Source organism: Magnolia sinica, chromosome 6 (assembly GCF_029962835.1).
Source record: "Magnolia sinica isolate HGM2019 chromosome 6, MsV1, whole genome shotgun sequence".
Classification (NCBI taxonomy): Eukaryota; Viridiplantae; Streptophyta; class Magnoliopsida; order Magnoliales; family Magnoliaceae; genus Magnolia; species Magnolia sinica.
Window position 1 is genome coordinate 70,235,825 of NC_080578.1, and position 144,179 is coordinate 70,380,003.

The 144,179-nt window shown below is 40.6% G+C and overlaps 1 protein-coding gene across 1 annotated transcript; it reads right to left on the reverse strand.

Annotated features, from left to right (window-relative positions):
• Window positions 1-39,300: 39,300 nt before the first annotated feature.
• LOC131248845 (alpha-amylase 3, chloroplastic) lies at window positions 39,301-120,315 on the reverse strand. The gene is made up of 13 exons (XM_058249321.1): window positions 119,690-120,315; window positions 118,558-118,688; window positions 115,944-115,998; window positions 115,731-115,853; window positions 115,496-115,613; window positions 114,751-115,106; window positions 108,639-109,342; window positions 96,776-96,965; window positions 95,865-95,971; window positions 93,152-93,401; window positions 84,864-84,986; window positions 62,881-63,048; window positions 39,301-39,632 (listed from the first exon to the last, which is right to left on the reverse strand). The coding sequence occupies exons 1-13, from the start codon at window positions 119,972-119,974 to the stop codon at window positions 39,474-39,476; spliced, it is 2,769 nt and encodes a 922-aa protein (XP_058105304.1). The 5' UTR covers window positions 119,975-120,315; the 3' UTR covers window positions 39,301-39,473.
• Window positions 120,316-144,179: the final 23,864 nt, after the last annotated feature.

Genomic DNA, 144,179 nt, shown 5'->3' on the forward strand with positions numbered 1-144,179 from the left:
ACACACATGATGAGTGGGCTGGATTTGTGAACCACATCACGGTGGGCTCCCTGTCCACGTGATAAAATAATAAAAATAATAATAAATATATATATATATATAAATATTACAGTGGGCCCTCCCCCTGACCGTGTGACCTTATAAACAGATTGGGTGGAAAATAAACATTCCAGTGGGCCCCAGTCCAGTGGGCCCTACCTTGGTCCACGTGACCTTATGAATAGATTGGATCGCAAATAAATATTACAGTGGGCCCAAGGTCCAAGTGACCTTATGAACAGTTTGGATGGCGCATAAACATTATGTTGGGCCCTAGGTTGGGTGGAAAATAAACATTATGGTGAGTCCTACTTAGAACCCACTTGTGTATGTATTGTAATCCACACCCTCCATTAGTGTGGGCTCCATCATGATGCATGTGTTTCATCCAAACCGTCCAACCATTTTGGAGATAATTTAAGGCCCATATTATGAGGCCCATTGTGATGTATGCAAGGCCCATGTGACTAGGCCCATCTTAATGCATTGTGGGCTGTCGTTGAGGCCCACCTTGATATGTATATATGAGACCCATGTATGAGGCCCATTTGATGTACTGGAGGCCCATGGGTCAAGGCCCTATAGGACGTACATAAGGCCTATTGTAGTATGATTCCACCATGGTATATGTGTTGATGTTATAGCAGGCTACACCTTGGGAGCAATGATGGTTTGATGTCCACATTGTAAGGATGATGTTGGTTAAATGTCCGCATTGTCACTCTCTCCCTAGGGCCCATTAATAGGCCCATACCTGTAATGTGTAGGCCGTCTAGGCCCATCTTCGTTTTGATCAGAACCCATCACCTCATAACATGCTTAGTATAGATTCATAATTCATGATCATACGCATCATATGTATGCCTAATGTGAGGATTGACTGATCATTGCACATGCCTTCGGGTAGATGGTTTATAGACTCCCTGATAGGCGGAGTTGCCCTACATGAGCGCGTGATATGGGCAAGATTGTTGCATGTCTAATGGTATGATTCATGCACTTGCATTCGTATGATTATGCTCATTGTATGCCTTACTGACATCAAGGCCATAGCCTTCACAGACACATCGTGGGTGGCTGGATTGGATACTAGAAATGTTTGGTTCTAGCATACGGGAGTCATAGATGTCCCTGGGTGAAAATTTCTAAACCCGATGGTACTAGAGGATGACTTCAACGTTGAGACCGAGTGGATATATGAGCGCATGAGGGCCGAATACCAGGAGGCCGCGTCTCCCACTATGTCGTGGTCGGTTGGAAAGGGATATGGCCTTACTCGCCCGATGGTAGGGGGCAATACTAGGCTGAGTTTGACCAGCTCGTGATTGGGTCTGCTATCGACATGCCGGATAGGTATTGGCAGACTATTGGCCAGGCGAATAGTGAGGTTTCTTACACTCACTTGGACTGTGCGGCTTGGAGAGCGGCAGTGCATCTTGAAGTGTACTAAACCCTGGTGATTATCCAGAATGAGAACTGTACTGATATTTGATGAGGATTGGCATGCTTGAGTTGCATTTCGCATCACATGGCCGTGTTATGGCCGATAGCATTCATATCTTACACCGCATAGCCTTGGTACGGCTGACTGCATTCATATACTCATCACCATGATTTCGCATTACTCTGACCTTGCATTCTGAGCACGCTTATATTGCGCACACACTTATACTACCCTCTAAGGTTTCTATAAGCTTATGCACGATTAATGTGTGCAGGTGATGCCAAGACGCATCCGTAGCATAGTAGCAGTAGGAGAGTGCAGACGAGCCTATGGAGTTTCTATCTTTTGCATTATCTTGTATTTCCTTTCATACGTATTATATTTAAAAGTTTTTTATCATAGTGGATTTTGTGATGGTGTTCTTGTGATTATTGTTCATGGGTTATGCTTGGTTATGATCATTACAATTAAACTGATGATTTGAAATCCTCCTTGTAGCATCCCAGGATTGGAACCTGGTGTATGGGTGCCGGGAGTCGAGAATGGGGTACTACGAAGGCCGTCGATGCCAGATTCGGCGATCAGGAATTTTGTGAGCCCGATTTTTGAGTTTGGGGCATGACAGAAGTTGGTATCAGAGCATAACTTGGGAATAACCGAGAACAACATCATATGTTTGCTATGAGTTTAGGGCAATTAGGTTCCGAGTGCGAAACCTTCCGATTGAATTCTCTAACGTGCGATTCTCAAGGGTGATTGGTGTCATTGTTCTTTCCTATAGGACATGCCGCCCAGGAGAGTGACCTGAGCGCACCCCGCTCCACCACCTAACGCTCCAGCTTTACCACCTGCGCCTTCCGTTCCACCACTAGAGATCCTTGCTCCCCTTCCTGAGGATGTCGTTCCTCCACCCGATGCAGGTACGGATCCGACCGTGCCTGTGAGTGCCTCGCAATTACAGCAAATATTGTAGGCTGTGACTGCTGCGCTTCAGGGGCAGGGCAAGTGCCCAGTTGTTTCTCCAGCCCAGGCCGAGCAGAAGCGCGTGAGTGCCCTTCTTCGAGAGTTCAGACAACTTGATCCTTCGTGTTTCCAGGGCGAGCCAGATCCAACTGCAGCTGAGAGATGGTGCTCCGATGTGGAGAAGATCTTCAATACAATGTCATGTACGACCGAACAGCAAGTCCGGTTGGCCGTATTTCTTCTCTAGGGAGAGGCCGAGCACTGGTGGACCTCTGTTACCCGCATCACAGGACCTGAATATGTCTGGACATGGGAGGAGTTTATCGACAGATTCGAGGAGCAGTATTTCTCTGACTACATACGATGTCAGAGAGCACTGGAGTTCGAGACTCTGGTGCAGGGGGACATAACCGTGGCGTAGTACGCGGCCCATTTTGTGGCGCTATCGAGGTTCGCATCATATATGGTTGATGATGAGGGGCGAAAGGCCTGCCGTTTTGAGAACGGCTTACATTACGGTCTTCGAGGCCGTGTGATTGGGCACAAGCTCTCGAATTTTTAGGCGGTAGTGCGAAGGGTTCAGATTTATGAGACTGAGTGGGCTGGCTCGTAGAGCGACCGAGATCAGAGGAGGGGTCATAATCGGAAGAGGTAGGCCCCCTCTAGTAGCTCCCAGCAGTATCGACGGCCACAGAGGTATGGAGCCACCCACTTGCTAGAGCACCAGTAGTACCTCCAGCACCACCCCAGCAGCTGTTTACAGGGGCTTGTTTTGGATGTGGTGGGACAGAGCACCGCCTGTCTGAGTGCCCTCGCCCTCATCTACAACTACTGAGAGCACCACAGCAGCCTTCACAGCAGCAGCCGAGAGCACCGCAATAGCCTCCAGCACAGCAGCGACTCCATCAGCAGCGTCCATAGCCACATCAGCCGCCGAGACCCCAGCAGCAGTAGAGACAGCAGTACAGGCCGCCGCAGAGGTAGCAGAAGTACCAAGGACCTCAGAGGGGACAAGCACCTCCCCAACCAGCTCAGGCTAGATTTTATGCGGCTCAGCAGGACCCACAGACCTCTGGAGGAGTCGTTGAGGGTATACGTACAGTCTCTTCATGCATCACCCGAGTATTATTTGATTCTGGTGCTTCACACTCATTCATGTCTGAGGATTTTTACCAATCGACTGGATTACCGACCGAGTCTTCTAGCGAGGGATTGACCATATCGACAGCCTTGGGAAAGACTACAGTATTAGGTCGTTTCTGTTCATCTTACCCCGTGTTAGTGGGAGAAATTTTCTTACCCACTGACTTATTTGTGCTGCCGATGTCCAATTTCGACGTTATCTTGGGCATGGATTGACTTGCCGAGTACCACGCCATCTTGGACTGTTCCATGAGGACGGTCATGTTCTGCATACCAGGCTTGCCGTAGTTTCAGTTCATTGTAGAGCCCCGAGGAGAGCCGTTATCTTGCTTGATGTCCTGCGCCGTTGAGGAGCCTGTTGCCATTTGTATTGATCAATGGTCAGTTGTTTGCGATTTTCCCGACGTGTTCCAGGAGATTCCAGGATTGCCACCGCGCCATCATATTGAGTTCTAAATAGACCTTGTGCTTGGTACCGCGCCTATTTTAAAGGCCCCATACCGTATGGCACCGATGGAGTTGTATGAGTTGTAGCGGCAGTTGGACGAGTTACGTGAGTTGGGATTCATTCGTCGGAGCAGTTCTCCGTGGGGAGTGCCAGTACTCTTTGTTAGGAAGAAGGATGGCTCGTTGAGGCTCTGTATGGATTACCGCGAACTCAACTGGGTCATGATTAAGAACAAGTACCCGCTCCCGAGGATAGATGATTTGTTTGATCAGCTGCAGGGTGCACAGTTCTTTTCGAAGATTGACATGCATTCTAGTTATCATCAGATTCGGGTTCGAGAGGAGGACATCTCGAAGACAGCTTTCAGGACGCGTTACGGTCATTTTGAGTTTCAGGTCATATCCTTTGAACTGACCAATGCACCCGCAGTCTTCATGCAGTTGATGAAAGAGGTCTTCCGTTCATATCTCGATCAGTTCGTTGTGGTCTTCATCGATGACATTCTGATATATTCGAGGACCCGTGAGGACCATATGCAGCATCTGGAGATCGCTTTGCAGACCCTCCGTGCCCACCAGCTATATGCGAAGCTGGAGAAGTGCGAGTTCTGGTAGGAGGAGGTGAGATTCCTTGGTCACGTGGTGACGAGGGAGGGTGTCACAGTAGACCCCTCGAAGGTTGAGGCAGTGCATCAGTAGGATCATCCCCACTACTGCGTCTGAGATCCGCAGTTTCCTTGATTTAGCGGGATACTATCGAAGTTTCATTGAAGGCTTCTCCCGTATTGCAGTCCCGTTGACCAGGTTGACTCGGAAGGGTGCAGAGTTTATCTGGAGTGATGCCTGTGAGCGAGCATTTGTGGAACTGAAGGACCATCTGACTTCCGCTCCTGTCCTCACTCTTCCCTCTGGGAGTGATGGATTTGTTGTATTTACCGATGCCTCACGTATTAGTTTAAGTGTTGTCCTGATGCAGCACGGCAGGCCTGTAGCCTTCGCGTCTCGTCAACTCAAGGTCCATGAGTTGAACTACCCCACGCATGATTTGGAACTGGCAGCAGTTGTCTTCGCACTGAAGGTGTGGAGACACTATCTCTATGGGGTTAGGTTTGAGCTCTTCTCTGACCACAAGAGCTTGAAGTATCTATTCTCTCAGTCCGAGCTGAACATGAGACAGACGCTGGATAGAGCTTATAAAGGATTATGATTTTGACCTCCAGTACCACCCAGGTAAGGCGAATGTGGTGATAGATGCCCTCAGCCGTCAGCACGAGGCCTGGTGGCACATATGATGATTCAGGAGTGGATGATGCTCGATGATATAGTAGAGTACGACTTTGATTTTGGTCTGTAGTCTTCTATCGTTCAGCTATCAAGCTTATCGATTCAACCCTCTCTTGTCAAAAGGGTAATCGAGGCTCAGCAGACAGATGAGTCATTACAGGATTATCGAGCAGAGGCAGCATCTGAGAGTCAAACAGATTGGCAGATTGGTGCTAATGGTGGACTTCGCTTCAAAGGCTGATTGTGTGTCCTGGATATTCCTGAGTTACGCACAGATCTTATGACCGAGGCACATCGATCACAGTTTTCTATCCACCCTGGCTCGACAAAGATGTATCGTGATATGAGGAGACAGTATTATTGGGCAGGGATGAAGCGCCAGATCGCCAGTTTTATGGCCGAGTGTGACACATGCAGGTGTGTCAAGGCCGATCACCAGAGACCCCCTGGTCTATTATAACCGTTAAGTATCCCGACATGAAAGTGGGAGCACGTTTCTATAGATTTCATTATGAGTTTGTCGAGGACTCAGCGCGATCATGACGCCATCTGGGTTGTCGTTGATCATCTGACGAAGTCGGCATATTTTCTTGCAATTCGTGCGACTTGGCCTTTGGACCGTCTTGTGAGAATATTCATCGAGGAGATTGTGAGACTGCACGGTGTTCCAGTCTCGATTGTTTCTAACCGAGACCCGAGGTCACATCTTAGTTTTGGAGGAGCTTTCAGAGAGCTATGGGCACTAATTTGTAGCTCAGCACCGCATACATCCGCAGACCGATGGCCAGACTAAAATGGTCAATCAGATCCTTGAAGATATGCTTCGGGCCTACGTGATTGACTTCGGGGGTAGCTGGGATGAGCATCTGCGATTGGCTAAGTTTACATACAACAACAGCTATCAGGCGACCATTAGCATGGCTCCTTTTGAGGCACTGTATGGCAGACCGTGCAGATCTCCGAGTTGTTGAACCGAGGTTGGAGAGTGGTGTCTCCTAGGTCCCGAGCTTGTGCAGGAGACATCAAAGGTTACCGATATCATCAGGCAGAGGATGCGCACAGCTCAGAGCCGGCAGAAGAGTTTTGTTGATCGCCGGTGTCAACCCTTGGAGTTTGATGTAGGGGACCAAGCGTATCTCAAGGTCTCGCCCATGAAGGGCGTAGTTCGATTTGGAGCGAAGGGCAAGCTTACCCTAAGATTCATAAGACTTTTCAAGATCACTGAGTGCATTGGCGCTGTGGCCTATCGGCTTACCTTACCATCTCAATTGTCTGCCGTCCACAACATTTTCCATGTCTTTATGTTAAGGAGTGTGGGTCAGACGTAATTCCTGTTATTGATTGACAGCCGTTAGAGGTTCATGAGGACGCTTCTTACATTGAGCAGCCAGTTCGTATCCTTGATCGAAAGGAGCGGGTCCTCCAAACCAAGGTCATTCCCTTGGTGAAGGTTCAGTGAGGTCACCATTCTGTTGATGAGGCATCTTGTGAGCGCGAGGCTGAGATACGAGAGCACTATCCCCACCTCTTTGATGATTGATTATATGTTATATCATGTATGTTGTCTCCAATTTTATTGATGATGACTTTTTTCCTCTTCTATTATGAGTTAAGTCTGGGTGTGATGATTATGTAAATTTCGAGGATGAAATTTTTTTTGGAGGGGAGAGCTATAAGACCCGTGTCCTAGTCCGTACCGCTCCGTTTGCTTCCGCGGTCCTTCCGGTCGAATTCCGGCAACCTTCACACCGTATCCGACATTTGCGCGTGATCCTAAGCCGGGTCTTGCATACCGAAGTTGGCTCGAACCGAAACTTATATCATAGCGACTGTGCCGTCACAGCGGTTCCAACGCCATGACTTGCGCACCGAATTGATACCCGGCTAGGAAATGTGGGCCTGCGTTCATTCTAAAGAAACGCCGCACGTTGCGATTATCGAGGGAATCTCTACGATATGTCTCATCAATCAATGCCAAGCACACACCATGCCCCAAGTACAACAACCCATCCCTACTTTTTTCAAAAGTCCACTCTCTCTCCACCTCACCATTCCCCCTTACACAATTTCAACCACAACCATAACCCCTTTTACAAATTTTCAACCCAACCCATACCCTTCCTTACATTACCCCATCAATATTATTCCCATCACCTCACTCCCTCTCTCTCATTTCTCAAATCTCTTAAGCAACCGAAAATTCCAACGTCCAAATACTCTCTCAACTCTAAGTGTGGCCCACCCTCTCATCTCCCATCTCAACCATTTATCTTTCATCAACCACCATCAAAAGGCAAGGCAAGGAGCATAGAAGGCTAAGGGAGCAAAGAGGAGGCCTAGAGGTGGGTGATCCATCGTTAATCTCAAAATTTAGGGTCCACTTGTTATGGGACCCACTTGATGTATGTGTTGTATTAATGGAGGGGCCATAGTGGCGGGGTCCCTCCTCTCCATCACCGTCTCTCTTGTTTCTTTCTCTCTCTCTCTCTTTCTTTCCTCTCCCTAGAATGAAGTGGGCCCCACCAAATCATGTTAAATCCACTCCATTCATCAATGGTGTGGCCCACCACATTTTAGGCAACATCCACTGTCCGGTGGGAAGTCCCACTTGCAATATATATATATATATATATATATATATATATATATATATATATATATATATATATATATATATATACACAATATTTTATATTTATATCATGCTAATATATAAATATACATATATATATAGATGGTGGGCCACATCCATGTGGGACCCACCATAATGCATGTGTTTATCCATGCCATCCAGTGTCCCTGGATGCTGGACGGGCGAGGCTAAGATGGAGTGTGCATACTGACATGGGTGTGTACAAAAAAAAAAGAAAAAGAAGATATAATTGCTTTTGAGGTGGGCCGCACATGTAAGCCCCACCTTGATGTATGTATGCAATCCAAGCCATCTATCCTTCTCCTTAGATCATTTTAGGTGTTGAGCCAAATTTTGGGACCAATTCGATTCTCGAGCAGGCCATACCATAGGAAATAGTGGTGTTTACCGTTGAAAACCACCTGGATCCTTTTTCTTACCAAAAACAGGCCGCGTATTAGACACTTTTAGTCGGTCTTGAGTCATACGATCCAATGGTTGGAGCAGATTCGTCGGATGCGGGCCCCACCTGTGAAAAATCACAGAAAATTTAGTTTTTAAAAAAAAGGAAAGCAGCAGCAGCAGCGCTGCTACTGTCAAGACGCCGCAGGCAGCACCTGTGCACTGGCGGACAGACGGGCTGGACCCACGGTCCAGTCATGGGCCCCACCATGATATGTGTTTTCTACATCCATGTCGTCCATTTGTTGGTCCCCCTCTCTGGCTGTGGACCATCCAAAAATCAGCCATATACGAAATTCAGGTGGGCCACGGCATTAAAATTATGTGAAGACATACCTAAATGTATAAAATCACTTGTTGGGGCCTACCTGAAATTTGGATGCGGCTGAAACTTAGTCTGTACCCTCAGCCAAGTGGGACACACATGATGAGTGAGCTGGATTTGTGAACCACATCATGGTGGGCTCCCTGTCCACGTGATAAAATAATAATAATAATAATAATATATGTATATATATATATATTACTGTAGGCCCTCCCCCTGACCGTGTGACCTTATAAACAGTTTGGGTGGAAAATAAACATTCCAGTGGGCCCTACCTTGGTCCACGTGACCTTATGAATAGATTGGATTGCAAATAAATATTACAGTGGGCCCAAGGTCCAAGTGACCTTATGAACAGTTTGGATGGCGCATAAACATTATGTTGGGCCCTAGGGTGGGTGGAAAAATAAACATTATGTTGGGCCCTAGGTTGGGTGGAAAATAAACATTATGGTGAGTCTTACTTAGAACCCACTTATGTATGTATTGTAATCCACACCCTCCATTAGTGTGGGTTCCATCATGATGCATGTGTTTCATCCAAACCGTCCAACCATTTTGGAGATAATTTAAGGCCCATTGTGATGTATGCAAGGCCCATGTGACTAGGCCCATCTTGATGCATTGTGGCCCATCGTTGAGGCCCACCTTGATATGTATATACGAGACCCATGTATGAGGCCCATTTGATGTACTGGAGGCCCATGGGTCAAGGCCCTATAGGACGTACATAAGGCCCATTGTAGTATGATTCCACCATGGTATATGTGTTGATTTTATAGCGAGCCACACCTTGGGAGCAATGATGGTTTGATGTCCATATTGTAAGGATGATGTTGGTTAAATGTCAGCATTGTCAGTCTCTCCCTAGGGCCCATTAATAGGCCCATACCTGTAATGTGTAGGCCGTCTAAGCCCATCTTCGTTTTGATCAGAACCCATCACCTCATAACATGCTTAGTATAGATTCATGATTCATAATCATACGCATCATATGTATGCCTGATGTAAGGATTGACTGATCATTGCACATGCCTTCGGGTAGATGTTTTATGGACTCCTTGATAGGCGGAGTTGCCCTACATGAGCACACGGTACGCACAGGATTGTTGCATGTCTGATGGTATGATTCATGCACTTGCATTCGTGTAATTGTGCTCATTATATGCCCTAGTGACATCAGGGTCATAGCCTTCACAGACACATCGTGGGTGGATGGATTGGATACCGAAAATGTTTGGTTCTAACATACGGGCGCCACAGATGTCCCTGGGTGAAAATTCCTAAACCAGATGGTACCAGAGGATGACTCTAACGTCGAGACCGAGTGAATTTATGAGCGCATGAGGGCCGAATACCAGGAGGCCGCGTCTCCCACTATGTCATGGTCGGTTGGAAAGGGGTGTGGCCTTACTCGCCCGAGGGTAGGGGCAATACTAGGCTGAGTTTGATCAGCTCGTGAATGGGTCCGCTATCGACATGTCGGATAGGTATTGGCAGACTATCGGCCAGGCGGATAGTGAGGTTTCTTACGATCATTTGGACTGTGCGGCTTGGAGAGCGGCAGTGTCTCTTGGAGTGTACTAAACCCCTGTGATTATCCAGAATGAGAACTGTACTGATATATGATGAGGATTGGCATGCTTTAGTTGTATCTCGCATCGCAGGGGTCGTGTAATGGCCGATAGCATTCATATCTTGCACCGCATAGCCTTGGTATGGCTGATTGCATTCATGTACTCATCACCATGATTTCGCATTACTTTGACCTTGCATTCTGAGTACGCTTATATTGCGCACACACTTACACAACCCTCTAAGCTTTCTATAAGCTTATGCATGATTGATGCGTGCAGGTGACGCCAGGACGCAGCCATAGCATAGTAGCAGCAGGAGCGTGCAGACGAGCCTTTGGAGTTTCTATCTTTTGCATTATCTTGTATTTCCTTTCATACGCATTGTACTTAAAAGTTTTTTATCATAGTGGATTTTGTGATGGTGTTCTTGTAGTTATTGTTCATGGGTTATGCTTAGTTATGCTCATTACAATTAAACTGATGATTTGAAATCCTCCTTATAGTAACCCAGGATCGGAACCTGGTGTAAGGGTGCGGGGAGCCGAGAATGGGGTACTATGAAAGCTGTCGATGCCAGATTCGGCGATCAGGAATTTTGTGAGCCCTGTTTCTGAGTTTGGGGCGTGACAATCGAACTAGTTAGATCCAAGTTCAATTCAAGTTGAGGTTCGATCTGAGTTAATTCGAGCTCGGATAAGCTCAAACGCATCTTGAAATTTTTTCAAGCTCCAAAAATCAGCTCGACTCGGCTTAAACTTAGTTTCGAACCAAGTCGAATTGAGCATTTTCAAGTCGAGTCGAGCGAGTTAACCGAGCTAACTCAGTCCGTGGACAGCTCTACTCCTAACAGGAGACGTCTCTCCACCTTATGCATACATACCTACATACGTATGATGAATCCTGTCTCCCTTGGCCTTTTACAATAATCTCTCTTGTGTTGTTATCTATTGAGCAGAGGTGGAAGAGTGCAACCTTCTAGGAATATTTTGGTGCAAGATCTCATATATAGTGGAAGAGTTGGAGGAAATAAGTTTTGTATTTCTATTTATTTTATTTTAACAAATAATAAAGCTCTATGTTATTGCCATGTGAACATAGCCATATTGTTAAACTATATACTTTTTTATGCTTCTTGTCTCTTGCTTTTATTCTGACCTTTGAATTTTTATTTTGACCTTTGAATTTTTATTCAGACTTTTTTTCCTTTGTGCTTTTACTTTGCTTGATCAATTGTGCATTTTTTTTTTTTCACGGTATTGCCAACCATCACCCTTTGCCAATCTCAAATATTTTTCATCTCCAATATGAAGATGAGCATAACTTTCAGTGGGTGAATATAGAAATGTCACTATTTAACTTCACTCCCAAGTCGGCTGTTTTTTAAAAATAAAAAATAAATATTATTATTATTATTGATACACAAGGGTAATCTTGGAATTAAAATAAAGTTGGAGTCTTTATGCCAAAGTATTATCTTCATATGGGATTTAGGTAATTTTCCAAAATTCATATGATAATCCTTTGAAGGGATATTTGGGAGCGGAACGCCATCCCATATCAAATTCAGGAATTTCACGTTTTGCATAGATGCAGATCGGCTTTTTTGCGATTTTTTTATTAGATTTTAAAAAATAATAATAATAAATAAATAAATAAAAAGGAACTCAAGGTAAACGGCCGCGTATTTAAGAAACTAAAGCAACAAAAAGCCATATTAAACCTTTCGCAGGGGCTCACCTGGATGGTTAGCATCATGGACAGTCAATATTTGTGGGTTATCTCCAATCCACCGGTGGGCCTACCAGGCGTGTTTGTTATACATAATCTGCTAGGCCAAGCGAATAGGAAAAGAATCCAACCTTTCCCTCTTTTAAAGAGTAGACTCTCCTAGAGAGCTTAGCAACCGTCCATCCCACGAAAATGAGTTTGGAATAAGCATATATTTGTGACCAAGGAAACAAAGCTTGTTACTTTCAAAGTGGTACACCGCCCCCCTCATAAAAAATTAAAAAATAAATAATAAAAAAACACAGAAAGAGAGACTCATCTCAGAAAACACACTATAAATTCCTTTCCCATGCAATTTCTGTTCATCCCATCAGCAACTAAAAAAGACCACTCGTCAACATGGAAAACATGAGAAGGAGAGGAGTAACTGGACAAGCCCAACCATCTCGTCAGCTCGTATATGAAGATTTTCAACCGTCTTCTGCTTGGACTCATGACACTAATGCCCGTCCTTCTCATTGAACTCTCTGGTATTATATTCATCTCTTTCCGTCCAACGCTTGCATATTAACTAGATTAAGTAAGATGAGGAATGATAAGGTTGTATTGGGTATGTATGATCCACTAACATTGGATCATTACCAAAAGGTGGTGATTAGCGTGGCCCACCTCTTTCTCAAGGTACAAACGTGTTTGTCCAGTCCTTGTTCATCTCATTACCATCTTTTGGTAACCCATATTTAGAGAAACTCTAAACTTGAATTTTTGTTTTTGTTTTTGCCTTATTCTAATGTTGCTTTAATGTTTAAATGTGTGTATTTAAGAAAATCTGAGAAGAAACCTTTTTTTAAAAAATAAATTAATTTTCTTTAAAACTTGTTTTTTTACAAGAAAATAAAAAAACTTTAATGGGTGATCTTAGGAAAGCCATTGGTCATTGTTATCCATTGAAAGTGGAGAGTTTTAAGGAGAGAAATTTATATACAAAGATTACTTGGAAACATAGTTGCAAAACTTGCTGACTCGACTCAAAACTCAGCTGAGTCAACTAGGCTCAGTGAAATTTCGAGCCGAGCCTCTAGAAAACTCATTCATGGCCGGCCAGGGACTCAACCCTGACTTGGGAAGACATCCATCCACTCCACACTTGATCGACCTGACGCAACTGGCAGTGACTCGAACTGAGAAACTTTGAATCATGCTAACATAGTTGGTAAAATGCGCAAGAAGAATAAGGAGATTGAACCCCACGAGAAGATTTGTCAAAGTTTTAAGAGACATTTAACCAATGCATTAAGTACTGCATTGCTGCTAAATTAGCTATCTTTAATTTCTTATACTATTTCTAACTATTTTAGAAATTAAGTACTACTACTAGTATTTTTAATATATAATTATTTAATACTCAAGCTTTTGGTCTTCGAAATATGCTTGACAATGAAGAATTCGAGAGAACCAAACTGTGATATTAACTGGCCATTTAATCACCTTTGCACATCATTACTCAAGCACCTAGAAATTTTGACTTATTTTAAATGAAGTTTCAAATTTTTGGCAGGACAACCTGTTAAACCTGAACTTTTCATCTCCAGTCTTTCTATGTTTTCCATTTACCTGACTAACATTTTTACTTCTTTTTTAAGGATAAAAACATGAACTAAATGGTAACTTTTCCTTATAGCATTTCAGTTTCTTTTTTGCCATGTCAATTAAGGGTTCGTTTGGACGCACTTCCTCAAAGCAAGGTTTCTAAAAAAGAAGGTTTCGGCCTACTTTTTCTGTCAACCCGGCAAACACTAATCCGATTTGGTTTTTGATGAGTCAAATTCTTAGTGCCTATTTTATTGAGTGGGAGATGAATTGGTGGTTTGCAAAAAGCATCCAAACGCATAGGATCAATTGTCGTTTGGAACAAAAATGGCATTTAGGCTGGAAATGCCTCTTTGGAGGGTGCATTCAAATAGGCCCTAAGAGAACTAGACTACCAAGTATATGTAATGAAATGACAAAGATAACCGAGATTGAAATACCATTTTTTAGCAATCTGGTTTTAGTATTATGCGTGTTAAGTATTGAGCTTGTGTAAGACCTGACCCGAGTTCTTTTGTGTGCATGTGTGTGTGTAGGTATGCATTTCATTTCTCTTGTCCCGCCGTCTTACCGGTCGAATCTAGACGACCCGCAACTCTCGGATAGTAGTTACAGTCATCCTTGAGTCTAGTCACGTTGACCCGACTCGGATCAGCCCGAGACCTATGCCATCTTGATCACATTGTCGTCACGGTTCCGACGATGCGTCTTATGCATCCATCCGATATATAGATCAAAAGTTATGAATATTTTATTGTATGACCCTTAATCATGTGGCCCACTTAGGTGTGATGCATGTGGACCCCACTCTTGGCACAAGTTCCAAAACACACTACACACACCACACAAAAGTCCATAGTTAACACTACCCACCCCACACACACTACAGAAAGCCTACCCTATTCTACAAACATTATTTTCTCCTCTCATAGGCAATCATTGCCTTTCTTAAAAAATAATCATGACCTCTCTCTCTCTCTCTCTCTCTCTCTCTCTCTCTCTCATTTTCTCTCCATGCTAGCAAACCTCCCTCTCCCAACGTTCCTTTCTTTCCCATTTCTCCAGCCTCAAAGCTCCAAAATTCCTCCAATCCCACCATTAAAAACTTATTTCAACCATCAAAACCTCTTCAATGGTCCAAGATCTACATGGTGTGGAAGTTTGAGAACTTGGTTTGCATGTGGGTGACTATATTTTGCTGATTTCTTTTCTATCCCATAATCTTCTTATTTCTTCATGAATGGATCATATGGGACCCACCAATCCATGGGGGGGATCTCATTTGATCCCATGGATGTGGCCCTTTGGCCCATCCTACATGCATGCCATGTTCCATGATGGGGCCATCCTCCATAGACCCCATCATGATGTATCTCATGATCTACAACACTCTAAGGTCATCTAGACCTTAACATCATGTTGGGATGGCATCCCAACCATCCATTGTAAATATAAATCATGCATGTGTTGGTTGTATGATTGTAAGTACAAATCAATGTAAATATATGGGTGTGATTGTTCTTGGGAGGGCCCATTAGTGGTGGGGCCCTATCCCCATGGCCGGATTATCCTTCTCCCTCTCTTTGCTCTTATTATGGATGATGTTATGTGTGGTCCACTTGGTGGGCCTGGGACATCCCAAAAATCCAGCAAGGGTGGGACTCCCCTACCACCCATTTCTTGATTTTTAGGCACCTTATTCGATGTATGCAAGTGTCTTGACTTAAGTTCTTGATCTGGACATGTGTGGAGCCCACTATGGAAGGCCACACCTCCTCTTAATTGTTGTATATATCTAGTTATGGACTGGCATGTCCAGCCATATATAGCTGTCTAAAAATCTAGACTGTTCGCATGGACTGTTATAGCTGATGTTTGGCATGGATTCGATCTATAATTTTCACTGTTTTTCTTCCTGTTGTGGGATGTAATATAAAGGAGTGGACCTCACCTTGAAGTGTGATGGATCACACATCAGATTACCCATGCAATGGCACCCAAAAGGAGGCCCATAAGGAGGGTGGGCAGTCCACCTTGCTAGACCGTCCAGACCTATGAAATGAGGGGGAAACACAAATTCTAGCTTGATTTCCTGAGGGGTGGGCCACTTTTGTGGAGTCCACCTTGTTGTATTTTATGAAAAAAAATATTAAACATTCATCCCTCCCCTCCTAGGTGAAGTTTGGGCCCACTTTTTGGGGTGTACATTGTATGGGCAGCAACATTAATACAACAGAATTTTTAATTTTCTACCTTGTTGTCCTACATGTTTTACTTCAGTTTATAGCTTCCCTAGTAGCCCATCATGTGGCCCATCATGTTGGGACCTATCTTGGGGATGTGGGCCACCACTTTCATCTCAAAAAAAAGGAGCAATGGCTGCTAGAATGGCAGCCCATAGCTGGACTTTCCAGCAGGGCTAGCATCCAGCCATGGGCTGACCGTCCACCCTCCTAAGGCCCACTATAATGTATGTTTTATTCAGGCCATTCTCCCTATTGTGGACCCCATGTGTGTGGCCCATCTCCCATCAGGAATGTCCACATGTGGGACCCACTTTGATGTGTTTTAAAGGGAGGGACGTCCCAGCCCCTTGGACCGCCCACCATGGGATACCCAGCCCATTGGGCTTCTGCTGGATGTCCAGTCCAGCAGCATGGCCCACTTAATTTATGAGTTTTATCCACACCTCTCATCTAGTGGGACCCTTTGTGACATGTGTGAGATACCAGGGACCAAAACAATTACATAAATTAATTATTATTGAATTTCCAGCAAGCTCAGATAGTAGGTGGGCTGGAATTTCAGCATTAGGCCCAAAGTTGTTGCTCATAAATGCATGTTTTGGGGCAGCATGGCCCACCATATTTGGGGATATTATTAAACACATCTTATCCTATTTTTAACTAGATTTTCGGCTTCATTAGTGTACTCTTAAGGCCCACTTCAATTGGATTTTTGTTGGACCAATATTCATAGTTATTGTTGGGTTTCCTAGGCCCATCTTTGGTCCTATATTTAATACACTATTGTGATGGGTTTTATGGGTCAAAATACTCAAGTAGCTGGGCCCTTGGTTGCCCATTAAATTAACCTCATACTTGGGCCAAGATGTAAGGCCCAACTCACTTGTTTCAAACATAAGAATTGCCCATACGGTTAGGATAACGGGCTGCCCATTAGGCCTACCATAATGAGTGGTCTCATGATCTTTATGGTTGGGCCCAAACCTTGCTTAAAGGCCCACCATGTTGCCTAAGTGTTGGGCTTAGTGTATAGCCCTCTAGGTCATGGATTGCTTAGGCCTTGGGCCTTGCTTTATATGCGTGTAGATAGCGGGCTGCCTTTTGGGACCCAGTTGAGGTTGGATGTCCTCCTTGGTGACCCTAAGGTAGGCACATAGGGTTCTTATAAGTGGTTGAAGGCCCACCTTGGACCCTTATTAGGACCACTTCTTTCTCAGGCTTTTATGACCCTCTTAGCTTGTGGGCTACCCCAAAGTATTGGGCCCCCACTAGAGGAATTTTTCTTAGAGTGCATGTCTATATATCTAGACCTTATCCCTCCTTGAGAAGGAGGAATATGTTCCACGTCATCATCGCCAAGTAGCGCACTTACACCATTATGACCCATATGCATCATCTGCGTGAATGGATTGCATTATGTGTGGTCATCATGTTGATATGATAGATGGATAGAGTTTCTCTCCTTGTACACATCGAGTGCTTGAAGCTAGTGCATGACCTGTATGCATGACTCATGCATTGGTATTGCATTTCATGATGATATCGACCTTGCTTCATCAGGGCCTTGCCTCCACAAGGATTTTCGTGTATGGCCGTATGTGTAGACACCAAAAATGTTATTTGAGCATATAGGGTACATAGGATGCCCATGGGTGAAATTTTAAAAACTTCCATAGTACCAAGGATTTGCCCCAACGCCGTGACCGAGTGGAAACTATGAGCACACGAGGGCCTTACACCGTTAAGCCGCAACTCTCACTGTCGTGTAGTCGGTTGGGTAGGGGTGTGGCCTTACCTCCCTGATGTAAGAAGGCATTGCTAAGCTAAGTCTGACCAGCTCATAAATGGGCCTGCTGCCGTCAAGCCTTGCTGGTGATTGGCTGTCCACAGGCGGGTAGTGAGGTCTCTTACTCTCGTTTGACTGTGCGGTCTGGAGAGCGGCAGTCATCCAGCAGTGTACTGGACCTCGGTGATTTCTTTATTATTAGAAATGTACTTGATATGTGCATCACTTCACATCGCATTTGCATCGGCTACTTAAACCCCCTTTATGCATCACCTTAGTAAGGCGCTTAGTACTCATTGCATTATATTTATGATAAGCCTCGGTAAGGCTAAGTGATATTGTCATTGATCATGTTTCCCTTCTTGTCTTCTGCGCACTATTGTCATACACCTTCACCACCCTCTAAGCTTATATAAGCTTATGCACGATTGATGTGTGCAGGAGATCTTAGGTCAGCATCGTAGTGGCAGAGCTTGGATTAGAGTTGAACCGAGGACCCCCAATGTTGCAGACCTTCTTTCTTCTTCTTTTGTTATCAGGTGTATTTCCTTTCTGCTATGTACTTGTAAAAGTTCAAATTTATAGTGGATTTTGTGATGTGTCCCTTTATTATTTTCGAGATTTACTTCCTGTGATCTTGGGTATGCTTGTATTGGAAATGGTTTTTCGGTTATGGAAATCCTCCTTGTGGGATGCCTGGATTGGAACCTGCGTCAGGAGTCAAGAATGGGGTAGTACGGAGGTTGTTGCGGCCAGAACCGGCTATCAGGTTCCTTGTGAGTCTAGTTACCGAATCTAGGGCGTGACAACTTGATCATGGTCTTAGCAAAAGAATAAAGAAAGCAAACTACGTTGATCAAGCATGTGGTGTCTCTCTCGCATCAAAAGTAAAAAGGGGAAAAAAGATCAAACATGTGAAAATGTCACACTAAATATTCTATATTTTTTCCCATTTCTCTAAGGTTTCAAGAAGGAAGATGTGAAGCTGCAAGTGGACAACTTTGGAAAAATAACAGTCAGCGGAGAGAGGCTAGTAAACGAAGTAGGTTCAAACAGATATTCAATGTGCCCAAAGATTCCAATATAGAAACTATTAATGGGAAATTCGACCACGGCCTTCTCTTCATGATCATGCCAAAGAAAGAAATAGAAAGAATAGAAGAACTCCAAAAAAAGATTCCAAATGATAGCACCGAGATAGAAGGAAAGCCCACAAACAAAGATGAAGAATCAAGGGAAGATGTGCAAAATGATATTACTAAGAAAGAATGAAATGCTACAAACAAAGAAACAAAACCAAAGGAGGAGATTCAAAATGATAGCAGTAAGAAAGAAGGAAAGCCCACAAATATAGAAAGACAACCAAAGGAGGAGATTCAAAATGATAGTAGTAAGAAGGAAGGAAAGCCCACAAACAAAGACAAAGAACCAAAGGAGGAGATTCAACATGATAGCACTACAAAAGAAGGGAAGTCCACAAATAAAGAAGAATCAAAGAAAGAAGATTCTGATGATGATAATCATGGACCTAAAGATGGTGTTGATCATGAGAAGGGAGAGGGCGAGAGAAATGATGGGAAGGAGGGATTGAAAGGAGAGAGTGGAGTGAGATGTAAAAGAAAAGGGAATTTGAGTGAGGACAGAAAAAGTGTAACGCCCTGAAAATCAGGGGTCGAGCATAGACTCAACTCCCGAGTTCCAATGCATCACTTATGCAACATAGATAATGATGATTAAATGTTGTCCGTATTAGTGCCTTACACATGCATGGAATTATACCAAGACAGCATATCATACTCTAGGGACAAATTAAATTACGCAAGCGGAAGACTATGATATGTATATAAACTGTATAAGAGTAATAGCAAGCCCTCAGAGTATGATTATCACTTAAATAATTACAAGTTTAGTTCCAAAATGTACAAAATGAGAAAGCATAATGTTCTTTATCCAAAATCCTGCAGCCCCGTCAGCGCAACTCCAAGTCTACATAGACCCACCAAAGAGTTGCATATAGGAGAACTCCTCCTCGTCATTGTAATAGTCCGGCTCTGCCTCATAAGCATCGCCATCACCTGCAGCTAAGACAGAGTCTGGTTGGTGTGTATAACACCGTCCCGGAACGTGGGAGTGAGTGATCAACTTAGTGGAGCTATAAGGTAAAGGTTAACATGTTATTAATTCAATCAAGCAGTAATGATAAAGCAATACAATCAAACATCCCTGAGTACTCTGGTTAATGCAAAAATTATATGTATTAACGATGCATGCCCTCGGCTGCACTCCCTCTACGATTTTCCTCTTACGGTCATAGCATGCACCCCTTCCTCTATGCACTTCCTCGCCAAAGCACCGTGCAATGCGATGCATGAGCGTGATTACTGAGTTCTTATTAGACTTTTTCATATAGCAGGATTGGGAAGCTAAGGCACCTCCCTTTATATCATAACCCAAACATTGATCCATCTAGGGTCGTCAATCCTAGTAGTCACATACGATAGATGGTTTCCAGGTCGCTACGGATAGGCTCGTCACTGTCAGCGTAGGCCTGGTTTATACTCTAGTTTACTACGAAAAGGTTCATCATCTCAACGTAGTTTCTAGTGTATACTCGAGGTCACTACGGGCTCGTCACCTGATCGTAGGCCGACAGCTCGAATACAGTATCTCATACCATCGTATTCGGCTCACGAGTTTGGGTTGCTCACTGGTCACCACGGGGAGGCTCGTCACCCCAGCGCAGGCTGACAGCACGACCACGGTGTCCCATACCACCATGCCCGACTCATGAGTCTTAGCGGATCGAGGTACCAATGTTAAACGGGTTTTGGCACTGATAAGTTGGTACCTTAGATTCAAACAGTAGCATCCATACATGGTGAACATACATCGAGTCAACCGGGTTACTTGACAAGATCGACTAGTACGAGCATACGTCGAGCCGGTCGACATGGAGCGCATAAGCACTCCGTGTGGCCTAACCACTATCAACAAGCAACGTACGACTCGGATTCATCGGGCGTGTCTATCATGGCTAAGTAGTACCGCCACCTATCGTAAACCATTACCGATTGCCTGGACTACCTCGTAGCCCCAATCACATTCCAAACAATAGCATTCACATATAGTAAGCCAAAACAGCATGTGGCAAATGAAATCAAATACAGATCTCACATGGGCATTTCAAGAAACACATAGGGTACATGTTAGTATACATAGGCATTTCAACCATAAAGCACGTAATAGCGATATACGTCACATAAAGGAAACTATAGCCATAGTTAAGGGAATTGAGAATCTTATCTCAACACCCTCATTACGTGCATTTCAACAAGTATTTCCTCATTAAGGCATTTTATCAAATACTTAGACTACACATATTACATACATGTAATAACTTAGTTAAAACACATATTATAGCAAATCCTTTCACAAAGGAGATGCCCCGTATACAACGATCATGCATTTACAATTAATAATCATGGCAAGAAAGAATCATAATTCCATATTCATTCAAACATATCAACAAACACATGGATTTCACTATATTCAACATAGTTCATATATATGTGTAAAGTGCGGGAAACATCGTATCTAAGCATATGACAACATTTAAGTCAGTCATAAATCATTAACTGACATTGAAAGCCTTAAAAACCATAACCCAAACATTCATAGTCCGCACATTTCATCGGTAGACTCGTAACGAACTCAGTTTAAAAGCTAAGTGTTTGTCTACGGTACTACAACAACCTACAACAGGGAATAGGTTAGTTATTCCACCATTTACACTATTGAAAACCCTAAAATAGATTAGGGTTAGGTTTTCTTACCTAAGAACGGAATCAGAATCGCCGGAATGGTGACACGGGAAGGTGGTTAAGCATGTGGAGCGACGATATTGAATCCCAGGAACAACCGCCAACTCTCTCTCTCTCTCACTTTCTCTCTCTTTCCTTCTCTTTTCTCTCTCTTCTCTCTTTAGGGTTTGCAAATTCATATGTGGCAGGAGAGAGGGTTTAAGGCCCTTATATAGGCCTAGAAGAGATGAGAATGGCCCCATGGTCATGGTATACTTAGGTTATAACCAAATACGGACTGTTCTGATCCAATAGAGCACATCTGGGGGCTCCTTTTCTGCATGCGGTCGGACTTAAGCTTCCTGACGTTTGATCTAGGTCGAGCTAAGTTTTCAGTCCGATCGGATTTACAGATCGACCGCGGAGGACCAGTTTCAGTTTGACGGTCACCGGTACTCGATCAGGGCCACAAGTACACTGACATGTGTTGGAAATCTTCCCTGATCCAAGGGTGTAATTGGGTCAGATTCTGACGGTCTGAATCCTTAGATTTGGCCTACAAGTGAACGACTCAATTCACTTAAGTTTCAGTTCATTTTCTAAAGATATTCGCGTTTCTTACACACTTCGCTCCGGGCTCGAAATGTGTGTTTCTAGGTATTATTAGGACTTGATTTCCGAGGTGGTTGTTAAGTCCAGTAATGCGGTCATAACCATATAGTTTTGGGGTAATCGGGCTTTCGACGCCCGGTCTAGGTCCGATACGGAGTTTCAGTGTGCTCCCGAGAGCAACTGGCCTTAGAGATGGGTCATAAGTTTTAAGGTAATGTAGCGTTAACGGCTTTACATATTTTGGATCTTGCAGTTCACATTTAAAGCGATTAGTGCTAATTCCACAGGTAATCTCGTTTAGCACTAAGTTAATTTCGTTTAATTTCTAAAAGATTCGGTCCTTAGTGATTTCATCCTGAGGTGGCACTCAGATCTTTGTACGGATTTTTCCAAGACATTGCAAAAGGTTATGGAAGGGAAGATGATGGATGATTTGTTTAACCAAGTAATGGAGACCATCAACAATAACAAGGCTCTCATTGCCACTACAATGGTAGCTTTCTCCTTTGGTTGTATATATCTTAGGAAAATTGAATAATGAGATGACAACATAAGTTATTCTCATTTAGATTCTGTATTCGTTCATTAAATTGTATTAAGGAAGTACTAAAATTATAAAATGCAAGTGCATGGATGCACAGAAGCTCTCTCACTCTCTCTTTCTCTCTCTATATATAGAGAGAGGAATGCTCGCATGTGCACCTTCTTACGTGAGCACCTGTGCCCACCTTTGCATACGTGTCATGGACACAAAATCTGAATGGTCCACGTGATGCGGCACCCCTTGAAACTTAATGGCTCCAATTTTCAGCCTAATCCAAAACTCTAGTCATAGCAAAGAGAAATGCAAATCAAGGGAGGAAACTGTAAGTGCGATGTTTTCTAGCTCCTTTAGTTGTCAAATTTAGTGGTGCCAAAACCTATTGGGATTCTTGTCTTGTTCAGCACCTCTACATATCCAGGTCTGTGCATCTCATGTACAAGAGTAAAAGTCTTTACCTCAAGAGATAATGCAAGTCAAGTTCTTCGGTTTCAAGCTTCAATATACATCAAGTGATGTATACAACGTCATATGATATTTCACTCCTTCAAGTTTTGAAGTACACAATGTCAAAGCTTCATCTAAAGGCAAAATACAACTCAAGCCCAAGCTTTAATGAATGTCAATTTCAAGCTTCAGAAGTCTCAAGTTCAAGATTCTCCAAATGACAAGACATCAAGCTTCATGAACTTCAAAGAACGACTACCAACTGAAGGAAAAGAAGTTTTCAATGTTTATACATCATGTTTAAGGTATGAATGACCCTACATTAACCATAGGATAGGTCATTTTGAATGCATAATTCAATTAGATCATTTTTTAAGTGAATAGACTGTTTCTCGACTAGTCATGGACTCTGTTCGACTAGTCCTGGCACTGGCTCGACCAGTCCAAGAAATTCCTTTAAATTTTCAGAATTTTATGTTAAGCCTTAACCAGTCCTGGAGACTACTCAACCGGTCGCGTGAACAGTGCTCAACTCATTCTCGACCAGTCCTGCAGATACGACTCAAACTCCAGCAACTATTTCAGGTTCCACGCGACCAGTGATAGACAGGTCACGACTAGTCGTGGAGGTCCCTCGATCGGTCGTGCAGGGCTTACGAACAGTCGTGGAACAAATTTATCTTATCGCGCCCAAATTTCAAAAATCTGTTGGTCCTATGACCAGTCGCAGTATCCTCAGGACCAGTCATGAACATGATTTCTTCACCTATAAATAGAGCACGGATTTCAGAGTTTTTCATTCAATTCAAGATAAATCAATACGCCACTCTTAGAGATAAGTTAGTATTTTTTATGTTATATTGTGCTCATTTAATATTCTCTTAATTTTGCTTTATTATATTTGATTTCGTATGCTTTATTCCAATCATATTTGAAAAAGGGATTGAGAAATGCCCTTTTCTTGGAATCAAAATTAAATAGAGCTAGCCCAACTTGATTTAATTAAAATCAATTTAGAACCTAGAACCATTTCAAGAGTGAGTTTGGACATTAAACATCTACATTGAAATTTTACTCCGATTTGGTTCTTCCGGGCGGCATCAAAAAGAGAATATTCAGGTATTTTAAATTATTATAAATTTCTGTTTTGGTTTTTGAGATTGTGCCAAAAAAATCTCTGTTTTGGTTTATCTGAGGTGATCCAAAAAACTCAGAGTGTGGGCTTATTTGAATTGTGTAAGCCCACTTGAAAGACACAATTGTGAGGGTTTTAAGTGAACCTGGAAAAACCTATTTTCATAGTGAACGATAATATCCATTGTGTGAGGATATTAGGAGTGGAGTAGTTGTGTGGCTGTTTTTCTAAACAGTTAGTGTACACATAAGCAAACCACTATAATTTCCGATCTTGTGGTTTGATTGTTTATTTCCATTTGTGGATGATTGTAATTTCTTTTTTGCATTGTGGAGAATGTTGCAATTTCTTTTTCGTAAATGTGAAGAATGTTATAATAGCATAGATTTCTTTCCTTACTATTTATTTATTTATTTATTCCTTTGTATCAAGTTTGAGTTTTCGATACACAAACCATTCTAGTAAGGTTGTCCTGCCATAAACCCTTGCTTTTTATGGTGTAAGGTTGTCCTTAGAAGAACATCTGTATCAACCTCTCAATACTCGTACATTTGGTGTTGTCTTTAAATTCAGCATTGTGGGATTATCTATTGCTATCTGTATTTAATTTATTTAAATTTCGCTGTTAATTTTTAATTTGTCATAGTCCTATTCAACCCCCCAACCCCCCTCTAGGATATATAGCTCGGCCTTTTCAAGAGGTATCAGAGCCTAATAGCTCATTTTTAATTATTTTATTTGGATTTATTTCCTGAGCTAATCGATTTGAGCTCTTTAAGATGTCAAATTTTGATAGTATTTCAGTCACTTAGCCTCCACCATTTATGGCTCCAATTATGTCTATTGGAAAGACAGAATGTGGATTTTCTTAAAATCCATGGATGAGAGCGTGTGACAAGCTACAGTGACTGAATGGACCCCTCCTACCACGGAAGTAACTGGCATCGATGGATCCAAAACTATGAGAGTTACACCTTACTTCTCTTGGACCACTCTTCAGAAAAAATGAGAGTAGTGCCAATGCAAAGGCTTTAAACGCCATAACTTGTGCACTATCACCAGATGAAATCAAAAGAATCATATCTTGTGATACTACAAAGCAAGCCTGAGATATTTTAGAAATGACATACGAGGGAACAGCAATTATCAAGAAATCTAAAGTCCAAATCCTCACAACCAAATTTGAGGAAATACGTATGGAGGAAAGTGAAACATTCATAGACTTTTATACTAAATTAAATGACATTGTTAACTTTATGTGGGGTCTCGGTGATAAAATCCCAGAAAGGAAAGTCTATGCAAAGATATTACATTCACTACCTGAACGGTTCAATTCAAAGGTGATTGAGATCCAGGAACTTCGTGATACGGATAATATGAGGGTAGAAAAGTTAGTTGGTTCATTACAGACCTATGAGTTAACTTTAAAGATCCTAAAGGTAAATCCATTGCCCTTAAATCTTCTAAATATATTTTTCAAGAAAATAGTAATTCTGATTTAGAAAATTTTGAAGATGATATGGTCCTTTTAGTTAAAAAGTTTTATAAGATTTTCAAAAGAAAAAAGAGGATTGATTTTCAAAAATCAAATGATAAGAAAAGATTAAAATCTAAAACTTAGAAATCTTTAAATGATAGTCAATGTTACAACTGCCATGAATATGGACATTTAGCGAACAAGTGTCCTAAAAAGGACAAACCTAAAAGGAAAGGTATGTTGGCTACTTGAGATGAATCTTCTGGCTTTGAAGCCTCTTCTAAATCAGAAGATTCTGAAACCGAGTCGGGTAATAAAGTTAAAGTCCTTATGATTCTAGCCAAGTTCACTTTTTCAGATCATGATGATTCAACTAGTGAAGAAAATCTGAATAGTGATCATGAAAATGAAGAAGATCTTCAAGATGCTTACAAAATGCCCTATACAAGGAAAGTTGTAAGATTGTAATAAAATTAAAATTTCAGAAAGAAAAGTTTTCAAAACTTAAAGAAAATTTTGATACTCTTGTTTTAGAAAAATTCCACATTTCAGATTCTTTTGAAAAAAATAAATGTGATTTATATTTCAAAACCTCCCTTATTGAAAATCTAAAATCTGAAAATGAAAAACTAAAACTTGAAGTCTCTTCACTTTTGAGTTTAAAGGACACATGGAGGTATGCCCAAGGAGATCCTAAGTTAGAAAAACTATTATCCGGAACCAGAAAATGTGGCGACCGATCCAGTTTGGACTACGACAAAAATATTCCTCCCAAACATAAGAATACTCCTCCTAAGTTTGTGAAAGGAGAGTCTTCAAACTCAAAAAGGAAAACTTCAGATCAAAATTATTCTAAAAATGCTAAAACTTTTCAATCCTTAAAACCTAAAAGCAACCATATCAACTATAAAAATCAAAATTATAATCCTTTAGCTGAGAAAATTGTTGATTTACTTAAGGAGCTCTTAAAATCTAACTCAATGGATTGGTCTTATAACAACTACAATCATAAGAAGACCAACTATACTCCTAAACCCAAAACAGTTATGAAATGGGTTCCTAAGGTTACTTGTTTGGTTGCCCACATGGCTTTCAAAGCTTCAAGCCATTCAAAATGGTACCTAGACAATGGATGCTCCAGGCACATGATTGGTGACAAAGGTCTGTTCACCAATCTTAAAGCCATGACTGACGGTTCAGTCACATTTGGTGATGGTAGTAACTGCAGGATTATTAGACAAGGTACGATTCAACTTTCTAACCTCCCTTTATTTAAGAATGTTTTATATGTAGAAGGTTTAAAACACAACTTATTAAGCATTTCTCAAATATATGATAAAAATCATAACGTAAAATTTTCTAACCTAGGGTGTAAAATTTTAAATAAAAACGGTTCTATAATATTAACTGGTCGCAGAACTTCTGAAAACTACTATATTGTAAGTGATACTAGCTCATATAATCAATCATGTTATATGGTCCATACCAATGAGACCAAGTTATGGCATAAATGCCTTGGACATTTACACTACCGTAACTTGTATACATTGAGCAAAAGAGAGTTAGTAAGAGACATGTACACTACCGTAACTTGTATAAATTGAGCAAAAGAGAGTTAGTAAGAGGCCTACCCAAAATACAAAAAATAGATAAATATGTGGTGAATTCCATATTGGTAAGTAAAGTAGGAGTTCTCACAACTCCAACGCCACATCTAAACCGCTCGAACCCCTCCATATGGATCTTATTAGACCAACTGGAATGGAGAGTCGAGGTGGCAAAAAGTATATTTTGGTAATCGTTGATGATCTTACCAGATATACCTATGTAGTCTTCTTAAGAGACAAATCAGAAACTCTTGATGAAGTTAAAAGGGTACTTAGACGTATCCAAACTGAAAAAGAGACTCAAGTCTGTAAGATCCGTAGCGATCATAGACCAGAATTTGAGAATTGCAGTTCTGAGAAGTTTTGCAATGATCAGGGAATATTACATGAATTCTCTGCGCCCAAAACACCGCAACAAAATGGTATAGTAGAAAGATAAAATAGAGTGTTTCAAAAAATGGCAAATGTAATGTTAAACAGTATGAAGCTCCCTAAAAATTTTTGGGTTGAAGCCGTAAATACTGCATATTATATAATTAACCGTGTTTACACTAGAAAATCAAACGGTAAAACAGCTTATGAAATGTGGCTTGATAAGAAGCCTACTGTCAAATACTTTCGAGTTTTTGGTAGCAAATGCTATATTTTGCGTGACCGAGAAAATCTGGGTAAATTTGACACCAGAAGTGATGAAGGGATATTTTGAGGGTATGCTCTTAATAGTCAAGTATATCGGGTTCTTAATAAGAGAACCAGAGTAATTCAAGAATCCATCAATGTGGTTATTGATGATTACTTGAATACACCTGTATCAAGTTCAGATAATGATGAAGTAATTCTAATTGATAAACCAGATCCTTCATCAAATCAAAACAACTCTGAACTGAGAACTGTTAAAGATCATCCAACTAATCAAATTCTTGGAAACCCTCTCACTGGTGTACACACTCATAGACAACTAGAAGATGTGTGTAACTACATATGCTTTACATCCCAGATAGAACCGGCTATCGTAAAAGAAGCTCTTACTGACGAAAACTAGATAGTTGCGATTCAAGAAGAGCTTAATCAATTTGTTAAAAATGATGTTTAGTACTTAGTTCTTGGACCTGAAGATAAACATATTATCGGAACTAAGTGGATTTTCAAAAATAAGTCTGATGAACTTGGTAATATAATTCGAAACAAGGTTAGACTAGTTGTACAAGGGTACACTCAAATTAAAGGCATCGCTTATAATGAAACCTTTGCCTCAGTAGCTCGTCTTGAATCAATCAGACTATTTATATCCATTGCTTGCTTTAGAAAGTTTAAAATTTATCAAATGGATGTAAAGAGTGCTTTTTTAAATGGCAATTTGCATGAAGAAGTATATGTTGAACAACCAGCGGGTTTTGAAGACCCTAAGAATGCTGATCATGTATACTGCCTAAAAAAGGCTCTCTACGGTTTAAAACAAGCTCCCAAGAGATGGTATGAAAAATTGACTAAGTTTTTACTAAGTCATAACTTTATAATGGGAAGTGTTGATAAGACTTTGTTTGTAAAGAAACATAATGATTACATTTTAATAGTACAGATTTATGTTGATGATATTATTTATGGATCTACCTGTGCTAACATGACTGTTGAGTTTACAGATCTTATGAAATCTAAGTTCGAAATGAGCATAGTTGGGGAATTGAATTATTTCCTAAGGTTGCAAGTTAAACAGCAACCTGATGGTTTCTTCATTTCTCAAACCAAATATGCTCTGAACTTAGTTAAAAAGTTCAGATTTGAGAATGGGAAAAATTTTGATACTCTTATGAGTACGACTTTAAAACTCTCAAAGGACTCTACAGGTAAGAAAGTGGATCCTAAATTGTATCACAATATGATAGGTAGTTTGCTGTATTTAACTGCGAGTCGACCTGATATTGCATTTAGCGTAGGAATTTGCACTAGATATCAATATGACCCAAAAGAGTCACATTTAATTGCTATTAAGTGAATTATGCGATATGTCGTAAGTTCAGCTAATTTGGGTCTTTCGTATCTACATGATACTAGTGTTCAATTAGCTGGGTATACTAATGCTGATTGGGCTGGTAACGTTGATGATAGGAAATCAACCAATGGTGGTTGTTTCTATGTTGGGAACTGTTTAGTTTCTTGGCAGAATAAGAAACAAAGTTTTGTATTGCTCTCAATTGCTGAAGCCGAATACATTGCAGCTGGTAATACATGTAATCAACTTGTATGGATGAAAAGAATGTTAAGCGATTATGGAATTGCACATGACTCTATGGTTTTATTTTGTAATAATTCCAGTACAATTAATATATCTAAAAATCCAATCCAGCATTCACGAACAAAGCACATTGACATTAGATATCATTATATTCATGAATTAGTAGAAGAAAAGACCATTTCTTTGGAATACGTTCCGACTGAGACTCAACTTGCTGACATATTCACAAAACCACTCGACAAAAGCAGGTTTTCTAAATTAAAATTTGATCTTGGTATGTGCAATTTGAATTGATTATTCATGCATTTCTATATTATAATATATATACTTGTTAGCTTGTATGTTTAAATTTCAAATTTTAATGAAATATGCACATTTTTTGCTGTGCACGACCAGTCGAGTATATGCTCGACCAGTCGTGGTATCACAGGTTTGACCTTTATTTAGGGGAAAATCCTTCTTTTCTTCATTTGGGCTTCTTCTCCAACGGGTCTAAGCACGACCGGTCGAACCCATCTCCATAGATCTTTAAGGTTAGTGCTTTATTTCCATATTCCTTATAGATTCAAGTACATATCACTTCTTTTTCATCTTTGGAGTGATTTATTTCTTTGTTTCCTTTCGGTTTGTAGGATTAACTTTGGTCAAACTTGGATGATGTTGATTGATGCTGCTTGAACATTACTTGCTTATATCTATAATATCTTACTTATTTTGATGCATTATTCCTCATTGCTCGTCTTATTCCTCTTTATTTATTTACATCCTGTTCCATGTATTAGTTCCTTCCTTTGTCATATTGTGACAAAAAGGGGGAGAATTTTATCATGCTTGATATATGGTGATTGGTAATTGTGATATATATATATATATGGTTGGTTGGCATGTTAATTGTGTAGCCTTTCTTTGAGAAAGGGAGAGGAGTAAGTAAGGGGGAGTGAAATGCTTTGTTTTATAACCGATAACCGATACATATTTCTTTATTCTGTTTGTATGGTGCATGATTCTTTTTTGAGGATGCAATGCTTATCCTATTTTGATGAAGTGTGTTTTGTCATAAATTTGACAAAGGGGGAGATTATAAGTGTGATGTTTTCTAACTCCTTTAGTTGTCAAATTTAGTGGTGTTAAAACCTATTGGGATTCTTATCTTGTTCAGGACCTCTACATATCTAGGTTTGTACATCTCATGTATAAGAGTAAAAAGTCTTTACCTCAAGAGATAATAAGTGTGTTTTGTCACAAATTTGATAAAGGGGGAGATTGTAAGTGCGATGTTTTCTAGCTCCTTTGGTTGTCAAATTTAGTGGTGCCAAAACCTATTGGGATTCTTGTCGTGTCCAGCACCTCTACATATCCAGGTCTATGCATCTCATGTATAAGAGTAAAAGTCTTTCCCTTAAGAGATAATGCAAGTCAAGTTCTTCGGTTTCAAGCTTCAATATACATCAAGTGATGTATACAACACCATATAATATATCACTCCTTCAAGTTTTAAAGTATAAGATGTCAAAGCTTCGTCTAAAGGCTAAATACAACTCAAGCTCAAGCTTCAATGAATGTCAATTTTAAGCTTCAGAAGTCTTAAGTTCAAGATTCTCTACATGACAAGATATTAAGCTTTATGAACTTCAAAGAACGACTATCAACTGAAGGAAAAGAAGTTTTCAATGTTTATATATCATGTTTAAGGTATGAATAACCCTAGATTAACCATAGAGTAGGTCATTTTGAATACATAACTCAATTAGGTCATTTTATTAGTGAATAGACTGTTTCTCGACTAGTCCTGGACTCTGTTCGACTAGTCCTAGCACTGGCTCGACTAGTCCCAAAAATTCCTCAACCAGTCCTAAGTTTGTTTTAAATTTTCAGAATTTTTTGTTAAGCCTCGACCAGTCCTGAAGACTACTCGACCGGTCGTGTGAACAGTGCTCGACTCGTTCTCGACTAGCCCAGCAGTTACGACTCAAACTCCAGCAACTATTTCAGGTTCCATATACCAATCGTGGAGGTCCCTCGACTAGTCGTGCAGGGCTTACAGCCAATCGTGGAACGACTTTATCTTATCACGCACAAATTTCAAAAATATGTTGGTCCTACAACTAGTCGTAGTGTCCTCAGGACCAGTCGTGAATGTGATTTCTTCACCTATAAATAGAGCACGAATTTTTGAGTTTTTCATTCAATTCAAGATAAATCAATACGCCACTCTTAAAGATAAGTTAGTATTTTTCTTTTAAAGCTATATTGTGCTAATTTAATATTCTCTTAATTTAGCTTTATTATATTTGATTTTGTATTCTTTATTCCAATCATATTTGAAGAAGGGATTGAGAATTATCCTTTTCTTGGAATCAAAATCAAATAGAGTTAGCCCAACTTGATTTAATTTAAAATCAATTTAGAACCTAGAATCATTTCATAAGTGAGTTTGGGCATTGAACTTCTATGTTGAAATTCTACTTCAATTTGGTTCCTCCAGGTGGCATTAAAAAGAGAATATCCAGGTATTTTACATTATTGTAAATTTCTATTTTGGTTTTTGATATTGTGCCAAAAAAATCTTTGTTTTGGTTTGTCTGAGGTGATCTAGAAAACTCAGAGTGTGAGGTTATTTGAATTGTGAAAGCCCACTTGAAAGACACAATTGTGAGGGTTTTAGGTGAACCTGAAAAAATCTATTTTCATAGTGAATGCTAATATCCACTGTGTGAGGATATTAGGAGTGGAGTAGTTGTGTGGCTGTTTTTCTAAACAGTTGGTATACACACAAGCGAACCACTATAATTTCTGGTCTTATGGTTTGATTGTTTATTTCTGTTTGTGGATGATTGCAATTTTCTTTTTGCATTGTGGAGAATGTTATAATTTCTTTTATGCAAATGTGGAGAATGTTATAATAGCATAGATTTCTTTCCTTCCTATTTATTTATTCCTCTATATCAAGTTTGAGTTTTTGATACACAAACTGTTCTAGTAAGGTTGTTCTGCCATAAACCCTTGGTTTTTATGGTGTAAGGTTGTCCTTTAAACAACATCTGTATCAACCTCTCAATACTCGTACATTTGATATTGTCTTTAAATTCAGCATTGTGGGATTGTTTATTGCTATCTGTATTTAATTTATTTAAATTCTGCTATTAAGTGGGCCAGAGTTTTGTATAGGGCTGAAAGTTCCATGCCCCCCTCCCCCCTGTTTATGTGTGTGTGTGTCTATATATATATGTGAAATGGTACGATGAGGTGGACCTCGTGGGAACTTCCCATGAGGTGGAGTTGTGTGGGCTCTACCGTGATGTGTGTCTAACATCAACACCGTGCATTTGATGGGTCCCTTTTACGTCTCTGTGTGTGTGTGTGTGTGTGTGTGTGTGTTTGTCCCCTTTACATCTGTGTGTGTGTGTGTGTGCGTGTGTGTGTGTATGGGAAATGGTACTATGAGGTGGACCTTGTGGGAACTTCCCATGAAGTCGAGCTGTGTGGGCTCCACCACCGTGATGTGTGTGTAACATCAACACCGTGCATTTAATGGGTCCCCTTTACGTCTGTGTGTGTGTGGGAAATGGTACTATGAGGTGGACCCCGTGGGAACTTCCCATTAGGTCGAGCTGTGCGGGCTCCACCGTGATGTGTGTCTAACATCAACACCGTGCATTTGATGGGTCCCCTTTACGTTATGGGATATCCCAAAAATCACCAGTATATAGAATTCAGGTGGGCCATACCATCTAAAACCACTTGAAGACATGCCTAAAACATATACAAGTACTTGGTGGGGCGCACTTGAGTTTTGGATGCAGCTAAAACTTGGTCTGACCCCTCATCCAAGTGGGACACACAATGGATGGGCTGGATTTGTGAACCAAATCTATGTAAGCCCAACAAATGATTATGAATGTTTTAATGGGAGGGTAACCCCTATTGACCAGTATATGTGGTGTGGCCCACCAAAGTCATGGATTGACTTGATTTTTAAAATCGTGGCCCACCATGGAATGATGCATCTGGCTAATGGGATAGATGTTCGGCACACATCACGGTGGGCCCACAGAGCTCAACCTCATGGGAACTTCCCATGAGGTGGTGTCGGCCTCATAGTACCATTTCCATATGTGTGTGTGTGTGTGTGTGTGTTTTGGGAAATGGTTCTCTGCCAACTCATGGGAACTTCCCATGAGGTCGACCTGTGTGGACCTCACCGTGATGCGTGTCGAACATCTACCCCATCAGTCAGATGCACCATTCCATGGTGAGCTTCAGGCTTAAAAATCAAGTCGATCGATGACTTTTGTGGGCCACACCACGTATAAAAGTTGAGAGGGGTTACCCTCCCATTAAAATATTCATAATCATTTGTTGGGCCCCGCCAAGTGCTTTTATATGTTTCAGGCATGTCTTTACATGATTTTAGATGGTGTAGCCCACCTGAGTTCCGTATACGGCTGATTTTTGGGATATCGCATAATTTAAAGGGGACCCATCAAAAGCACGTAGTTGATGTTCAACATGTATCATGGGGCCCACACAGATCGACCTCATGGGAAGGACCCATCAAAAGCACGTAGTTGATGTTCGACATGTATCATGGGGCCCACACAGGTCGACCTCATGGGAAGTTCCCATATATATATATATATATATATATATATCCGAATGCTCAGCTGCGCAACATTAGCATTGTACTCGTGCGAACTTTTTTGAGAACTCATCATACCTTATGTGACTCCAAAATCTGAATGATCCATGTTAAGAAGCACCTCATGAAACTCCCCATTTGATCCAAAACTTCTGTGGGCCATGAAAAATGAAAATAGTTTCCTCCCTTTATGTACATCTCTTTTCTATAGCCCACCAAAAATTTAGATCATGGTAAAAATTTATCCCTTGGGGTTTTATGGGATTCCACATTACATGGACCGTTTGAATTAGATGCCCATGACACGTGTGCAAAGGTGCGCATATGCATAGGTTTGTCGGTGAGCATGACTCATATATATATATATATATATATGCAGTGGTGGGTCTAGATCTCTCTTCCTGGTGATTTGTTTTCAAATTACAACTAATCAGGTTCATTAGAGAGATGCAAGGGGCATCCTAGGCTTATTGAAAAGCTTATTTTGTCCTTCAAATGGGACCAATATAACTTCTATACCATCAGTGTCGAAGATCTAGCCCGATTACCAAAACAGGGGCACTGAGAACCTTGGATCCATTTTTTAAAAGTCAAATGAACTCCCAACGGGCTTGTGTTATAGTTACTTGGAAAGCTTTTTAAACTGTCTTTCCAACGGGTGTAAGATCCCCTTGATTGGACTTATAACAGAGACATGAGCATTCTTGTGAGCCTGTGTGACACTGGTTACCAAAGAGGAAAGACGCTGTCAAGAGGCACCGTTACTACTTTAAGGTGGGCCCGCTAGACTTGATCAACAAGAGGGCACCACGTGTCCATCCTCCCCTAGTGCAGTACAATTGTCACCTCAACCCCTCTAGTAGAGTAGGATTCTCACTACTCATTTCTTCGGCCAATCATGATACGCCACGTCCCGGAACCTTCCCAATCGGCCCTGGACTTTGCCTATAAATACACAGGCAAGGGCAACATTAAGGGAATCGGATTGGCTACTCCCCCCTGCCACCAGCCCGGTGGCTGGTCGTCGGTGCTGTATGGGCCCCACCATGATGTATGTGTTTCATCCATTCTGTTCATCCATTTTGACAGATCATTTTAGGGCTTGATCCCAAAAATGAGATGGATAAAAATCTCAGATTAACCACACCACAGGAAAACAATAGTGATTGGATATCCACCATTAAAATCCTCCTAAGGCCCACTGTACTTTTTATTTGACATCCAATCTGTTGATTAGGTCATACAGGCCCAGATGAAGGGAAAAAACAAAGATCAGCTTGATCCAAAACTTTTATAGCCCTCAAAAGGCTTTTAATGGTCGACGCTCATTCAACACTGTTTCTTGTAATGTGGTCAACTTGAGAGTGGGATATACCTTTTTTTGGTCTCATGTCATAAAATGATCTGGAAAAATAGATGGATGGCATGGATGAAACACATACATCATGGCGGGGCCCACATGACTTAGACATCATGGGGTGCCCCTTTGCCGGAGCCCCCAGCTTCCCATGCCCCTGTGCCCAGGCTACGCACCTTGTGCTATTGCGCAACCCGTGCTGATGTGCCCCATGCTGCTGCACTCCTTTTTCCCAGGGTTTGGTTTCGTCTTCAGTAGTGGTGAATTCATTGGTGAACTTTGTTTCCTTGCCCTTCCAAATTCAGAGTGAAAGAAATATGGGAAATTTCAGTTAACTAATCTGCTAACAAAGCCACTATCCTTCAACAAACTGTCACTGAAATTCAATCAAGAGCCATCTTTTTTTACTTGGATCCAAAGATCCTCATGACTACCCCATCTGAGATATTAGCTGCCTGGCTATTTGCCCGAGCCTGATAATTCCCATGAAGCCAGCTTCAAAACGATTTCCTCGGAATTGCAAAGGATCAATCTCAATTAAGTTCATCCTCTTCAGATTGAAATGCAAAACAGCAGCACTAGGACAACAGCTCTTTCCCTCGGTTGATTCCAAATTATTTTTAGACAGCATAAAAGGGATAAGTCTAGAAGTTACCCAGTTCCAGGCTCAATCTTCTTTTCTCTTCATCACTGCTGAAGAAATAGCTCACTAAATGTAGCCTCTCATGGTGGGGCTTTTTCATATTTTCTTTATCTCCTTCGTTTTGGGAGAAGTTGAGCATTTTGGCTTGAGCCTATATGTGGTTACCTATTTGGGCTTTGAACTGCATTTTTTCTAGTTTGCAATTGGGTTTTTAGCCAGTGGATGGTAATAGAATTCTGCTTACCTTCTGAAAAATAAATAAAAAAATATCTAGGTTGGTTGCGGCTATACAGCTTTTTCCTTTTCATGATTACATTCAACTAAGGTCTTTTGTGAAAACCTAATGACAATTAGCTCAATCAAGTGTCACAGCACATATTAGCTTTCTAAATCCGATCTCCTTTGATGTTTCACATGTATCTTAAGAAATCATGATGTTGTAATTCCTCACTGATCCCAAATTGGATTAGAATTTTCAAATTTCAATGAATGTATTTTTCAACTCAGACCATACATATTATAGATATTCCTAAGATCTACCCTGGAAAAACCCTATAACTACATTATAGTCTAAACAAATAGCATTCTTATACTGTAGAAGATATCTTGAACCTTTCTAAGATGGACCCCCATCAGTTAAAATTTGACAACAATAACGACAATACTAGTAAAAGCTCTCAGTCGTTATCACATGGATGGGATTTGGAACATGCTTCCCTTTGGTTCCATCAACAGGATGCACACAACAAAAGGAAAGGAAAAATGAAAGAAAAGAAATGGTTTCAAACAATAATATCCATCTAGTCAATGAACTTCTACCATTCATATTAAGTTATTGAACTTGTGATCTTTTTCATGACTGACTGATGGTAGCATTAGGATTGTCAAATCAGAACTACTTTTGTTTATGCCCTGTTACTATTAGTTCTGCTGAATGAATGTCCAGATGTTGCTTGTGTATAAGATGTACAGTAAACAATGTAAAAACATAGCAACTCATGCACTTCATGATGCATTGGATGAACTTCCTGAACACAACAAAGGCCAAAAGATAATAAAAGAGACTCAACAAAACTCAAAAATTAATCACACAATTCGTTTAAATAAACATTATGAAACCTTGTAGCCATCATCATCCTCTATGGTAGTGAGTTCAAAAGCTGTAAAACCATCCAACTGTCCAGAAATAGAAATAAGGCAGCAGATCATCCAAGTCAAGATTTAATAACAACATTTACCTCCACAGCAGACACCAGCATTACCATTACATACCTTTCTAACCTTATTACCATTACAGGCCCTGCAAACTTTGCAATAGCTGTCAACCTGCAACATTGTTTTCCTAATGAATTCAACCTTTTTGGACAACACGCCACTCAATACGCCATTCAATAAGAAAATGAATAGGGGAAAACACTGGGTACAGTTTGTCCAGATTCACTGCATGTATTTTGCATCATCCAATAATTGTGGGTAGGAATCCTAATATATATTTTATCATGGGATTTGAAAATTTGGAATTTGAAATGCTTGCTAGGTTCCATCCGACTACCTTTTAATCAGTGTAGATGATGGGCCATGCTATTGTGCATGTGCTGCTAGAACAACTTCTTTTAAAAAACAGGTGATGCAACTATAAAATAGGCCAAATCCGAGAGCCAAAATAAATAGACCAATGGCTCGCTCAAATCAACCACAATCAGAAGGATGAGCCACTTCACTGCCCAGATCTGACGGCAGAGATGGTGGTGGGCAAACATACCTAATCAAGTCTTGCATACCGAGGAGGAGACGTAGCCCATGACGTGTGATGGGCAATGACATGGGAAGCAACAACATGGGTCTCACCAAGGGTTATACCCTTGGCTAACAGGAGATAACGTGCATGTACACGAACTCTGGGTGCTCACTCAGTTGAAGTCAGTGCTCGAGAAATAATGTTATCTTGAGAAACTTTCATGGCCATCATCACTATCATAATCAAGCATAGAGCAACTATTATATCATCTGCAGCACCCACTATGTTATTCCTAAGCTTTTCTTCTTTCCATTTTTTTAATCTTCTCTACAGACTCGTTATTCATAATAACACTTATGCCTAGTGGCCATTGTACTTTAATTGGTCGTTGTAGCATGTGCTTAACATGATGTGACCCTCAAAACCTTTAAGGACCTATCTAGAGTTGTACACGAGTCCATCTGAGTCGAGCTTGGCACAGCTCGGCTCGGCCAGTAGCTAACCCCAGCTCGAACTCGGCTCGGTCCTCGAGCCTGTCTGGCCAGCTCAGTTCAGTTCGGTGAGCGGCTCGGGCCAGTTCAAGCTGAGTCTGAGCCTATGCAGCATTTTATCAAACACCTGTAATGCATCTTAAATTTCTCATATAATGAGAAACAGTAAAGACATTTTACAGGTATTTCATCAAACACCCCGCATGCAGCATCAAAATCAAACTCCTAGCATGCAACATCAAAATTAAACAAAATCAAACACCCAACAAGCAACATCAAAATCAAACACCCAACATATCCATTCTTTCCTCACCAACACTTCGTTGAGTCATTTCATCAAACACTCAGCGAGCAACATCCATATCAAAATAACCAAGTCACCGATCTGATTTGATCCAAGTCGGTTCAAGTTGAGGTTCGATTTGACTTGTGTTGAGCTCGGGCAAGCTCGAACTCCGCTCGAAATTTTTTCGAGCTACAAAAACCAGCTCAACTCGGTCCGAATCCAACTTCCAGGCTTGGCGAGTCGAGCAAGCTTACTGAGATAATTCGACTCGTGTACAGCTGTAGACCTATCTAATGACCATTGCCAAAACCTTCATTAGTCAGAAATATGCTCTCACCTTTTAACATTTTCAAGCTTTCAAGTCAGCAAGTTGTTCTCGAAGGCAACATTTGGAATTTTCTAAAATTCCCATGGGGTGTGGTAGCCATTCATCCAAATAGGCATGTGGTGCTGGATAACCATGAAAAAAGTGTCACCAAGGACAGTCAGAAACCGATTTCCCACCTCCCAGTCCGCACTAGATTTAAGTTTCAGGTTCAAGCATTGGACATTGGGCAGGAATGCCATTTGAGCACATCTCCAAACACACTTTACATGTCCATTTCTTCTATTTGGGACACAATCAACATGCATAAGATGAAGGATGATGTAGTTGCTTTTATTTATTAGTATCACAGTACCATTCATCCACTTGCAGCTTAGGTTGATATTTTAATACATAATAGCAACTTCTTAGGCTATAGTGCAGAGACTTTTGTAAATGAAGTGAAAACAATGGACTTGCATTATGCAAAATTATTTTCAAGATGCTTCCCAGACCTTGTAATCCCTCCCCTCGAGGACCAATAGCCATTGCTGACGATCGCTTGGGGGCTCATAGTACCCAGGTCCGATCTTCACCGTTACTTTTCCATCAATATTAGCTGCATAGACATCCCTCTCGGCCTTCATTATGTTTACCTGAATGAAACAGCGTGACTCTAGGGTTACTGAAGGTTGAATATGGGCTGAACTAAAAGATATCTCATGTAGAATGTTGAACGTACACTATTGATTTCAACATTATGAACTGAAAATTACTAGCCTAACGAACACGTTTGTAAAGATTTTGGGCTAGCACCATGAATCCGGGGTTACAGAAGGTTTGTGAACAAAAGGGGTAAACTATTAAAAAAAAAAAAAAAAAACTCATGCAGAAAATTGATAATAAACAACTGATTATCAAGATTACAAACTAAAAATACCAACCAAACAAACACATTTCGTGTAAGGGATTCACTAGAAACCCTCAGTGGGTCACATGGCTGAAGGTGACGTGTTTTGTAAAAGAGCAACGTGTTCATAAATCCTAACCATCCAACACGCAGTTCGCCAAGGTCTGCCTGTGTTTTTATCGATAACCGTTACTGGAGCTTTGTTCCTCTATGACTTTGCAGAATAAGCTACAACACTAGTTCAAATGTGAGTAAAAGTTATACAAACCGCAGCTGAAAAGTAATCAAACTGTAGTTGAAAAGTTATTGAGCTGCATGTAAAAGTTAATCAACTACGTGTAAAAGTAATTCAACTACCTGGGTTGAGCCCATCATGTTGTGTTTATTGATGCAGGACATGAAATTCAAATATGATATGCAAGATTTTCAGGCTTTTGATCACGTTAGTTCAGAAACAATTACACAAAATTTCATATCCCACACATAAGTTCAAACATTCAATCAAGGGGAATCTATGCAGGCCCGGGCCTACACAAGCTAGGGTTGGATCAATCAAAATTATAAACCAAACAATAATCAAAAGAGGGTAAATTCATCCACACATGTACAGAAATAATTCCTCAATCCAAGGGGTTCATAGATTTAATTCGGAGAACCCTAAGGTTGAAGAAATAGCATAAAATTGGGGATTTTAGTAATTTAGGGTTAGGGTTAGGGATTTGGGGTGAAATAAGAGTGAAAGAGAGGAGACAGACGAACTAGAGAAGTACCGCATGTGTGGATAGCAGCAATGGCCCAAACGCACGTGCATATGATACCGACCGCACGTGTGTGAGACCCACTATTTAAAAAAAAATGCCAGCTTGGCCCTATTCGGCTAGGGGTGGACTCCAAAACCCAAATTTCAGCTCGATCCGATGCAGGGTCTGTGTGTAGTGTTCATCCGAAGTTTCAGCCCTTCTGCTGGGCCAGATTCTGGAAATCTGCTGTAGAGAGAAAAACGGTTGTAATAGAGGATGGATTTGAAGCGTGGATGATTGTTGGAGAAGAGAAATATGGATGGAAGAAGGTGGGGGCGAATCAGGATAGGTATGGTTTCGCACCACAGTATTCAGCCCATTCAGGAAGGTAGGGTTTCACACCCAATTGAATCTCCACAACTCAAAAATTTAGAAGTGCAGAAAAATACAGAAATTTTATTAATCTTCAATGAATAAAAAAGACTACAAGGGGTGCCTATTTATAATAAAACCCTATACCCCAAAACTAGCACAATGTGCGCAATCTATTACTTGGCAATGAAGTAATAAAAAATAACAATTAATCAAAGCAATCTAAACCGTCCATGATACTCCTAATAACAATAATATGCAAAAACCAAAGTATTAGATTAATTAGAATAGTGGGCCACGATTATGAGAACCCATGGTGGGATTCACATGATTATCGGGTCCACTCCAACGAACCAAAACACAATCCTCTAACTAGGAGGCCCTCCATGAACATCGCAATCGATTCAGATCGATGGTGGGGCCCTCCTCCTCCTTGCGTACGTGCGTAAGGGGGGTGTGCGTGTGCATGTGATGTCCACATCAGCCCCATGGTGTATGTTGTTTGCAGATGACGTGTTATGGATTGACTAGATGAGGGAGGGTGTAAGCATAAAGCTGAACCATGGTGAACCACATACTGTCTGAAGTTGGGCGTGATTTCCACTTAACCAGGTACTTCTGAAACCCGCCGTCTGACATTGATACTATCTGATGGTCCAGAATATCCTCTATTTTCTCTCTGGGTGTGGGAAGGTTAGGTATGGGAGATAGAAGCTAGGAAGAAGGGTTGGAAAGAGGCTATGAATCAAGGGACAGGTCTGGGGAAGCAGGATGATTGGGCGAAGGGCTGGACAAAGTATCAGTGGTCCCCTAAAAAGTAATTAGATCCTTCACATTGAGTGTAGAACTAATTCCCATGGAAGGTAGAAGATCTACCACATACGCATTGAGACCGTTTCGTTTTATAATTTTGAAGGGTCCAGCGCTACGTGCGTGTAATTTACATACAGCTCCTTGAGGATACCGCTAGGGCCTAATGCGGACCATCACAAAGTCCCCTACAATGAATTCCTTTAAACGTTTTTGTTGGTCTGTGGAAAATTTGTAATGTTCATTACTAGCAATGATCTTTCACCTGATTTCTTGATGCAATGAATGAATGTGATGCGCAAAGGACTCTTCAGACTCTGATGGCCTATGGGACAGTGACATAGGGACAATATCAATAGGCTTCCTAGGCTTAGAACCAGTAACGACTTCAAAAGGACTTAGACCTGTGGACCTATTGACAAAACTATTGAATGCAAACTCAGCTATAAGCAGGGTGTGCCAAAACGGTTACGTATCGGCCGATACGTAACGGTAACGGTAAGGGCCGATACGCGTTTCGGGATCGTATCGTCCGTTATCGTTTTTTGTACCCGTATTGGCCGATACGGGCCCGTTACGGGCGTAACGGCCATTACGGCCCCGTAACGGCTAACCCATAACGGTAAAAAAACGGTAACATTTTTTTCTTCATTTTAAGCTCTGTTGTGCTGTTTTTTTTAAACTTCTTACTTCCAAACTGTTTCTCACTCATTCTACTACTAATTTCGACCAACCTTGGCTGAATATTTGAAAAAAAAAACACATTATATTACGAATTTTGTTGAATCAAAGCTCGGTGGGCTATTTTTTAGAAATTCGTCAAAAATAAGTATTTATACTTTTTTTAATATGTTTTGCTATTTTAATCATGCCATATGATGTGTTAATCATAGTAGAACATGTTAATGTGCATTTTATAAATTTGGGGTGCCATTTAATATTTTTTTTATATTTTTTTCTATTTACGCATGAATTTTGACCCTTTTTTTTTTTAATTCGAAAAATCAATTTTTAATGGTTCTTTTGCTGTTTTAATCATGTCATATGATGTGTTAATCATAGTAGAACATGTTAATTTGCATTTTACAGATTTGGGGTGCCATTTTATATTTTTTTAAATTTTTTTTTCTATTTACGCATGAATTTTGGCCCTTTTTTTAAAAATTCAAAAAATCAATTTTTAATGGTTGTTTTGTTGTTTTAATCATGCCATATGATGTGTTAATTATAGTAGAACATGTTAATATGCATTTTACAGATTTGGGGTGCCATTTAATATTTTTTTTTATTTTTTACGCATGAATTTTAACCCTTTTTTTTTAATTCAAAAAATCAATTTTTAATGGTTGTTTTGTTATTTTAATCATGTTATATGATGTGTTAATTATAGTAGAACATGTTAATGTGCATTTTACAGATTTGGGGTGCAATTTTATATATTTTTATATTTTTTCTATTTACGCATGAATTTTGGCCATTTCTTTTTTAATTCGAAAAATCAATTTTTAATGGTTGCATTGCTGTTTTAATCATGCCATATGATGTGTTAATCATAGTAGAACATTTTAATGTGCATTTTACAGATTTGGGGTGCCATTTTATATTTTTTTAAATATTTTTTTCTATTTACGCATGAATTTTGGCCTTTTTAAAAAAAAATTCGAAAAATCAATTTTTAATGGTTGTTTTGCTGTTTTAATCATGCCATATGATGTGTTAATCATAGTAGAACATGTTAATATGCATTTTTTAAAATTCAAAAAATAATTTTTTAATGATTGTTTTGCTGTTTTAATCATGCCATGTGATGTGTCATGGCATGTGTTAATCATAGTAGAACATGTTAATGTGCATTTTATAGATTTGGGGTGCCATTTTATAATTGTTTTAATATTTTTCTATTTACGCATTAATTATGCCCCTTTTTTAAAAAAATTCAAAAAATAATTTTTTAATGATTGTTTTGCTGTTTTAATCATGCCATGTAATGTGTTAATCATAGTAGAACATGTTAATGTGCATTTTACAGATTTGGGGTGCCATTTTATATATTTTTTTTATATTTTTTTCTATTTACGCATTAATTTTGGCCATTTTTTAAAAAATTCGAAAAATAATTTTTTAATGAATAGTTTTCTGATTTAATCATAGAATTTGATGTATTAATTATAGTAGAACATGTTAATGTGCATTTTATAGATTTGTGGTGTCATTTTATAATTTTTTTCTATTTTCGAATTAGTGATTTTATGTTTTTATTTGCTTATATTGGACATGTTTTGCCTTGGAGCTTCTTTGGGTTTAATTAGAACATAAAATCATCTTTATTAACATAGGTCATACGCTCATATTTAATTATCTAGTATCTACCTAAACCTAAAGAAATGTCTGGGTCTGACCAACAACAAGTACGTGAGGATATTGGATGGCAACATTGTGAGAGCATTGGTGGTACTATGCACCAAATGAAGTACAAGTATTGTGATAGACTAGTGACTGGTGGAATTACCCGTCTCAAACAACATTTGGCACATCGAAAGGGTCAAGTTGCGTCATGTAGTAGAGTACCGAAAGAGATAATGCTTTTAATGCAAGCTAGTCTGGATGAGTCGAAGGGTAAACGTGCTGCTGTACAAAAGAAGAAAGATAATATTTTGGATGGAGCTCGACAGGAGGTGTTTGGTCCTGAAAATATGGGCGTTCGTGATGAAGATATTATTGATTCTGACGAAGATTCAGATCGAGAATTTACTATAGCTAGGAGAGAGAGCTTGCGTCTAGCTCGTGAAGAGGAAGAACGTCGCCGCATGTTTAGCACACATGGGTCAGTGCGTGATACCGGGGGGGGGGGGGCAGTGGGAGTGGGAGTGGGAGTGCAACTGCTTCTGCAGGGGGGTAGGTTTGGTGGGTTACGACGTATGTTTGGGAGCCGACGACGAACACCTTCACGTGATGCCCCTATACGTTTGGACGAAGAAGTATATGAGCCTACGAGACCCTCTATTGATCCAATCTTATTTAAGAAAGAATCAACCAAACAAAAGAAGAAAAAACAAATGTAGAGTAGAACTTCTATTGAGAAATTAAGTAGAGTAGCAGCAAAGTTATTTATACATGCCAACATACCTCCTAACGCAGCCAATTCTCCATATTGGCAAGTGGTAATTGAGCCAGCAGCAAAAGCAGGTGAAGGAATAAAATTTCTCACGGCTAAGGAGATTAGGGGGAAATGGATAGATGCAGAGTATGCAGATGTGAAAGCATACGTGGCTACCTTTAAACCTGTATGGCAAGCCAGAGGATGCACGATCATGTGTGATAGTTGGACTGGCCCAACCAGACGCAGCATGATCAACTTCATAGTGTATTGCCACTTAAGAACTATACACCACAAGTCAATTGATACCTCAGAGGCAATAAAAAATTCTACTTATATTAATGGACTAATGGATAAAGTTGTGGACGAGATTGGAGAGGAGAATATAGTGCAGATTGTGACAGATAATGAAGCAACATATAAGCTTGCAGGACATGTTGATGGATAAGAGAAAACATCTTTTTTGGTCACCATGTGCTGCCCATTGTATTGATCTTATATTGGAAGATATTGGGAAGAAGAAGAATGTTAAGGAAATGGTCGAAAAGGCAAAGGAAGTGACGACGTTTATTTACAACCATAATCAAGTAGTCGCAATAATGAGAAAGTTCACGAAAGGACGAGAGTTGTTGAGGCCTGCGGTGACTAGATTCGCAACAAACTTTATAGCATTAGAGAGTTTATTCCAGCATAGCGGAGAGTTGAGTGAGATGTTCGCTTCCCAAGAATGGCTCAACACAAAACATGGGAAGAAGACATCAAGGACACTGGTCGAAGTTGCGAACACCATACGGGACAACAAATATTGAAAGAAGGTCAAGGCGATCTTGAGGGTGATGGAGCTACTAATGAGGGTACTCCATCCTGTTGAAACCGATGAAGCACCTACCATGGGCTCCTATATGATGCCATGGATAAGGCAAAGTTTGCAATTCAACGTGATTGTATAAGTTGGGAGACTTATTGGAAGATGATCGACAGGAAATGGACAAAACAACTCCATCACGATCTTCATGCAGCAGGTTACTACCTAAATCCTAGGTATAGATATGCCCAACCATTTATTGCAGATGATGAAGTTCGTGTTAGGCTAAAAAAATGTGATAAAGAGATTAAAGCCTGACTTAGATTTGCAAATAAAGGCGTTGAATGAATTAGATACATTTGGAAATCGCCTTGGTAGCTTTGGAGATGCTCTTGCACAGCATGCAGTATCTAGGTTGCAACCGGCCGAATGGTGGATTAATTTCGGAGAGAGTACGAAGGCTCTCTAAAAAATTGCAGTAAAAGTTTTGAGCCAGACAACATCTTCCTCTAGCTGCGAAAGGAATTGGAGTTGTTTTGCGCTCATTCATTCAAAGAATAGGAATAGATTGCAGACTAGAACATTAGATAGACTTGTCTTCATGCACTACAATATAAAACTAAGAATGCGACGACATCATAGTAGCATTATAGCTGCTGATGACGGAGACTACTGTCCAATAAACTTAGATAATATTTATGATGAGGATGACCCACTTCTACCTTGGTTGGAAACAAGGGAAAAGAAAATTGAAGAGGATAGTGAAGAATTGAAAATTGAGGACCCAGAAATACGCAGAGCGCAACAAGAGAGTTGTGCAGATGTGTTGGACCCAGTAAGAGGGGCAACATTTATGCTACGTATGGATACGGCTCAAGATCAACAAAAAAGTACGAGCAGTGGTAGCGTGACCGTGTCGAATGATGACAATGACGCCGGTGCCCCTGGTGCTAGCACTTCTAGTGTTGCGCAGCGCCCTATACAGCCGTCTACAGATCACGATGTCGATGAACATCGACGAGGTGGTACACAAGGTCGGACTTATGAGTGTACCGAGTCACGATACGGCCAGCAGGAGGTGGGTACATCTAGTGGTGCACCGGGTCTGGGAGGTCCGGAACATCAGCAGGCTCATAGTCTTGGTTATTATAATGGATATTCTTATGGTCAATTGGATTATGATGGTTATACTGAGCCTGTTCCATCACATTCATGTTGGAGTAGCCCTCCCGATCAATATCCATATGATTATGGATATCAAGATCCAAATCCAAGTTACTCATCACAGCAAACACACTCTCAATCTCAAGATTCTTAACAGCCAGAGTATGGGCACTAGTATGGCTATTCGACGGGCACTGGTGGATATCCTTATTCCGAGTCAGAGTCGTTGCCTAGTCAGGATCATTCATCCTTTGGTTTCGTTGATCTAGTATTTCCTTCTGGCACTGGATATTATGGATATGCAGCACTTACAACTATTGGACAGCCTCAGCCTGATGGTGATGATGACGATGATGTGGAAGTCGAGCAACCACAAAAAAGCAGATTTTCATTTTGGTGGTGACTTGTGATTGTGAGTATATATTTGTATTAAGGTAAGTATTTGTAGCAGACAGCTCACAGGCCACAGCAGTATCACCTAATGTAAGATATTTTCATATTACATTCATTCTAATATATCTATCATTGATAGTAGATAGTTAGAAAATTAAATATATGAATTTTGTAGTCAAATTCAGGTTATCTGGTTCATAAATTCATTAGACAATCCGATACAACTTCTCACCAAAGAGTGGACCGTTACACCACCATAAATATGTTCCAATTTATAAATGAATGCATATTTGGAATACTTAGAATATTTCATATTTAATCTATATTTTTTCATATTTTTTTGGCAAAAAAAAATAATTTTGCACCATTACGGGCTGTTACGCCCCCGTATCGCCGTTACGCCCCCATATCCGTATCGGTTTCGGATGGCACCGTTACGCCAACTGATACCAATACGAGACACCTTGGCTATAGGTAATACGGTGTCCCACGTCCTGGAGTACTCCCCCACTAAATATCTGGGCAAACTCCATAGGCTCCTATTAACCACCTCAGTCTAACCATCGGTCTGAGGGTGGTAGGCAAAAGAAAATTGGAGCCTAGTATTCATCATATGTCATAGTGTCTTCTAAAAGTAACTCATGAATCGCACATCACAGTCAGACTATGGTTTTTGATAACCCATGCAGTTTGACAACCTTACTAAAGAACAACTTAGCAACATGAGATACGTCAGAGGTCTTAGAACAAGGAATGAAGTGGGCCATTTTAGAAAAACGGTCCACGACAACAAATATGGAATTGTGTTTCCGAATAGTCTTGGAGAGTCCAAGCACGAAATCCATACTGATGTCCTGTTAAAGGATGAATGGAACTAGCAAAGGTGTGTATAATCCTATATTTTGCTTTTTTTACTTTGCCAATTGACAAGTATGACATTACCCTATAATTTTGGTCATGTCTCGCTTGAGGCTTGGCCAATGAAACCTATCCTGCACTAGGGCAATGGTCTTGTCTCAACTGAAATGACCTGCGACCCTTCCTGAATGTAACTCTCAGACAAGAAAATTACGGAAGGAGGTGTGCGGTATGCACAAGCGATCACTCCTAAATAAATATCTGTTTAAAATCAAGTACTCACTGTTAGCTCCTGACAGACTCTCTAACAATGACGCGTACACAACTCCAAAATCTGGACACTCAGAATAATCTTCTTTAATACGCTCGAGGCGACTTCGACACTCATGGAATTGAGTAACGCGACTCAACGACTCAACGCGTCGGCATGCTTATTGTCTACACCGGCCTTGTGCTTAAGCACAAAAGTGTACTCTTGAAGGAATTGAACCCACTTGGCATGCCTAAGGTTTAATTTCTTCTAAGAGTTCAGATATCTTAAGGCCTCGTGATCTGAGAATAAGACGAATTCTTGCGGCAATAGGTAATGACGCCAATGGCGCAACGATTGCACTACCGCATAGAACTCTGTCATAAGTGGAATATTTTGTTTCGCCTCATTCATTTTCTCACTAAAAAAGGCGACAGGGTACCCTTCCTGACTAAGTACTCCTATTCCGACTCCTGACGCGTCACATCCGTCTTCAAAAGCCTTCGAAAAATCCGGAAGTCACGTTACTGGAGCTTCGGTCATCTTGACCTTCATCTCCTTGAAGGCCTATGAGGCTGCCTTTGTCCATTGAAAGTCTCCCTTTTTTATGCAATCCGTGATGGGAGCCATAATGAAACTGAAGATTCGAATGAACCGCCTATAAAAGGTGGCTAAACTGTGAAAGCTGCACACCTCATGAATATTGCGGGGTTCAGGCCAATTGACGATGGCCTTGACTTTCTCGAGATCCGCCGATACGCCCTCAACTAACACAACAAAACCTCAGAAGATAACACTACTAGACAAAAACACACACTTCTTTAGGTTGGCGTATAATTTCTTAGCTCTAAGGATCCCACAAACCTGCCTCAAATGGTTGAGGTGTTGTTCCTTGGTCATACTATAAATCAAGATATCATCAAAGTATACGACTAGGAACTTCCCCATGAAGGGCCTCAACACTTAGGTCATCACACGCATGAAGGTACTTGGGGCGTTAGTCAACCCAAAAGGCATAACTAGCCACTCGTATAGCCCATCCTTCGTCTTGAAGGCCGTCTTCCACTCATCACCAGGGCGTACACGGATTTGGTGATACCCACTTTTGATGTCAATTTTCGAAAAGATAGTAGCATTGGCCATCATATCCAACATGTCATCAAGACATGATATGAGAAATCGATACTTGACTGTGATTTTGTTGATGGCCCTACTATCAACACATCCTCCATGTGCCATCCTTCTTAGGTGTAAGAAGGGCGGGCACGGAACACGGGCCATGCTCTCTCGAATGAAACCCTTTTCTAAGAGCTAATCAATGTCTCTTCAACTCTACATACTCCTTTGAGTTCATTTTGTAATGAGGGAAGTTTGGTAGAGTCACCCCAGAGACTAAATCAATGGCATGTTGTATATCCCTCATAGGGGGAAGCTCATTCGATAGATCATCAGGAAAGATATCATGAAACTCATGCACTACCTGAATGACCTCAGTGGGTAACTCTACGCTAGTCTCTGGTACACTTTCCCTAGTCACAAGGGTGTATACCATCGAATCCGCCTTAGTTTCTCGCTCAAAGTCTTTGGCATTTAGAATATGGAGAGACTTCAATTTGGACTTCGACTCCTTCAATTCTTTTGAGCCGCTCATGCCACTCTGTGATGGACTCCTTTCCAGTGGTGTTCTTAGGTGGAAGTGGATTTAGCTTGACTTTCTTGCCCTCAAACCAGAATGTACACACATTCGAACGGCCAAATATGGTGACATCTCTTTCATAGAGCCACGGTCTACCTAGAATGATATGGCCCACATCTATGGGAACAACATCACACCAAAGTGTCTTTATAAGATCCAAACTGAATAAGAACAAGACAACAGCGTGAGACTGGAATGGAAGTTTCATCAACCTAGCACACTCTATAGTGTTGAGGATGAACTTCAAGCTTCAAGCCCAAACGGCTCATAGTGCTAGTTGATGCCACGTTGGCACAACTACCGCTATTCACGATCATCTTACAACTCTTTTCCCCACATTTTGCATAAGTATATAAGATTGTGTTGCGGTGCCAATCGTCAGTGTTATTCGCTTAAGCAAGGGCGCATCGCACAACTGCGAGGGTCGCAAATTCTTGCGCTCCCTCTTCCTCATCACTAGGGGTTTCTACTGGTTCATATTCTTCCGTTTTACTGTCACTTTCTGGGGGCACTACTTCTATTTGCCCATCAATAAGGAGCACCTTGGTGCCCTCTCTCGTGCCGCACTAGTGAGCAAAGTGACCAAACCCTCGACACCTAAAACACCTAGTTGCTCCACTCTTACGTGAGCTAGACCCGATAACCTCTTTTTACCCTTATCATCCTTGGGCCTGGGCTGAAAATTACTAGAAGGTTTGCTTTGGTATCGAGCGTTAGGCTTAGCCCCAGAAGGGTTGGCCTTAGTGTCAGAATCATGAAACTCAAATCGCCTTCCCACAGATGCTTTGAGGTATTGCTCAACCTCCAACACTACTTGATACAACTATTCAATAGTATCTATGTCTTTGGCGAGCAATTCTCTCCTAATGTCAGTACGAAAGCCCTTTTTAAATCGATCAAGGGTGAGTATGGGATCCTCCACAACTTCACACCTGGTCAAGTTCTCTTCGAACTTCTCAATGTATTCCACCACACTCATGGCACCTTGAGACTGCCATTCCTTAATCACCCGTAAGTGATAAGAGAAAGGGAGGTACTTCACCTTGAGTGTTTCTTTCATTTCTCCCCAATGGACTATTGGGAGCTCCCTCGCTCTTTATTTCTTTTGCTCTACGGTAGCTCAAAACCTCTTTACTTGGCCACAAGCTTCATCTTAGCGAATCGGACTCAACGAGCATCCGACATGTCATACCACTCAAAATAGTGGTCCATATCCGCCAGCCAGTCTAAAAAGGCTTTAGGGTCCAAGTGGCCATCAAACGTAGAAGCATCTACCCTAACTCCCTTAAGGAGTTGCGCATCTGGGTCATATTGATCATGATGTCCCTCGCGGGGTGGGTGCACGGGTGCACGCCTATGACCAATTCATTGGCCACCTCCATTCATTGGTATAACCTCCTGATCACCTGCCTGAGATTGGGCATCTTCCCCAATGGTGGGGTTTACCTCGGCAGAGGTCTCTAGTTGGGTAACACGCATATTAAACTACTTAAAGCGTTGGTCCATACGTTGTTCCAACACTTACCCAAAGACTCAGCTTGTTCATTGACTCTTGCAATTACTCCATATTTAGTGTAGGGTGCTAGCCAAAACCACGACCCGTACATGTAGGCATACAACTACTAACTCAATCTAAGGACCTACTATGACTATATACGCCTAGATAGGACTAAATGCTCCTATAGGACTCTATATGGAGAAAACGACACAATACTCCTCAATTTCCAACAACCTATCTATCTAAAACAAAACTATCAATAGAAAATCCAGCAAAGAGATACGAATTTTCTAGCAGAAAATTCAGCAGCCTATATCAGAAATTATGAACCTCTAAACAACTCTATATGATTATACTTAACGCACAATGGACACAAATAAGCTAAACCCTAAACATGTAATGCTTTCCCCTATAAAAACCTTGATCTCTGATACCAAATTGATGCAGGACATGAAATTCAAATATGATGTGCAAGATTTTCAGGCTTTAAATCATGTTAGTTCAGAAACAATTACACAAAATTCCATATCCCACACAAAAGTTCAAGCATTCAATCAAGGGGAATCTATGCAAGCCCAGGCCTACACAAGCTAGAGTTGAATCAATCAAAATTATAGACCAAACAATAATCAAAAGAGGGTAAATTCATCTACACGCACAGAAATAATTCCCCAATCCAAGGGGTTCACAGATTTCAATTCGGGGAACCCTAAGGTTGAAGAAAGGGTATAAAATTGGGGATTTGATTAATTTAGGGTTAGGGTTAGGGATTTAGGGTGAAATAGGAGTGAAAGAGAGGAGAGAGACGAACCAGAAAAGTACCGCACGTGTGGATAGCAGCAATGGCCCAGACGCACATGCGTGTGATCCCGATCCCACGTGTTTGGGGCCCACTATTCAGAAAAATGCCAGCTTAGCCCTGGTCGAACAAGGGTGGACTCCAAAACCACCAAATTTCAGCTCGATCCGATGCACGGTTTGTGCGTGGTGCTCCGCCGAAGTTTCAGCCTTCCTGCAGGGCCAGATTCTGGAAATCTACTATAGAGAGAAAAACAGCTGCAATAGAGGATGGATTTGAAGCGTAGATGATTGTAGGAGGAGAAATATGGATGGAAGGCGGGAGCGAATCGGGATAGGCGTGGCTTCGCACCACGGTGGTCAGCCCTTCCAGGAAGGGAAGGTTTCACACCCAATTGAATCTCCACAACTCAGAAATTTAGAGGAGCAGAAAAACGCAGAAATTTTATTAATCTTCAATGAATAAAAAAGACTACAAGGGGTGCCTATTTATAATAAAACCCTATACCCCAAAACTCACACCATGTGCGCAACCTATTACTTGGCGACGAAGTAATAAAAAATAACAACTAATCAAAGCAATATAAACCGTCCATGATACTCTTAATAACAATATTAAGAAAAATCCAAAGTACTAGATTAATTAGAATAGTGGGCCACGATCATGAGAACCCATGATGGGATTCACATGACTATCAGGTCCACTCCAACGAACCAAAACACAGTCCTCTAACTAGGAGGCCCTCCCTAGACGTCGTCATCGATCCATATCGATGGTGGGGCCCTCCTTGTGTATGTGCGTAGGGGGGCATGCGTGTGCACGCGATGTCCCCATCACTCATGCAATCCAACCCATACATCAAGCAAGGCCCACTATAATGATGGGTTACTGCAAAAATCGGGCCTATCTGATCATCAAGTGGGCCAGACCACAGAAAACAATGGTCAACCATCCAAAAAACAATGAGTTCACGTGGGTGGCCCACATGATGGTTGTATAAGCCTGATTTTTGGGGTCTCCCATTTTCATGGTGGGGCAACCCTTCTCGACAGGTTGGGTGTCATACAGTCACTAGAGTGTTTCCCGCACATGTTGTAGAATAAGCTTATTCTCTAACATTGTAAAAAGAACCAACCTCACCACTACTGCCTTTCTCTTGTTAACAAACTATTTGTAGGCCACAACTCAAAAGGTTCAAAGAAAATCTCAAGTGACTAGAGGAGAAGCATCATAAGGTCTATTTACAAGAACAAATGAGATGCATAAAGTTGTACTAACTATCATGGGATTAAACTTAGGAGTCATGCTGTAAAGCTTAGGAAAGAGTGGTGGAACAAAGATTATGATAAGAAACAAGGATATTAGAAATCAGTTTGGCTATATTCTTGAAAGATAAACAACTAAAGTTATCTTCTTACTTACACAGTTGATGGAAAAGTATAAATGCAACAAAAGGATATACAAATGATTTTTCATTTTTAAATTAAATTAAAGGAGGGGGGGGGGGGGGGTTGGTTGTTGGGGTTATTTAAAGAAAGCATATGATAGAATGCCTAAAGAGCTTACATGGTCATGACTCGTGATGAGGAAAGGGTGACAGTAGGACATATAGGTAAGATTAAAGAAATTTACAAGGGTGTTGTTACAGGTGTGAGGATGGTTTAGCAAGAAGATAGTTGTTAACCCAAAGGGAAGGGTGTAAGACCCGTACCCCGGTATCCTCACCAGTTCATCAAAATCAACCATTAGCATGCACATAGGACGTGCACATGTGTTATTATGGGTAGACACGGCCCTTTAAAAGAATGCATCTTGTTCACTCACTGATACTTCAGACCTCAAGACTTCGGATGAACCCTGATTGGCCCATCCCGGGGCTGTCTAATAGAACCGGCCGTTTCTGGGGCCAGTTTTGAGAGAATGGAAGGCCATTCAAAAGTTTTGACAAAATGGAGGGCCAGATTTGACAAAATGCTTGAAATGGCCCTAGCTCCACCAATTGCAGATCCTATGTTGCGCTGCGGTTTGGTTCATCTTTTCCCCCAATTGTGCTTCGGTTCATGCTTTGGTTCTTCTGAGCCAAGTAACTTCAAGATGAGTCAGCAGCTTAAACAGAGGTTCGGGGAAATTGAACCTACCAAAACCCCCTTACGTGTCCCTCCCCAATCTGTGTATTTAAAGGGACTTTCCACACTTGGATTAACAGGCAGAGAGACAAAAGCTTAGGGTTAGCAGAGTTAGAGAAGTTTAGTTTGACGATCTGAGCCGTCCAACCGTTCAACAGCCTATGAGTGTTTTCCCTTCATGTGGTGGCCCACTCACGAGAGTGGGACTACCTTTCTGTATGCTTGCAATATTATGGGACCCACAAATGAGCCACGCTGTGAGATGACGTGCCCCTATGCTGTCAGCCACATGTACCACTTGTATGGCCACCATGACAATTATTATTTTTCCTCTTACTAATATATCATGCACATTTGGATGATGGGAAGACACCCTGGATGGTCCAGACTGTTTGTACGCAGAAACATCTGAGCCAACACCGTTTTTACAAGGAAAAGGTTGGCCTAAGCCGTTTCTATGTAAAAATTGTTGGGCCTCAACAATTTTCGGGTAAAACCCATAATAAGCGTTAGCAAGGACCCCACTCATGGGGTCCACCATGATGTGTATGTTTCATCCACGCCGTCCATCCATTTTGCCAGCCCACTTTACGCCCTAGGGCCAAAACTGAGGTAGATCCTGATTTCATGTGGGCCACACCATAGAAAACAATGGGATTTGGACATGCACCCTTGAAACCTCCCAATGGCCATCGTGTTGTTTATTTACCATCCAAATCTGGTCAGAGGTCACATGCGACCCCTCCCCTGGTCACGCGTGGCTGGGATGAAGGGAAAGACACAGATAACAGCTTGATCCAAGACTTTTGGGGACCACAGCATTCATGGCCACGCTGCCAAGCAGGTGGCCAACTCATGGGGCCCACCTTGATGGATGTGTTTCGTCCAAGTTGTCCACCCAATTTTTCCAGATCATTTTAGGCCATAGGCCCAAAATTGAGTAATATCTAGATCTTAGGTGGACCACACCATAGCAAACAGTTGAGACAGGACGCCAACCATTGCAGCCTGGCATTTGTTGCCATCCAACCTATGGCATAGGTTGGTACACCTAGATGAAGAGAAAGCACAAATAACAACTCATTCCAAAGCTTGACCACGCTACTAAAGTGGTGGCCCACTCGTGGGACCCACCATGATGTATCTATTTTATTAATGCTAATCATCCTTTTCGCAAGATCATTTTAGGCCAAAGACCCAGAATGAGATAGATTTAGATCTCAAGTAGACCGCCCCACAGAAAACAACAGGAACAATGACATCCACTGTTGAACCCTTCCCTGACTCATTATGATGTTTAATTGCCATTCAACCTATTGATAGGGTCAGAAGACTTGGATGAAGGGGAAGCACAAATACCAGTTCGTTCCAAGACTTGGTAGGTCCCACTGGCATGTGGGAAATCCACATTGTTCATCCATTTTGAAAACCCTAGGACTTACTGATGTGATTTGGCACACAACTTGTGCATAAGGTCACACATATCTGGATGCAAGGGAAACACAAATAACAACTTGATTTACCACAGTTTGGGCCACAGGAAACCGCCATTCTATATATGTTTGATCCAAGCCACCCATACAATTTTTCCACATCATTTTAAGCCATGAGCCGGAAATGAGTCGGATCTTAACTCTTTAGTGACCCGCATCAAAGGAAATAGTGGGGTATTGAATGCCTACCATCGAAAACTTCCAAGGCCCCATTGTAATGTTTGTTTGCCATCCAACTTATTAGGAGCCCGCTGTGAACCCCACCTGGATATATATTGTTGGGGATTGTTCTGTGGAATCACACAGAGATGAATCTAGGATAGCAATCCAAGAGCACCAAGCAAACACAAGAGAACACAAAGATTTAACGTTGAAAACCCTTTCGGGAAAAAACCACGGCACAAAGCGATAGAGATCCACTATGAAGGCATAAATTACAAAGAGAAAGGACTTACCTGATTCAAACAACCTCGAATCTCACCCTTTGCTACACCCTTTGAAACCCTAGAACTATTTAGAAACCCTCTAGAATAGTTTAGGAAACCTTGAAATATCTTAGAATGACCTTAGAATCTCTCTAGGAGCACCCTAGGAACTCCTATTTATAGTTGGGGAACTCCAACTTTCGCACCGACTTGGAATAATACGGAAACCGCCTCAAATTTACGCAATCCGCGCACAATCTGTGTAACCTCCAACTAGTCGAACTAGAGCTCGACCTAGTCGAAGAGCACAATCTGCGTAACCTCCGACTAGTCAAACCAGAGCTCGGGCTAGTCGAAGGACACTTCGACTAGTCGAACTTGTCCTTCGACTGATCGAATTTCTCGGAAGTTCTAAAATAAATTGTTGCTGGATTTTCACCCAAACTTTCTCGGGCTAGTTGAATTTCCTCAGATTTAAGACATTTGTTAACAACATATATGTTTTATTTGTATTGTACATCTGTCTTCTAACCTATTTTATATGTGCAGGGTGTAAGGCCGATGTAAGTCTTAAGTGGACCATACCCCATGATGTTTAATTTCTAGTTGGGCCCACTATTCAGGTCCTCGCACTCTCTTTATATAGAGCCACTTGGCCAAGTGTCGCATGTGTTGTGCGCCCTATATTGTATGTATGAATGATAACATGTGTATGTGACATGATTGGTAACATGGTAATATACCTGGCATTAAAATGGTCGACACTGATAATATGCCTAGTGTAATGCATACCATGCCTATTCATATGCTCATACGCATCATACACGTTGCCATGTGCGACCTCATACGCACATATGCGATCGCATGTGGCATATGCAAAAATATGATGTATGCGATTGCATACAACGTATGCAATCGCATATTGGCCAATGGTTGACACATTATTATATTTCATTTCATTTTTTTTGTTTTTAAAATTATAAAAATAATTTTTTTTTTTTTAGAAAAAAAAACAACTTTTTGTCCATAAGAAGGCTTCCAAACCTCCCTCATTTGCAATATTCTCGCTCCAAAACTCTTTTAGTCTATTCTTCTCTTACATTTCTTAATTCCAAGTGGTCTTAATCTCTCTCTTATATTACCTACTTCCAAGTGCTCTCTCTCTCTCTCTCTCTCCTACATTCCCAAGATCAAGATTCAAGCACTTCTTATTTAATTCATTGTTTAATTGATTTATTTCTCTCAAATATATTTTAAATATGTAAAATTAGTTATTTAATCATTTAGGAAAGTTACCCTTAATTTCTTAATATTTTTCATTTTTTTTTAATTTTCAAAAAAATAAAAAAATATGCGAACGCATATGCGATTGTGCGATCGCATATGCGCATACGCATATGCAATCGCACATGATCACATATGTGATTCAACAACATTGATCGTACATATGCCTATGTATGTGAATGTATCATAACGTACACCCGGCCACGGGGTTGTGGGTGGTACTCATGTCATGAATTAGATTGCCTGATGCAAGGAAAACCTACATTATATGCCTCACGACTAAATGGAGACCCGTACCAGATAGGATCGCTCGCATAATTATCATATGATTGGTGCATGACTTGAATAGTGTGAATCATGCATGATGCATTATGTATGTCACAATTACATCTACACCCTAGCAACATCAAAGTTGTAGTGTCGTGGCTGGCGGATGACATTATGGACACTGAAAATTCTGTTACAGCATATTAGGTGCTATGGATGTTCATGGGTGAAAGGCCCTAAACCCTGTGGTACCAATAGGATGCTCCAATGTCTAGACTGAGTGGAATCACGAGTGTACGACGGCTAAATACACTACGTCTCCCATTGTATCAAGGTCGGTTAAAAGGAGGTGTGACCTTACCTGCCCGGGTGCAGATGGTTATATGCTAGGTTGAGTCTAACCAACTCACGAAATAGGTTTGCTATCAATGGGCCGAGTGGGTTTTGCCATACCACTGACAAGGCAAATAGTAAGATATCTTCCACTCGCTTGGTTATGAGCGTGATGGGCGGCAACCAGTGTCGAAAATGTACAAGACCTCGGTGATGTTCCAAATGAGAACCATACCGAGATGTGGATTCAACATCAGGATTGACATGTTACATCGCATATTTGGCATTCATGAACTCGGGATTATGGATGCATACATACAATCTAATTGGCATACAATCATGGACCACGGTCCTAATATGTATGGGACTATTCAAGATCAAGAGTCGATCATCCTGGAATTACTTCACATGTTAGGTATGGGATTAACATGTATTGTAGCCCTGGGTGCGAGAGCCCTACCGGTGCATGATTCCACGCATCATGACTCAATTATTTATCATGCGCTCCTTTATTCTTATATCACATCTATTTATGATAGCATACCTCGCTCACATTATTTCGTAGAATATATTGTATAGCCTTGGTACAACTAGTTGCATGATTGACCAACATCATTTCCGCTTACTCTTATATTAATATTAATATTAATGTAATATATATGTCACATGCATTGCACACACACGTACTCTACCAAGCTTCATAGAAGCTTAGCACATTGTTTACATGCAAGTTACATTAAAGGGCCGTTGTTGGCGATGTTGGAGCATGCTCCTTGTATATGTTTTGAGATATTTTGTATTTACTTTATCAGCATTGTACCTTGAACTATTGTTAAATGGATATGTATGTTGCTTGTGGAGTTCCTTGATTTATACTTTGGTTTCATAGTTTCCCCTAAATCCTCCTCGTGGGATTCCGCTTTCGGAACTTGGCATAAACTAGGAGCCGAAATCGAGGTACTATGGAGGCTATCGGCACCAGATTTGGGCTACAATGAATGGGCGCTGGAAACTAGATTTGGGGTATGACAAAGGGAGAGCAAAAAGCCGAAGACAGAAGGTGGACAACTAAAGGCAAAACAGCATTGGTTAGTTCAAAAGCCAGCCCGACTAAGCCTGACGACTAAAGGGTGAACGAAGTTGGCTTTCAGCCTTCGCTTGCTTGACATGTCAGTGAATACACCTATTGATTGACTAATCCTTTGAGTCGAAGATTCCCTAATATTGAATACCATCACAATGTTGCTTGTCATGCCCATTTTTGTACTATAACTTTCATTTTCTCTTCTTATCCCTTTCAAGGTTTAGGGAAAAAGAAAAAAGAAAAAAAAAAAAAAAAAGAGTTCCCAGCGTCAATGGGCCTTCATCAATTGTCAGCATCAAGTCCTTACCTTTTAGCTCTTATAAATGAAATAAACAGCTATTGTCCAGGATGAGGTCCCCTAGAAGTATTGGTCAATGAGAGGGGACAAATTTTAAATTGGAGGTTTAGGGGAATGCATAGATTCTAGGGGCTTAAAGAATAGCAGAACCAAGACAGGGTATTTAGAGTGCAACTTTAATTAGAACTCTATACTCGATAGAAGTAATGTGTTAGTTTTGATGGCCAACAAATACCCCAAGGTAATTTTTACATTCCCTTGGCTCTATAATTCAAAAGGATGGGAAGATTAATAAGGATGCTTCCATAGAAATAGAGTTAAAAACGATGAAGAGGAGAAGACCCTTTATGGATTTGTGTGAGCACTACATACCTATGAAAATTAAGGGAAAAATCTATTCAACCAGCTATGTTACATGGGGCTTTGTTGGGGAGTTAGTGTTGTGTGTGAAATATTGTATATTTTCCCCTTATTATGCATTGATTTTATAAGCATTCATGCGCTTAATTGATCTAATTATGTATGATTTGCTATGCGAGGTGATTTGGTAAGCTAAAATGAAAAGAATGATTAAAAAGAAGATAATGCTCAAAGAATGACCAAGTGAAGAGTTGGAGATTTGGAGGACATTATTGAAGAATCCAAATACCAAATATCCAAGAAAACCACATACAAAGGATGAAGTAAAGGCTGGAAAAATCACAAAATACATTAATAGAAATAACAAACTATTCGGTCCGACTTGAGGTTGGTTCAGTCCGACCGAATGAGCATAGAACAATCCAACAACAAAATTGTTATTTTCGGAGATAATTCGGCTCAACATTAGGTCCGATCGAATCCATGTTTGTTGCCACCAAAGGAGAGTTCAGTGCAACCTAAGGGACATAAACTTCAGATGAATATTGAAGAAATTTGGTTGCAATCGAGAGACTAATTCGGTGAAACCGAAGCGTAACAAAAGTGTGTAAATTTGAAGCAGATTCCAAGTCGGTGCAGATTTTTCCCATTTAAAGGGGTGTTTTGGGCTTTCCTAGTTATGAATTAGGGCTTAGGAGAAAGACCTAGGGGTGACGAAGCTTCCACGAAGCTGCCCTCCTCCTTGTTTCCCTCAAATCTAGTTTGTTGTTTTAGTTTCTCTTTTATTTTTCTTCGAAGATGTTAGTCATGCTAGGCTAATCTCTTAGCTAAGGCTAAGGGATGAAGCTTGTAGTTCAATTACAGAATTTACTTTATTTGATTCAATAGCATTGGTTTGAATGATGATAGTAATTTGATTTGGTTTGGCTTTACTTTAAAGTCTTCAAGTTGTTTATTTCTGAATTTGTTGTGCACCCTGGGTACAATGAATGCTTTGATTTAACAATTGTTTAGCCTGAATTAGAGAAGGATTAAATCTGTATAATTGATTAATATATTGCTGCCTAAGGGTTATTTAGACACTTTTGATTCCCTGTGATTGAGATCCGAGAATCGTTCAATTGAAATCATATTTTTATTGGAGTTAATGAATTATTTAACAAAATTATCTTCCGATTGGATAAGATGGGACTTCAATTCCAATTGAGATATACATTGAATCAGTAAATTGAATATTATGATTCCTATGAGTGGATTCCTAGATCATTAGTCTTTTATTTATTTGTTTTAAAATCCTTTCCTTAAATCATTGGATTAAAAACCTAGACAAACCGTTAGATTTAGATTAGTTCTAAACAGTGTTCCCCATTCCCTGAGGATTCAACCTCGGTCTCACCTAGTTATTACTACATCGCAGCCTTGCACTTGGGGTTGTCAACCCTTAGATTCAATCAGTTAGCAAGCATCATGATCAACAATTGAGTATTGTGGAGATGAAAACATTGAGAAGCATGTGTGAAGAAGGATAGAATTCAAAAATATGTAATCTGAGCAGCCTCGTAGTCTCAATAAGATATAAATGATGGAGAGCAGATTGGGGTAGTTTAATCATAGGCAAAGAAGACCAAATACAGCTCTATGAAGGAATGAAACATTGATGAGGGTTGAAGGGCCTGAAAGGAGGATGATAGGAAGACTAAAAAAGGGATGTGGATTAAGGAACTGAGAAGGGATATGAAGGCTTCTTAACTTATTAAGGCTATGGCCTTATGATAGATAGACAAAAAAGATTCATAAAGCAAAGCAAAATTCATAAAGCCAACCCAACTAGTTGGCACAATGTTATGATGATGACGATGAACTTGAAAGGCTCGAACTGTCCTGTCAAGGAGAATTTTTGTGCATGATGCATGATTGGACACAACAATAATTACAAACCCCACATATATTGTGCAAAGACCAGGGTAGTACATTCTCTAATTTATTTGAAGAATAATAACACGAGACATTGCAATGCCAATGTGTAATGTTTATCATCTCTACTCATGTACTCATTGATCCGAACAATTCAAACAACATCCTGCCACTTGGATGGGTTGTGTTAAAAGATGACATCAATATGATGACTGTTATTTCCAAAACTTTGCAAGATTTTTATGGACTATTAATAAAGACAAAAGTATAGGCAAGTGATCACGTGGTTAGGATCATCCACTCAGCAAGTTTTTCAGGCTATATAGCCAATCCAAGAGGTTCCCATCTATTGCAGTCTAAACGGTCCAGCGTGTAACTGATGGTGTGTGATGTGTCAGCATAGTTCACCCATGTGGTGGACAGTAGAAAAACCGATTTGGAAAATATAATGAAAATGCCACAGCCAACTGCATTCCTAAGTTGTCCAACAAGGGACCACGTACATTCCTCAAAGAGTGCCCTCTAGAATGCTTGCCATCCTTGATGAATCTGAACCCCGGCTAGAATCACAGAAGATGCAATTCATGCATACATTACATAAAACATGGATAAGTTTCAGCAGTGGATTTAAATGGATGATATTGTCTAATCATAGTGGAGGATGATCCACAAATACACTCTTAGAGAAGCAAAGGATCTTCGACAAACAAATAAACTCCTGCAGAACAGGGATTCCAATAATTTTTAAATTTGATCGATGATATATTCAAGTCCCTGGCTTAATGGAAATTCTACTTTCTTTCAAACACATGGGTTGCTCAATTAACATGTCTTAAATGCACGCTTGAAAAATAGATTATCTTCATTTAGTAAAAACCAAGGATAAAATCTAGCAGTGAAAGTAAAGTTCAGTGTAGAGGCTAAATACCGTGCTCCTGCAATGAATCTTCTTCCGGTTTCTGAGTGCTATAAGTTCTGAAATTTCATGTCCGTTGTGAGAGAAAATGTGATCGTAGAAGACTGCCGGTGTTCCAGGATGTGTAAGAATGTAAGCATACCCTTGCATCTCCTTCCCAGATGGGAATCTCCAATGACCCTTCAGAAGAAACAAAATTGGCAAAGTTAGCAGTTTGCATTAAAACAAGGGATTTCTAGTGGCATTTGCTGGGTACACTTGTTGGCATATACTACTACAGTGAGTCAAGCAGTCCAAAAGAATGATGTATGTGGATGAGATAAATACCAAAGATTGTGGCATGGCAATGAACGATATGACGACAAGCTGCTAGAGATGGCCCAGAGATGGCGATACACAAAACAACAATATTTCGAAATTAACCCAAACAAAGTCATAAACCGTGAGAAGTTTTTGAGAATCCAATTAAAATAAAATTATCTTTAATTGACAACATCTGATTGAAACTATAGTTGCATGAAGCGTGCAAAGCATGAAGCATAGCAGTAAGAGGTTCAGGTGTGGTAGCAAGGAAACGTCTATTTCAAAATGTTAGCAAATATAAACATCTAGGAAGAGGGAGTGGGACTGTGGGAGTCAAGAGGCACAAATCAAAGAGGGAGCGGAATTTTTTTAGAAGGATTGTGCAACAAATAATGAAACCTTAGTTGCAGGGACCTTCTACCAAGGTGTGTTCCCATTCCCACTTCCTCAGCATTTCATATGGGAACACTTGTTGGCTGTTTGACCACCAGTGGGATCACTTGTTTGCAAGAAAAGTTGTACTTAATTTTCTGATTAGTTTTAAAGAGTTTTAGGTGGGAAAGGTTCCTTACAAACCAAGTCATAGTACTATCAAAGATTAGTTCTGTAATTTCCTAATGATGAATACATGTTTTGGAATGAGAGGAAAATCTCACATAGAGACCCACAAGTATTAATTAGGATGTAATTTTCCACTGAAATAAAGCACTTCTATTCAGTTTCCATTACCAGAACATCTCCAAGGAGTGAGACGACTCCTTCCCTTGTTGCTCTGACACTCGATAGGATGTCATTTCTTTCTTCTTTGCTTCTACTTTCTCCGCTAGTTGCTGCCTTTTTTTAGTTCTAAATCTTGTGAGTGGATTAGATAGAATTTGAAGATCTTAGAATGTTACTACAATCTACTGGAAGCTGTCGTAATCTGAGATTTGATTTAGAGATACTCCATTGTTTTAGGGTTGAAATTGAATGTGGACTAAGTTAATTTTGTCAGTTTGCTTGTTTCTGTAGCATAATCAGTCCACAAAATCTGTTCATCTTGTTTCTAATTTGTTTAGGAGTCAGCCAAGCCGCCGTTTCTTGATTCTCTGTTGAGAAGTAACATCAAGAGCCAATCAATTCACTAAAAATCAGTTCCATTAAAAGAACTGCTAAAAACTCATTTGGTAAAAGGTTTGAACTGTGTTTTGTTGCAAATTGTAATAAAACCAATTGAACACATTGATATCCTGCATTGACCAGTTTTCTGCATCAATTAGTCTGTCTTCTTTGGTTATGTTCGTCGATAACAGTCCCCGTAGTCCCTTTTTCTTTTCTTATGAAAGCAGTTTTAGGAAACTGCCAGTTTGTCTAAAATAAGTTTTCAACATCAATTTGTCATCAAAATTTTAATCAAGTTATATCTGAGACCATTTTTCTGCTGCAAAAACCATTATCGATGCCAGTCAGGTAATCGACAACCTTTCAATTAATTTTCTGCCATAAACACATAATAGAACCTATCTTTTTCTAGTTTCTGCACAAGTATCTACCCAAAACTTGGTTTCTGTTCCAAATCAATAGATTTTTTGCCATCAAATTTGTTTCTGAATCTCTTAAACAATTTATTTTGATTCCTTCATTAGAACTCCGCCATATGTAAAATGTGAGTTTTTTTTTTTTCCAGTCTGATCAACTTTGCACCAATAAACTAGTAAAAATCTAAACTTGTTTCCTGCAAAGAATGCTGCTAATGTAGGTAAAAATCTGCTGGTTTTCCTATCTTCTGCTGCAAATTTGTTTTCTGTTTCTATCACTAATTCTGGCCCATATATCGAGTCCTTCCAGTTTCACTGTTACTTGACGGTTTTTCTACTGATCAACATCATTGTTATCATAATAACCTTTCTCCTGGCATGTTGGAGTCAACTTTTGAATGCAGATTGCAAAAGTTACACAATGGGCTGCTCGCTAGACATCAACACTTTCCTCTTTTATAGACTTTTGTAAGTGGTGATGACAAAAGCCCACATTGACAAGATGATGCGGACACAAGGACATTCAAAGTATATCAATGTAGGAGGCGTGCGTTACCCGTGTCAATGTGGTTAGATGACAGGTACGGGTCAGGTCTCTAAAAGTTGAAGACCTTACACGTGTTCATGACATGTGTAAGTCGGCTAATGGAGATATTTAGACCATTAGATCGCGAGGATGGTGTGATCGGACCGTTGGATCGTCACGGCCCACCTTCATTACACCACCTTCACAGCGCTATCATCGGGGCCCATCGGGCATCTTATATTTGCATTTAGTTTATAAACATTTGATTCATTCAAGTTTTGAGACAGTTTGCGCACAATTTTTGTGCGAATTTCTTTTTTTAGTACGGGTATTTTGGTAATTTCATGTAATTACGAATTTATAAGGGTTGCCCTAAACCTAAAGCATGTTATGTTATGTTTATGAAAGAAAAAAAAAAAAAACTTTTTGCTTCTGATGATTTCGTATTCGACTTCCAATGATTGGAAGAGGGCATGAGGCCCAGGGAAGTAATTTCTCATCCTCTACTACTTTCTCCTTCTTTCTTTTCTCAATATATTCTTTTCTTTAACCCTATTCTCTTCCTTTTCTCCTAAAATCTTTAGACCTAGAAGCCGATCTTGTTTCTTTTTATCTAAATCATTAGATCTCAAAAGATTTTCATCCCCACATTAACCTAATTTGACATTCTTCAAAACCCATCACCCAAAGCCTAAATTTGAAGAACCACCATTTCTTTTTCTTTTCCTTTTTTTTGGGGGGGGGGGGGGGGGGGGGGAATTTCCAGATTTCTTAGAAAATCCACTTGGATCGTTAGACGGACTTATTGCAAGACGAAAGTTCTATCTTTCGCCGAATCCAACTAAATTCAGATTTTAAGATTCAATACTTAGTGTTTGTGATGGATGGCCATAATCAATGTTATATTAACCTTATTTCTTTCTTGTGTTTATGATGTATAAGGCTGATATTTTATTTGTTTTTAAATATTGCATAAATTTGCCCCATTCAAATACCATGCTCATTTAAGGTTGGATTAGGCCATCCTACATCAATTATTGGTATCAAAGCCTAGGTTCTTGCATTGGGTCGTCTTAGATCGAGTTACCAAGAGTCTAGATTTTTATTTTATTTTATTTCTAGGATTTCATGCATCGCATATAGAGTCTAGAATCTGAAATTTTCATATTTGCATTAAAATAATAATAATAATAATAATAATAATAATAATAAAAGTCTATATTTGAATTTTTTCACATTTGCATCATTCTAAATGTTAGGATTGTCAGTGTCCATAGCCTTGTGTCAAGACAATCTCCTAGAGTCATGTTTTAGGAAACCTAAGTTAAGTCTTATTGTGTATGCCCACTCGGATTGGTAGAGGATTTGGTCTACACCCGATTTTCAATATGGAACAGTTAACTGAGATGATAAACACAATCAACCAACATTTGGCCGCCATTGAGGCACAATCTAGGAACACGAATACCCGTATGGATCAGATAGAGCATCCCTCAGAGAAATCTCCGACATTAGAGGGGATGAACATTCTCACGTAGGGGGAGTTGTTGAGGAACGGGTAAAAAATCGTGTTAGAGGTCGTGGAGCACGTGGCCAAGGGCTAGGACGTGGAGGGGAGTGAAATCCGCGGCCCGCAATTGAGTATCAAGACCATTATGATGTCGATGATAGGGTCTTAAAGAGTGTTAAAGTAGATGCTCCTAGTTTTAATGGGCGTCTTGACCCAAAAGTATTCCTTGATTGGTTAGCGGATATGGACCATTATTTCGAATGGTATAAGATGTCTAAGAACTGACAAGTGCGGTTTGCAAAGATGAAACTTGTGGGTCAAGCTAAATTATTTTGGACAAATAAGGAGCGTAAGATCAAGAGATCAGGAGGTGTCCCAGTTGAACATTGGGTAGAGATGAAGTTATTAAAGGAAAAATATCTTCCTCTCTCTTACTGTCAAAAGCTCCTAGATCAATGGCAAGCATTATGCCAAGGATTTATGTCGGTTCCAGATTACATCACAAAAATTGAAGAGTATATGATGCGGTGTGATATTCAGGAGGATCCCTTAGTGACGTTGGCGCGTTTTAAGGTGGGTCTTCGCATGGATCTGCAGCGTGAGCTTATGAACCATGCAGTTGACTTGGATAAGGCTTACCAAGTTCTACAGGAGTTAAAGCTTTACATAAAGTCTCCTATCACGAGGCGCTTTGAGTCCCGAGACTCTACTGTTAGATCTGGTTTTCAGGGAACCAAACCTAACATTGGAAGTCAACCTACAGCGCAGGCTAGTGCACCGCCTAAGCCTAAGGATGATAAGGGCAAAGGCATCCTTGGTGCCAATCCTAGCAGTGGTAATCACTTAAAATGTTATGAGTGCGGAGGTACAAGTCATTTCGCATACCAGTGCATGACGAAGACTCGCGGAAAAGCCTTAGTCATAGACGAGTCAAATGAAAATGCAGATGACAAGGGTGATTATGAAGTTGAGGAATATCACCTAAAGATAGATGCTAGTGATTATGAAGAAGAAGAACTAGAGACTGCACCACTAGCTATACTTAGATGTACTTTGGCGCAGGCAAAAGAGAGTGATGATTGGCAAAGAAGCACAATTTTCTACACATTTATCAAGAGCAGTGACAAAATTTGCAAAGTCATCGTGCATAGTGGTAGTTGCACCAACGTGGTCTCAGCTAGCACAGTCACTCGTTTGGGTTTGAAGCTCATCCCTCACCCTCAACCCTACAAGGTTTCTTAGGTTGACCCCTCTTCTATGCCTGTGTCCTAGCAGTATTTAGTCCCCATCTAAATCGGTTCATATAAAGACATGTTGTGTTGTGATGTTTTACCTATGGATGTAAGTCACATCATTCTAGGGAGGCAGTGGTTATACGATAGAGATGTCATGATTTTTGGTCGCTCAAATGTGTGTACATTCACGCATGAAAGCAAGAAAATCAAGATTAATCCATTGCCATCCAAGAACCACACGGACAAGGCTAGGGATGTGAAAACGAGTGAGTCAAGGAAGGATGTGAGGAAATATATTCCAAAGTCTCTACATATCATAAATGCAAAAGAGTTTAAGAAAGAGACAAAGGATGATTCGACGATGTACACCCTAATGGCTAGGGAAGTTACACCCGAGGTTCATGTAGAGTTACCCCCTGAGGTGACTTCGGTTCTAGAGGAGTACAGTGATGTATTCTCTAAGGATTTACCAGATGAGCTTCCACCTATGTGGGACATCCAGCATGCCATTGATCTCGTCCCGGGGTCTTCTTTATCGAACCTTCCTCATTACAGGATGAACCCTGCAGAGCATGTAGAGTTGCATAGGCAGGTAAATGAGCTCCTACGAAAGGGTTTCATCCGTGACAGCAAGAGTCCGTGTTCCGTACCAGCGCTATTAACACCTACGAAAGATGGTACGTAGCAGATGTGAGTGGACGGTAGGGCCAAAAATAAGATCAGGATCAAGTATCGGTTTCCGATACCGAGGCTTGATGATATATTAGACATGATGGCCGGATCTACCATTTTTTCCAAAATAGACCTCAAGAGTGGGTATCACCAAATACGCATACGCCCTGGAGATGAGTGGAAGACAGCCTTCAAGACGAAGGATGGGTTGTACGAGTGGTTGGTCATGCCCTTTGGCTTGACTAATGCACCCAGTACTTTTATGCGTGTGATGACCCAGGTTTTGATGCCCTTTATGGGGAAGTTCTTAGTGGTTTATTTTGATGACATACTCATATATAGTACCATTAAAGAGCTGCATCTCGATCACTTGAGGCAGGTCTGTAGTGTCCTGAGGGCAGAGAGGTTATGTGCAAACCTTAAGAAATATTCGTTCTTGTCTGATAGGGCTATCTTCTTAGGGTTCATCGTGTCGTCTGTAGGGATGCAAGCATATCTAGAAAAAGTCAAGGCCATAGTTGACTAGCCCGAACCGCAGAACATATATGATGTGAGAAGCTTTCATGGCTTAGATACATTTTATCGTCAGTTCATTCGAGGATTTAGCACTATTATGGCTCCCATTACTGATTGCATTAAAAACGGGGAGTTTATATGGTCTAAGGCTGCAGCTAAGGCATTTAATGATATTAAGGGCAAGATGATAGAGGCTCCCGTCATGCATCTTCCAAAATTTTCTATCTTTGAAGTAACGTGTGATGCTTTAGGCGTAGGTATGGGAGTACTAAGCCAAGAGGGTCATCCAGTTGCCCATTTCAGTGAGAAACTAAACGAGACAAAACAAAAGTATTCCACCTATGACAAAAAAAATTATATGGTAATGCAGTCGCTACGTCATTGGCATTGTTATCTTCTTCTGTAAGAATGTCTTGTTTTCTGATCACAAGGCTTTGAGGTATTTGAATTCCGAAAAGAAGCTTAACCCAAGCCATGCCAAGTGGGCAGCGTTTCTTCAGGAATATTCATTTGTCCTGAAACATAAAGTCGGGATCAAGAACAGACTAACCGATGCCCTTAGTAGGAGAGTGACATTGCTCAACTCCTCGAGTGTAGAAGTTTTCGGGTTTGAGCAATTGAAAGACGAGTATCCCATGTGTCCAGATTTTGGGGGAACATATGTGTCACTCTTAAGTGCCTAGCATAATTCGGGTGAGTTCGTGTTGAAAGATGGTTTCCTTTTCAAAGGAGACCGACTTTGTATTCCCCGCACTTCCCTTCGGGATTTCCTTGTTTGGGAGCTTCATGATGGAGGTATTGCTGGCCATTTTGGTCGAGATAAGACCATCGCCCTAGTAGAGGATCGATTTTATTGGCCAAGTCTCAAGCAAGACGTAGCCAAAATTTTAGGGCAATGTCGAACATGTCAACTGGCAAAACAGAAGAAGCAGAATACTGGATTGTACATGCCATTGCTAGTGCCACATACACCGTGGCAGGACATTAGTATGGATTTCATGCATGGACTTCCCAAGACAATTAAAAAGCACGATTCCATTTTTGTGGTAGTGGACCATTTCTCAAAAATGGCCCACTTTCTCTATTGTTCTGAAACCTTAAATGCGTCCAACATAGCCAAGATTTTTTTTTTGAGGTAGTGGTTCGATTACATGGTTTGCTTAAGACCATAGTGTTTGACAGGGATGTTCGGTTTACCAGTTATTTTTGGAAGACATTATGGCATATGATGGGTACGAGACTCTAGTTCTCGTCTGCCTACCATCCTCAAACTGATGGTCAACCTGAGGTTGTGAATCGAAGTCTTGGAAATCTACTACGATGTTTGGTGGGTGAACACATTAAAACTTGGGACTTAGTCCTGCCAGTTGCCGAGTTTGCGTATAGCAGTTCAATTAATAGGTCTACGGGTATGAGTCCATTCGAGATTGTTAGTGGTTACAAACCTAGACTACCCATAGATTTGTTACCTATGTCAGTCACACAGCGGACCTCAGGAGTCGGCCAATGCATTTTCCCATCACATTCATAAGTTGCGTGCAGAGATTAGGAGGCGGATAAATGCTAGTAATGAACAATACAAAATTTCAGCTGACTTACATTGTAGAATTCAAGAATTTAATGAGGGTGATTATGGAATGGTTAGGATGAGGCCGGAACGGTTCCCACAAGGTACCATTAAGAAGTTATAAGCACGCAGTGCTGGACCATTTAAGATTCTGAAAAAGACTGGGTCCAATGTGTATGTGACAGATCTTCCACCTCGCATGGGGATTAGTTCAACATTCAATGTGAATGATCTAATGCCTTGTTCAAGCCATCCCATAGACCCTAATTTTGTTCCAAACCATTGGTCAATTTCTTAATTTTCTTCCCGCCCCATACCACCTATGCCTACTATACCTGAGAAAAGAGAAGAAATTGTGGATGAGCAAATTGTTTCCACTCGGGACAGTGGATTTCAGCGGTACTTAGTGAAGTGGAAGAATAGACCATCATCCGACTGTAGATGGTTGACGGAAGCAGAGTTGCAAAGACTAGATCCAGATTTGTTAGAAAAGCAAAAGAGTTTTATCTCGCCGGAGTCGAGATCTTCTCAAACGAGGGGAGTTGATGCGGACACCAGGCCATTCAAAGTATATCAATGCAGGAGGCTTGCATTACCCGTATCAATGTGGTTAGATGACGGGGTACGGGTCAGGTCTCTAGAAGTTGAAGACCTCACACGTGTTCGTGACATGTGTAAGTTTCCTAAAGGAGATATTTAGACCATTGGATCGCGAGGATGGTGTGATCGAACCGTTGGATCGTCATAGCCTACCTTCATTACACCACCTCCACGGTGCTATCATCGGGGCCCATCGGGCATCTTAAATTTGCATTTAGTTTATGAACATTTGACTTATTCAAGTTTTGAGACAATTGGCGCACAATTTTTGTGCGAATTTCTTTTTTTAGTAGGGTATTTTGGTAATTTCATGTAATTACGAATTTATAAGGGTTGCCCTAAACCTAAAGCATATTATGTTATGTTTATGAAAGACAGAGTTTTTTGCTTTTGACGATTTCGGCTTCAACTTCCAGTGATTGGAAGAGGGCATGAGGACCAGGGAAGTAATTTCTCATCCTCTACTTCTTTCTCCTTCTTTCTTTTCTCAAGGTACTCTTTTCTTTAACACCATTCTCTTCCTTTTCTCCTAAAATCTTTAGATCTAGAAGCCAATCTTGTTTCTTTTTATCTAAATCATTAGATCTCAAAAGATTTTCATCCCCACATTAACCTAATTTGACATTCTTCAAAACCCATCACCCAAAGCCTAAATTTGAAGAACCACCATTTCTTTTTCTTTCTTTTTTTCTTTTTCTTTTTTTTTTTTTTTTGAATTTTTCAGATTTCTCAATCCAGAAAATTCCTATTTTCTGGATTAGAAAATTCACTTGGATCGTTAGACGGACCTATTGCAAGACGAAAGTTCTATCTTTCGCCGGATCCAACTAAATTCAGATTTTAAGATTCAATACTTCGTATTTGTGACGGATGGCCATAATCAATGTTATATTAACCTTATTTCTTTCTTGTGTTTATGATGTATAAGGCTGATATTTTATTTGTTTTTAAATATTGCATAAATCTACCCCTTTCAAATACCATGCTCATTTAAGGTTGGATTAGGCCGTCCTACATCACAAGACTCGCATGCCAACCTATTCCAGCCAATGTTGACTCCTAGCTCAACCATCACATTTGTTAAATTTGAACTAGAGAAAAAAGAGAAGAAGAAAATGGGAAAGGAACAATGGGAGAATGTGAGATCATCTCTCACTTAGTCTCTTAGTCTCTTATGTATAAGAACATTACGTGGAGATAAATGGGGGGATCATCCTCATCTAAGTCTTATACCAACTAATTGGGGTCTGTTACATGAATCCTTTTATGCTATTCCACATAAATGGGGAGATATGATCAGTTAAAGAGAGAAGAATAGTTATAAAACAGAAATATAAGCATATGGTGCTCTGTAGGAACCAAAGACAGTGTACAAAATGTGACATCAAGTCAGTTAAGGAACAACATGCTCATAGGATGAGCATAGTTGAAATGAGGATGTTGATATGGATGAGTGACAAGATACGGATAGAATTAGAAATGACTGCATTATGGGGAACCGAGTAGCACCAATAGGTAATAAGATGATGGGAAAGTAGACTAAAAGAGACCAAGAGCTACACCAGTTAGAAGGTGTGAGTTGGTACAAGATGAAGGCTCTTAAAGGACAAGGGAAAGCCCAAAAGTGCGAGAGTGGAGATAGTAAGAAAAGGCTTGAGGACCAGTGTTTTAAATAGTGAATAGCGTGTAGCGTAGCGTTCAACCATCTGAAGCGTGAGGCGTAAGCCACAAAATTAGACTACTTTATAATGAAATTTAACAAAATTTTATGATATTTGGTGCAACCAAATGCAACCTAAAGTACTAGGAAAGGGCAATGAAAGCATAAAGGTAAAGGAGGAGCAACGAAACTAATTTCATACTATTACTTATATTATTTTACTAAACGCGTTGAAAAGATTTAACTTATTTTTATTGAAAATGGAACAATGTAACAAAAATTGAAAACATTAATTGATTTTAATGTTGTAGTGAAAAGTAACTTGTAATGTGAGCTACATAGCATGTAGCGTAGTCTATGTAGTGTGTAGCAAATGCAAATTATCATGTAGCATAGGCTACACAGAACTTAAGTTATTTTAATGAGCTACATACAGTTAAGCTACGCTACATGCTACATAGCGTAGCTATTTAAAATATGGTTTAACTAAGGATATGGTCGACGATAGTGGACTGGAGCCTGGCAAAACCTGATTCGCTTAGCTAACTCCAATTAGTTGGATAAGGTGTAGATGATGATTATGATGATGAGAATGCTAGCCTCAAAAAGTAAAGAAATTCAAGACACTATCCTTGTCACGTACTCTCACCATGTGCTAGTTTTGAAGAAGCTAATTAGGATTCTGGTGTGATTTATGCTTTAGTTGGCCACCAGGCCCAAGGATAGAAAGAAGAGAACATGGTTGAACATCCAACAAAAGTTCAAGAAATTTTGACAAAATGTTTGGATGTTATTCATGTGGATGAATTGAGAAAGGAGGAAAGATAAAAAAAAAAAAAAAAAAAAGAAAAAAAAAAGAGAAGAAATAAGAATAATAAAAGCAAAAATACCCATTACATCCTAAACCTAGATGGGCCTAAGAATGGGACATATAATAGCCCATATTCACATTCAATAATACTCCCCCTAAGGCATTCTTACTAGTCTCCATATTTTTTGGTCTCATGCATTCTTACTACCTAAGGTTTGCTATAACTTAATTGCTAGGCGTATCATGGATTTTCTTTTGGGCTTTTCGTCGTTTCATACCATCAACTGGGAGTAGATCTGTAGGCCCAAAAATGATAGAGGCCTTGGCATGACCTCCTTGGAAGTCTCTACTAAAGCCCGTCTTATCAAACAAATTTGGAAAATCATTCGTAAAGAAGACAACCTTTGGGTTTAATGGATCCATGAGAAATACATTGGTTCTAAAATTATATGGAATACTCATTTTCCTTCCAATGCTTCCTGGGCTTAGCATAGCATTTTCAGTGTTTGGGATATTGCTAAGCCCCATATAAGATTTATAGTGGGAAATCTATGGACTTTTTGTTTGACCCCTGGTTGGGAGGATTCTAGCCTTTTTTACCATCGGGGCCCCTCTATCATCCATGACCTGGGGCTAGGAACTTCCAAGATATTGAGTGGCAATTTCCCTATCCTAATTCTTTTGTCTTGGCAAATCTCTTATAGGAGATCAAACAATATCAAATTGTTCCTGTGCAAGATGAAATTGTTTGGAGCCCAACCCCTAATGGTTCCCTAACTTTGCCTCTACTTTAAAAGCTTGCATATTTGCTACCCCAAACCCGCCTTGGTGTGATCTCATTTGGTTTTCTGGTTTTGTTCTGAGGCACTCTATTGTGGCCTGGATGGTTTTCCATGGAAAGTTTAAAACTAAAGACCTGCTTGCTTCCCTCACTATTATTGATGATACTATATGTATTTTTTACCAACATGATATTGAATCCATTAATCATTTTTTTTCTTGTAGGTTTACTAATTGGATTTAGAGAAATCTGTATTATAAACTTCTTATCACATTCATCAACCATCCGATTTTTTTTTCTCAATTTGTTGCACACCTGGTTGAAAGTGCAACCAACCCCGTCACAACCTCTCTTTACAAGCTTGCTTTCCCGGCCATTATATGCGATCTGAGAGCCAGAGTCCTCTTCCTCTTTGGGCCTTCTATTGCAACAAAGGCTCCTAACGCTATTTCTGTTGTCTGGGATTTTCCTACTACCTACTCGGTGTTAAGAACCCATATTCGCCCAGTTACTCGGCGTCCTAGACCTATCCCCAGTTGGACCATAGCCTATGCTGAGATTTTGGCCTATAGAGTTGGGCTCATCTGCTACACTCCTAATGAAACTCCTACATGGGGAATCCTCTCCGAATGCACCATCCAAGGAATTGTGGACAAGTGCTTGCATACTTTATTCATTGGTATACCTAACCTTCCTATTGATCAAACTGCAGGGAACCTGGGAGATGCGCATGTTTGCTCGGAGGATTCACTCCTTCGCTTCTGCTTACAGTACCTATCTCGGGGTTATCTCTGACCACTTGCGGACAATTCTCTCCAAATTGTCTGATATCCATATGCATTACCCATCCAGATTTATCACTAAGGTTGAGATAGCTGATTTGATGTGATGCATGACCCGGGCTGTGCGTCCTCCTCCTTTCCTACTCTCCTTTTCTCTCTTCTTCCCCATTATGTCTGTTTTCTTGTTTTTAACTCCTCCCGTGCGCCCCGGGGTGTGGGTTGCTTCTTTTTTTCTTTTTCTCTTATGGGGCTCGCCCCTTTTGTTGTATCTTTTCAGGCTTTGCCCTGGGTAAGCAGTAAGAAAGTATTGCTCGCTTGCTTTCCAACAATAACAATAACAATAACAATAACAATAACAATAATAATAATAATAAGACTTCCCTTCAATCTTGAGCACATATATCATGAATGCCCAGCTTGATAGAGAGGAGATCCAGTTGAGTGACATGGAGCTTTCGTAAACATATCTACTAGTTGATCTTGGGACTTGACAAACAACAGGCAAATTTCCTTGGCTGCAACTTTTTCCCAAATTAAGTTGCAATCAACTTCGATCTGCTTGGTCCTCTCATGATAGATAGGGTTATTAGAAATATAACAGGTTGCTTGATTATTATAGTATAGCTTCATAGGAACCTTGACCATAAAACCAAGTTCGCCCGTTAACATTTTTAGCTACATGAACTCGCATGTCACGTGGGCCATTGCTCTGTATTCCGCATCAACACTTGAATGGGTAATTGTTTGATAAATTATTTTTCCCACAAACCAACAATATTCCTAAATCATTAATTAATTCACCCTAATCCACACCTAGTTTCTTATTTGTATCCATGGGAGTTTCAACAGGCTTGGCTCCTAGAAGACTTGTCCTATTCAATAAATCCATCATATATTTTTGTTGTGACAAGTCGATGCCTACCTTGGACCGAGCCACCTCAATGCCGGAAAATATCGAAGACGAAAGTCTTTCGTATAGAAATGTTGCTATAAGAATTTCTTCGACCAGTCAACACCTGCGCTATCATTGTCTGCGACAATGATCAATGTTCAAAATATCGGTATCGTGTTACGTATCACACCCTTGGGATACAAATACGTATCGGTTATCGCACGGAATATATCATTTGTATCGATGAATTTATCGCACTTTTTGGGAAACATGGGGAAACATTGGGGAAATGGTTGAATTTTTCAATGAAACTTCAGGGATTGTTAGACAAGACCTTAATACACACTTTTAAATCCTAACATCTCAAAAAAGAAATGCACAAAATAGATTTCCTTTGTATAGTGTCCTAAGCTATGTGTTGTCCGTTTGACCTGTGTTTTTAGTAGCGTAGCGTAGCGAAAATGCTACATAGCATACGCAAGTAGCGTAAGCTACAGGGTATGTAGCATAAGCTATGGTGCATGTAGCATAGCGTGGATAGCATACGCTACCTGAAATCTCTTTTTTTAAGTGCTTTTTTCAATTTTAGTTTAACACCTATTTTTCAATGGTGATGACTTATACCTATGACACATCGCACTACATCAAACTAATCCAGACCATCCAAATTGTGGTCTATATCATGAATTTATGGCATTTCAATAAATTAAAAAAAAATAAATCAAGTCACACTTAGAGATGTCTAAAGGAAGAGAAAGAGAGAGAGAGAGGAAGAGATTTGGCATGGAAATAAGTGGTTGATGATCTAGATCTGTAGTCAAGAACTCATAGAAATTATGCATTTTGTAAATTTTATCATATTTTCTATTAGTTTAATTAAAAATATTAAGGATTGTATAGCTTACGCTACAAACTATAGAGGGTCAAACGCCACGCTATATGCTACAGCTATTTAAAACACTGCATTGAACTAATACAACTATATTCAAATTGAATGCATAACATTTAGAGTATATGTGATGATTATTTCATCAAACACTCCCAAATATTTCGAAATTAGTCTCAATTGACAATTGGTTAAGGGGAAATTTCGAAGAAAAAAAATATACTTTAATATTTTTAAATTAAAATGATATTTAGTTTTTGAAAATTAACAAGGACTAAACAAGTCAATAGATCAGCCCTCATACATGCTTGATTTCATGTTTGGAGTGCAACATTGCAAGCAATTTCAGAGAAATTGGGGAAATTTTGAAATTTCCCCAATCTTGCCCAAATTGGACCACCTACACTCAAATTTCGAAATTAGAATGTATGTAATGATCATTTCGTTGAATCATGGTGTGCCGTAAAGGCCGTTATGGGGTGGTAAAGGCCGTTACGTAAAGGAAACGGTGGCAGCCGTTACACATTATGGGGTCGTAAAGGTCGTAAAGGCCATTACGGATAAAATGACCCGTAAAGGCCGTTACAGCCCCCGTAACGGCCCGTTACGTCCCCCGTAAAGGCTATAATGGACCCGTAACAGCCTGTTACGGGGCCGATACAGGTTTTTCAGGTTTTTTTCAATAGGAAAAAAGGAGACCGTAACAGCCGTTACGGGGGCTGTAACGGCCGTTATACCCCTTATTGTAAAGGTAACAATAGTGGCCGTTACGGCCACCGTTACCGTTACGGAATACCTTGCGTTGAATACTCCTAAATACTTCGAAATTAGTCTCAATTGACAGCTAATTGAAGGAAATTTTCGAAAAAAAAAAAAAAACAAGGAGGACATGAAGATCCAATGGATATCAAAATCAAAGCTCCACCACCATGATTTTTCATGCAAAAAATGAAGAACCAATGAATTTGTAACAATTTGACATGGATTTAACATAATTTCAACAAAAAAAAAGGGGGATCAAAAATTGAAAATGCTCACCAAATTGAACAAGTGAGATATATCGGCATTACTAGTGTGTTTCATATCACATGGGTGGGATATAACATATGTCGTGGGATATATCGGCCAATATCATCGATATTTAAAACACAGACAATGATGTTGTCTACATATACAACCAACACAATAGTGCATGTTACACGTCACCTAATAAAAAACAGAATGGTTGGCCCCACTACGTTTTTTTATTTCAAATCTTTGCAATTCAATTAAAAAACCAAGCCACAGCGAAAATATACAAATATACAGAAAAAAAAGAAAAAAAAAAAGGCAAAGGAAGCAATTACAAGTTACAACTCTTCCCAACTATCAAGAAAAAGAGCAACCTCCTTTGTGGCTTTAACCCACTCAACCACAAGCATTTTCACCTTTCCGAAAAATCCCTCCACCCGCCACTCGTGATTTCTGAAGCATCGAGTATTCCTTTCTACCCATATAGACCATATACCCACCAAAAGACATAATCACCAAACTTTTGAGCCTATTTACTTGGCCCCTAGATTGTTGACTTGATCTCTCGATCCACTTATGTGAGTGACCAAAGATCTGAACCTAGATCCTTTGTTCATGGCACACTCACACTCTTGTGTAGGGTGAGGGGAAAGCATAAACCGACACCAAGTCAGTTCCCAATGGTGGAGACTGTCCATCCTAACCCAAGTCAGTCCCCTCACACAAGATGACCAAACATTTCATGAATTGATGCCCACAAGTGTGTCCAACGCACATGTGACGGTCATGGTCTAACAGGGTATTGAGATCCATGGACCATGATTCTCCTAAGTCAATGGTTGTCATGTCCAATCTCAAGTTCCCAAGGACTACCAGAGGAATCAGTCCTCAACAAACCCAATGAATAAGATGAGAGCAACACTAAATCTAAGGTGTGTCGCATGTCCAATATAGAGCCCATAGTCACCATGATCAATGGTTGATATCTGCCCAATCACTTCCACGTGGCTAGTGGATTAGGGCACAGATGGTTTTCTACGGCATCAACTCCAACACCCCCACCCATATATCATCCAAAAACCTAATCTTCTGCCCATTACCTAAGGATAAACCCACCCCTTCTCATACCTTATTTTTTAATTGTGTTTACCACTTTCCATAGGTATGCAGATCTATACAATGGTGAAGACTGCGTCCACCAACCCCCAGAATCAAAGCCATCCTTCCTCCTAACTACCTCCCTCCATAAACTCCCCTCCACCCCAAATCTCCATGCCCATTTTCCTAACAAGGCTTGATTCACCACCTCCAAACTTCTTAGCCCCACTCTTACTTGACTCTTCGAGTGGCATAATCTTCCCACTTCATGAGATGGAACTTTTTCTTATCTTTCATACCTTTCCAGAAGAAATCTCTCCTAATTCTTTCCAATCTAACGGATATGGACTTTGGACATTTGAAAAGTAACACAAAGTAGATCGAAAGATTGGATATAGCCGCCTTAATAAGAGTTATCCTTCCCCTTAATGACAAATATCTGCTCCTCCATAGCGATAATTTATTGTTGAATCTTTCAATGACTCTATCCCAACCCCATTTGGAAGGCTTACTAATACACAATGGTAACCAAGATATGTTGTTGGAAAGGAACCTTCCTTACACCTAAATAACCTCGCAAATGACAACACCTCAGCCCTCGAAATTCCAACCCCCAATAACTCACTTTTGCCAATATTTATCTTTAAATCAGACAACTTCAAAGTAGACTACAATCATTCGCAAGTTATCCACCATCTCTTCATCAGCTCAACATAACAGTAACGGGTCATCTGCATATTGCAATTATGTTATTTGAAAATTGAAGTTATCTATTCTAAAGCCTGTCACGAGATCCTCTACAACCCCTCTCTCTATCTTGCTGAACACTTCCATTACAACCACGAAGAGATATGAACCCCCCATTGCAACCCCCTAGATGGAGGGAAAAATCTATTCGAAGAGCCATTTACCAGAATGGAGAATTTTGGCGATGCCATACACTCTCATATCCATGATTGCCATCTGATTCCACTCCCCAGTCGACCCAACATATAATATATATATATATATATATATATATATATATATATATATATATATATATATATAACAATCAACATGATCGTATGCTTTATCTACATCCAACTTACATACCAGTCCTTTCCCTCCACCTCTACTACATACATCTATTATCTCATGTGCCACTAAAGCATTGTCCGCAATTTGTCCACCCGTTACGAAGGCCCCTTGAGATTTTGAGATGACTCCACCAATAGCCACTTTGAATCTTGTGGCTAACAGCTTTGACAGAATTTTGTATGGACCTCCTAATAGACTTGTCGGTTTGAAATCCTTCAAGCTTTCTGCAACTTCCTTTTTTGGGATTAATGCAATGAACGTAGCCCTAGACTCCAAGGGCAAGGAACCTGTTACATAAAATTCATTAATAAAACCGATTACCTCGCCTTTAACCAATTTCCAGAATATCTGATAGGAAAGTATCGGAAACCCATCAAGACCTGGCACCTTTTCTCCACCCTACTCCTCAACTACATACACTATTTCTTCGTTAGAAAATGCTTTTTCAAGAGATTCCACCACCTCCAACGAAATAGAGTCAAAAGGCATATTATCTTGGGCCAAATCCAAGCTTCCCTTGTTAGTAACTTCTTATAGAAGTCTACTATTGCCACACAAACTTTTTGCATCCCTTCCATCCTTTCTTCCCCAACCATCACTGATTTGATTATGTTAACCCTTGCTCTTACACTAGCCATAGCATGAAAAAAATTGTGTTTTTATCGCCCTCTTTAAGAAATAAAGCTCTTAATCGTTGTCTCCATTTTCAAGTCTCCCTCATTATTGCAATGTATTTAGCCGAATGAATCTCCCTCCGTACCCTCTCCTCTTCCGACAAGCCTACCGACTCTTCTTTAACATCTAGCTTTTGAATCTCACTCAATATATTCATTGTTTCCTCCTCCCTACTTCTCAGGACTTCCTTTCCCACCCATTTATCTTGCACTTTAACTTCTTTAGCTTCTGAAAGAGATTAAAGCCCGCTCCCCCTTGGTCCGGAAAGGACTTTCACCACCCCTTTATCAAATTTGAAAATACGTCAACTTCTAACCAAGCCACCTTAAAGCAAAACTGCCTTGGACCCTAATTCTCCTCATCCATTTCTAGCTTCTTCTCTTTAAAAAAAAAAAATGGTAGTTTCATTAAAGGGCCACAACCACTAGAAAAAAAATATACATTGAAAAAAACAAACTACACCCATCCCACCGTAAGTAGAGCAAAGGTAACCCACTCTGGAGCCCAGTCCCTCTTGAAAACATCTATCACCTTCCCATCTTTGTTTTTGAAATATCGAGCATTTCTTTCAAGCCATAGAACCCATAAACCCACTAACAAACTCAACCTCCAAATCCTTTTTCTTGGAATCCCTATATCCTCTCCATGCCATGATAAGAGAAATGAATCTATCGAACTCGGAAACATCGAGAGCAATCCAAAAAGTTGAAAGAAGTGGCACCACACCTCTCTAGCAAAAGGACAATGAATAAAAAGATGATTCACTGGCTTTGCATCCCTAAAACAAAGAAAACATACATTCGGTAGAATCATATTTCTCTTTGAAAGATTGTCTAACGTTAAACACCTTATTCATACCAACAAGCCATCCAAACGCCGCCACCTTCAACAGAGCACCATAACACCAAACATAAGCCGTCAGAGAAATCCCTACACTTGCCTCATTGTCGATAAGCACCCGATAAAAAGATTTCACAGAAAACATACCCGATTTGTCTTTCAACCTTCTGAACAAGTCGGAACTTGAGGGAGATGGATAAGACTTGGCTAGCACCTCAAGAAGATTAATCAAGTCTTCACATTCTTCGTCAAAGAGATTTCTTCTACATGGGTTGAGGGGGTCCAAATAACATCCTCCCCCCGTCAAGATTAACAATCCTCCACTTTGAAATCTTCTTCCCTAGCTACCCCATGATCCATTCCAAAAATTCATTCCTTGTGATCCATTCCGAAAATTCCTTCACACTTCGGTTGATTCTGCCACCATTTGAATTTTCTAACGGGAATCGAACAACATTGCAAGTCGCCTCCCACGCACCATGGGAAGGACCATTTTTTTTTTTTACAACATTCATCCAACTCCGCCCACAGCTGATTCCTGCAATGTGCCTTATTTAGACAATAGACAACCGATATAATCCATCTGAACCCAGAAGCCTTATCTTGCAACAGTAATGATAAAGAAAACTGCCCCTTCCCATTCTTCTAAGCCCCATAAATTCGAATTCCAAATTACTAAATACCCCTGAATTTCCTTCTGCATCCAAGGCCTCACATGATTTAACGACACCTTTCCATTGCGAATCCACCACTCTTCTTTTTATATACTCTGCATCTTAGTTTCTTAGAAAGAAACCAATTGTGCTTTATATTTTGAACATAAATACCTGATTTGTAACCTTTTTGGGAGCAACCCAGGCCCATAACATTCCAACTTACCAGCTTCATAATTCAACCAGCTAGACCCAATATTCCCAATTATAGATTAACCTCTGCAATCAATAATCCGCAAAGTCTTTCTCCCCTTCCCATCCTTCTGTCTCCCTGCTGATACGTAAGTATGACTCCCTCTGTGCCAGCACCGTATTTTGGCAACCCCTTTCCACAAACTCGAACAAAGCAACATAATCTTTTGGATTATTCCCAAAAGTTACCCCCACTAGCCTTGCAATTTCCGTTGAAAGCCTTTTAACTCTCTTCATATCCTATGCCATCGACACTCTCTTCATCTTCCATCTTCGCTTAGACAACACCTTAGCAGTCCTGCCCTATATTTGAGATGACGGCAACTCCTCTATTCGCATTACTTCTAGGCCCATAGTCACTGCCAGTGGTGTTGTGCATTGAACCCTCGATCCCTCTTCTTTTTCCCAATTTTGACCTTCTATACAATGTGATACAAGCAAATTTTATAATTGCCTTGATGCTTTGTTTTAGGCACCTACTGCAACACTGATAATACCAGGCTCAGCCGATGTATCGGCTGATAGGGAAAACACTCACGAATACAGAGTGCATGAAATATAGTTTGTTCGAGTGAGCAACGCAATGCCAAAGGCATCCAAGGGTTTTATTAAATGGGTCATTTTATTTGACAAACCAAGACATTTGGTACTTCACATATAGCTACCAATGTTTCCAAGAAGTCAAGCTACAGGGAATCCCAAAGGCTATTGTATCCAACCAGGCTCAGAAATTGGGCAGTTTCTTCTAGAAAACTTTGTTGGCCAAGATGGGAACTCGTTTGAAGTCAAGTGCTTATTATGCACAGACATGTAGATAGTTAGAGCTCGTAAACGCAGCCTTAGGAATTTGGTATTTTGTTGAAGATAGGGTTTTTACTAGAGATCTCATTCTACCTCATGTTGAATTTGCAAAAAATAGTTATATAAATCATCTACAAAGCATTTCTCATTCGAGATTTGCTAATCGTACCAAGCCACGTCATATGCATTGATTAACTGACAATTTTCAATTGAAATATGAAACATCTATTGAGTTCCTGCAAGTGAAATTTCCCCAAGAGGTGGGACTCCTCTCCTTTTCCTTGTGGTGAGATTCCACAGCTTATCCTTTTTCTTCTTTAATTCATTACTTGCCGCCCCTTTTATTTCCTAAACCCTGAGTGCAAATTGGAATGAATTTGAAGTTCTTAGAGTGTTTCCATAATCTGAGACAAGTGATCGGAACCTTAATTTTTCTTCAGAGGTACACTTCCACACTGTTTAAGGGCTGCAGCTGTCTGAGTGTGAACTGCAAGTTCAGATTGGGTTTTTGTCACCTACCTTCACACTTTACAAATATATTGTCAATGGTTGTATTTCTCCTTCTAAAAATGGAACTCTTTATTAAAATGAAGGTATTTAAAGTGCTTTTTACAGAGATGTGAAATAAAGAAGCTTCATACGTATTCAAAACATTTTAAAAGTACTTTCATCAACTGAAGCATGAATGCAAGTGAAAATACCGGAATTCCAAAAGAAGAACACCAACTAAAATGATGAAGCCACCAGGATGAAAACCAAGGCAACTTCTCTTTCACAGGGTACAAGGTCATTTCAGAAACTTGTAACAAATTTTAAGTGCAGGCGACTGTGATTATACATGAGAGGCCACTCTTGGTAACTTGCATCTCCGACCAGAAAATAGCGAAATACCCAAAAGAACCAAAACAAAAAAAAAAATTAAATTTTAAAAATTTAAAAATTTAAAAAAATAAAATAAAAATGATGGAAATCTTGTGCTGACAGGACTTCTCACAAGAAATCAGATTATTTGCTAATCTATTTTCTAACTAGAAAGCGCTAGTAGTAAATATGAGTAATGTAACTGGTGGCCAAATGATATAATTTAACAGAAAATAAAAAAGAACTGAAAAATCAGCATCTGAACAAACATTGTGAGAAAGGATAGTTATGGCCATGCATTAACAAGAGAGATAAAATATGCTAAATTAAATAGAATAGTGTTTTGTAATCCATCCCAGTTAGAAAAGGAATACTATGAAGACAATCCATTGCAACTGGTACAAAGGCCTGAACAAAATACGTAGAGGAAACATTTATTGAAGCATGAATGAAAGGCAGTACAAACCTGAGTAGAACCAGTATCATGATTCTCTATAAATGTAACGGCACGTGAGGGCCACCATCCAAGAACCCCAGGTGGTTTGCCCTTTTGATCTGATAATCGCCAATACTCACATCTTTCCAAAGCCTACTTGAAAGAAGATAAACTGTAAGCAATAGTGGAACTTGTTTTCAATAACATCAATTTTCATCAAATGTGTTAGGTCAAATAAATAAAAAGAAAGAAAGAAGGAAAAAAGAAACATACGCAAACAGAGTACTCCAACATGTAAACATGCGTCTCCAAACTTAGGAACATCCATCCTTCACTATAGTGGTAGAGAATGTAGTAGTTCTAGTATTTTGATGTGTTTGACTTATTCTTTTTGTAACGGTAGTAGTCTTTTTATTACTGTGACAGTAGTTGATCTTTTATTTTAATGTCTGCGAAATATAAACATATATAAGAAGAGAGTGGTATGAACTCCCACTCTCTCCACCCATTTTTCCTTCCCTTTTGAATCTTTCTAAACATTCTGAAAGATGAATTGGATCATAAAAATCTCAAAAGAACTGAAAAAAGTAAATTGTAAATTGCAAATCGTAAAATCGTAAGACTTTATAATCTTTTACCAGAAAAATATAGAAAAAATATCTAAATATTATTCATAAAATCTAAAAAGAAATAGGATATGATCATATATTCATTATTCTATCATTCCCCGTCATAATCTGTATGTAGAATAAATTACTACACATTGTTTGACATCATTTTAATAAAATCAAGCTATATGAAGTCATTTCATTAGTTAAAAGGTTTTGATAAAGTCATTACCTATAAGATGAAAATCTTTACTACAAAATAAAGAGTGAAATCATCAAAAAATGAGATGAGTAGAAGTCTAAGAAAGTTTTCCAAAATGTCTAAACTCTAAGGCTAAAAAAAACAAAAATTGCTTTTCAAAACTGTGCCAAATCATCAATTTAAAGTCCCTTATAGATTAATTATATAATTTGCATTGACTTAAAACTAAAATGTATTGTCAGCAACTTGATGTACTTCAAAATAATGATCCCATCAAACATAAAATAAAATAAAAATAAAAATTGTCATGTTTTAAAGTCAAAGTCACAAAGTGTGAGTTCCTAATGAGACCCTGAAATAAAATATAAAAAAATAAAAAAATAAAAATCCTCTAATAATTAATTCATTATCATTTTAAAATTAAATAGACCATTGAGTTTTAAATCACATAATAAAACCGTAGAAGAATGCAATTTTAACTCTAGAACATCAGGAGCAGCATCTAAGCATTGTCCCAACTAATTAGGGTCAGCAACACAAATCTTGCTCCACCATTCCACTCTATCAAGGGCCATAACTTCGATTAGAACATAGGTCATCAACAATTTTCTTACTACCTCCACCCACGTCCTTTTAGCCCTTCCTTTGCCCTTTTAGAGCCTTCAATTTAAACCTACTTGCTCCTAATTGATGTAGTTCCTGGTCTCCATTGCACATAAGCAAACCATCTAAGTCTATTTTCCCTCATTTTATTACCTATTGGTGCTACTACTAAGCTCTATTAAATGCATTCATTTCTAATTCTAGCCTTCCTCATCTTGCCACTCATCTATCTGAACATCATCATTACAACTATAATCATCCTATGAACATGTTGTTCCTTAACTGCCCAACATTTTATCCCATAAAGCAATGTTGGTCTTAAAGATATCCAACAAAATTTCCCCTTCAGTTTGGTACACAATGATCACATGAAACACCAGAGGAACATCTCCATTTCTTCCATCTAGCTTGACTTCTATGGGCAACATGCTTCTCAATCTCTCCACTCATGAATTATCGACCCAATATATCAAAAGTTGTCAGGTCAACAATCTTAACTAATTCTAAAGCATCCCTCCATAAAAATAGCCTTGTGTCTACTCCCTCCCTCATCTTCTTAGTCAAAATTATGCCACCAACAAACAACAGACACAATGGGATCTCTTCCTATAAATTCCTCATTAACTCATCCATAGCCAATGCAAAAAGGTACGGGCGACCCCTACTACAAGCCTATAGTAATTGGGAACTCACTTGTCTCTAAGTTGACGTATACCATACGAAGGATATTTGAAGTCAAATCCTAACCACCTTTAAGTTGAAGTCAAATCCTAACCACCTTTATCACAATACATATAAGTGAACATCAACTGTCCATAATAACATTCCAGAGAAGGGATGGATCAATTTGGTATCTCTACTCGTTAAGAGGTAAGAAATCATCAAAAGAAGCTCAACTATTTAATGTTAAGGACAGGATCCATCATTTGATCTCTTATAAAGAATAAAATAAAACAAATGACCCATATTAAAAGATTCTTATAGCCCCTGACAATTAAAAAAATAAAATGGAAGCCAAATAAATTTGTAAAAAAGAAGAGAACTAGTATAATTTGAATCCTAAATCGGAATTCAAATAGTAAATTGTAGAATCATGCTACGATTCATCCAAAAAGGGATTCAGTGGGATTCAAATTATTTTTCTTAAGATAAGAGTTTTAAATTGTAAACCCTAGGATTTTGACAACTATAGGTATACCATACGAAGGATATTTGACTAGGCAACAAAGGTTGAAGAATATATTTGCACGAGGCAAGGCTTGAAAATGAACCACAATTTCTGAGCATGTATCTATGAATTTTGATGAAGAAAACTCTGAAAATAAGAACCAAGATGAAGATGCAAGTAAATTTCATGAAGTCACACCACTTGTGTCAAATCATAACAAGAGCATATGTAGCACCAAAAACAAGTATTACTAAACTACCCTCACACATAGAAACCATAAATTATTGCCCTTAATAGAATAATGGCCAGTATTACTAAAAACAACCCTTACATATAAGAATAATAACATAATCCAACATCCCCATGAGCCAAGTTCCCATTCTTTCCTGAGACCTCAGTTGATGGGGACATCACGCGCACACGCACACCCCCCCTACGCATGTACGCAAGGAGGAGGAGGACCCCACCATCCATCGAGATCAATGACGACGTCCAGGGAGGGCCTCCTAGTTAGAGGACTGCTTTTTGGTTTGTTGGAGTAGGCCCGATAGCCATGAAAAGCCCACCATGGGTTCTCATGATCGTGGCCCACTAGTCTAATTAATCTCGTATTTTAGGTTTTGCTTATTATTGTTATTGAGAGTATCATGGACGGTTTAGATTACTTTGATTAGTTGTTATTTTTTATTACTTCATCGTCAAGTAATAGCTTGCGCACATGGCGCGAGTTTTAAGGTATAGGGTTTTCTTATAAATAGGCATCTCTTGTAAGTTTTTTTCCTCATTGAAGATTAATAAAAATTCGTGCATTTTTCTACTCCTCTGAGCCTCTGAATTGTGGAAATTCAATTGGGTGTGAAACCTTTCCTTCCTCAAAGGGCTGATGATGGGGACATCTCGCACGCATGCACCCCCCCGGTTAGAAGACTGAGTTTTGGTTCGTATGTACGCAAGAAGGGTCCCACCATCGATCTAGATCAATAACGACATCCGGGGAGGGCCTCCTAGTTAGAAGACTAAGTTTTGGTTCGTTGGAGTGTGCCCGGTAGTCAAGTAAAGCCCATCATGGGATCTCATGATCGTGACCCGCTAGTCTGATTAATCTCATATTTTAAGTTTTGCTTATTAATGTTATTTAGAATATCATGGACAGTTTAGATTTCTTTAATTAGTTTTTATTTTAGTTTACTTCATCACTAAGTAATAGGTTGTGCACATGGCACGAGTTTGGGGTATAGGATTTTCTTATAAATAAGCACCCCTCATAGGCTTTTTTCTTAATGAAGATTAATAAAAATTGTTGTGTTTTTCTACTCCTTTTCGAGTTATGAAAACCTAATTGGGTGCGAAGCCCTCCTTTCTTTGAAGAGCTAACTACCGTAGTGAGAAGCCACACCTATTCCAATTCGCTCCCATCTTCTACCATCCACCCTTCTCATCCCCCACAATCATCTGCGCTACAAATCTGTCCTTTATTGTAGCAACTTTCCTCTCTTTAGTAGAATTCTAGAATCTAGCCCTGCAGGAGGACTGAAACTTCAATGGAGCACCACACCCAGACCGTACATCGGATCAACTTGAAACTTGGAGGTTTTGAAGCTCAACCCTGGCCGACCAGACCCAAGAGGGCGTTTTGGGTTCGTGGGCCCCACACACGTGCGGCCAGCCATCAGCGCACGTGCGTCAGGCCCAACCTGCTGTCCATATGCACGGGTTTGTTAAAGGTTCTCTCTCTCATCTCTTTCAGTGTTCTCTCACTTGGTTTCTTATATTTTTACAACTATATTGCTGAATTTTGGTAGCACTGCATAGTTTCCCTCATATAGAGTCTCATAGGATCATTTAGTCCCGTTTAGTTGCATATAATCGTAGTAGAAAGTCCTTAGGTGGAGTTAACAGTCGTATGCCCACACGTACATGTCGTGTTTTGGTTTGCACCCTACACTAAACATGAAACAATTGCAAGAGTCACTAAACAAGCTGTCCCAACAGTTTGAGTCATTGGGTAAGTGTTGGGAACAACATATAGACCAATGCTTTAACCCACTTGATGTGCGCATTACCCAACTGGAGACCTGCGCCAGGACAAACCCGACCATTGGGAAAGATGTCCAATCTTAGGCAGGTGGTCAAGAGACTAGTGTAGAGTTACCCACTAAGGCCATTCCGGTAATGGATGAGTTTCGTGATATCTTTCCTGATGATCTACAGGATGAGTTTTCCCTTATGAGGGATATACAACACACCAGGACGCGGGACATCATACTACTTATAGTCGAGTTTGCATTTAATAGTTCTGTCGATAGGTCCAAAAGTTTAAGTCCTTGTGAAGTCGTTACTGATTATAAACTTGGGAAACTTATTGATTGTTCCTATGTCACTATCACATAAGCCGTCAGAGTCTGCAGAGTCTTTTGCGCATCGCATTCATTCATGGCATCACGAAATCAGGCAGAAGATCATGACTAGTAATGAACATTACACACTTTCTGCAGACCAACATAAACGTTTCAAGGAATTCAATGTAAGGGACTCTGTGATGGTCCGCATCAAGACAAAGTGGTACCCTCAGGGAGCCATTCGTAAATTACACACGTGTAGCGCTGGACCATTCACAATTATAAAACGAAACAGTCTTGATGCGTATGTGGTAGATCTTTCACATTCCATGGGAATTAATTCCTCATTCAATGCCGAAGATCTAGTTGCATTTCAGAGGACCACTGATGCATTATCAAACCTATCGCCTAACCATCCTGATTCCCCAGACCTTTCCCTTGATCCATGGCCCCCTCCCGACCCATATTCCCAACCTCTACGTCCCATACCTACCCCTCCCGACCCATCTTCCCAGCTTCTAAGTCTCATACCCACCCTTCCCGACACATTTTCTCAGCTCCTACATCTCATACCTACCCTTCCCGACCCATTTTCTCAGCCTCTACCTCCCATACCTACCATTCCCACACCTAAAGAGGAAATAGAGGATATACTGGACAATCAGATAATATCTACGTCGGACGGCGGGTTTCGGAAGTTCTTGGTCAAGTGGAAGTCACGTCCAGCTTCAGATAGTACGTGGCTCGCTGAGGAGGAGCTTCAGAGACTTTATCCTTACATCTCGAACCGGTTCAGGAGTTTTGTTTCGCCAGTGGCGAAACCTTCGTAGCCGAGGAGAATTGATGAGGACATCTCGCGCACATGAACGCCCCCCCTATGCAAGGAGGGCCCCACCATCGATCTGGATTGATGACAACATCCAGGAAGGGCCTCCTAGTTAGAAGACTTGAGTTTTGGTTCGTTGAAGTGGGCCTGGTAGTCAAGTAAAGCTCATCATGGGATCTCATGATCGTGGCATGCTAGTCTGATTAATCTCATATTTTAGGTTTTGCTTATTAATGTTATTTAGAATATCATGGACAGTTTAGATTTATGTAATTAGTTTTTATTTTGGTTTACTTAATTGCCAAGTAATAGGTTGTGCACATGGCGCGAGTTTGGGGAATAGGGTTTTCTTATAAATAAGCATCCCTTGTAGGTTTTTTTCTTAATAAAGATTAATAAAAATTGTTGTGTTTTCCTACTCATTTCCGAGTTATGGAAACCTAATTGGGTGCGAAGGGTTAACTACCGTGGTACAAAGCCACATCTATCCTGATTCGCTCCCATCTTCTACCATCCACCCTTCTCATCTCCCACAATCATCAGCACTACAAATCTGTCCTTTATTACAGCAACTTTCCTCTCTTTAGCAGAATTCCAGAATCTGGCCCTGCAGGAGGGCTGAAACTTCAGCGAAGCACCATGCCCAGACCGTACATCGGATCGACTTGAAACTTGGAGGTTTTAAAGCTCAGCTCTGGCCGACCAGACCCAAGGGGGCGTTTTTTGGGTTCGTGGGTCCCACACGTGCGGCCAGCCATCAGCGCACGTGCATTAGGCCCAACTTGTTGTCCACATGCGCGGGTTGGTTACAGGTTCTCTCTCTCCTCTCTTTTATTCCTCTCTCACCTGATTTTCCTAACCCTAACCCTAGATTGTCCTAAATCCCCAATTTCTATCCCTTTTCTATAACCCCTAGGGTTCCCCGAATTGAACCTATGAATCCCTTGAATTGGGAAAATATTTCTGTGCATGTTTGGATGAATTTACTCTCCTTTGAGCATTGTTTGGTCTATAATTTTACTTGGTCCATCTCTAGTATGTGTAGGCCTAAACCCGCATAGATTCCCCTTGTTGAGTGCTTGACGTTATGTGGGATGTGGAATTTTTGTGTGATTGTCTCTAAAACTAGTGTGATCTAAAGCCTGAAAATGTTGCACATCATATTTGAATTTCATGTCCTGCATCAGCTGACTACCATGGTGCGAAGCCACAACTATCCCGATTCACTTCCATCTTCTACCATCCATACTTCTCATCTCTTACAATCATCTACGCTTCAAATCCATCCTTTATTGCAGCAATTTTCCTCTTGACAGCAGAATTTCAGAATCTGGCCCTACAGGAGGGCTGAAACTTTGGCGGAGCACCACGCACAGACCGCACATCGAATCGGCCCGAAAATCGGAGGTTTTGGAGCCCTCCCCTGGCTGACCAGACTCAAGGAGTCAGTTTTTAAAATCGGGGCCCCCTCGCACGTTCGGCCAGGCCCCTGCGCACGTACGTCAGGCCTGGCCCACTGTCCGCACCCATGGACTGTCGCCAGGTTCAGATTTCTTACCTATTTCATCCCTCTCATACCTATTTTCCATAACTCTAACCCTAGATTGCATTATTTTCAATTTGTTTGCCCTTTTTTAATCCTAGGGTTCTCTGAACTGAAACTAGTGAATCCCTTGGATTAAGGACAGATTGTTGTGCATGTGTGGATGAATTTACCCTCCTTTGATTCTTGTTTGGTTCATAATTTTTATTGATCCGACCCTAGCATGTGTAAGCCTGGATCCGCATAGATTCCCCTCGATTGAATGCTTGAACTTTTGTGTGGGATATGGAATTTTGTGTAATTGTTTCTGAACAATCGTGATCTAAAGCCTGACAATCTTGCACGTCATATTTGAATTTCATGTCCTACATCATCAGCTAGACTCCACATGTTAGCTTCTGATGGCATCCTAATGATGCTTCAACATCTTCGTTCATTGAAGAGCTTTCAGAGCCTTTAATGGTAAATTTCCTTCATTTCAGATTTTAGGGTCAAACGGAAGAATATATATGCAGTTCTGCAAGGAACTTGAAAAGCTAGTCATCAGTATTTCTAGGTTTTCCACTTTTACCAGCCTAACTGCCAGGGCTTAGTTGTGTTCAAAAACTTTCATGCATCAGCTGCATCAGTTTGCAGCATAGTATAGATCTTAAATGTGAAAATCATATCAACTTAATTATGTGACATGTGAATGAATACGTATTTCATGTATATACTTGTGCATCTTTCTTGTTATCAAGTTTGATTCTGTGAGACATGAGTATCTATTAGTTATCGTGCAGTGATGACAATTCTGTTACTGCCCAACAATAGATTTGGAGGGGAAAAAAAAAGAAAAGAATAAATATGTTTCTATGCAAATAAAAGTTTTCACAGGAAACTGTTATAAGATAGCATATCGTAAGTAATAATCCATCCAAAACAACTAAACCAGTCTAAGAATAACTTTTCACTTATCAGTCAAGCAGTTGCTTCTGAATTGAGAAGAAATTAAAGAACTTAAAGAGAACCATTTCACGGTAATCTTACAGCATGGAGGATTCCTTTGGTAGTGACATCAAATGCACCAGCAGTTCCATTTGTAGCATTTATCCAATCAATAATTCTCTGCCTATGTGCATCCTGATTGTGCTCCATTTCACCATATGTATAACTTAGTGAGTCCCAATATTCCCCAACTGCAAAATAGGGTTCACTTGCATCTAAATAGTCTTTGACATAACCGCCCCAGAAACCCCTAACAAAATCCAGCCTCCACCCATCATACCCAATTCCTTTCCTGCATTTCAGAAGATGGCAATGAGATAATTTACACCTATTGCTTCATGAATTTTTTTCCATAAGAACTGAAGGGAAGCACAAAAACATAAATTAAAAGATAGTTGACATTAGCAGAGTAAGAAAATTATCAAAGAAAGCAATCTCTATCAAGTAAATATAATATAGAAACACATCACGAAAAAAAAATCATGAATGGAAAACCGTAAAAGAAAGATGGGTCAAGAGAATGGAATGTATTATCATTGATAGAACTAACTATTTCTAAAACTTCGTGTGGTAAACAAATCATGATGCCAGACAAAAACAAGATAGAGACCAGCTCAACATTTCTCAGGGACTCAAATATAGATATTGGAAATTAAAAGAATCTACCAAGTCAACTTGTTCCCATAGGCACCAATACAACTCGTATATACAAGCAAACAGCACTCAACTCAGAAATACCCAAAATGATGTGATGGAAGTAGCAGCAGGGGAAGATGGAGCACCTGCGACCAGTGTTTGAAATATCGGTATTGTTACAAGTTTCACTAGCCGGGTATATGGAAACAATATTGATATCTCCAATAATATCGTTGATAACCGGAAATGCGGAGAAACATTGGGGAAACATGGGGAAAACGGTGGAATTTTTTAGTGAGACTTCAAGAGATGTTAAAATACACATATTTGCATATTTAGGTATTAATACACACACACACACACACACACACACACACACACACACACAAAAGAGTGCAGACATAATAAGTTTCCATTTAACGAAGGCCTAAAAGCATGTGTTGTTGTAAGAAATCAGTCCAACCATCCTATTCATCCATCCAACCTTTCATCTAAACATCCATCAATATTTCATATTATTGATTACACACGATATTTTAACAATAAATCGTCAACAAATGGAATGGAAACAAAAGATTGTGATCTCGATATTGCTCATGTTGCAATAACGATAATCGCAAGATTATCAATATTCAATATATTATCATCGATAATTTGAACACCACATACAACCATGTGCCTAAATAAAAAATAAATAAATAAATAAAAATTGAAGTGGAAATTCTTTTAATAAGCAGATCTTTGGCGATATCAATACATTGACAGTATTCCGATCTGATACACTGGCGATACAAGCGACACCTAGAATTTACACAGTTGAAAATATTGGTGATACATTAGCGATATCAATACATTGGCAATACCAACGACGCCTAGAATTTACACAATCGAAAATATTGGCGATACTTAGCGACACATTGCCGATACCTATAATTTGTGAAACTACCAATGTTATTGGTAACGTCGAGCTGGAGATATAGATAATATCGGGGATATTTTGATAATATCAGGGATACTTCGAATAATGCATGCGACTGATTGAGCCTTCAATAATTTAAAGTACTCATCCTTGGTGAGAATAAACACATCTCCAAATGTATTTGGCAACTGTTGGGGTGTAGAACCAGATCCAATAGTACAAGATCAACCACTTTCTTCAGAAAGAGGGACTTGATTTTCCCAAGCCGACTTGCCATGTATATCTCAACACCACTCAACGATGCGGTTTGTGAACCCACAATGAGTACATTTCCGTGGTCCCCCATGACCTCTGCATCTTTTTTTCTCTTTTAAATTCAAATAATTGTGATTAGTCTAGCAACTTTGAAGTAAGGGGCACGCCAAAATTAAGATATTATCCCAATTTTGTGGGATCCCTATCAAACAGACCCTAGAAGTTTTAGTGACATCCCACTAATGCTTCCACAGTACTGATTGCAGTGGTTACCCACGCCAAACCAGAAGAAAAGCCAAGCATATTAGTAATCATTTAAGAGTTTTCCTTATTCAGTCATGTAGATTTGGAACCGCGCCTAAAGTCCAATATTTTAAAAAGTTTGATACACTTTATATTGAATTCAAGTATAGAACATGTTCCTGTTGTACTTCCAATAGGATTGCCAATAGACAGGATGGCCCACCGGACTATCAACCCTGCCCTGGGCTGGGGCTGGCGCATCAGACCCTAGGGCTGGGCCCGATCACTAACTTGTGGGCTACAACACATGCTTGCTGGGGTACACTTGATGAATAACCAGATCCTTGCACAAAAGGAAGTGAAGGGGCCAGGCATAATCATCTCGACCCATCGCCCTACCCAGGCTCGGGCCTGGGCTAAACTATGCAAGCCGGGATTGGATATACATTGGACCAGCTTAGGTCCGGCTGCCCATTGACAGCTATAACTTTGAACATCAGCTGCTTCATATTATAGAGAAATTTCTCGCAATCAAAAAGCACCAGCAAATGTTAAATTATCTATAGTGGCTCGTATATTACTTGTTAGAACGCATGAAGTTTTAGCTGTTGGTGCATATCAAAGTGAAAAAAAACTACTATGCAATATCTTATAAGCTAATCATCTAGAAACAAAAACAGAGAAAAGTGACCATTCTTGAACCTTAGCCAGCATAGCCATTCTTTCAAATCTTTCCGCACAAAATCTTGTGAATGATCAATATTAGGAGCTGCATGGAAATTATCTCCACTGCTCTTGTTTCCTCTTCCCTGGAGGACAAGAAAAGATGCTTAGATGTCTTAGATAATAATGCACACACTTCATAAGCAGAAAAAGAAACCAACAGCAACGTTTCTAGGAACTCAGCAACATGGAGATCCTCCTACATATACACAAAATCAGGGGGAGATGGCATAAAGTTTCTCAAGTTGAAGTAATCCAATATAAATAACAATAACAACATCTGTGAGAAATTACTGGAGAAACTAACCATTGTAAAGTTAAACATCAGCTAGACTTTAGCCTGCTTACATTCAACGTAAAAGGGCAAGGGGAAGGCCCAAAAGGACATGAATGGAGGTAGTACGAAAAGATTTGATAACCTATGGTCTAATTGCAGGTCTGGCCCTTGATAGAGTGGAACAGCAGAACAAGATTCATGTAGCTGACCACAATTAATTGGGATAAGGCTTAGATGACGATGATAATGATGATAATGTCATTCAACATAAAATGAAATTTTGGATTTTGAAATTTTGATCCTTGCTATTAACCCTTTGTCATTGCCAACAGTTTTCTATGTATCAGGGATACAACTAATAATACCGACCAATATTACAAGTCAAGATGTACAAAATTTCATCGATTAAGACAAGTTTATAAAAACATGCCAAGATGTTGTCAAAATTGCAGGAGCTAGCTATTTCATCAGCTTCCTAAAAACGTTTGCATAAGCACCTTCCTATGTAAAGTATTTTTGAACTATTCAATGCATAATATCATTAATGTCTTATTGAAAAAAGGATTAGTGTCTTATTGAAAGAGAGCAATGTAGCCAAAAGAGTTGCTCATACCTGGAAATGTGGATCATCAGCAACAACTGCACGGTCATCCCAATTTAATTTACCACCAAACATATTCCAAACCCCATTATTATTCTGATATTGGGCACAACGATGATTTAAGACAACATCGCCAAGCACTTTAATGCCGACCTCATGGAACTTCTTCACAAGAATCTTTAGTTCTTCCATATTCCCATATCTGGTATATACCATAATAAGAAGTCAATAAGAAGCCCGTGTTTACATTGCAATATGTCCACATTTTAGCAGGAAGGACCCAATTTTACAATTAAACAAAACAATAAGTTGATGATGAAAAATATTGGAAAAGATAAAACCCTAAAAATTTAGACTTTCAAATTTTGTAACGAGATCATCATTTTTAACCATTTACTAGAATATTTACAGGTTGACCATTTTCTTTAGGATTGTGTTGCAAATATGCGGATACATGCACATTGCTTCTATGCATTTCTTTTGCTTTTTAACCATGTAAGCAAGTGAAGACATGCGCATTTGCATCTTTATCAAATGAGCCATGAAGGCTCCAAAAATCCCATGGCACCTGTCTTTTGGCCACTATAAAGTGGCCATAGCTTGACAGTGCTGACCCTATCTGAGGCATAAACAGCAATAGAGTGACCACGCTGGCCCTATCTGAAGCATAATGCCATAGCGCAACCATGCTGGCACTCCTAAAGGGTCAAGAAACATATTCATACGCTATGCTCCCAAACCATCATAGTGCTATCATGCTATACTCTCTAGTATCTTTCTACTTCAGCCAGTGGCACTACGCTCCTGAGCAATCTCAAACTACAGTTGCGCTACATCGTTTGCCATAGCACAATCCCTCTAGAAAAGACACTACACCATAGCATAAGGACTCTTCAATATAACAGTTGCTAAGTCCAACACCAGCACTGGTCATGCTATAGCATAGCACGAGGCGCTATCCCTTAGTGCTGACCTTTGATTTTTAAGAACCATGGAATTAGCTTCCCCCATTGATGTAGGACCGATGCATGAACTAAGTAACATGCGAGATCAAACAACCGAATTAAGATATTTAACAAAAAAAAAACACAAACGTCACTATATTCATCACAAATATCATGAAAATCAAAAGAAAATCATGCATTATCCTGACCTAAGCTACCAGCATCATAACACAAGATCATTAAATAAAAAAGAAATTAGGATCTAATGGATGTAGGGATATCCAATTAGCATAGGGTATAGTCTATTTCAAAATAGGAAACCTAATACAACCTAGGGTGAAAATTAGGGTTTGGGTAATTTTGGGAAAGTAGAAAAATTAGGAATTTTAGGTTTAGGGATAGGGTTTCGAGGATAGAAGAAAGGGGTTTTGATATAATGATGGTGGGAAACCAAAAGGAGTAGGTGGGATTCACACGTGTGGCCGTATGGTCACACATGTGGTGTGGGAGGATGGGTTTAGGTCGGTTAGGGTTTGGATTGTGGATGGGTATGGGGAAGTTGGGTTTAGGACAAGACAAAGATTTCGGATGGGAGAATTAAGAATATGAAGAATATAACCGGATGGGGAAGAAAAGAGAAGATGGTATGGGGATAGTCGGAGACCTCGCACCAATCTTCCTTCCAAATCGCATGGAAGTATCTTCAAATCGCATGAAGATGGGAGAAGAAAGCAAGAGCTTTTCTTCTTTTTTTTTTCAATCAAAAAATTCAATGGGAGAGAGGTCACACACCCCACTCTTTTTATAGATCCAAGAAGTTTCAAAAATTACAAAAATCCCCGTCTTGTGAATTTTAACGAAAATGGCCCTAGTCTAAATAAAATCAACTAAAACACTCATAATGTGTATAAATATAAAATAATCAAAAACTAAATCTTAAAATATAGTAGTCTAAAACTAATGTGGACGATCAACGATCAATGGCCCAATCATGTGATCCATGCGATCCACTGGCTCGATCATCGTGTCCCTTCGATCCAACGGTCTGGATCACTCCATAAAGCAGCTCATATGCATCTTCCTAGCATGGGGTCTTCTAGATACTTGCACATGCACATGGGGGCTTCAACACGATCACGGGTACTCGCCTAGCCATAGGAAAATCAGCGCGACCGGCCTCCTCTGATACGTACGTAAGGGTGTACGTGACGTGATGTCCTCAAAACCCATCCAATCACAAAGCATTACATGATCCTGGAATGTTCTAAGGGTCTAACAAACATTTGAACTAGAATTCACCCTGTGCTATACATACCCCTAAAAGCCTCAATTATGACGATTGAATTCATTGAGAGTGGGACATTCACCCCTCAGAGTGATGTTGTCCTCTAGGTGAGTCTTGGCTTCCCTAAATCTCCACCTTCCTTTTGGAATGGGATGCTAGTCTTTCCCATTGGAGCTGTAGCCACCAGGCTAGCAGTGAGACCAGCACTACCACCATCACGACAAAGCACTAAGGACAAGGACTTGCCCTCTTCCCTAGATGTTCTCTCTTAGGGAGTGTGACCCGTGCTAACACGCCTATCCTTTTACATCTATCTTAGAGACAGATGACAGGATCCAATCCCCTTCACATGTTTACCTCTCTTACCTTGAGCTACGCTCTAAGCTCTGCACAGCTGGCACCACGCAGTGTCAAGAGTCTTGGTCTAGCTCAGCTTTGGGTCCTTGGCACTACATACGATCAACCCCTTTGGCAACCACGCCATAGCATCTTTTTTTTTTTTGAGTTATCAAGCCTCTGCTCACCTTTCTACAGCAGGTGCTAACCTCTACATGCTTTAAATGGGTGGTGCCATGTGTTACTTAGCTCTTAAGGCATACATACAATCAACTGCTTCTACAAGGGAAATGGTTTTATACCTTTCCTGTAACATCACCATGTCACGGTCTACCCATCATATAGGTAGCCCCGAGCACTACCACAAGTTCAACACGGGTGCTACACATTACCAAGAGTCCTAAACACCCATTCAATCTTTAACAACTGGCGCTATGCGTTGAAACCCCTCCGACTCTAACTCCAAAATTTTACCAAGTATAATATGCACTCAACTATAATAATTGATTTTGGTGTCCATCGAATGAGGAAAGCTCGTAGGTAGTCATAGTAGGATATTTCCCTTCATATGAACAACTTGGATTGGCCATCATATGGACCAAGTGTGAAATATGAAGTCCCACTTTGGTAGGCTTTTCCTTATGCGCGAAGTTATCGTTTTGAGGCTTACCAACTCTTTATAAATTTGGATCTTCCGATTTACCCACTTCCCACCGTCCATCGCAATTCAAACTTGGACTACACTTTCAAGATAAGCCTACGATCAACTCCATCCTTTGACCCATGGCCTAACGTGACCCTACGAAACTGATGAAGAGAGTGGATTTCACGAGAACTCACCACAATGGACCCCACCTGTCCCTCATAATCAAACTGGAAGCAAGAAGCTTCCGCAGCTGTAACAACGCACGAGGAATTCGTGCTCAGGAGAAATCCTCACCAAAACTCCCTATGTCTACTCAGCTAGCAGATTTGAACCATCCAAACCCCATCAGAGGGGATTCCGACTCCTTCTAACAAGGGAAGGAGTAAGAAAAACAAAGATAAACACGTTATAAACACGTTATCTCAACTGATTTTCCCAGAAACAAACTGCGTTATGCAGAAGCTTCTTTCACAAAACCACCGATCAAAGCTTGCTGGACGTTTGATTTTTGTTGTCCACAAGATCTATATGATAAATCTAAGACGTCCATCGAAGTCAGTTCGAAGAAATATGCAACGAACTTAAATTTTCCATTAAAGCTTTAATCATCTTCTCCGATCAAACAAGGACCATTGCTCGCTATTTTAGCTCCAATTCTGGATCGACACATCTGATGTCCCACCAGAATGCTTTCCACTCCTCAAGATACTAAGAGGAGATGAGCCTTTGATCTAGATCATTGTTCAAATCAAATAGCTACCAGCAACTGGCGTGCCCAATCATGCCAAGCGTAAGCAGCTGTTTCAACGAACCCGGATTCCCCTCTCACGTTAAGAATTAGCAGAAACCTCTATAAAAGAACCCTCCGCCTGTGACCGTCCATCCATCTAGCAATAGAGAGAGAGAGAGAAGAATAGAGAGAGATCGAGCATTGCTGGGGCGTCAATCAACAACTCACCAAGCCGATGGTCTGGGTCCAGCCAAGTCCAGCGTTTTTTTTAAAGGTGAGGTGATTGCCTTGATTGTTTTTCGAAGATCCTCGGTTAATGTTGAATTCCATCCAACTCTAAATTAAAACGTTGTTTGTAGAATCGCTCCATGGTGAGTCGAACAAAGTTGACTTGGCGTAGGGGTTCGCTGAACTTCGATTTAGTTGGGTTGAAGTTAAGGGCTGAATGAGGTAAATCACTCGACATCATTCTCTTTTGTAGTCCTTAAAAGACATGGAGTTATCTTTCATATTTTGGTTCCTTCTACATAGGCAGATCGATTACTAGTCAATATAAAACAAGTGGGACTGAGTCGGCTCATCACAGAGTATCGTTGAACTCAAGCTATCGAGCTGAAATTTATTAAATGAGGCAAGTTATTTATACAATAAACCAATTCGAGCTTTTTAATTTAGTCATTATTTAATGTAAATGTAAGTCTACATCTATACTAAACCCTAGCCTAAAGTTTGATCCTAATCGTATAATGCATGAAAATGTGACGATCTAACCGTAAGAATCGTGTTAATTGTGCTGAGTTGGGTACTATAACGCATCTATTCAGATCTTGCAATGATAGAGTGTGATCGAGATTAAGAGTTGAGCATTTTTCCTTTAAAATTTGTGATTGAATTGATTTGATTATCTTATCCTTACATGCTTTGAGTTTTATATTTATCTTCATTTTGTGAATCATTGTTATGTAAATTATTGCATTAATACCTTATAACACAAGTGTCGTGTTGGAAATCCCACCCTAGCGATCGATATATTATCGTGGACGTAATGCGTTTCGGGTAGCGGCCCTCTTGGACGGCACGTAATCCTGTGGGTTGGGTAGTGGTTGTTGAGACTCAAATATTGAATATTTAACCCTTCAATTACATTAGTTTTCCTAGCATTTAATTGATAATTTGATTTAATTATATACGTTTTTGTCATACGAGGTGATTAAAAAGTTTATGATAAATATGCGCTTAAAAAGATGGATTTAGTGCTCAAAAGAAGATAATGAAGAATTGGAGATTTGGAAGTCATTAATGAAGAATTCACATGCCAAAGATCCAAGGAAACCAAGTGAAGAATGAAGAGATTCCAAGGTTTGAAGTGAAGGAAATGAATCCTGAAAATTGGCCAAAAAAAAGATATTCTGAAACTCCGAGTCTAAAAGAGAAAGTCCTGAAATAATTCCCAAAATAGACTTCGATGGCATCAACAATTTATGAATTTCGGGCTCAACTCGCTGGACAGTTCTGGACAAATTTTGATGGAATCGAAGACAGTTCGATGCCATCGAAGGTGCAATCGAAGACTGTTCGATGGCATTGAAGTTTGCCATTGAAAATGCGCAGAGCACGTAAATTTGAGGCGGTTTGCGAACTTTTCCGAGGCGGTGTGAAAGTTTGAGTTGCAAAACTATTTAAAGGAGTACCTAGGCTATTCCAAATCATCTTTTAGGGTTTGGAAATGGAGAAAAGGCCTGGGTGGAGCGCCGACAACGTTCTTCCACTTCAATTTCTTCACGGTTCTAGTAGATCTTTTAGCTTTTCTTTTGTTTTTGAGTTATTTATGACTAGCTAATCTCTTAGCTAAAGCTAAGAGGTGAAGTTGTAGTTTATTTTGACGCTTCATTTGCTTTGATTCAAGTATATGTTGAATTCCAATTGATTTATAGTTTGAATAAAAGGAATATTTTCAGTTTTCTATGGTTTATTGTGACTCAAATTACAATAGATGATGCAATAGCTTTGAATATCTTCTTAATCTGTTTTGAGAAATGTGTGATCTATAAAATTTGTGAATCTTCATAGTCTATGGCATGGTGGATGGTTGGATTCCCTAAGATTCTCACATGGATGATTCATGAGAGAACTATGTTAATGGAAAATTCAGATTTTTGAGTTTTTACTGCTTTATCATCCAACTGGATATGATAGGACTCTAATTCCAGTTGTAGCTCTTTGGATCAAGTAAGATAGCATCTTAATAGCTACATGTGGATCTTTGGCGCTCTAGTTTCCTTTTTATTATTAATTGTTAATCACCATTGATCTCGCAATTCTTCAGATTATTAGTTTAATTTAGTTCCTAGTTCTAGTTCTAGTTTATTTCAGAAAGACACACATATAAGTCCATGTGGATTCAACCTCGGTCTCACCGAGTTATTACTACAGCGCAGCCCTATACTTGGGATTGTGAACAGCGGTGCACAATCGATGTAAGTAAACCGGCATGCATGTTACATCACCTCCCAGGTTGGATGTCGCAAATAGTTGTTTCATGAACAAATCGTGTCATGTAAATCTTCTAATCACGTTGTTGTGTCGCCTTGAGATGTGTGCATAAATCCACGTTAACGTTGGACATGCCAACGAATTTCAGTAATATGGGATGTGAGGTGAGCCAGGTAGTTTTGAATTGTTTTCCACATTGTCACGATCGCTAAGTGTGATGGGCATACATACTTTGCTAGGCATGCATGTCATGTACCTCCAGGATTGGATGTCGCAAATAGTTGCTTCATGAACAAATCGTGTCATGTAAATCTTCTAATCGCGTTGTTGTGTCGCCTTGAGATGTGTGCATAAATCTACGTTAACGTTGGACACGCCAACGAATCTCCGTAGTATGGGATGTGGGGCAATCCAGGTATTTTCGAATTTTTTTCCACATTGTCACGATCGCTAAGTGTGATGGGCCACACATACTTTGCTAGGCATGCATTTCATGTAAAATGTTTGCACATACCGATACCACTTGAATTTGTGGATATGAGATGTATCAGGACCCTTTCGTTATTTTTATGAATCACTTGAATCATTGTAAACTTTAAAGGATAACCACTACTATGAGTATATAGGGCATTGACCCTCTCCAACTATACAGATGTTGCAGGTGAATTACACGTTGACGATACAGACGATGATCATTTTGTGGAACATATGTTTGAATAAAGAAGAAGAATGGAACTGAAATTTATTTGTTTATATGTTTTCCGCTGCTTACTTTAAGATGATGTAATAAACTCCCATTGAGAGGGCATTTGAATATTAGTTGGACGCTTTTTACTCTAATAATAAATACAGTTGATTTTACTCTCGTGAATGTTTACCTTCATAAATGTAACTGGATGTGATCTAAAAAAATAAAACAAGGTGCGATTTTGAAGCATCTAATTTTTACATTATTAACACTCGGAATTCTCGGGCACGAGTATATACTCAGGTCACGAAAATTCGAGGCGTTACACTTGGGCCCCACGCCATGATATTTATGTGTCATCCGTTTCATTCATCCATTTGGCCAAATCATTTTAGGCCAGGAGCCCAAATATCAGACCGATCCAGATCTTAGGTGAGCCGCACCATAGGGAACTGTGGGGGTAAGACTAGAAACCCCTTGGACTTGGAATTTCTTGGACTTGGGATCCCTTGGACATGGAAATCCTTAGTTTTGGGATCCCTTGGACCTAGGAATCCCTGGATTCCGGATCCCTTGGACTTGGGGTTCTCTTGGGCTTGGGATTTCGAGATTTCTAGAATCCCTAAGCTATGTTTGGCATCCTGGATTCCAAAACCCCTATAATCACAAAGTGACATGCATAATATATTTGCAATGGTTTGAAATTAAATCAACTTAAATCCCTAATTAGTATACGTATGTAATGTTGACACTATGGTTGTATTAAATCCATCAAGGCATGTACTTTGCCTGAAATGATGAAATCCCAAGACTCAGATGGGCCACAAACACAGGATCACATCCTAGTGACTAATCATCGATCTATAACCGTCAATTTACGTCAAAATGTTCAAACGGTGCAGATCATCCTAATAAAGTAATTATAGTAATGTCATTGATAATCTAATTGTTTTGGGACATCATCAATGGGCCATGTGCCCAAATAGATTGGTAGGCTAGTGGCATATGTTATACATGTGGGTGTCCATCCAGGTCACTCCCAGTGGATCCACCTTGGTATATGTATTTTATCTATGCCGTACAGGCTACATGAGGAGCCGATGTTAGTCTAACATGGGTCATACCACATAGACTTCTATATCTCTAGTGGGGCCTGTCATTCGGTTCCCACTCTATATATATGATGTGCTAATTAGGGCTGATTATCTCATGATGTCTGATAACATGCTAGTGTTCTTGGCCTGATAAGACACATTGATAACATTCCTAGTGTAATGATATCATGCCTAGTTATATGCCCAGTTATATGCCCATACGCATCGTTTGTATGCTTATTGTGGATGACGATTGTTTATAGCATATGCTCTTTGGCTTGAGACACTTAGATGACTCTATATGAGATAGGGTAGCCCCACATGATCGCGCAGTACACGCAGGTTTGGTGCATGACTTGGATGGTATGACTCATGCATTTCGCATCTTGTACGTCACGATCACTTTTACACCCTAGCAACATCGGGGTTGTGGCGTCCATAGGCATGTCGTGGATGGCCGTATTGGATACCGAAAATATCTGTTCTAGCATTACAGCGTTATGGATGTCCTGGGTTAAAGTCCATAAACCTTTGTGCTACTAGTAGAATGCTTCAACGTCGAGACTGAGTGGATAACATAAACGCCCGACTGCCAAATACCAGTAGGTTGCGTCTCCCACTGTGTCGTAGTTGGTTGAAAAGGGGTGTGACCTTATCCGCCCGAGGGTAGGGGCTTGTAAGCTAGGTTGAGTCTGACCGGCTCGTAAATGGGTCCGCTATCGGCGAGCCGGGTAGGCATTGACATACCACTGACGAGACAGATGGTGAGGTCTATTCTACTCACTTGGTCTTACGCTCGATGAAGCGGCAACCAGTGTTGGAGTGTACTAGACCCCGGTGATATTTTCATATACAAACTATACTAATATGTGGACTAGTTGAGGATTGGCATGTTTGCAATGCATCTCTAGCATATGACATTCGGCCACATAGGCCTTGCATTGCATAGCCTTGTTATGGCTAATAACATTCATGGACTTGGCAACTTAGCCCTCCATTATCTTTCGCATACTCTGATGTCTATATTCTTGTCATATGCATTGTGCACGCACACACACTCTACTGAGCTTCGTAGGAAACTTACGCGCATTTGTTTACGCTGCAAGTGATAGTAGGGCATATCAGCAGCATTAAGCACAGAGGATGAGCCTGTTCTTTTGAGTTTTGATTATGTCTTATATTTCCCTTCTAGCATTGTACTCAAAGATTATATTAGTGGATATGTGGTGATGATGTTGTTTTGTGACTTGGGTACACTTGTGGTTATGCTCCTTTACAAAAAAAAAGTTCACCCTGAAAATCCTCCTTCTACATCCCAGGATTGGAACCTGGCGTATGGGAGCTGGGAGCCGAGAATGGGGTACTACGAAGGCTGTCACCACCGGATTTGGCGGTTGGAAATTTTGTGAGCCCGGTTCCCGAGTTTGGGGCATGACAATGCCTTTTGTAGTGTTATGGGGTCAATCACCTCATGAAGTTTTGTCCTCCATTGTTCTCCTTCCTACCTAAAGGTTTTTAGTGCATGTGTTTTGTTCATCAGTTAGAGATAGGACATGATAAGTTGGATCCTTCAGCAATCAAACGTCTTTCTCGAATACTCCAAAATCCAAAGGGGCTATAGATGTAATAGTTGGTCTCCAGATATAATTTATTTGTGCAAATGTAACCTTCTTTAAATCGACTCCATTCTTATATAAGGGTAAATTGCTTGAAATAGAAGATCCACGCCATGGTCTTCTCCCGCCGTCGGCATACCTATAATAGTAGAGATTGATGATCGATGATCTATTTCTTCTCCAGGTAAGTCTACATCTACTGGGGGGCCCTCTACTCAAAGTTTACTCACAACTAAAGCAAGGAGAAGAACATCATGAAGCACCACCTACCTTGTACTCTATCAGGCCAATTGATCAAGCTGATCATTTAGCTTTCGTGCACAAAGGTGTTACTGATGATTGTGTTAGTCGTATATGCAGACTATGGTGATCACAAGCAACAATAATAGAGACATTCGATCATATCTTCACAGACACTTTCTAAAAAAGATTTGAATAATTTCCGGTACTCCTCAAAGGACGTATGTTATGGATTTATTTGCAAAAGGGGGTTTCCTTGGTGTTAAACTAGTTAACACACTAGTGGATGCAAACCATAAGTTGGTGATCAAGGCGATGTGTTTAAAGATCCAAGGCAGTACAAAAGATTGGTTAGCAAACTCATCTACTTGACTATCGCTAGACCCGATAGGTCATATGCCGTTAGTGTGGTTAGTCAACTAATGAGTTATCCTAGAATCTCAAATATAGATTCTGTTGTTTGGATTTTTAGATATCTCAAATAAGCATCAAGCCAAGAAATCTTATATAAGCAACAAAATCATCTTCATGTTACAAGATCTTCTAATGCAGATTAGGCAGGTCCTCATACTAGTAGGTAGTGTGCAACCAGATGCTACATATATGAAGCAAAGCGTTGTTACCTAGACTAGTGTTGAACCCAAGTATCGAGCAGTGGCTCACACCACATGTGAGCTAGTGTGGTTAAAGAAGCATTTATAGGAATGGAGTTTATTGTGAATATTCCATTGCAATTGTTCCATGATAATCAAGCAGCCACTCATATGACAAACAACCCGGTCTTTCATGATAGAATGAAACACATTGAGGTAGACTATCATTTCATATGTGAGGTCTTGAGTGATGAAATTCCTAAGTTATATGTGAAGTCTTAAGATCAGTTTGATGATGTATACACTAAAGCTCTTGGCCAAAATCAATTTGAATGTATCTTTTCCAAGCTAGGCATCAATGATATCTAGGCTCCAACTTGAGAGGGAGCATTGAAGTTGATAAGTTTGTGCCTATGATCACATGGCCCACCTAGGTGACTATGATCTAGGGCATACAATTGTGGATCCATCTTCTCTCCTTCATCATTGTACCACCTCGCTTAGTGTATTTGGTAGACCTAGTGTGCACATATGAAATCGTAATAAGGGAGAATTTTGGTATTTTTGTTCTTTCAACGCAAGTGAACGAAAGCATACAAGAGGGACGTCCAACCCTAATCTCTTTCATTCTTTTCCCAATCTTTTTCTCGACTCTCTCTCCTTCTCTTCCTCTTTCTATCATCTCTTATCTCAAACTACACACACACACAAACACACACACACACACACACACACACACACACACATGCATGCATGCATGTAGGAAACATGTATATCAAGTGTATCTTGGTTTCCAAGTCATCACATTTTGTTGGCTGTTTTTGGGTGGTACTCATGCCCATGTGCATATCCAACCATCAGCCAATATCTTTCGTTCTACAGAAAAGATGAATTGACATGATAAGACCTTTACCAACAACAACACCAGATCCCAAAGAGGAGAACAGCATAATATCAGACTGTATGTTGTGTATTCTGGGTGGTTGACTTTCATCATCTAGAAGAACAATAAAACTGACACACCAAGGAAATTGTAGAGCCCAGTAGAAAGATATCACTAGTTAGTAGTGCCATAAATCCACAGACACATGTAAATGGATTACTTAAGACTAGTACTGAAGGAGCTCACCTTTATCAAATTTGATTGATTTATAAATGCTGCAAATTGATGACATAGGGAAAAAATGCAATTTAAAGTATCAAATGATACCTGGAATTCAAGTTATATAAATCCCTTGGCATGTAACCTTCGGGTGACACGGAATCAGTAGGCGGAGGTAACCATATAACAGTGAAACCAATTGATGATAATTCAGTAGCTTTTTCATTCAGTATAGAATACCAGCTCCCTGATTTATGAGATTCCCAGTTAAATCCCTGACAAAGTACTTCAGAGCCTGAGCCAGTCCCTGAACATAGTTTTACAGGAGGCTCCAATGTCTCATCCTCTGTAACAGGCTCCACAAAAGGTATTGTACTAGAGCTTCTGAAAATGCTATAGGCTTCTGCAGCCAACTTCTCAATTTCTTGGAGGATCTTCTCCTGGTCTTCCTTATTTTTTGTTTTTGTACTCTTTCCAGAGGAAATATCACTTACCAAATTCCTTATTTCATTGATAATTCCTTCAGTAAAGGCACCAGGTGGAATTGCCTGATTTGCCTCTACAGTCCTCTCTTGTATGTCTTGAAAACTTGAACCGGCTCCTTCAAGATTAGTTTTGTCTGAGGAGACGTCCTTCTCTTGAATCCTGCTGGTTTGAGTCGAGAAGCTACCCTCACTCATAAGTGGGATATAGAAGTCACTACCCATGTTATTCATCCAAATGTATTCTTTAAGCTTGAGAACAAAAAGCAACCCCACAAGTTCCTTATCCAAAGGGAAGGATCCCCAACTTCCACTTCCATTCTCATTTCGCTGTGACAGGGAGGATCTGAGCTCAGTTAGTAAGAATCAAAGGGGAATGAAATGTTCATTAAGATTTTGAATCTAATTGCCAAACCTAAGATTGCAAAGCTATCAGTCTTGCAATCCATCAGTTAAAAGTAAGGAATCATCTATGCCAAACACACAAGAAAGGTTGAGAGCCAAAATTACAGAACTAAAATTATTGACTCCAAAGCAGTAGAACAGAGTAATGACCATAGCTAGCCTGGACTTGCATCACAGCTAGCCTGGACTGTTGATCTGATGTCAACCACCATGGATGTGGGGTGCTCCAAAAATCTCCCAGATGAAGATTTTAATTAAACATCAGCCTCAATTACATGGTTAGGAAAAATCAAAAGGTAGAGCAACTAACTGCATCCAACAGAAAATATGTTGAACCTTGAGCACTGGGAGCTTAGAATCTTCTAGTCTTGGAGATTTTTGGGATATCACCCTTCTATGGTGGGTCCCATCAGATCAACAGCCTGAATGGTTGAACCGGTGTTTAAAATAGCGAACAGCGTGCAGCGTACCAGTCACCCCTTAAGCTTCATAGCTTCTAGATCTTCAATTAAGGTTGCGCTTTGTGGGACCGAATAACAGGAAATTTCATGATATTTTGCACAAATTACTGAATAATAATGAAATTTTATGATATTTGGAGCAACCATACACAACCTAAAATAATAGGAAAATTAGAGCGAAGATTAAGTATAAAATCTATGCATTAGCAAAGTGCAACATTCATTCCCTTCTCAACCCTCCTGCTCCGCAAATACATCAGCATCATAGTGCATTTTCATCGTTTTCACGCATCTGACTGACGGGCATATGCTCTGAGACTTGCCGATATAATCGAATCTTGCTCATCAAAGACCTTAACCGGTTAGCCGTCTTTTTAGCATATGCATTGCATTCCATTGTTTTCTCGTATCTAACTAGTGGGCGTATGCTCTCGGACCTGCCGATACAATCGCAGCAGGTCCACCAAAAACCTTAGCCGGTTGGCCATTGTTTTATCATATAGCGTCATAAGCATCCTATACGCATACCCTACACTTGATCGTTTCGAACGTATGCTATGCGGCTTGCTAATATAGTTGGATTCTGCCCATCAGAAATTCGGATCAATCAATCATCACTATCATTGCATCGCATTATATTTACTGCACGCGAGAACTACCCTTATTCTTCAGAAATTAATCAGATCTTGTGAAGTAAAGACCGTACATTCGTACAAGCAGAGTAGGTGCCTAACACCTTCTCTCTCTCTAACTGCAGTCCCTTACTTGGAATCTCTGGAACGTAAACTCACGAGTCATCTTAGGGTTAAGGATCTTCGGGTTCTCAATCTTAAGCATTTCTACAGGGTCTAACCGATTATAGAATCGTAATAATTGGTTAGTGGCGACTCTGGTCAAATATAACACTCTTTTACCCCCATCACAAAAGCCCTCGAGCAAGGCAACCAGTGGAAAGAAGAGAGTAGATCTCTCGTACCCTCGAGAAATCCGCCCTCCAGCGTCCACAGAGGGCCATGGAAGTTTTCGATCACGGTGATATTTGTGTTTTCCCTTAGTCCATATCTCCATGAACTTATGAACAGGTTAGATCTCAAATAAACATTATGGTGGGTCCCATTGTAAGTTTTCAAATTTCAACAGTGAGCGTCACTGTCCCCACTGTTTTCTATAGTGGAGTCCACTTAAGCTTAGGATCAGCCTCGGTATTTGGTTTATACCCTAAAATGATCTCTCCAAATGGGTGGACAGTGTGGATACAACACATACATCATGGTGGGGCCCACAGTCATGGTACCACCCACATTGTTGGTTCCATGTGCAACATGGATTGGGGAGTATCCCAACTCTCTCCGGGCGTGGTTTTGGTGGATCCATTTGATGGATCCCTAACTGTGGGGCCCACTGTAATGTATGTATCTTACATCCACACCATCCATCCATTTTTTATGTTGAGCGGGTCACGAACACTTTCATGACCAAGATGAACCAAAGAAGACCCGATCAAAGGAGGAAGTCATCAAGACCGTCAGAACCTTAAAACAGGCATATCTCGCAAACTGGAATGAGTTACTCGACGTAGCATATATGATTTTGGGGTAGGACGAGCTACTTTAGCCAACCAACCCGGCTATGCCGAGTTACCCACGCCGAATTTGCGGGATTCCATCATATCGACGCTCAAATTCCATTTTTATTTCCGTTTTTACTATTTTTGGTAAGTTTTAGTTTGATTATAACTCTTCATCCGTTGGGCTTAAGGAGTTGTGTCCAACATGAAAAGTGTTTAGAAAAATTAGGAGAATAATGTAGTTAAGCCACATAGGAAACTTACTATAATAGTAAATTTACTATTTATAGTAAGTTACGAATTTTAGGGAGTTTTAGTTATAGTTTAATTCCTAAATTTATTCCAAGTCTTGGTATCCCTATTTAAAGGGTTGTAGGCTCATTTATTTCATCAATCAATCAATCAACAAGTTTCTTTCATATATCTTAAAATTATTTCTATTTCTTTTCCTCGTAGATTCGAGAAGTCTCTGTGAGGAGTCCAAAGAACCTCCGTGGATTCGAAGTAGCTATCCTTGAAGAAGACGGTGATCGACCTCATCACGTCCATCCCTGCGTCAATTTTGAAAGCACATTTTAGGGCATGATCCTAAAAATAAAGCAGATCCAAATCTTTGATGGACCATAGCACATTTAACAATAATGATTGAATCCCCACCATTAAAACTTCGTGGGGTCCACCGAAATGTCATCCAAGCTTTTGATTGAGTTCATATTTGTGTAGTCTCTTCATTCAGGTCTTTGTGACTTTACCAACAGGTTGGATGGCCCATGAAAAGTTTTTAATGGTCGACTACCACTGTTTTTTATGTTATGGTCCACCTGAGATTTAGATCTGCTTTAGTTTTGGGACGATGCTCTAAAATGAGTTTTCAATAACAGATAGACGGTGTGGATATGAGAAAAATAAATCACAGTGGGCCCCACAGTTAGGGATCCCATTGGACTCACCGAAGTCATGCCCCCAACTCTGTAGGAAGGGGATTACGTGCTGAGTAACTCATACTGAGTAAGTTGTGGGGCCCACGGTGATTTATATATTTTATCCACTCTGTTCACCCATTTTATCAAATAATCTTATGGCTTGAGCTCAAAAAAGAAGCATATATAAAGATCTAGTGGACCACACCAGATGAAAGTGTGAATTAAATGTCTGCCGTTGAAAAATTCTTAAGGGCCACAAAAGTTTTCAATCAAGCTAATATTTGTTTTTCCTTTCATTCAGGTCTGTGTTACCTTATGAACAGGTTGGATCTCAAATAGACATCATGGTGGGCCCTAAGAAGGTTTCAACAATGGGCGTTCACTGTCCCCACTGTTTTCTTTGGTAGGGTCCACTTGAGCTTTGGATCGGCATAATTCTTTGGCTCATGCCCTAAAATGATCTCTCCAAATTGATGGATGGTTTGGATCATGGTGTGCCGTAAAGGCTGTTACGTAAAGGTAACAATGGCAACCGTTATACGTTATGGGGTCAAAACGGTCGTAACAGCTGTTATGGAAAAAAAGGACCCATAATTGTCGTTAACGACACGTTACGTCCCTATAAAGGCCATAACAGCCGCGTAATTGTTTGTTATAGGGCAGATACAGGTTTTCCATACTTTTTAATCAACATTACAGGGCAGATACAAGTTTTTCGGGATTTTTTTTTCAATAAAAAAAATACCGTAACGGCCGTTACTGCCATCGTTACTGTTACAAAACACCTTGGTTTGGATACAATACATACATCATGGTAGGGCCCACAGTCAGGGTCCCACCCACATGTTGTTCCGTGTCGCACATGGATTAGGACGTACGCAGATTGCCTACTGATGCTGCCCGTGCCCAATAGCGAGGTGGCTACTAGAAAGTACTCTGTGGGCCCCACCATGATGTATGTGTTATATCCATGACATTTATCTATTTTTCCATATTATTTTAGAGCGTGATCCTAAAAATGAGGCAAATCCAAATCTCAAGTGGACCACACAACAAGAAATAAGTTGTGATTAGACGACCGCCATTAAAAACTTCATAGGGCCCAATGTAATTTTTATTTGTCATCCAACCTATTGATTAGGTCACAAAGACCCAAGTGAAAACACAAATATCAACTTCATCTAAAGACCTACCATTCAACAGTTGTGGCCCCAAGAAGTTTTTAATGGTGGGCGTTCAATTTCCACTGTTTCCTATGATGTGGTCCATATGAGATTTTAATCTACCTCATTTTTGGCATTATGGTCTAAAATTATTTGGGAAAATTGATGGACAGAGTAGATAAAAAATATACATTATGGTGGGGCCCACAGAGCACCATCCAGTAGATACTAGCTACTGACAACGTTAGTAGGCAATCCGCGTCCCGCTAGGACCTAGCTAGAGAAGAACAGCCCCATGGGGCTTGTTGCGGGGCCCACTATGATGTTTATAAGAAATCTAGTCCATCCATCCATTTTTCCAGGGTATATTCAGGCATGTGCCAAAAAATCAAGCAGATTCAAGGCTCTAGTGGGTCGCACAATGTGAAACAGTGAGGATTAAACGCCCATCTTGCCCCACTGTTTCTTGTGGTGTGGTCCACCTGAGAATTTGATCTGCTTCATTTTTAGGCCCATGCCCCAAAATGAGTTGGCAAGAAGGATGGAGGGCGTAGATATACAACACATACATTGAGGTGGGACCCACATTATAGTAATTGTGTCCAATAGTCTTATTTTAACAATTAAGTGTCCACTAATCAGAGGTTAGAAAAAAAAAGTCAACCAATTAAACATACACTAACTAGATGTAAAATTTATAGCTGCCCACGAATTTAGTTGCATTAGTTCAATCAAACAGTGCATAGCTTAGGACCCTATACAAAGGAAACCTATTATGTGCACTTTTTTTTTGAGATTTTATGATTTGAAAGTGTGTATTAAGGTATTTTTTTAATAATCCCTAAAGTTTCATTGAAAATTTCAACTATTTTCCCAATGTTTCCCCAAGTTTCCCAAAAAGTGCAATAAATTATGCGATACAAACGATATATCCCGTGCGATAACCGATACATATGTGTATCCTGAGGGTGCGATACATTGCGCGATGCCGATATTTCGAGCATTGATTACACCAAGCAGGTTATGAACAATAGCATATATCTTGGAAGCTGATCCACTAGGGGCATATCATCTTAGTGACCCCAAATTGTGTACCATACATGTGGACATGTGTGTGAGAATCCAAACCAGGCATCCTGCAGCTCAGTTTTATTTGTTGACATGGATAATGTGCCCTATGGTTCTCAATCAGGGAAAGAATGCTTTGCATTTTTCATACCTGTAATAAAGTTTGCAAAGCCTTTTTCCTGAAGATATTAGTCTGAGGTGGATGTGGGGCTGCTGGAATTTCCCATCTTTTCTTATCATCCCTGCAGACACCCCAATGAACAACAACATCTCCCGGGAGATCAGTGTCAAAACGCACAACATTCTTATCAGTCTCATCGCAATTTCTAACTGAAACAGTCACAAAATTTTGAGTGGGCTCTTCTTTTAAGATAGAGCATTCTTCATAGAATCCTTCAACGCGCCTGTTCTGCTGCTTAGCATCTTTGGAGTCAACAACACTCTCCTCACCCTTAGGTCGAGATCCTTCAGGTTTGAGAAGTATGGTAGATATCTGGTCCAATGCTCCTGAAATTCAAGAGGAACAACGAGCTTTTCAGTTAGTTACTTCATTTCAAAACCTTTAATGAACATATCACTCTAGGGAAAGAGAATAAATACACGAAGAGAATATTCTAAAGCTAAATGAAAGGAAAAGGATAGTAAAGAAGCTAAATGATTAAACCTTCTGCACAGAAAGAATTCATGCACTCTCATTAAAGTTAATCATGTATGAAGACAAACAAATTCCCCTCTCAGTACCATTGGAGAAACCAGACAAATATTACTGAAGGGCAAACAAAATAAACATATGAATGCAGTGAACCTTTTAATGCCATGATGATGAACTATTGAATATCTGTGCAGCCTCTCAGGGCCAAACTATAAACAATATATTACGTACAAATCTATACAACCTGGCCATAAACGGAAGCCTTTTTTGTCACCTACAATATTGCCATCATCAAGTTGATTTATAAGAGGCACTCTGAAGTCTCTCCCTCTGTGCTGATACCATGCTCCCGTCCCCTCCTCCTGCAGTACAACATTTTACACACATGGCAAAAATGATATGCAAAAATATCAAGAAGCCACATGCGCAATAGAGAATTTGTCTAGAGACTCTAAACTGCAAATGCAGTAAAGAAGAACCTTTAAGACGAAATGTATAGCTGCGATTGAACTTTCAGAACTAAAATCAATCTGCACTTCATAAAACAAATGCCCTTCCAAGGAGGCTGGGGATTTCTTCAAGGGTGTCTCTATTGCATAGTCCTGAGTTACAAACAAGCAACAAAAGGTTATACAAGCAAGAAGCAACATACAGAAACTTAGCATGAGGAAATCTGCAAGATTCATAAATACCTTAATGGGAACAGAATCCAGAGGCCGCATTTCAGGAGGAGGCTGATCCCATTCACTGCAAATTTTACAAAGATACATCACAAGACATAGTTACGATAACTTGCAATGAAGAACACAAGAAAATGTAATGCACCTCAAATCATCAAGAGACCCATGTAACTTTGAGAGTTTTGCTAAGCCCAAAAGCATTACAGACCATACAATCTGCAGGCCACCACATGTGCCAGCATGACAGACAAGTGCAATGTCCAAGCCATCCATCAGGTGGGTCTAAAAGTAAAGATGTCCTAACCCAAAATTCAGGATGATCCAGTCATCAGGTGGCCACTATATTAGAAATGGCTGGACAGCTTAGACAACATCGGCCAGGTTTTCTTCGACTGTACTTTTGTTTTGCAAAATGTGGCCAACCTGTGGACTGATGATGTAGAGTGGGTCGCGGACAATTTCATGGCCAAGATGGACCAGAGCAGGCCCGATCGGAGGCAGAAGTGATCCAGACCGTTAGAACCTTAAAACAGGCGTATTTCGCAAACCGGAATGAGTTATTCGATGTACCATATATGATTTCAAGGTAGGAGAAGCTACTTTAGCCAACCAACCCCGCTACGCGGGGTTGCCCAGATTCCATCAGATAAATTCCATTTCATTTCCGTTTTTACTATTTATAGTAAGTTTTAGTTCAAACGCGTAGGATATAGGTAAAGCAACCATTCGTTATAAAGGGGCTGTTTGGATTGGTGGAAAACTGTGGAAAACCATGGAAATGAAATCGATCTCCAGATCTAACTCTTTCCACTGAAAAACAAATTATCATGGCATCTTTTCCACACATTTCCTTTTCCTCAAATGTGGCGTTTGGTTTTCCATATCCCCATCATATGGTTAAAAAAATGAAAAGTTCAGGTTAAATACAGTTTTGATTCAGAAAATAGAGTGAAGAAAAAGGCTATATATACAGGTGAGTATCCTTTACATAAAGTAGATGTTTCACAAGTAATAAGGTACATAAATTAGATTATTCACAAGTCATTAGGTATAGCTCTCTCAAATCCTTCCTTTCCAAGAAATCCCTATATGATCCCTCACAAAATTTTCATATCTTCTTCTCAATTCTATCAGTGGACGATGGTGACCAATCTGTCTTTAAATCATCGTTCATAGCTATTCTTCTTTCTAATAAGATGAGTTTTGTCAGAAGATAAGTTAAATTCAGTTTACCCAAAAAAAAAAAAAAAAATGAGTTTCTTGCCGATCTTCTGAAATACATGGAGTTTTCAACATTAAAGCAATTGTACAATTTTTTTCCCAGGAAAATAAATTTTAAAAAAAAAAAAAAAAAAAAAAGAACAAAGTTTTCCCAACTAGAGTGACCAGATGTTAAAGTATTTCCCAACAACAAACCTAAGTTTGGCTTGTTAGCCCAATTAGTGTGGTTGACTCTAAATTCAAAATATCTGGTAGATATATGGTAGATCTAGATTTTGAGCCTCACAGAAGCCGGATCCTTTATCATATATGTAAGTATCCTAGTTAATCCAACATTTCAAAGATCTGAGAATTATATGAACGGCCTAATATTTTGTAGCTATGCTTAAAGTGTGTTTTGTAAAATTGTAAATAGGTATGATCCAACATCTATTAGAAGAGATCAGGAATCCCAGATGCCATGTAGGTTGGTGTTGGGCCAAATTGACCCATCAGGATCCAGTTCCCAGCCCGACATGGATCAGAATCAATGGGCCAGGCCCATGTTTGGAAAAATTTGTCCATAAAGCCTAGCCTGAGCCTGGAACAAGGCCATTTGTGACTTTCACAGCCAGGCCTGTGCCTGAATTTGAACGCCTGATTAACAAACAGGACAGGCAATGGATTGATTTTTATACCGAATTAAAATCATGCCATTAAAAAAGCCTGGCTTGGCCCAGTTATGGCCTGGTGCCGGCCTATTTCTCCCCCGATACCAACCTATAAAAGGAGAAAGCAAAATTTGTAGCATGATGGTAGATACAGCTTCATGGAGCTCCTCATCTGATAAATTTTCTTTTATGAAAAACATTTTGATCTCTCTATAATTTTCTCAATTCCACCTATCAGTATTCCTTCCTTTCTTCTTCTTCTTTTCTTTCTTCTTCTTCTTTCTTTTTTTCTTTTTTTTTTTTCTTTTTTTTTTTTTTTTTTTTTTGAGTATTCCCTTATAACGATAGCATGTTCCAATTGTACTATGGAAAACTCCAACATGGTGATGTTAGAAAATGTAAAAGTAAATAACTAAGAAGTAAATCAACAGATGCTAGCATTGAGTTAAGTCAGTTTAATCAGCGGTTTTCATCACTAATTTTAAAATGTGTGATCCAAAAAGTCTCCGATATTATTAGAACCAAAGTTCTTTCAATAATAATACATGAATTCATTATCACAAAATAACAAGTAGCATGTAGTGTGTGCTTACGTATTAGATCATTTTCTTTTTTTCTTTTTTTCTATCAGCAACATATTAGATCAAATTTCTAAAAGCAAACTCAACATTAACTAAAAACTTGAGAAACCATCTACAACCTGTCTGTAGCAACAAAAAGGATCAAAGTAATCAATGAGAATACCAAGGATATACCTGCCAACATCACCACAGTAAGTTATGCCCCAATGCAAAACCCACTTCCCTGGAAGATTACACCCAACTGTAAGTTGCCAATTCTTTCCGCCTTCTTGTGGATCTAACCTTATCGAAACCTTCCCTTCCACCTACCATTTCCAATTCAAATGACAATGACCGTGATAACAACAAAAAAACAACAATACCAACAACAACAACTGCTACTATTAGTGGGTTGTTTGGCACCAAGGATTTGGGGCATTTGAGGAGATTTGGATATGTTTGGCACCAAAAAACTGGGGGTTTCAAATCCATAACATTTTTTTGAAGGATTCGAAATCCAAGGTGAAAGCTTGATTTGATTACATATAAAATCCTTCCAAGAGTTGCATGTGTAAATGTGTGTCACTAGACTATAATCTATTGTACTTGTGGCCCATCCGAGACTTGGAATTTCATCATTTTCGAGCAAGGTATATATTTCAATGGGCTTATTACAACCATTGCATCAAACATTACATACTTACACTAATTAGAGATATTAAAGTTGATTTACTAATTAAATTCAAACCCCTGTAAATATATCATGCATAGCTACTCTTGGATTTCAGTAAATTCCATATCCAGAGTGCCAAACACAACAGGAGGATTTCAAATCCAGGGGTTCCAAATCCACGCTCCCAAACATGCCGCTGATATAGAAATTTAAGGAAACTCCAGGACGAAAAAGAGGTTCGCCAATCAGGCACACACGTATCGTCCAGCTCATCTATAGGCCAGAAAAATTCTACAAAATCTAAACCGTCCATAAGGTGGACCTAGGGGTGTAAATGGACATCGGCACTGGCTAATCAAAACAAGATTTCTGAAAAAGCCCACCCGAGAGGCCCAGCACGATAAGCTAGGTGGGGACCAACCATGTAGATGCAACGACCCGTTGACTCATCGTTGAGTGCAACAAAATGGACGGAGAAACGGAACTGGAGCATCTAATAGTGGGACCCACCACACGGTCAGCTTAGATGCTCGGCACGTGAACTAAACAAACACGTGGATCATCAAACTCGACGAAAAGCAAATCGAAAAAACAAAAGGAAAGAAAAAGGGGAGAGAAGAATCGAGAAGAAAACGAAAAATTCCGTTTAATTACCATTTGAGTCCCTTTCAAAAGGAACGTCTCCTTGAATAAAACCCGATCAGTGGTGTCAGCTTCGACGAAAGCCATCTCGGTCGAACCAGCTCGGATCCGGTGCAGACTCCAAGGCTTGAATTTACAGAAATCCGAGAAAACCTTCCTACTATCATTATTATAACAATAATACTTAGGACCGCAATTCAAACCGGAAGAAAGCTTCGTTCTCCTCGATTCATGGCGAAAACTAGGGTTTTCTCTGCGGCACTGATGCAGGAGCGGCCTTAATCTAATGGTCGACATTCGAAATCAGGATCAATATACAGGATCGGTGGAAACTCTCTTCAGAGAGATATTTTGGTAATCGGATCTGTGTCTTTATATATATTGAGAGAGAGAGAGAGGGAGAGAGAGGGGGGAGAGAAGATATGCTGATAGATGTGTGTTATTTATGTGGAGTAGGATTTTTATTTATAAAAGAGTCCAAAAAGCGTTTTATATATATGTATGAGAAAAGTAGGTAAATTTGGTGTGAGAAAGGAAGCTGGGAAAGGAGACGTTGTATTTAGGAACTGAAGAATGCTCCAGTTTAAATGAAGAGTTGCAAGACAGACCGACATGAAGAATCGAGCTGATTGGGCTGATTTGCGGGCCATGGCAATTCAAAGGTCATCCTCACCCTCTCAGGTTATGCGACTAAAATCATTGATCGATTTATCGTTTTCCCGAGATTAAGACACATTCGGCGGAAGAAGACGACGCGTTTTCGAAGCCCGCGCACAGGAATGCGAATATCGCAGACGACGCATCTTCAAGCGCGAGCATATTGCCTACGTGGCGGCCCGTGGCTGGTGGTCGGTGCTCTGTGGGCCCCACCATGATGTATGTGTTTCATCCATTCCGTTCATCCATTTTCAAAGATCATTTTAGACTTTTTACTAAGAGTGAGAGGGATATAAATCTCAGGTGGACCACACGACATGAAAACAATAGTGATTGGATATCTACCATTAAAATCCTCCTAAGGCCTACTGTACTGTTTATTTGACATCCAATCTGTTGATTAGGTCATACAGACCCAGATGAAGGAAAGAAATAAAAATCAGGTTAAATCAGAACTTTTATGCCCCAAGATGTTTTTAATGGTTGAAACTCATTCAACACTGTTTCCTGTAATGTAGTCCACTTGAGATTGGGATATACCTCATTTTTTGAATCATATATTAAAATAATCTCTAAAAATAGATGAACGGCATAGATGAAACACATACATTATGGTGGGGCCCATATAGCACCGACCACCGGCCATTGGCTGGTGTCAGGGGGAGTAGCCATTCCGCGTCCATTCTTTTGGTATCATCCTGTAACATGCATCCTCTTATGCGAATCTAGCCATTCATTTGTGTTCCGAGTTCGAAGACGCGTCGGAATCTGGACAGGCGAGAACGAAAATATTGGAAATCAGAACGTGGAGTTAGCTCTTGTCGGACAAAAGTTAGGACGCAGATTCGTTGGATCCGGAGCACCACCAAGCTCGGTGGATCGGTGACCATGTGGCCCACCGCGATTTATGTGTTCCATATCCATGCCGTCAATCCGTTTTGCCGGTTCATGATAGTGACGAGCCAAAAAATTGAAACAGATCCAAATATCAGGTAGAGAATGGTGATTAAACGCACATTTTTATTGCTTAAAACAGGACAGTGTAGTCGGTTGTATACATATGTACACCAGCACAAATATCGTGTAAAACATAGTGCGGGTGCCTAACCCTTCGAGGCAGGCGCCCAAGCTTCTCCACCGCTGGAGTCAAGTGGGCAAATTAAAAGTAGAAGCAGGACTTGAGCCAAAGTTTTTATTCCTTACCACCCTCCAATTGTAAATGTTATACTTATAGGGTGTTAGGCAGCTTCAAAACTTACGTATCCTGGTGGGATTCACTGGATTCGCTAGAGGGTCCTTATTTAGATGAGAATTTACTTTCTAAAGTATCGTCAAGCCTGCCTTTGTTAGCATGATCTTCAAGTTGAATTATGTTGAATCTTTCCTTTCTTGGTTCGAGGTGAGATTCATTTCAAGTTTTTTGTCCCGCTTCTAGTCAAGGTCGATCTGGTCAGCTCGAAAGATAATTCCCCTTAAGTAGCTCAACTCAAGGTCGGCTCAAGGCTCATCTCTCTGTCAAGCTTAGTATCTTATCATCTCAGGAAGCTCATCCTGGTATTCTAATCGACTCAGTTTTAAGGCATTTCTTGTCCAGCCCGTGTCCTAGTGTCCATCTCGTTCCGTAGGATCCCGCGGTCCTTCCGGTCAAATTTCGGTGACTTGCGACCATTAAATTTCATTTGCGCGCGACGTTGAGTTCCATCCTGTAAACCTGAAACGATTCAGTCCAAGACTTGTGTCATTGTGACCGCGTCGTCGCCGCGGTTCCGACGCCGCATCTCGTGCGTCAATCCGACGTCTACATCACAAGTTGTGGCCTGCACACTATAAAGGCCGTGGACCGCATGTTGCGGGACCCACTTATCACATGGCACCATTCTCGACTGGGGTGACATCATCCAAAGTCATCATTGCTTTTTAGTCAAAGCAATGATTGTCTTACATCTCATTATGGCATGCCTCCTTGTAATTAATTATGACCTTACAAAGCCATCATTACATATCTCTTTCTTACCTCTCTCTCTCATTCTCCATTTCTATTTGTTGCAATCTCCAACCGTCCATGAAAGCTCCCCAAATCCAGCAACTTCAAGCTTTAGCCCCTCCTAATCCAACCCTTCAAACCCCATCTCCACCATTAATATCCCTCCCTTATAGCTGAGAAGACCGAAGGCGGAAGAAGAAGGAGATCTAGGGCCTTGAGGTGGGTGCTTCTCTCTCTCGCTCTCTTTCTCTCTCCCTTCCCCGTTTGTGGCCCACCTGATATATGAGTTTATCGACGCTGTCCGCAAGTGGGACAGCCTTGCCGTCCATCAAGCAGGGCCCTCCCCACTGATCGTCCAGCAACACCATTGTTGCTCGTTTTTGGGGCAGGCCCTGGATGATGGGAAAGCACAAATCTCTGCTCAGTTTTTGGAGTGGAGTGGCCCACTGACATGGACCCCACCTTGATGTATGTGTCCTATATACTCAACCGTCGATCTACACGGTCCAAATCCGATGATTTGTGGGCTGCACAGTAACAACAACCACAAGACCGTCCACCTGCTTAGACGAGCCTGTTTACAAGAGAAACATAAATGTCGGCTTAACCTATGGGCCCCACCATGATCTATGTGTGGTGTCCACACCGTCCCATGGTTGGACGTAGGACCCACATGGTACAGGTGCCTTACCCAGGCCGTCCATTCAGGACACTGCGCACCGAATTGTTATAGCCAAAAAAAAAAAGAAAAGAAAGAAAGAAAGAAAGTAAAGAACTAATATAATAATAATACATATTATGTGGTGGGACCCACTTGCTTTGAAGTACATCAGTTGATGTACATCTACACCAGCTATATGGCTGTCGTTCGTACGCTGCAAGTCCTACAGGTCTAATTGGAGGTATCTGTGGGTCAGATCTGCACCGTCCAGCACTTTGGACAGTGGGTCAGATCCGAGCCGTCCAGCAACTCATGCTGTTGTTGACGTCAGCCGCTGTGAGCTGACCTTGATGCATGTGTGATATCTGGACCATCCATTCGCTGGGCAATCAGTAGCCTCAGCTGTTGTGTCATGTCAACAGTTCCGTGAGTCATCTAAACCGTCCAGGTTATGGCCCCACATGATATATGTGTTGCGTCCATCCCTGTCCGTCCATCTCTGTGAGCCTTGCCATGTGGATGTGTTGTACCCACCGTCCAATCACTGGACGGTGGGAAATAGCTTGGCTGGAGTACCTCACACCAGCTGCAAGGCTGTGTGTTGACGCAGCAGGTCTGTGGGACCCACCTGGATCGGAAGTGGATTGGGTGGAATGTCTCCCACCAGCCACCAGGATGGATGTGAAGTATATCCACACCGTCCACCAGCAGAGGATGGTGAAACTCCACCTTGGTGTATGAATTCCATCTACACCGTCCATCTAGGCCTTCACTCTGGACGGTGGAAGATCCAAATCTCTGGTGGGCCACACCCACGTGGACCCACATGTTATGTAAGCCCCGTATCCTAGACCATTCCGTTCCATAGGCTTCCGCGGTCTTTCCAGTCGAATTCCGGCAACATTCGACCCTTAACCGGTATTTGCGCGCGACCTGGATTCTCATGCCGTCAACCCGAGTCGACTCAACCCAGGACTTATACCTTAGTGACCGCGTCGTCGCCGCGGTTCCGATGCCGCGACTTGCGCGCCGAGGTGATACCGTGGTTGGGAGATGTGGGCCAGTGTTCGGTGCGAGGAAAACGCCGCGCGTGCGAATTCCGAGGGAATCTCTACAAGGTGTCACATCAATCAATTAATCCTATCAATCCCATCATGTCAAGTACACATCACTTTTCACCCTTTCCCAAGCAAACTCCCAAAGTCAAAAGTTCTTACACAACCCATACTTCTCTTACAACTTTTACCAAAAAAGTCAAAAAGCCTCTTACACACCCATCCCTCTCTCTCCCATCCATCACTCCATCACCCATCACTCCCTCTCTCTCTCCCTTACAAGTCTCTCTCTCATTTCCAAACTTTTCCAAGCAAAAATCCATACGTATGAGCCTCTCCCCATATCTCCCAAGCTACATGTGTGGCCCACCTTTCCATCCTTAGATCTCTCATCTCAACCATCCATTTTTCATCTTCCTCCATCAAAGAGGAGCACAAGGAGCTAAGGAAGCCAAGGGAGCAAGAAGATCAAGCGGTGGGTGCTTTGATAAGGTAGTTTTAATCTTTTTTTTTATGGGCCAAGTGAGGCCAACCGATCAATGGTTTGGATCTCACTTTGGACCCTAAGATGTGGCCAATGGCCCACTTGGATTATCATGATCATTCCATGATGGGGCCATTCTCCATGGACCCCATCATGATGTTTATTTTCTTGCATATTTAGGGTTATCTAGACCGTCTATTTTAGTGGAGAAGGGATCTCCACCGTTGGATTTCGATTTCATGGACTCACATGTAATGGGACCCACTTGATGTATGATTTAGTACAAGAGAGGGCCCATAGTGCCGGGGTCCCTCCATCACGCATGTCTCACTCTCTATCTCTCTCTCTTCCTCTCCATTTCTCTTTCTTTGTGAGATTATGGTATGGTTGTGTGGCCCACTTTGATGGACTCCTCCACGAGGTATGTATTTTATCTAATATATCTAGAAGTGGGGCCCACCTTTTAGGTGTTGTACACACACCATTCATCATGAGGTGGCCCACTTGAGTAAAGCCTCCATGTATGTGCAACGTCCAGGGACGCTGGACGTCACTGGAGGAAAAAAAAAAGGGTGTTAGCATGCTTCTAAATGGGGTGGTCCGTTCATGTAGGCCCCACCTTGATGTAGGTATTTAATCCACGCCGTCCATTCCTTTTCCAAGCTTGTTTTAGGTGTTGAGCCAAAAGATGGGACCGATTAGATTTTCAGGCGGGCCATAACATGGCAAACAGTGGGTTTACCATTGAAATATCCCATATTGCTTCTATACACCGAAACAGGCCCAATATTGGGCTTGTTTTGCTTGTCGGGGGCCATGGAGGGCCATTGGACGGAGTGGATTATCTGGATGTGGACCCCACCTGCGAAAACCATAGAAAAACCTGAAAATCAAAAAAAAAAATAAAACCAACACAGCAGCAGCGGCTGCTGTGTCAGACGGCAGCAGGCAGCGCTTGCGCACAGCATCCAGGGGATGGACTGGCGGTCGGGCAGTCACCCACGGCTGTAGCCGTGGGCCCCACCTTGATGTTTATCTCTCATCTGACCCGTTCATCGAGTGGGCTACCTCCTGACAAGGGCCTACTCCAAAAATCACCTTGATCTAAGGCTCAGGTGGCCCACACCGTATGAAACAGTGGGATTGAACCTCTACCTTTGAAAGCCTTTTGGGGCCCACAGAAGTTTAGGATCAACATGAAATTGGTTTTTACCCTTCACCTAGGTCCATGCGACCTTATCAAGGGTTTGGATGGAATATAAACATTATGGTGGGCCCCACATGGAGCCCACAATGATGCAAGTGTTTTATTCCCACCGTCCAGGGACGGTGGGCCGGCTGTGTACGTGTGCGTGTGTGTGGGCGCGTGTGTGTGTTGGTGTGTGTATATATATTTATATATATAATATTATATTACATATAATATTATATGTTATATATATATATATATAATATTATATTATATATAATATTATATGTTATATATATATATATATTATATTATATACAATTTATTAATGGTTGAGGCCCACTTTGATATATATATATAAGGCCCATCTCAGTTATTTTTGGCCCATGAATGAGGCCCACTTTGATTTATATGTAAGGCCCATGGATCGAGGCCCATTTGATGTGTTATAGGCCCATGGGTCGAGGCCCATTTGATGTGTTAGGGGCCCATGGGTTAAGGCCCGTTAAGATGTATTAGGACCTATGGGTTAAGGCCCATTTGATGTACATATGGGGCCCAATTGGCGAGGCCCATTTGATACACATAAGGCCCATGTGAGTAGGCCCATTTGATGCACTCTAAGGCCCATGGGTCATAGTCCATTGCATTGCACATGAGGCCCATTGGTGCGGCCCAATGATGTGGCCCACTTGATGAATATAAGGCCCATATGATATGGCCCATTTGACGTATTTAAGGCCCAATGGGATGTGCCTAAGGTCCATTGCAATGTACGATCCCAACATGGGTTATGTAATGATGTTTACGTCGGGCTGTACCTTGGGAGCAATGGCGGTTTAACATCCCCATTGCAAGTATAGTGTTGGTTAAATGTCCGCATTATGACTTTCCCTAGGGCCCATTGTTAGGCTCGTACGTGTTATGTGTAGGCCGTCTAGGCCCATCTTCGTTATGCACATCATCCATCATATATAACATGTTTAGTTCCATGATTCATGATCATATGCATCATACGTATGCTTGATATGAGAAATGACTGATCATAGCATATGCCTTCGGGCAAATTGTTTAGGGGCTCCCGTACAGGGGGTGTTGCCCTACATGAGCGCACGATACGCGCAGGATTGCTGTATGACTGGATAGTGTGATTCATGCATTCGCATTGTGTGATATGGTTACTGTACGCCCTAGCGACATCAGGGCCGTAGCCTCCACAGACGTATCGTGGTTGGCAGGATTGGATACCGAAAATACTGTTCTACATGGGGTGCGATAGATATCCCTAGGTGAAAGTCCCTAAACCCTTATGGTACCAAGAGGTTGCTCCAACGTCTAGACCGAGTGGGTGCATGAGCGCCGAGTGCCGATTACCAGACGGTTGCGCTTTCCACTGTGTCGTGGTCGGTTGGAAGGGGGTGCGGCCTTACCCGCCCGAGAGTAGGGGGCAATGCTAGGCTGAGTCTAACCAGCTCGAGGAATGGGTCCGCTATTGACGAGCCGAGCCCGATATTGGCAGGCGGATAGTGAGGTCTTTTCCACTCACCTTATTGCGCGCGATGGGGCTGCAATCTGGCTTGGAGTATACTAGACCCCGGTGATATTCCAGATTTGAGCCGTATTGACATGTGGACTTAGATGAGGATTTGTATGCTTGAGTTGCATTTCGCATTGCATGGCCTTGGTATGGCCGACATCATTCTTTGCACCGCATGGCCTTGGTACGGCTAATGGTATTCTTGGCATTCATCAGCATGTTCCGCATTACTCTGATACTGCATAACTGCATTACCACCTTGAGCATACACTTTCACCACCCTCTAAGCTTTATATAAGCTTATGCATGACCGTTGCGTGCAGGTGACGTTGGATCGCAGCAGCGCTGAGGCTTGGACGCGTGGCAGATCATTTTGGAGTTTTTGTTCATCATCATTGTATTTCCCTTTATGCTCATTGTACTTGTAAAGTTTTTGATCATAGTGGAAATGTGATGGAGTTTTTGGTTGTTGTTTGTGGGTTATGCCTTTGGTTATGCTTATTACGAATTAAACTGATGTTGAAAATCCTCCTTGTAGTATCCCAGGATCGGAACCTGGCGAATGGGCGCTGGGAGCCGAGAATGGGGTTCTACGGAGGCTGTCGGCGCCGGATTCGGCGATCGGGAATTTTGTGAGCCCGGTTTCCGAGTTTGGGGCGTGACATGTTATGTGTACTGCACCTAGACCGTCCGGCAAAGGATGGGGGGCCGCATGATGTTTGTATTGTATCCTCACCGTCCAGCCCTTGGACAGTGGGAAGGTGCTGACGCACCTGAAGTATCAGGTATTTTTGCATCTAAGCCCTCCTGCCACGTGTGTGGGGACCACACCATGATGTATTCATTTTATCTTGGCCGTCCACCATTTACATTCATCCGGACGGAGATCCCATGATGCATGCGTCTCATCCAACCATCCATCTGTGCTGGATATGGATGGACGGTGTGGTGGGTTGCATGGCCTTGGCACGTGTGCAGCATCCCTGCTATCCACCGTCCAGCAAAGGACGGTGGGACCCACATGATATACCAGCTGTTGTTGCAGCTAGGACTCCCAGCTGATGGGCCACCACGTGGCTCCCCCTTATCAATGTGTTGTATCCAGCCGTCCATCAGGACAGTGGTACCCACCGTAATCTATGCATCTTATCCACATTGTCCAATGTTAGGACAGTGGGTCCCACTATTGGCTGACGTCACTAAGTTCTATGGGTTTGATCAGGAGGTATGTTGATTCAAACCGTCTAATGGGTGGACCACACTTCAGTGGAGTGATCGTCTACCATTGAATCTGTTTGGGAGTCACATAGGTGCTGGATCATGCTTACACGGTGTCGTGGGACCCACCATGATGCATTTATTATATTTACACCGTCCATTCACCTGGACGGTGGGCCACCTTGCTGTATGTACATATCCCTCTCTATCTAGTTGTCTGGACGGTGGGCCCTACTAAGATGTATGTGTTTTATATCCCACGCCGTTCATCTGGAATGGGACGGTGGGGGCCCACCTGCTGTGCAATCGCATCCCACCATGCTGTACGTATTCCATCCAGGCAGCCCACTTGTCTGTGCACCCATCAGGTCCAGCATGCAGCTAGGCTGACCGTCCAAAGTGGCCTACCTGCTGTGCAAATTACATCCATGTTGTCCATATTTATCTGGTGGGGCCCATTTGGGAGGTGTAGGCCCACCTGTTAGCTGTACAGGGCCCACTTGCTATGAGGCCCATTATGATGTACATTGGGCCTTTGTGTGAGGCCTATGTGATGAGGCATGACGCGATGTTTACGCCACCCGTGTTCGAGGCCCAACGTGATGTGTTTGAGGCCCATGTGATGGGGCCCACCTGTTATATATTTAATGCCCATGTGCAGGGCCCACATGTTGTGTATTTGGGGCCCATGGGTTGAGGCCCATTGTGATGTATTAGGGCCCGTGGGTTGTGGCCCATTGTGAGGTATTTGAGGCCCATGGGCGAGGCCCGATGTGATGTATGCGTGGCTGTTATGTTACGTATGAATCCCTTGTATGGGTCACTCCTTGGGAGCAATGTTGGTTAAACGACCACATTGATGGGCAATGATGGTTAAATATCTACATTGTGACCTTCTCTTAGGCCTAGATAGGCCCATTCTCATTGCTCTCTAGTGGGTTAACCCAAACGCTTCGACCCCATTGATATTGTTTGATCCATCATTGGCCGTTCATCTATGGACTTCGCCTTGCAACGAGGTCGATTACTGATTCTGATTATCGATCGATCCGATTGTCATGACAGATTTGCCGACTCTGATTATCGATCGATCCCGATTGTCATGACCGATTTGCCGATTCTAATTATCGATCGATCCGATTATCGTGACCAATTTACCGATTCTGATTATTGATCGATCCGATTGTCGTGACCGAATTGCCGACTCTGATTATTGATCGATCCCGATTGTCGTGACCAATTTGCCGACTCTGATTATCGATCGATCCCGATTGTCGTGACCGATTTGCCGACTCTGAGTATCAATCGATCCCGATTGTCGTGACCGATTTGCCGATTCTGATTATCGATCGATCCCAATTGTCGAGGCTGAGTATTGAAGCCGATTTCGATTGTCAAGGTCGATTGTATAGGCTGACTCTGATTGTTGAGGCCGATTCCGAGTGTCAATTTCGATTATCGAGACCTATATGATGTATATGTGAACCGTAGTCGAGGCCTACTGTGATGTATTCATGGCCCATGGGCAAGGCCCATTGTGGTGTATTCGTGGCCTATGGGCAAGGCCATTGTGATATGTATTAGGCCCATAACGTATGACGCATTTGACATATTCGTGACCCATGTGTAGGGCTCACATTTCATGTATTTGAAGCCTATGAGCAGGGCCCACCTATTATGTATATGTAGCCCTTGAGTAAGGCCCTTGGTGTTATATATTAGGTCCTTGTGTAAGGCCATGAGTCTACTATATATTGGACTTTATGTGGGCCACTCTTTGGGGGTAATGTTGGTTAAATGTCTACATTGTCGAGGCCGATTGTCGGTGCCAGTTATAGATACCGATTATGAGTATATGACAGCATAGCAACACGATACATGCCCATACGCATCATCTGCATATTTGTTAAGAGATGTGGTTGACCATTGCATATGACATTGGGTATATTGTTATGAGACTCCCTGATAGGCGGAGATTGTCTCACATGAGTGCACGGTATGCGCAGGATTGATGCATGACTGGATTGTATGACTCATACATTTTGCATTGTGTATTGTGATTACTGTACGCCCTAGCGACATCAGGGTCGTAGCCTCCACAGGTATTTCGTGGATGGCCAGATGGGACACCAAAAATCTGTTCTACATGGGGTACTATAGATATCCCTGGGTGAAAGTCCCTAAACCCTCTTGGTTCCAGAGGTTGCTCCAACGTCTAGACCGAGTAGATGCATGAGCCATGAGGGCCGTATACCGTTAGGCCGCGTCTCCCACTATGTCATGGTCGGTTGGAAGGGAGTACGGCCTTACCTGCCCGAGAGGAGGGAGCAATACTAGGCTGAGTTTGACCAACTCGAGGAATGGGTCCGCTATCGACGAGTCGGGCCCGATATTGGCAGGCGGATAGTGAGGTCTCTTCCACTCACCTTGTTGCATGCGATGGGGTGGCAATCTGGTCTGGAGTGTAATAAACCCCGGTGATTCCCTAGAGAGTAACCATATTGATATGTGGACTTATTGAGCAGGAATTGTCATTCATTCATTCATTCACTATCCACTTGGGCTGGTGGTGCGTAACTATTTGTTACGTGTACTTTCGCATGGCGAGGATTTCGGTTGGGCGCGCGACTAACCTGAGATCAAGAGTTTACCATATTAAGTCTGACTATCCAAATTTAGGTATGGGACTGGTTTGGATAGAAGTCCCTTGTGATGGACCCCATAGCTTGCGATACTACGTACTATCATCCCGACTTCACACTCCAGCATGGTCATTTCATTCGCATCGCATATCACGATGCATCCGCAGTACTTAGCATTTTAGGTTGCTATGTTTCTGCATTATACGGCCTAGATACGACTGACAGTATTCGTGGACTCATCAGGATTTGTATATTGCATTATATCATCGACATCTGATATTTGGCTTGTTGTCTCCGCATTGCATAACTGATCTGCATTGCTTCATCAGTATATGATATTGTTTTCATTATATTTTCGCATCGCATAGCCTGGATAAGGCTGATGGTATTTATGGGCCTATCAGTATGTTTTCACATTACTCTGATATCGTATGATTCATAATCTTGTTAATATTTCTGTTTACTCTGATAATTCCTGATCTAGTCAGTATTTCTACTTATTCCAATATTATACGATTTATGGATTACTAGTATTTCCGGTATTATATGATTATGGCATTGTATTGAATACTTGACACTTACCTTGTGCATACACTTTCACCACCCACTAAGCTTTCTATAAGCTTATGCACGATAGATGCATGTAGGTGGCATTAGGTCGCAGCAGCGTTGAGCTTAGAGCATGCAGCGGTCTTCTGGAGCTTGATTTTTTTTTATGTATTTCCCTTTCAGCATAGTACTCAAATGATTATATTAGTGGATATGTGATGATGATATTGCCTTTGTGAATTGGGTAATCTTGTGGTTATGCTTATTATGAGTTAAATGTACAAAAAAAATCCTCCTTGTAGGATCCCAGGATCGAAATTTGGCGTATGGACGCTATGAGCCAAGAATGGGGTACTACGGAGGCTATCGGCACCGGATTCGGTGATTGGGATTCCTGCGAATCTGATTTCCGGGTTTGGGGCGTGACATTTCTCTTATGATTAATTGCATTTCTCATATGGCAGACCAATTCGGCTTTCCCCACAACAGTCCCCCAAACTCCAATCTCATCGTGCACGAGCTTAGGGAGTGGGAGCCTAAACTGGTGTGGAAGCACGGGAACTAAATTTCAATTTGCAAGCAGCACGATCTTTTTCTTTTTCTTGAAATTTCAATTTGAATTGAAATTTGTCGTTTTATGATAAGGGTGAAAACAAAAAAGGCAGTGCCGATGCGATATTCGAAAAAGATATGATGGCAATTGCGAGATACGAGCGGACGCCGATTAATTGGCAAGCATCGTTCAGCCCTCGGATGAATCGCAAACGGACAACTATCGCTTGAGTCATCATGGTCTCACCCGGGCTAACCCTGTGCTGCCATGTGGAGGGGCGTGTTAGTCAAAGCATCTCCTCGAGCCCACATGGCTTTGTCAGTAATAAATGCACTACCACAAGGATTGTATAAATATTGCCTTCCCCCCTTATTACTCGTCAATTTGTTTCTACCAAGCTTGAGCTCTACCGACCAGCGCCTTCCTTCAATCTCCAGCTTCTAAGTCTCCTTTCCTCCAGCATTCCTCAGCCAGAGATCTTTATGCCATAACTTTCTTTCGATACACTTGGACCTTCCCCTTTCTTTCATTGTCTTCTACCTTTTTCTTCTTCCTTCCTTCTAGCGTTTTTTTTTTAAATTTTTTTTTCTTTTATGACTTCTGGGGAGAACTCTAGGGCCACCACTATGTGAAAAATGAGAAAATAAGACAAATTTTGAGACGGTTGTGAACTCTCTAAAATTCCTTGGTTTAAAGATGGCTATGAACAGTCTCTAAAATTTCAGACGGCTCTTAACCGTTTATAATATAAACCAAAATCGTCTTATAAATGTTGAACGTCCACAAATCATTTAAGATGGTCAAAATCCATCGGTAACTGTGGAGAAAAGACGGTTATCGACTGTCTGGAATAAAATATGGTCTTTAGCTATCTTATAGGTAGTTATCTAATACTATCAAAGATCCTCTGCATTAGAGATGGTCCTTAGCCATCTTATAGTGGTCACCTGAGATAGAGACTGTCTACGTTAGCGACAGTCCTTAGCCATCTTATAGTGGCCATCTGAGATGGTCAGAGACGGTCTTTAGCTATCTTATAGTGTTCATTTGAGACAGTCTGAGACCGTCTGAATTAGAGACGGTCATTAGTTGTCTTATAGTCCCAAAATTGCCTTACCCTTCCATTGCCCTGACTCCCTCACAAAAGGTAGAGCATGTCTTAACGCAGGGTTACTATAGGGGCCACCTTGATGTTTGTATTACGTATCCAGGCCTTCCATTAGTTTCCCACTCTACATCCTTTAAATTTTATTAAAAATCGAGATTTAAGGAAATGAAGTTCGAAAAAAATTGAGATTTTGATAAATAATTGACATTCTGAAAAAGAAAATTGAGAAGTTTAAAAAATTTATGAATTAAAAAAAAATAGTAGAGAAGCTTAGAAAAACAATTAACAAAGTTTGAGAAATTTTGAGATTTAAAATAAAATTAAAAAAAAAAAACTGCTATTTAATAAAAATTTAGATTTTGAAAAAAAAATTAATAACTTTGAATAAAGTTGATAATTTGTAAAAATAATTAGATTTCCCAAAAAATGATATTTTGAAAAAGAAAATTGAAAATATTAAAAAAATTGTGAAATTTTTGAATACTTTGAAAAAAAAAAAAAATCTTTCGAAAAAAAATTGAGATTTTGTATTTCGAATTTTTTTTTTTTGAAAAGTTCGATAACAAAAGTGAGATTTTGATGATGTGTTGTATATCCATGCCATCCATATGTTTCTCCATTCCATTTTTGGGCGGGGTATAAAAAAAGTGTAGATTTAAATCTTAAGTGGACCACACCACCGGAGAGACTGGTAATATAGTGCCTTGCCATTAAAAATTATAAAGAGCCCGAAGGTTTTAATGGTGTTTATTTGCAATCCAACTTGTTGATAATGTAAAGAAGATCTGGATGAAGGGAAACTACAAAGACCAAATTAATCCAAAACTTTTGTGGCCTTCAAAAGGTTTCTAATGGTTATTCATCACTGTTTTGATTGGTATGGCCCACCTGAGATTACCGAGTTCTTATGATTTGGAATCACATCCTAAAATATTGTGGAAAAATATATGGACAGTATCGATATACACAAAATATATTAAGGTAGGCTCTACATGGTTAGGATAACACCCATGAAGGAGTTACCTAAATAGTGAAATGGTACTATAAGGTCGATTTCGTGGGAACGTCCCGTAAGGTCAATCTGTGTGGGCCCCACCATCATGTGTGTAGAACATCAATACCATGCATTTGATGTGTCCCCTTTAGGTTATGGGATATCCCAAAAATTTGCCGTATACGAAACTCAGGTGGGCCATAGCATCTAAAACTATGTGAAGACATCCTTGAAGGATATAATAGCACTTGGTGGGGCCCACATGAGTTTTGGATGTGGATGAAACTTGGTCTTACCCATCATCCTACATAATGAATGGGCTGGATCTGTGAACCACATCTAGGTGGGCCCAATAAATGATTATGAATGTTTTAATGGGAGGGTAACCCCTCTCAACTATAATGTGGTGTGCCCCACCCAAGTCAATCTACTTTATTTTTAAGCCCATGGCCATAATGGAGTGATGCATCTACTGATGGGGTAGATCCAAAGTTCAAGTGGACCGATCAATAGAAAAGAGTGGGATAGTGACACCCACTGTTGAAACCTTCTTAGGGCTGACCATGATGTGATGGGGTAGATCCAAAGTTCAAGTGGACCCCACAATAGAAAAGAGTGGGATAGTGAACCCACTGTTGAAACCTTCTTAGGGCTGACCATGATGTTTATTTGAGATCCAACTTGTTTATAAGTCAATATAGACATGGAATAAGGGAAAACATAAATATTAGCTTGATCAAAAACTTCTATGGCCTAAAGAAGTTTTTAATGGTAGGCGTTCAATCCCAATTGTTTTATGTGGTGGGGTTCACTCAAACTTTAAATCTCCCTCATACTTTGGCTCATACTCTAAAATTATATGGTAAAATGGATGGATGGAGCGGATAAACCACATGCATTCACGTCGGTTATCGTGGGGGCCACCTTGATGCATGTATTATGCATCCATGCCATCCATTAGTATTTTCAAATCATTATTAGGAAAAGACACAAATATTAGCTTGATGGAAAACTTTGGTAGCGCCCTTACAAGTTTTTAATGATGGGCGACACTCTCTCCACTGTTTTCCTTGGCGGGTCTACTCGAGCTTTAGATCTGACTCATTCTTTGGCTCATGCCATAAAATAATCTCTCTAAATGGATGCATGGTATGGATACTTAACATACATCATGGTGGGGCCCATAGAACTTAGTGACATCACTTTAGTAGCGAGCTCGTCCTCAACCTGTCAGTAGATAAACTACATCCGGCTGCACTAGAAGAAAAGGTGAGAAATCTATCCTGTCTATCCCCTCATTGTCGGAAGCGGATTGGTTGGTGTACCACACACCAGATATATAGCTGCTGTAGGTATGTGTCATGTGAAGACGAGCACTAACGCTCCTCGAGCTCCAAGTTGTACGAACGGTTCAAAGGAGATCAAAGTTACATGGGCCCCACAGTGATGTGTTTATTATATCTACACCGTTCATCTATTTTTAGAGATCATTTTAGAGCGTTATCTAAAAAATGAAATCATATCCAAAGATCATTTGGACCACACCACAAATAGTAGTGGAGATAATGATTTTCAACGTTCAACAATTCGTAGGGCCCACCATAATGTTTATTTTCAATCCAATCTGTTCATAAGGTCAAAAAGACTTGAATGAAGAGGAAAAACAAATTTCATATTGATCCAAAACTTTTGTGACCCCAAAAAGGGTTTCAATGGTAGAGTTCAATCCCTCACTGCTTTTTGCAATGTGGTCCACTTAATAGTTAGATCTGTCTTATTTTTCATCTCAAGCATTAATACGAGCTCACCAAATGGATGGATAGTTTGGATATAACACATACTTCATGATTAGACCCATAGAACTTGCTGACGTCAATACAAGAGCTATATAGCTGGTGTGAGGTACACCAGCCAATCCTTACTCACCCTGCCACCAACTTGGTGGCTAATGGTTGGTGCTCTGTGAGCTCCTCCATGATGTATTTTTGCACCCTTGTGTGCTTCAACACCTGATTTTTAACATGAGCTGGACAAATAGGAGAGGCCTAGCCAATCAGAGCTAACTGTTTGAACTGTTACAAGCCCAATTATACCAAACCTTGGTTTTTCGAGTGTGTTTCCTTAGGTGCATTTGTAGTTTGTTTTAAAAACTTTAAATAGATAACTTTTTATTATTATTATTGGTATTGTGCTTTTATGAATAGATTAAATTGAATTATTGTATTTGATTGAATGAATGAATGATTATGCACAGGTTTATGAATAGATTAAAATGCATGATTTAGCCTAAGTTGTTGTGAAGTGAGGTTAAAAATTGAATTTAGCCTTAGTCGATGCCAACAAAGGCTAAATCCATCTTTAGCCTTAATTACCCAAACTGAGACTACAACTCCTGTGGTTAAAGGCTTTAGCCTTGGTTCTTGAGAATTGAGGTTAAAAATAGATTTAGCTTCTTTTGTAGACAACCGAGGCTAAAATTTAGATTTAGTCTCGGTTGGAAACAACAGAGGCTAAAATTTTGATTTAGCCTCATTTCAAGGCAACCGAAGCTAAAATATTCTTTTAGCTTCACTTGAAGAACTAATGCTATAGAAGTCTTTTTAGCCTCATTTGCTAAAATTAAGGCCAAAGCCTTTAGCCATAGCCTTTCCAACCTCTGTTTAGATAACTAAGGCAAAACTGAGGCTATAGGCTTTAACTTCAGTTTTTAACCCCTTTAGCTACGGTTTTGAACTGAGGCAAAAGCCTCTTTTTCTTGTAATTTTTATGAATGGATTAAAAGTAATGAATGATTATGCATAGGTTTATGAATGTATTAAAATGAATTATTTCGGCTCAATTGTTAAGAATTGAGGTTAAAAATTGAATTTAACCTCAGTTGATGCCAACTGAGGCTATATTTGTCTTTAGCCTCAATTATCCAAACCGAGACTACAACTCCCATAGCTAAAGGCTTTAGCCTTGATTGTTGAGAACCGAGGTTTAAAATAGTTTTAGCTTTGGTTGGAGGCAATTGAGGCTAAAATTTGGATTTAGTCTCAGTTGGAAACAATGAAGGCTAAGATTTTGTTTTAGTCTCATTTCAAGGCAATTGAAGCTAAAAAACTTCTTTTCGTTTCACTTGAAGAACCGAGGTTATGAAAGCCTCAGTTGCTAAAACCGAGGCTAAAGCCTTTAGCCACAGGGGTTCCAACCTTAGTTAGGATAATTGAGGCAAAACTGAGGCTATGTTTTAGCCTCAGTTTTTAACCTTTTTAGCTACGGTTTTGAATGGAGGCTAAAGCCCTTTTTTCATGGGTTATGGAAGCTGCTATGGATTTGACTTTTGGCTATGGAAATGCTAAAAGTTGATTTGGCTAAACACTTGCCAGTAAAAATAGTTTGCCAATATTGTGAAAATAAATTTTCAAAACTTTATAAATGCTTCATGGTTGCAAATTCACATGGACTATAGAACCCATGAATTTAATAGTCTTTTGTTTTATGCTACTAGATTTTATAATGTCATTATATTAGAAGTTTGTAGACTATGAAGGCCATCTCATTAAATGAATACCATTGTTTATATTTTTTTCAAACCCTTTTTTAATTCATTGATTAGTTTTCATAAGATCGTACATATTCTGTTGCAAAGGAAAATAAAAGGGCTTGATTAGTTTTTGAGCTCTTCTAATCTTCCTTATCATTCATGTATGGCAATGCAAACCTTTGCTAAACTGTAGCTCTAATCCAAACTTGTGTGCAATCTGATCAAGTACATTAATGGTTCAATTTGATCAAGTGTGTTAACATCTAATACCACAGTTAACGTCTAATACTATCATATTTCTTTGCAGGATAACATTGCCATATTTATGGACCCTTGTGTTGCAATTTTTGTTCTCATCATCATTGGACTCTTATGCATGAGAATCAATGAGGTATCCCTTTAACACATGCCTCTTTTTACAAAGCTTTAATTTTTGTTGTTGTTTCTAGTAACTTGAATTGGAATACTCTTCTTTATTATTTCCTTGTCCACTTAAACGAAGCTCCTATTTAAGCTTAACAATTCTTCTTAATTCTGAATTATAACCATGTTTTGTTGGTTGAATATTTTTTTATTGGATGAAAGAAACACAACGAAAATTGCTGTTGATTTTTTTTTAATGCATGAAATTTTCCGACGGCTTTAGGTCATATTTTTCTAAAACATTGAAATCCAAGATGGTCCATAACCGTCCTTTTAACGTCCATCTTTAATGACGATCCATGACCGTCCATTTTTAAAGATGTTAACTGAACGCTAGCGATGGCCACGGACCGTCAGTGTTTTAGACAATTTGTAATCGTCTAACATCAAAGATGGTCCATAATAGACCTTTTATTGTCCATCTTTAATGACGGTCCATGACCATCCTTCTTTACAGACGGTCCATAACCGTCTTTTTAATGTCCATCTTTAATGATGGTCCATGACCGTCCTTTAACTAATACGACGCGTCAAAATAGGACGGCCCATGCAACGATTCAAAACCGTCATTTATTGAGATTTGAGACGGTTTTCAGCTATCCTTTTTTCACTGTTTTGGCGTAGTGCACCTCCATCTCCCGGGCCTTTCATGAGGAATCAGTGAGTAATAGTACAAACTCTCAGTCTGCCCCATCTTTGGGGTCTAGGTCTCAGTGGCCCACCCCTCCTACGGAACCATCAACAAAGATGGTACCTTGAATAGGGGAGGCCTCTTCGCCTCAAGCGAATCTGACCTCCTCGTCTTGTAGGGATGTGACCCTTATGGCCGACATCTTTGTGACTAGGTTGAGGATAGGGGACCTACATGCCCTCCGATTAGATTATGTGATCTTGAGCTCAGTGGGGATTCAACTTCCTCAGGTGGGAGAGCTTCTAATTAAACCTCCCACGTGGGAGGTTTCCTTATATCCAGTTTTCTTTTCTTGCGGTCTGCAGTTACCCTTTCATCCGGTGGTCAGAGAAATGCTCCACCATCTTAGGGTCACTCCAGGACAGTTAAATCCCAACATGTGGAGAGCTATCTTTGGCTATCATATCATGTGGAAGCAGGTCGGTAACTCCGAGCTCTCTGTGGATAATCTCTTCTACTTGTACCAAGCCAATAGTAACTTTGGCTCTTGAGGTTGGTACTATTTTTCTTCTTGGTCGGGCAAGGGTCAGGCCATTATTACCAACAACCTTAACAAGGGCTGGAAGGACATGATTTTTTGCTATTGGAGAGTGGGAGGCCCCTGTGGCAGAGCTGGGTGGATTATAAGCTCGAGTCCCTACCTTCTTTGCCCTCCTAGGTCGGAGCATACGTTAAGCCACCATAGTTAGTTCTTTTGATATTATGTTTGTAAATACCTGACATGTTGTGAGTGTTATCATGTTAAGGGCACATAGATTGTCAAATTTCATAAGACAAAAGCACTTCAAGGTCATATCACAAGTATGGAATCAAAACTACTCTATATGCCTGGAGATCATCTCAAGATCGGCTTATGATGTCATGCCCCAGACTCCGTAACTGGACTCATAAGGAACCCGATGGCCTGTTCTGGCTGCAACAGCCTCCTTAGAACCTCATTCTCGGCTCCTGAGGTAGGTTCCAATCCTGAGATCCTACAAGGAGGATTTCCATAACAATATAATCATTTCCAATACGAGCATACCCAAGATCACAACAAGTGTATCTGAGAATAACCAAGGCACACATCATAAAATCCACTAAAAATTTGAACTTTTACAAGCTTAAATCAGGTCCAAAGGGACATATATAAGATAATGGGAAAAGAGAGAAAATTCAGCAGCACTGGAGTCCTCATTGTCAACTCTACTCCACGCTCTGCCGCTACGACACCTGCCTAGAGTCTCCTGCACGCATTAATCGTGCATAAGCTTATAGAAGCTTAGAGGGTGGTGAAAGTGTGTGATAATGGTGCACAGAAAAATAGCAGGAGGGACATGGAAGGAAACATGCTCAATGAGAATATCACTAGCCTTACCATGACTTATCATGAATACAATGCGATGAGTACTGGACACCATATCAAGACAATACATGAAGAGGCTTAGACAGCCAATGCTAATGCGATGCAAGTAATGCCAGTGCTTATATCCAAACCATATGTCAAGTACATTTCCAATCATATGGAAATCATCGGGGTCCATTACACTACAGAATGACTGCCGCTCTACAGACCCCACACAGTCAAACGAGCGTAGGAGACCACACTACTTACCTGTGGATAGCCAATCACCAGCTAGGCCTGGCGGTAGCTGACCCATTTACGAGTTGGTCAGACTCAGCCTAGCGATGCCTCCTCGCACTAGGCAGGTAAGGCTACACTCCTATCCAACCAACTACATGACAGTTGGAGTCGCGGCCTAACGGTATAAGGCCCTCGTGTGTTCATGATTTTCACTCGGTCACGGTGTTGGAGCAGATCCTTAGTACCATGGAAGTTTTAAAAATTTCACCGATGGGCAACCTATGCACCCGATATGCTCAAGTAACATTTCCGGTGTCCATAAATACGGCCATCCACAAATGTCCTTGTGGAAGCAAGGTCGCGATGAAGCAAGGGCGTTAACATTATGAAATACAATGCCAATGCATGAGTCACACATACAGATCATGCGCTAGCTGCAGGCACACAATGTGCACAAGGGGAGAAACTGTCACGCCCCAAACCTGAAAATCGGATTCACAGGAATCCTTATCGCCGAATCTGGTGCCGACAACCTCCGTAGTACCTCATTCTCGGCTCCTAGCATCCATACGCCAGATTTCGATCCTGGGATCCTACAAGGAGGATTTATTTTTATTTTTATTTTTATTTTTTTAATGTACATTTAACTCGTAATAAGCATAATCACAAGTATACCCAAATTACAAAGACAACATCATTATTACATATCCACTAATATAAACTTTTGAGTGCAATACTGAAAGGGAAATACATAATTCAAAAGTCAATCTTCAAAAGACCGCTGCACGCTCCAAGCTCAACACTGCTACAACCTATCATCATCTGCACGCATCTATCATGCATAAGCTTATAAAAAGCTTAGAGGATGGTGTAAGTGTGTGCACAAGGTAAGTGCTAAGTATTCAATACAATGCCATCATCATATAATACCGAAAATACTGGTAATCCATAAATCGTACATTATCGGAATAAGCAGAAAGACTGACAAGATCATGAATTATCAGAGTAAACAGAAATACTGACAAGAGCAGGAATTATTAGACTAAACAAAAATACTGACAAGATCATAAATCATAAGATAACAGAGTAAACAATATAGAACAGCTATGCAAATAAGGAGTCATAAAAAGCCAAATATTAGATGTCGAGGATGTGATGCAATATACAATTCCAAATAAGTTCACGAATAGCGTCAGCCGTATCTATACCATATAAATGTAGAAACGCAGTAACCCAAAATGCCATATGCGGTGTGAATGGAAAGACCATGCCGGAGTGTGAAGTCGGGATGATAGTACGTAGTATCGCAGGCAATGGGGTCCATCACAAGGGACTTCTATCCAAACCAGTCCCATACCTAAATTTGGATAGTCATACTCAATATGGTAAACTCCTGATCTCAGGTTAGTCGTGCGCCCCAACCGAGATCCTGGCCATTGCGAAGGTATACGTAACAAATAGTTGCGCAACACCAACTCGAATGGATAGTGAATGAATAAATGAATGAGTATACAACTCCTGCTCAATAAGTCCACATATCAGTACGGTTCCTCTCTAGGATCATCACCGGGGTCTATTATACTCTGCTCCAGCTTACCGCCCCTATCCGAGTGCACAACTGGGTAAGTGGAAGAGACCTCACTATCCGCCTACGAATATCGGGACTGATCGTCAATAACGGAACCATTCCTCAAGCTGGTCAAACTCAACTTAGATATTACCCCCTCACTCAGGCGGGTAAGGTCACACCCCCTCCTAACCGACCACGATACAGTGGTAGACGCGGCTTCTTGGTATTCGGCCCTCATGCGCTCATATACATCCACTCGGTCTCGATGTTGGGGCGTCCTCTGGTACCAAGAGGGTTTAGAAATTTTCACCCAGGGCCATCTATGACAGCCCAATGCTAGAACAAATTTTCGGTGTCCCGTCTGGACATCCACGACATGCCTGTGGAGGCTACGGCCCTGATGTAGGTAGGACGTACAGTAATCACAACACAATGTAAGATGCATGAGTCATACAATCCAGTCATGCATCAATCCTGCACATGTCATGCGCTCATGTGAGATAACCTCCGCCTACCAAGGAGTCTCATAACAACCTGCCTAATGACATATGCGATGGTCAACCACATCTCATAACAAACATGCAGATGATGCGTATGGGCATGAATCATGATGCTATGCTGTCACATACTCATAATCAGTATCAATAATTGATATCGATAATCAGTCTCGATAATGTGGACATTTAACCAACATTGCCCCCAAGGAATAACCCACATAGAGCCTAACATATAGTGGACTCATGGCCTCACACAAGGGCCAAATATACAACACCATGGCCTCGCTCAAGTGCTGAATACGCATTACAACGAGCCTCAAATACGAGCCAAATATATATCACAATGAGCCTCAACTACGGGTCATATATACATCATATAGGTCTCGACAATCGGCCTTGGCAATCGAAATCGGCCTCAACCATCGGAATCAACACTCAGAATCGACCTCGATACTTGGTACCGATAATCAACATCAATGATCAACACCGACGATTAGCATCGATAATCGGCACCGACAACTAGCATATATAAGCGAGGCGGGGTCCATAAATGGACAACCAATCAACCATAATGTAAAGATCGACTCTCGGCCATGGTTATATCAAATACGATAGCACAGAGCCATTTGTCTAAGGTGAATGGGGCCCACTTATTTGGGTAAACCCACGAAGAAAATGGCCTAAGAAGGCCTAAGGGAAGGTCACAATGAGGACATCTAACCGTCATTGCCCATCAATGTGGACATCTAACCAACATTGCTCCTAAGGAGTGACCTACATAAGGCCAAACATATTGTGGGCCCATGGCCTCACGTACAATCACGATGGGCCTTATTTACATCACATCGGCCTAATCATGTGGGCCAACATATATCACTTTGGGCCTCATATAAGGGCTACAAATACATCGCTATGGGCCGCATCACATGGTCCTATTACACGTCACGATGGGCTGCATCTCCTGGGCCTAATACACGTCACGGTGGGCCGCATCTCATGGGCCTAATACACATCATGATGGGCGTATCGCATGGGCCTCGAATATATCACAATGACCCACGACATATGGGCCAAAAATAAATCTCAGTGGGCCGCAACACATGAGTCTCATATACATCAAATGGGCCACACTATATGGGCCTCATATACATCAAATGGGCTGCATCACATGGTCCGCACCAATGGGCCAATATACATCAAATGTGCCGCATCATATGGACCTAGAATACAAGTCAATGGGCCACGCCAAAAAGGGCCACAAACACATAGCATGCGGACCTTGCACATGGGCCTAATATACATAACAGGCGGGCTCTACACATGGGCCTCATCATATCAAGTTGGGCCGCATCAATGAGCCACACCAATGGGTCTCATAAAACAATAAGTGGGCCTCAAATATACAACAAGTGGGCCTCAAATATACATTACAGGTGGGTCCTATCACATGGTCGGGCAGTGTGGATGAATCACATCCATCAAGGTGGGACCGGTAGAAGGACGGCGTGGACATAAAATACATACATCATGGTGGAGTCCTCATCACCGTTCAAACACATCCAGCACCGTCTAGATCATCTAGACGGTGTGGATGAAC

What these genes read in the sequence shown, in the direction of transcription:
- LOC131248845 (XM_058249321.1), bottom strand. Translation starts at nt 119,974, where the DNA reads ATGTCGACCATTAGATTAAGGCCGCTCCTGCATCAGTGCCGCAGAGAA. An exon ending in TACTGTGGTGATGTTGGCAG is followed by an intron (nt 115,999 to 118,557) that starts GTATATCCTTGG and finishes TAAAATTTGCAG; the next exon opens with TGAATGGGATCAGCCTCCTC. An exon ending in CTTTGCAAACTTTATTACAG is followed by an intron (nt 109,343 to 114,750) that starts GTATGAAAAATG and finishes TCCCTGTCACAG; the next exon opens with CGAAATGAGAATGGAAGTGG.